Below are 144,179 nucleotides of genomic sequence, written 5' to 3'. Positions count from 1 at the left end.
AATTGTGTGGATGACTCATGCTTTATAATGTTACCCTAATAGTTCAATATGGTACTTTGATAAAAGTTTATACTTTAATGTTTTAATTTGGAGTTTATTTTTATCCCTATTAATTTGTGTACATCTATAAAGGATCATTTTTGTTTAGTGAAAAACAAACTTAATTACATTTAATTTATATTTTCACATTTTAGAAAAATATTGTGTTGTATACATTAACATAGTCAGCAAAACCAGCTAATAAGATTTAAACATTTTGCATAAAGTTGCCATTTTTTTGAAATGTCTAATTCAAAATTGAATTGTTGCTGTAACAAGTGACAGAATAAAATGACCTTCAATGCAATGTAAAGCACTCAAGAAGATGAGAATGGCACAATAATGTTGCATCTATCCATTAATCTTTAAAACCAGACATTTTAATTCCCACACCAAAAATATCGCATACAAGTGTGGGCTGTTTTGGAGAAATGAAGCCACCTATACTAAGCCAGAGGATATAGCAAACCTACTGGCCAACAAATTTAGCACAAACTTTAACCCTCTCTCACCATCAACCTTCCCTCAGGAAATACCATCAATATAACTCTCACTGCGATCACTAGGGAGTAGGTCATTAATGCTCTCTCTAAGGCAAAGAGCACTGCATCAATGGGCCTAAACAATATCCCAGGATGTCTTCTAAATAGCATGAAATGTGATCTATCAGGCCTTCTGGAATTGCTATTTAACTGTAGCCTGCAAACAGGCTCTGTGCTTCATGAATGGAAAACAGCAGCAATCATCCTTCTGCACAAAGGTGGGCCATCTACAGACCTTGGCAACTGTAGACCCATAAACCTCACTAGTCTCATATGCAAATCCATGGAAAGAATTATCATGGAAATGATCAATAATGACATAGGAAACCTCTGGACACTGGACCCAACCCAATTTGGTTTCATCAAGGGCAGGTCATGCTTATTTAACCTGGTGGACTTCTTTGAGAAGGTCACCAAAGCAATGGTTGATGGCAAAAAGGTTCATACTGCCTACCTTGACCTGCCCAAGGCATTTGACACAATCCCACACTTGGACATTTTTGACAAACTTTAGAGTTAAGTACAAACCAGCCGATATGTCACCCAATGGATAGCCAGCTACCTCGCAGACAGGACCTAAGAAATTAGAATTGGGGAGTCCACCTCTACAAAGAGGCCAGTCACAAGTGGAGTCACTCAGGTATTAGGCTTGGGGCCACTCCTTTTGACATTTACTTCCCTGAAGTCAAGGCTAGTGTCAATGGCCTCTGGCTGTCTAAATTTGCAGAGGATTTCAAATTAGGAGCTGTCATTGAATCACCCACTGTTGCAAATGTTCTTCAGGAAGGGCTGACACAGACAAATAACTGGTGCTGGACCCATGGGCTAAAACTAAATGCCAAGAAATGCATAATGGTATCCTGCAGGAAGTCATCTACCCTGGTAACTATCATATTGCCAACACAGCCCTACAAGTTGACCCAATAGTCAGGGACTTTGGGACACAAATAGAGAGGAATGTAGCCTTTGACCATAGTGTGTCTATAGTAGTGAGGAAATCATTCTGTGCTGTGCAACTTATAAACAAAGGTATGGCATGTAGTTCCAAGGAAGTCAATGTTCCACTGCATTCAGCATTCATCAGACCTACCACTAAGTAGAATGCTTCCTTTTGTAAGTACCTAACCAGGCATATCCAACAAACAGAATGTCCACAAAGGTTCCTCACTGAAATAATATAAAGTGTAAGTAACATGTCCTATGCAGACCACCTTAAAGCCCTTTCCTTTATTCTGTCTCCTACATGTTGTTGAGGGGAGATCTATGCCTGGCATACAAGGCATTGTCTGACCCCACTCTGATGTACCTCCTGCATATCCACAAAGCAAACACCACCAGAATTGCCCATTCTAAAGACTTAAATCTTGCCTGTGATATAAATAGGACCTGCTGAAAAGACAGGTATGTATCCCAGAGACTAACATTTCTCCAGAACAGGTTCCCCAACAATATGAAGCAGAGTTTCTACCTAAACCAATTCAAGTGTAATTTGGACAATTGGATGGGGAACAGGAAATTCATCCCTGGATTGACACCTACGTCTCTAATGGATGCAGGCACCTTGTAAAAGGTTCATCTCCCATGTCCCTGCTTACACTTATCAAGGGCACCAGAACTTGTCAGATTTTTGGGATGCATGGCTAGGCTTAAAAATGACTTTGTGGTTGTTAACCTAGTAAATATCTATGAACCTATGAATCTAAGACAAATTCTATTCTCAGTACTGAGCAACTCCAAAAAAGAAGGTATGATGGGGAACGGGAAATAAGCAAATGTCAGACCCGCAGTGCTCATTCACCTCCAAGGGTCACACAACTTCTTCATTGAGTAACCATGGATGTAACAAAACTCATCTCAAATCAAAAACAGTGCATTGTAAAATGGAACAAACTAACATTATCAATTGCAACACACTGTCCACATACACTCACCAAGCCCACTTAACACTGGCAAACAAATGGCCAATAAAAGCTTCTCAGAAATAATTTGGTAGAAGCCATTTTCCACAAAACAGCCATAATAAGATCTTTAAGCAAAAAGGTGGTTCTGTAATTAAAAATAACTTTCATCTCTAAATTAGGTAGAAAATCCAACTCTAATGTCCAAATATAAGAAATTCAGTGGGCATCACAGATTACATTATAAAAAATGTGATTACAGTCCAAGCAAAAGAGTAAAATAGGGAACTGAGTAAAACAATAAGGCCAGAAATTACTGATAAACCTTCAACCAACATTTGGGAAATTGGCTATACACAACACAATGGTTACTAAAAGAAACTTAGTAGAGGTTTACTTCCCAGCTAAAACAAAACTGCTTAATATGGTACTTTTTCTACATCTTTTCAAATCTGAATGTTCAAAGAGCAGTAGATTTGCTGGACAAATTTGGATTCCCATGGCACTGTTCCATTATGCAGGCACTTAAGACAAGCACTGTATTTTTCATTTCTATAAACTAGTCCCTTCCAGAAGGTGACATGCACCACTTTCTCATAAGTTATCTGTGTGCAAGGGGGTGGGGGGTCTTTACTCATCCACAGAAAAACTCAACCACAAATGACTGAGACTTGAAATCTGCTATTGGTAGTGAGCAACATGGAGAGGGGCCATGACCAACAGCATAATGGTTAAAGTATTTAGCTTACTGATACCAAGTACTAGGTTTGATTCTGATCTCTGGTTATTGGTTAAGCTTGTAATAGTCTGTAGACTGAGAGATTAGTATTTACCAATGAACCTATTAAACAAAAGTTTTATATGTATATCGAATAATTTCTTTTTCAGGGGCAGCCTTGCCTTACACCATTTTAATCACATTGGTTCTAATAAACATTTATTTGATACAATTTGTATAGTAATATTTGTTCCAAATTGAAGATAGAAAATTAGTATTTATTCTATCAAAAGGTTTAGATGCATCAACTGCTAAAACAAATATATTATTTTTATGTAAATGTATAACCATTTGTGAAAATTCATGAGGCAATAGTCTCATAATTCATTTGTCTTGTTTGAATGCAACCAGAAAAAGTGATATTACATAGGAAAAATATTTTTGGATGAGTAAGCATTTTTGCAGTATAAATTTTTATATCAAGGGTCACAAGTGCTGTTAGTGTATCATTTTTGATTACTGTTAAATCCATATTTGATTCTAGTATTAATGTGGCTTTAGATCTTTTTAGGTAAGCATAAGCTATAACAATTTATTCTGATGCTGTTTACATTTTTTTGCAAACATTTTTATAATATTATCCAAAAAGTTTATATAATGCAGAGGTTAAACTATCTGGTCCTGGGGCTTTGTTATTTTTTAAATTACATGTATTATTAATCTTAATGCATTAATTGTTTTAAAAATCATTATATAGATTCTTATCAGCAGAAGCTATCAGTATTTTTGCATTAAAACTAATTTTTGTTCCCTGTTATTGTTTGTAATATATCTGTAGGTGTGTTTAGATTTATATTAATCTAGCTAACAACCTAGATGGAATTTGATCCCAAAGTATGGGCTAACATTCCTGTTCCATGCCATGATAGCTATGTTGTATATAATAAGCTTAATTTACTCTGTAACTCTTTTATTTGCTTTTCAGTGCCATAAAAATATTGCAATTTTAAGCTATTTCCAGGTCACTATTTTTTATTTTGATATCCTTTGTTTTGTTCATTTACTTTCTTGTAAAAAGAAGCTTTGGTTATGAGAAGGCCTCTTATTTCTCCTTTCAGTGCCACCCATTGAATATCAAGTTTAATTTATGTTTAATATAGATTGTAATAAAGATTATTTAAAACTGCTTCAAAAACTGTTTCATTTCATTTTCATCTTTTGCATTTAAAAGCATTTTAAAAACATGGGGGGAAACTTCCACCTGAAATTTATATTTTTACACATTCAGCTTAATTCTAGATATTGCAGGATTTTGGAATGGTCTAAGGATAACGGAGTCCTGTTTTAAATCATCTTCTATGGCTGTTATTAATTTGTTATAAATTAAAAAATAATCTATATTAGATCTAGACTAGTAAGATAGTGAGCAAAAAATGAATTTACTTGATAATTTATATATCTCGTAAAGTCAGACAGCTCATGTTGAATTTGCAGATCTAGTATATCAGATAAGCATTTATATGATGACATTTTGGCTTTATGTGTTCTACATTTGGATCGATAATGGTGTTCCAATTGTGTCATATATCAGCAACCTTTGAATATAGAGAACAAAATAAAGCTAAATAAAATTAATCAACACATGCACTCAATTCACTCCACAACAGGTACAAATATGACTCTGTCATTGTCCATGTTAGAGTGAATGACTTAAGACGTACCTCCCTGGACTACATGAAAAGAGACATGGAAGAGCTCTCAGATCATATAGCCCATGCAGGTATGACCCTAACCCTGAGTAGCATCCTGCCATCACCCAGAATGATACCACAGTATAAGGACAAAATGATTGATTTCAATAATTGGCTAAGCTTCTGGTGTCATTCAAAGGGGATGGTTTGCACCTGTTGCCCCCTGGGATTCAGGTTACTGGCTAAAGTTCTTGCCACCCCTATAGTGCCTTTTTTAGGCAAGGTTCAAAGGACAAAGCCACCACCATAACGGGTATGAGCAATCAAAATCTGAAGGTAATGCTACTCAATGCTAGAAGTCTAAACCTCAAGATGCACTCTCTCGAGGCTCTCCTAAAAATGGAGAACATCAATATCTGTGCAGTAAGTGAGACCTAGTTCAAAACTCCAGAGAGCACCCCTGCAATACCAGGCTACAACTCATACCGCACTTTTCAGCCACCAAACCAAGACCGAAACACTAAAGGTGGAGGAGTGTCTACATTCACCAAGGATATTCACACCTCCAGGCTGGTTGCCCAACACAATGCATCTGAAATTCTCCAGGTGCAACTAACACTAGGTAAGACTGCAATACAAATTTTAGCTTGCTGCAGATCCTCCACCATGCCCCAAGATTCTAACTACATCTTTATAAACATACTGGAAAATATTAAGATACAACCAAACACCCTAATACTGGGTGATTTCAACTGCCCTGCCATTAACTGGGAAAACTACTCCTGTACCAACACCTTTGCTCAACGGTTTTTGGAATTCATAAATTTCAATGCCCTAGAGCAACTAATTCATAGTCCCAGCAGGGGTACCAGTATTCTAGAACTGGTCATTACCAACATGGAAGATCGATGCACCACACCAGTGGTCTCCCCCTCATTGGTCACATCAGACCATAAGGTAATCACCCTTGACATCCACATCCCACCCCCACACCCCTTTAAGGAAACCTCTGTAAAAAACTTCTCTAAAGCCAACTTCATCTTTCTCAAGTCAGAAGTAACAAACTTCATAACACCCATGCATATGGGAACTGGAAGTTCAACTGCTGAATCCTACACTAAGGTGCTGTATGAGCACATTCACTCGTGCATGGACCAAGCCATCCCAAATAGAACCAAGACGCTGTCCTCAAAAAAGGAAGCCAATCTGGTGGTCCCCTGCCATAAACAAGCCGTACAACAGAAGGAAGAAACTGTTGCAGAAAAGAGGAAAAATCCAGGATTCAAAAAACTCCCTCACCAGCCTCAGTAGAAAGCTGAGATCCCTCATAAAATCTTCCAAAGCTAGTTATGAAAACAAAATTGCCAAAGATTCCAAAGACAAATGCAAGGCATTCTATAGCTATGTCAATAATCTAAATGGCAATACTCAGATCTGCTCTGAGCTACAGCAGAATGGCACTTGATATACTGATCCCAAGGTTATTGCCAATATCCTGGCAGATATGTTTAGAGCCAACTTCACCCACTCTCACCCCCTAAAGGACCCATCTCAGCACCAAAAGAATGCCAAATTCCAGTAATCACGGCCACTCAGGTAAAAACTGCACTCTCCAAAGCCAAGAATACAGCATCCATGGAACCAGACAACATCCCAGGCTGTGTACTGCATGAACCTACAAAATGAACTGGCCCCTCACCTATGTGTTATGTTTAATCATAGCCTCACCTCAGGCTTCATGCCCACATAGTGGTGCACAGCTACAGTCATCCCACTCCACAAGGGGGATCCACTTTGGATCCCAGGAATTACCGTCTCATCAGTCTTACGAGCCTGATCTGCAAGGCCATGGAACGTATTATCATGGAACTTATAAACAAAGACATTAGCAACCTTCAAACACTGGACCCCACCCACGTTGGGTTCGTGAAGGGCTGATATTGCCTCCTGAACCTAACTGACTTCTTCAAATCAGTCTTCAGAGCCGTGGACAAAGGTAAGGTGGTTCACACAGCCTACTTGGACCTCGCCAAGGCTTTTGACACTATCCCTTACTCTGGAATCATAGATAAACTTACTAAGCTGGGCATTAATCCCTACATCACTTGATGGTGTGCAAACTGGCTTACTGACAGAAATCACACTGTAAAAGTAGCTGACTCCAAATCCAGCTCCAGACAAGTGACAAGTGGTGAACCACAAGGTTCTGTCCTGGGACCACTCTTGTTTAGCATCTACTTCTCTGAAGTACAGGCCAACATTAAGGGACTCTGGCTTCCAAAGTTTGCAGATGACTGCAAGCTGGGAGACATTACTGAATCCCCAAATGATGTGGATATATACTACAAAAGGGCCTTACTGAAAGAGATGCCTAGTGCCAGAGCCATGGGCTCAAGCTAAATGCCAAAAAATGTATAATTGTCCCCTTTGGGAAAAAGCATGTACCTGTGAACTACCACATAGGTGGCAGTACACTAAACACTGAAAGTGTGATAAGGGACTTAGGGACACAGGTGGACAGTGGTCTCACCTTTGATAACCACATAGCCACAACAGTTAGAAAATCCTTCTACGTGGCACACCTCATCACCAAGGGCTTTTCATCCAAAAAAAGGAGGTCATTGTCCCTCTGTACTCATCCCTCATTTGACCCATTGTAGAATAGAATGCCCTGTTTGGTATGCACCTCACAAGACATCTGCAACAACTAGAAAGGCCACAGAAATACCTCACAAAAAGAATCACAGACCTAAAGCAGATGCCTTATGCTGACCATCTAAAGAAACTCCCGGTATACTCTGTCGCATATCACCTACTCATAAGCGATCTCTGCCTAACATACAAGGCCATGTCAAACCCAAAGTTGTTGGACATGCTACACTTAAAGAAATCCAATTCCTCTGAGCCACATGCTCCAGGGATCTTAACCTTGTCATCACAATGAATAGAACATGCTGGAGGGATAGGTTCCTGACCCAGAGACTCCCCACACTCTGGAATAGGCTGCCCATACATGTCAGACAGAGTGCCTCAATGGCCCTCTTCAAGAGGAACCTTGACGACTGGATGGGAGATAGGAAATTAAACCCAGGGATCATATCAATAGCCCTACTAGACAGGGTGCAGGAAAGTAAATATTTGTGGGAAGCAATAGCCAGGGAATCGTTATGGTTAGGCTTGTATAGGCCCTAGGGCCAATAGCCTAGTACCTACCTATGAACCTAATCAAGTGTGATTGGAACATAGGATGTATATGCTTAATAATACTGCAAGTTTATCAAAATTGTTGTGTTCTTCTGTTATGGTCACCATACAAGTATGATATTATAACTTTAAATGCTCTTTTAAATGAGATAGCTAGCCCTAAGTTGTTTCTAGCATTTCCTGCAGCATTGTAATCAGTTCTTATTAACTTGTGACCATTGTTCCAGAGTCATATAAGTTTCTTGTACAAAAATTGTTTGAGCCTAAGATTTATAAAAGAGAAGAAATAATGTCATTGTATCAATGAGTAGGTTCCATAAATATTCCAAGAATCAATTATCCATGCTGTTTGTAAATGAAGTTTTTTTAATAGCAGTGTCTGTATGTTGTTAGAATTTTACTGTAACTGAAATTACTTAGATGTTCATTCTTGCTACATACAAAAAAAAAGAGTCTTTATTTTTTTATGAGGCTAGAAATGTTCCATAAAAAGATATTAAAGCTCTTTCCAGTTCCCCACTGGGGCTTACCCCAATTCACTTGTTCTGAGAAAAGTTATATGAATATTTTTAGGACTTATTATGCAAATTTATAACACATGTAAACCTTTAAACATACTGACTAAGTCAGTCTGATAACAGATAAACATAATTAAAATATCCAATATCAATGGAAAGCAACAATTCACCAATTCACAAATTACATTAAAATACCACAGCTCAAGTATTTTTCTTTCAAAACACTAACTGAACAGCTTATTAATATTTATATTTTGCTATCATTTGGTTGTTTCTGCATACTAGCACACTTTGTTAATAGTGTTACAGTATTATTTATCTAACTCACTTGATAAAATGTTTGTTTAGGCCAAGTCGTACACTGTATTCCTTTTTCAGACCATTTAACTTGCATGGTAACATACCTCTCAACCTCTTAGATAAAAATGGGGGTACAAAGGCCTAAAAATAAGGGCAATTTTTAAATATTGGCCTTACATTCTTGGAAAGTTGAAATAATGAATGGTTTTGCTTTAGCATGAATTTTCTGATGAGTATGAAGTCTAAAACTTCAATGTCTGTCATAATTTTTTGAATTCAATCCTCAACAGATATCCAGTGATTTGACAGAAAACCAAAATTTTATGAGGAACAGATAAAAAAGATATAAGGCAAAAATCTGGATATTCTGTGAAAATCTGGATAGTTGACAGCTATGCATGGTAACCCTTGATAAACAACAACCAAAAATTATAAAACTATGTGGATAAGTGAAAATATGGGATTCTTACTCCATTCGTGTGTGATAGTATTATCACTTTGAGTATTAATCGAAACTGTACAGCATTTTCATATTGTGTCCAGGATTTGGTAAGATGCCAACATATGATATAGCTAAGTAATGCAGACTAACTTTTATGTTAATTTACGTCTACAATAGCCATTGCCATAACATTTAGATTACCTTGGTAAGTTCAAATTAATATAAGTACACTATGTCGCACATATGGAACATTTTATAGTCCAATTAGACATTATGATAACTTAAGTCATATTTAATCATAGCCTGCAGGCAGGTTTCATGCCAAACAAAAGGAGGACTGCAATAGTTATTTCTCTACACAAGGAGGGGGGACATCCTGGACCTGGAGAACAACAGACCCATGAGTCCGGTTCATCACATATGCAAGACCATGAAAAGAATTATCCTGGATCTGATAAACAATGAAAAGAAACCTGTTCACCAAGTTTGGTTTTGTCAAAGGGAGAGAATATAGCTATAACCCACGCCTGGGTGTGGGTAATGCTGGATTTGTTTGGTCACGAGGGCGTCGCCCTCGTGACCAAACAAAGCCAACCGTGGGTAAATCCGGCACTACCCACACCCAGAAGTGGGTTATTGCTATTATACAATGACATTATTTAAGAAAAAAAATAATTACTTTTCTTAAATAATGGCATTGTATAATGCCTCCTTGCTGCCCTTCCGCAGCTGTCTGGTATTCTGTGGCAGTTCTGATGTACTGCGCATGCGTATGCCCACGCAGTACATCAAAGCTGTGGGCAAAAGAAACGGAGAAACCAAGATCTCCGTTGCTTTTTACAAACTGTTTCGCTATGTTCAATGGGTTTAACATAGCGAGACAGCTTTAAAAAAAGCAACGGAGAATCTCTGTTGCTTTTTTTACAGCTGTCTCGCTATGTTAAACCCATTGAACATAGCGAGACAGTTTTGAAAAAAAGCAACGGAGAAAGCAAGATCTCCGTTGCTTTTTACAAACTGTCTCGCTATGTTAAAGGAGTTTAACATAGCGAGACAGTGTGAAGCAACGGAGATCTTGAGTTCTCCGTTGCTGTAAAAAAAGAGTTATAGTAATGGAAAAAGTCTGGACGACTGGACCTTTTTCCATTACTATAACTCAGATTTACGATTTGCATGCTGCCAATCAGCGTGCACATTTTTGAATATTAATGGGGGGGGGTTGTTGTATAATGTCTTTTTTTTAACACCTTTATTGAATTATACTTGAGACATACTCAAATTTACATTTATACAATAGTAATCAAACTGTATTAACAAATTAACATTAACAAACATTATACTTCACATATATTGCTATATATCATATAACCTAAGCAACATTACATAAACTAGTCAATTCCTGCCTTTTTTAAAACAAGAAACATCTTTATTAAACCATCACTTACAATGTAACAATCATACATTTATATAAATGAAAACATACCGCACTGACAAAACCCTAGTTGCAAGCATTTTACATCACAAATCATACTGACACACTCCCTGTTGCAAACATTATACATTACTTATAATCTACCCAATCATTTTCAGTCAAAAACAAAATGGAGGAAATGCCTATTTTCAGTGGAGGCCCAGGGACAAAAGTTCTATCACAGGGCATTTATATTAACAAGTGAATTTCAGACAGTTCTCAGAAAAATAACAGTATACATTTCTCATGAAAAAAAACAAACAATTACAAGACAGATATATGCAGTAAAGTATTAACATCAACAATTACAAGTCTATAGATTCTTCTAGATGTAAATGCTTGCAGGAAGTAAATTGATTAATAATGCAGAAGGGAAACATTGTTGTAAAAAAGTCTACTGTTCTTACATTTCAATAAGCAAAAGTTTGTAAGGAGTTCAAGATACATAATGAAGTAAATTATAAAATTATGTAGGAAGGGAGATTTTAGTATTGTATAGGTTTGTAAAAAGTTCAGGAGATATAATGAAGTAAGTTATAAAATTATGTAGGGGGAGAGGACAGAAGATACTAGTAGTGTGTAAGAGCATAGTGGTAATAGCACATGACTGACAGAGCATGGTATAGGATTAGTTCGATTCAGGCTATGTCTTCCAAACTGGTGTATCTAAAAGGTTTATAACTTAGGCATACAGGGGCTGCATAAGAGAGGTAGAGTGGTAGATGGGGGCAGTTAGAAAAAGAGCAAGATGAGAAGTAACAGCGGTGCTGGAAAGGAATATATTGATTCAAGTGCAGGAGGGAAAGTTGTTAGGGGTGTAATGATTCAAGTAAATAAGGTCAAAAAGTTAGAGATAAGCATTAAAAAGTGTCTGCTTTCACTAGAGGTCTCAACCAAAATGACCAGGACTGGGTAAAGTATTGTTCGAGTTGGATTTTATAGATTGGGAGTTTGTCAGTCATTTTTACTGGTGTAGGGATGGTGTTCCAGAGTTTGGTTCATAGGTTCATAGGTTGATACTAGGCTATCTGCCTTAGGGCATTTATAAGCCTAGCCAGAGTGTGTTTGGCTTTCGCCACCCTTTTAGATTTGTAGACTGTGCCTTTGAATAGTAGGTCACAGAATATAGCCCCTTTACGGTCAGTTTATTGTGCCTCTGTCTAGCAGGGACCCAGAAGAGATCCCGAGGGTATACTTACGATCTCCCATCCACTCGTCAAGATTTCTCTTGAAGAGGGTCAGTGAGGGGCTCTGCCTAACCTGGACTGGGATTTTGTTCCAGAGTGATGGGAGTCACTAGGATATGAATCTGTCCCTCCAGTATGTCCTATTTATTACTGTGCTGAGGTTTAAGTCTCTAGAACTTGTAGCTCCAAGGGATTTGGATTTCTTGAGGTGGAGCATGTCCATTAATTTTGGATTGGACATTGCTTTATATGTCAGGCACAGATCGCCTCTGAGTAGGCGGTAAGCAACTGAGTAGAGCTGGAGTTTCTTTAGCCTAACTGCATAGGGCATCTGTTTGAGTCCCTTTATCCTCTTGGTGAGATGCTTTTGGGGTCTTTCCAGTTGCTGCGGGTGTCGGGTAAGGTACATCCCAAATGGGGCATTATATTCAATTATGGGCCTGATGAGTGATGAATACAGTGGCACAAAGACCTCTCTTGATCTAGATGTGAAACCTTTCATGATGAGATTGGCTATATAGAAGGTCTTTCTAACCACTTTGGCAACGTGATTGTCAAAGGAGAGATTACTATCTACTTGGGTCCCCAAATCCCTAATTACTTCCTCCGTACTTAATGTGTTACCTCCTATGTGGTAGTCTGTGGGCACTTTGCTTTTCCCAAAGGTGATGACTATGCATTTTTTAGCATTTAGCTTCAGGCCATGACTTTGGCACCAGTTATCTGTCTCTGTGAGACCCTTTTGGAGGATGCTTGTGTCAGCCGGAGAGTCTATTATGGCACCCAGTTTGCAGTCATCTGCGAACTTGGTCAGCCATAGTCCTCCCGTGTTTGCCTGTACCTCAGAGAAATAAATACCGAACAAGAGAGGTCCCAGGACTGAACCTTGTGGGACTCCACTTGTAACTGGTTTAGAGTCTGACAAGGCACATGCAATTCTGACCATGTGGGTTCTATCCCTGAGCCAGTTTGCAACCCATCTTGTGACATAGGGGTTGATATTTAGGCTAGTGAGCTTATTTATGATACCTGAGTGGGGTATTGTGTCAAAGGCCTTTGCAAGGTCCAGGTAGGCTGTGTGGACCACTTTCCCTTCGTCTATGGCCCTGGTAACTGTTTCAAAGAAGTCGACCAGGTTCAAGAGGCAAGATCTGCCTTTCACAAAACTGAACTGGGTAGGATCCAGTGTCTGAAGGTTTCCAATATCATTGTTTATGAGTTCCATGATGATACGCTCTATAGCTTTGCAGACCAGGCTAGTCAGGCTTATAGGGTGAAAGTTTCCGGGGTCTGTTGTGGTACCTCCCTTGTGGAGTGGGACCACCGTTGCTGTACGCCATTCCTTGGGTACATATCATGTGGTAAGGCTGAGCTTGAACAGTGACTTAAAGTGAGGGTTAAGTTAATCTTGTAGCTCGTGTAAGACGCATCCCGGGACACCGTCCGGTCCCATTGATGCTGTGTTTTTTGCTTTGGCGAGGGCAACTCTCACCTGATCATCTGTGATGTCTGGGAGGTTACACTCTGTTGGGATGGAGATTTGCTCTTTTGGGGGAGGGGGGAATTTGCACTGAATCTGTCTGCCAGGATGTTGGAAATGTCTGTGGGTTCAGTGTATTTTTTGTCATTTTGCACCAACTCGGAGCATATCTGGGAGTTGCCGCCCAGGTTCCTGACATAACTAAAGAAGGCCTTGTGATTGTCCTTAGTATCTTCTGCAATTTTTCTTTCGAAGCTGGCCTTAGATGATTTTATGAGGGATCATAGCTTCTTGCTAGTACTGATCAGAGGTGCCTTCCCTTTTTGGGATTTTGCTTTATCATGTAGTAGCTTCCTCCTTTTGTTGTATAGCTTATTTATGGCCGCGGTCCACCAGACAGGCCTCCTGCCTTTGGAGGAGTGAGTCTTGGTTTTATTTGGGATGGCATGATCCGTACATTCCTGTAGGTGTCCATAGAATGTGTTTGTGAAGGATTCTGTGGTTTGAGCCGTGTTTTCCACTTGCCCAGGGGCTTTGAAGGATACCACCTCAGTTTTGAGAAGTGTGAAGTTAGCTTTTGAGAAGTTCTTCACCGTGGTTACCTTGGCTGGGGGTGGGGATGGGATATGGATGTCCAGTGAGATTAATTTGTGGTCTGACCTTACCAGTGAGGGGTATACCTCTGGTGTGGAACATAGAGTCCCTATGTTTGTGATGACCAGATCCAATATGTTTTCCCCTCTTGTGGGGGTGGTGACCAGTTGTTCCATAGCATTTGAGTTTATAAATTCTAGGAATCATTGGGGGAGAGTGTGTGGGCTTGAGTAGTTTACCCAGTCAATGTTTGGGTAGTTGAAGTCACCCAATATGATCATGTTTGGAGAGACCTTCATGTTCTCCAGTGTTTTCAGGAAGGCCGAGTGGGGTTCCTGAGTTTGGAAGGGTGGTCTGTAGCAGGCTATAAACTGAAAGGCAGTTTTGCTCACTGTTAGTTGCACATGGATGGTTTCCGTTGCTTCGTGCAGTGCTACTAACCTGAAGGTGTGGGTATTTTTGATGTATATGGATACTCCCCCTCCTTTTGTGGTTCGGTCCAAGTTTTGTGGCCAAAAAGCATGGTATGAAGTATAACCTGGCAGTGCTGGGGTACTTTCGGGAGCCTTGAACAAGGTCTCTGTTACTGTACAGACATTGATGTTCTCCATACTGAGGAGAGTCTCGAGTGCATGCATTTTGAGGTTTAGACTTCTGGCATTGAGCAGCATTACCCTTAGTTTCTTTTTCCCTGTTTTGTCTATGGAGGTGGGTTTGTCTTTTGAGCATTCCCTAAAAAAGGCACTATGGGAGTGGCAAGAGCCTTAGCCAGTATTCGAAAGCCCAGGGGTGACAGGTGCAAGCCATCCCTAGTGAAGCAACGTGGCTTGTTGAGCATGTAATCCCAGGCTGACAGACACTGTATCCCCTTTGAATGACACCAATACTTTAACCAATTGTTAAAACTTATCATTTTGTCTTTATACTGTGGCATCATTCTTGGTGAGGGTAAGATGCTACTCAAGGTCAGGGTCATGCCAGCCTGGGCTACATGATCAGAGAGCTCCTCTATGTCTCTTTTCATGTAGCCCAGGGAGGTATGTCTCAGGTCATTCACACCAGCATGGACAATGACGGAGTCATATTTGTACTTGCTTTGGAGTGACCTGAGTGCGTGTGTTATGTGGCAGATCCTGGCACCCGACAGACAGCTGGTTCAGCCTGGTGAGTGGGACATCAGTGTGTCTGACTATAGAGTCACCTATTACAAGTGGATTTGGTGTGTTGTTTAGCCTTAAGGGCAGTGACTGTGTGGCACACTGACTTTGTGGACTATGTGATGCGTGGGTATTGTTGTGGGGTAGCAGTTGTTTGGGTGTCTGCTTTGGAGGTCTCTGCTGCTTAGGCAGATTTTTATTTAGAGCCTCCGAGTATGTTTTTGTGTGTTTATGTGTTTGGTTTGTTGTTGCTATAGGTCTATGTCGGACTGGATTGTGATGTGTGCGGTTTCCTTCTTCTCCTGATTGACTGTGCCAGTCATGGGTCAAGAGAGCTCAGCCTCCAGTTTGGCAATATAGATGCATCTCTCACATATATTTGAGCTTGTTGAGAGGAGGAGAGGGTTGTCTGTGTACATAAGGCAGTTGTAACATTGCCTTAAGATTCCCATATTTACCAGCTGGACTGGAGAGTACACATGAAATTGACCTGTGGACATGTCAGGATATTTATGATTACTACTTTTGACTGATCTAGGAGGATCAGTTAAGTATTTAGAAGAGTATAAGAGAGGTTTTAGTGCTTTAAATTTCTTCTAAGTGCAAGTGAGAGGCTATAAAGTGAAAATAGAGTGCTTCTTTTGAGATACAGATCAGTTCCAAGAGAAAAAGTGAAGAGCAGACTTTGTGGAGCCGGTAATAGTTTAAACCTGTTTAGGCGGTGCTGCCTGATGCTGCGCTATGTGCAAAATCGTGCAAAGCCATGCTAAAGCGGGTTTTTAAACAGGGGACATGAAAGAGCTAGGAATTAGCCCAAAACAGCCAATAAACAACAAGATCTTGTGCTGAGATCACTCCTCCAGGGACAGATAGGCTGCTCAAAGCTCCCCACTATAGATTAGTATGAGGCTAACTGGCCTTGCGAGCCATTTTAAGCCTAGTCAACTATCCCCTGGGAGATTCAAACCCTGTACCTTGTGTTTGTAAGGTAAACACCTTAACCATTAGGCCACCCTCCCAACCCTTAGATGTAAGTATTTGCTTTACTAGTGCTTAGCAGAAATTTATCACCAGAATGGAGGTCCATTGTGGGGGTATAGGGCAATAATATGTTTTTTTTAATGTAGGGCATTGTTCAAGATAATATATCAGTCTGCATGGCATAACTAGCTAGACTACATTATGCAGTTGCTATGCTTTAGCCAGTTTAGCTGTTTTAAGGCTTGGCACTGGTGAGACTGATGTGCAGTGCTGGTAGAAATTTAGCTGCTTTTTTGTAACAGGAAGCAAGTTTGAATTTTAATGCAGAGCTTACGTTTGTAAGGATAAGTGAGGCATTAGGCTAGGTTTTTTCTTACTGGATCTGTATTGTCCTGTAAAGACAGTCAGGTTTCTGGTGGGTCTTTTTAATTGCTTGAAAAATATGTTCATCAAATTTAAGATTGTCATCTATTACAATGCCCAGTAATTTAGTATGTGATACTACCTCAGTTTTGGTATTATTTGCATATGTAACCAAGAAAGATTGTTTTTTGATTGAGATAATGTTTTGGGGCAAAGAGCATCAGTTTTGTTTTATTGGGATTAATGAGTAGGTTTGAATTTTTTAGCCAGGTTTCAATTGAAAAGAAATACATTTGGGTTATTTCTTGTAGTCTGGGTATTCAGGGGGCTGTACATATTAAAAGAAAATGCCACCTAAGAACTAAAAAAAATCTGTTTTTTTGCTCTTTCTTTGTTTTGTGACATATCTTAACACCTCAAAATCACTCTAAATGCTTTATTTGCAATTTAGCTTGTTTTCCACAACATGGCTACCAATGTGGCTAGATGTATCAACATGATCTTGTTCTCCCTCAACACTTTCTCTTTCCCATAATGCTTTGTATGACTCATGCCAGACATAAGGATGTAACTATGAATTCCCAAGCCATTGGCATATAATATTTGTGTGAGTCACTGTTATCTTCTTTACCATCTGTAAAAGGATTGCTTCTTTTCTTTCTCTAATCACCCTCATTTATGTTTGGCTCAGATCTTGTTTTACACTATACTTAGAAGTTATCCACCTACAGACAGAAAAATAACTAAATTGCAGGCCTTTGTTCAGGGTTTTCATTTGTAGTCCAAGAGGAATTGATTCTGCAAGGGTCTGTCAGTGCAGTGAACATTTTAACACCTCTGCAGTAGTGTGTGTGTGAGGGGGGAATGTCATGCTGTAGCATTAATTCCTTAGTTTCCTTTGTTAGCCATGGTGATGGAATAGACTTGACCCTTTTAGTACGCACTGGGGCAAGGTTATTGAGAATTTCTCATTGAAGTGTGAGACAGCAAAGCTTAAGGGCATCTATTTTAGTATTTAGTTTTAGTAGCATATATTTTAGTATTTTCCAGTTATATTCTATTAAAAATTTGATAAAAGTGTGTTTGACAAAGTTTTTTGAGCTACACATTTGGTTGTAAATTATATGTTTATCTTGGATATTGTAACTTCTGAGAGCAAAAGTAGGTTGATGGCCACTTTGGCTGTCTGGAAGGCTACCAACTGCCCTAATATTTTTGGATCTATTAGTAAGTATCCAGTCTATGGTTGATTGCCTACCAGTACTTTTGTGGACAAAACTGATGCAATTAACTGTGTAAAGCCATAAAGGTTTATGGAATCAGATGGGGTGTTGCTATTGATAAGTTGCCAGTCTATATTTAGGTCTCCTAGTATTATTGTTTCATGCTGTATATGATGACATATCCAATATAGGATATTTCCCACAGAGGTAATGTTTTACCTGATGAGATATATATGACAGCTTAACAAAATATTTTCCTATTACTGATTTTGAGGTGTGATATAAGTAGCTCTGCATTATTAAACTGCAGTATCTCTTGTACATATGTGGTTATGTTTAGGGAATTCTTGCAGATGATGGCAATTCCACCTGCCTGCTTATTTGTCCTGGCAACCCTAATTATATCAAAAGCATGTGAGGTAATTTAATTGTCATTTATGTCTTTTTCAGCCATGTTTCTGCAGCTATTATTATGTCTTGGGAATATGTGGCAATAGAATCATGTATGTCCTGGATTTTACTGCATATACTTCTTTATAGTTAGGAAGAGAAGGTTGAAATTGGGGGGGGGGGGGTGAGAGGAAAGGGGATGATACATGTAATACTGAGCAATAATGAAATAACATGTAATACTATGTGGAGTTTTGCTGTTGTGTGGGGCCAGTGTTTGGGTGAATATCGCCACTGATTTTTTGGATGGAAATTTTATGAAGGAAAGTATGTAGCCAAATGCATTTGTGTTTTAGTTCTATTGGATTTTGTATGTTAACATACTTAGATTTAAGATACCTTTAACTGAAAAAGTCTACAAAGGTTTGCTGGTACAATGTGGATGCTGTGGTGATTGATAGACTTGGTAACTGTTAGTATAGTGAGTGTGGGCTTATAGGACTCTTGATTATATTTATTTGGGGGGCATGCTAGTTGATAAGGAGTGGTAATATGCTGAAGAGGCACAATAGTAAGGTTTGAGTCAGAGTCATTTTGTATGACATGTAAGTTAGATTTTACTGAAGATATTAGTTTGCACTGTAACGTGTTACTGGGCAAGAGTAGTTATAGCAACAGAAGTATAGCTTATGAAAGAACATGCTGGGTAGCAGCACCTTAGCATCCAAGTGCTCCGAATTGTGCAAAACGCTCCACATTTGTGATTGATTTAATTCACTATTCCACTCTTCTGCATTGAACAGTGGTAGCTCCACTTTACAAATTTGATTGGCTTGTATACTGCAATTAAAGCAGCCAATCAGCATTGCAGTATACAAGCCAATCAAGCATCTGTTCCTGCACTAATCGGGAGACACAAAATGCGGCCAATCTCAAGCCTATCTATTAATTTGTCTGCAAATTGGGAGGTATGCCCACCTGACTGACTGCACAGTTGCTATGGACTTATATGTGAATACAGGTTTTACTGTTGCGGTACCACACATGAACGATCCTCATTTATGTGACATTTGTGTTTTAATATCCCATGTAATTTATTTGTTTGTATGCTTTTGTATGGTATCCAGGAAATAGTAAGTGTAATATATGTCAAGTTTCATTTTACATGCAACACACCTATTTAAAAGTTAGTTTCTTCCTTTAGAAATAGAAAGGGTACAAAGAAAGCTTTTCTGCTTCTGACAGACTAATTTTCATCAAATGTTAAAAATTGTCTACTACTTTGCTGACACCATCAGTCATGGTGTCATTATTATGATTAGCCAAGACACATCAGTTTTGTCTTGTTTGCTGAGTTTTGTAGTGCTGTATTAACTAAGGTCAGCAGGAGGGTATTTGTGCTGCACCCATCTCCCTTTCTTTGGTATGCAGTCTCAGAAAAACATCAGCATGTTTTAGTTGTGGTACAGGTAAAGTTTTCTGACTTTAACACAGTGGTCACCCATGTCATGCACCATGAAACTGGCACCACAACCTGTCACCCACTGCTGAGGTCTTTGTGCTACATCCTCCTGAAATCAGTTTGAGAATATGTATGTCATTCCTGAGTGATTTCAATCCTCAGTTGTTTGCCAGAAAACCATAAATTGTATGAGGAACAGACCAAAAAAACAACATTGTCATTTTGCAAAAATGTGTTCAGTTGAGAAGTATGACTCAAAGATGAAATCTAATAATATAAAGTAGATTCAGCTATTCAAAACTATTACAAAACCCTTAACAGTCAGTGGCGGTATGCATGAAAATGTATGTTCCACTGCTTAAGTAATAATACTTTATTACACAGACAGTTATACAGGTGGTATCTTTTGGAGATGGAGTAAGGAGCCATACTGTTTATATATGGCTGATGGCAAAAGGTTGAAATATTTTACTATATTCTATTTGTTCTTTCAGTTTTACCCTAGCCTGAAATCAGAGGGGTACACAGCATGTGGCTGCTTTTGGGGGTTAAGTGTGAGATGGCATGTTGAATGTATATATGTATGGAAGCTATAATTGAACTATATGACTGTGGCCATCTGTGCCTTCACTTTCGGCCCAGTCTAACACCAAAAGAATACATGGAAGGTGACTTTCTTGGAGAGGTTTAGGAAGTTAGGCACTATCCACAAATAAGATTTATGTATACTCACAAACATTTGTCTTCTTTGTTTATTGTGAACAACATTTTTGTCACTTTGAACATTAAGTCATTGACACAACTAATTTCTTGTTTGAAAGGAAAAAAAAATAAAACTGAACATAACTTACTCATGACTTTTGTTCATAGCATTATAGGATCAAAAAGGTGTGTGTGATTTGCCAGAAAACTACATATTCTATGAGAAACAGACCAAAAACTTGAGGCAAAAATTTGGGCATTCTGCAAAATTCTGGGTAGTTGAGAGGTATGAATTTAAGGGTGAATATGTGTGTGTGTGTCTGTGTGTGTGTGTGTGTGTGTGTGTGTGTGTGTGTGTGTGTGTGTGTGTGTGTGTGTGTGTGTGTGTGTGTGTGTCCACGTGCATATTTTGGTTGAAAGGCCATGGCCATGGTGAAGGCATGCTTTTCGCACAGTGCGAAAATAGGGTGTTTCAGATTTTGACTGTTTGTTCCACATTGGCCTCTGAGCAGGTTGAGACATATGAACAGCACATTAAGTAAATGATTCAGAGATGTTAATTTTAGGGCAACTGTGATTGTATTATGTTCGCTTTGTTTCGATGCAGAGATAGGTTGGGAGAAGTGTAGTGGTGGAGCTGGGATAATTCCATGCATAATGGTGAATGTTCTTATTTTTTGTGAAGAGCTATAAGAAGATGCTGTATCACTTTTCAGTGGCCATCTTGCTTCCTAAGATTGCTTATACTTCCAAACTGGCATATTTCCAATGCAGTGAGAGAGGACAATTGCCTACATTAGCATGGGCTTGCTGCTACCTTTAGGGAAAGATCCACATGTAAATGTGGAGAAGAATAGAACCCATATGGGTCAAGCTTGGTGGGATTTGTTTTTTTTCTGTTTGTTTGTTTTATTTGCTTGTTCTGTCTATGCTAAAGGACCTCTTATTTTTCTATCTGCCTTACTTCTTTCCTCTCTTCTATCCAGAGAGAAACGAGGTTACTGTTGAAGGTATTTCCAGATTGGCAGACAATGATAGTGGTGTTGATGGAAGATTTTTATCTTGCATATCTTAATTCTGTACAGTCAGGTAAGCCTCTTCTGGGTCTTGTAAGAAGACAATATAACATCTACCCAAGCAAGGTCTTCAGCAAGAAAGAGAACACTACCACATAATTTTTTATCCAAAATGGTACAATGATCATTTGCTGACAATTGTCAAGAAAAACTGGTCCTACACTCTCAGGGATGGCCAAAGGACTATTTTGTACATCAGAAGAGATTTTAGATTGTGTTTATCTTTGCATAGCTCAAACTGAGGAATAATGCTCTCCAATTGGGGAAGGCTGTCTTGACCCCACTGCAGTTGTATAATAGTTTATATACAAGATGTTTAGAATGTTTAGTCCAATTCTAGGTTAGATGAACTGCTTCTGGGGGTGGGTGGCCAAACTGTTAACTATGGGTTGAAAAGGTCTTCAGTATTTCCAGAACAGTGGAATCAATACCAGTTGAGACCATTAGTAGAGTTTGAGAGCTAATATTCTTAGCTTCTTAGGTCTGTAATATGCACTGGACAGTGCAGTATGTGTCTGCCAAACCAATAGTGACCAGCTGGTAGATGAAATGAAGGTGTAGGGTATTAGTCCTAGTAGTAACCAGTGCAGCTTTGACAATGATTAAATTAGCTTGGCTGCACATTGCATATTTCACATGTTGTTTCATTGGCTAAATTGCCTGACTGATACTTAAATACACAGTGAATTTCTGGGCCTTTATCTTTTACTGAAAATATTTTAAACCTGCATAAACTAAAGCACTGCTAGTGATTCCGTACTGGGTGAGGAAAGTAAACCTATATTTTCTTGTCTGAGAGTGATAAAGCTGCTTTCTGTTTTACTTGCTCCATTTTGGTTTCTGTTTTAAGAAATCTGCTTGGCCTGCTCTTTTTGTTCTATGTGAGAGATAGACACTTAAATTAGCCAGGCTGCACATTTCACATGTTTTCTCATTGGTTAAATTGTTTGAGTGATACTTAAATTCACAGTGAATTTCTGGGCCTTTGTCTTTTTCTGAAAAGATTTATTTATTTATTTATTTATTTTATTTATTTATTTTACATTTGCTTACCGGGAAGTTCTGTCTGGGCCAAGGACCCATTTTCAGTGGAGGCCCAGGGAGAAAAGCTCAAAAAAGAGATTCACATATAGCTTCATAGGTTCATAGGTTGGTACTAGGCTATCGGCCCTAGGGCCTATGCAAGCCTAGCCATAACAATTCCCTGGATATTTCTTCCCACAGTATTTACTTCTCTGGGCCCCTGTCTAGCAGGGCAACTGACATGATCCCCAGGGTGAATTTCCTATCTCCCATCCAATCATCAAGGTTCCTTTTGAAGAGGGCCAATGAGGCGCTCTGCTTGACATGTATGGGCAGTCTATTCCAGAGTATGGGGAGTTTCTGGGTCAGGAACCTATCCCTCCAGCATGTTTTGCTAATTGTGATGACAAGGTTTAGATCCCTGGAGCGTGTGGCTCTGAGGGATTGGGATTTCTTTAAGTGGATCATGTCCAACAGCTCAGGGTTTGACATGGCCTTGTATGTTAAGCAGAGATTGCCACTGAGTAGACGATATGCCACAGAGTATAGCTGGAGTTTTTTTAGACGGTCAGCATATGGCATCTGCTTTAGGCCCGTGATTCTTTTAGTGAGATATTTCTGTGGCCTTTCCAGCTCTTGCAGATGTCTTGTGAGGTACATACCAAACGGGCATTATACTCTATAATAGGTCTAATGATGGATGAGTACAGTGGGACAATGACCTCCTTTTTTCTGGATGAAAAGCCCTTAGTGATGAGGCGTGCCACATAGAAGGATTTCCTGACTGTTGTGGCAATGTGGTTATCGAAAGTGAGACCACTGTCCTGCCACCTATGTGGTAATTCATGGGTACATGTTTTTTCCATAAGGGATAACTATACATTTCTTGGCATTAAGCTTGAGCCCATGGCTCTGGCACCAGGCATCTGTTTCTGTAAGGCCTTTTTGTAGAATATCCACATCATTTGGGGATTCAGTAATGGCTCCCAGTTTGCAGTCATCTGCAAACTTTGTTAGCCAGAGTCCCTTAGTGTTGGCCTGCACTTCAGAGAAGTAGATGCCAAACAAGAGTGATCCCAGGACTGAACGCTGAGGTACTCCACTTGTCACTTGTCTGGAGCTGGATTTGGAGTTGGCTACTTTTACAGTCTGGGTTCTGTCAGTAAGCCAGTTGGCAACCCATCGAGTGACGTAGGGATTTATGCTCAGCTTAGTAAGTTTATCTATGATTACAGAGTGGGGAATGGTGTCGAAGGCCTTGGCGAGGTCCAGATAGGCTGTGTGGACCACCTTACCCTCGTCCACAGCTCTGGAGACTGATTCAAAGATGTCAATCAGATTCATGAGACAAGATCAGCCCTTCACAAACCCAAACTGGGTGAGGTCCAGTGTTTGAAGGTTGCCAATGTCTTTGTTTATAAGTTCCATGATAATGCGTTCCATGCCCTTGCAGATCAGGCTTGTCAGACTGATGGGACAGTAGTTCCCGGGATCCAAGGCAGATCCTTCCTTGTGGAGTGGGATAACTGTAGCTGTGCACCACTCAGTGGACATGAAGCCTGAGGTGTATAACCAAATATAACAGTAAATAACCATATTTAAAACAGTAACATTCCAAGTAACTACAGTATTTTAACATAAGCAGAGAAAAACGTACACCGTATAGGTTTCTAGCCTACATAAGACAGTGGCATTATTTAGACCATAGAGCAGTAGTTCATAGGTTCATAGATTGGCACTAGGCTATCGGCCCTAGGGCCTATACAAGCCTAGCCATAACAATTCCCTGGATATTTCTTCCCACAATATTTACTTCCCTGGACGCCTGTCTAGCAGGGCGACTGACACGATTCTCGGGGTGAATTTCCTATCTCCCATCCAATCATCAAGGTTCCTTTTGAAGAGGGCCAAGGATGCACTCTGCTTGACATGTATGGGAAGTCTATTCCAGAGTCTGGGGAGTCTCTGGGTCAGGAACCTATCCCTCCAGCATGTTTTGTTCATTGTGATGACAAGGTTTAGATCCCTGGAGCGTATGGCTCTGAGGGATTGGTATTTTTTTAAGTGGAGCATGTCCATTAGCTCAGTGTTTGACATGGCCTTATATGTTGAGCAGAGATCACCTCTGAGTAGACAATATGCCACAGAGTATAGCTGGAGTTTTTTTAGATGGTCAGCATAAGGCATCTGCTTTAGGCCTGTGATTCTTTTAGTGAGGTATTTCTGCAACCTTTTCAGCTGTTGTAGATGTTTTGTGTGGTTCATACCAAATTGTTCTCTATAGTGGGTCTAATGAGGGATGAGTACAGTGGAACAATGACCTCCTTTTTTTCTGGATGAAAAGCCCTTAGTGATGAGGTGTGCCACATAGAAGGATTTTCTGACTGTTGTGGCGATGTGGTTATCGAAGGTGAGACCACTGTCCACCTGTGTCCGTAAGTCTCTCATCACACTTTTGGGGTTTAGTGTACTGCTACCTATGGGGTAATTCATGGGTACATGTTTTTTTTCCAAAAGGGATATCTATACATTTCCTTGCATTAAGCTTGAGCCCATGGCTCTGGCACCAAGGATCTGTTTCTGTAAGGCCCTTTTGCAGAATATCCACATTATTTGGGGATTCAATAATGGCTTCCAGTTTGCAGTCATCTGTGAACTTTGTTAGCTAGAGTCCCTTAGTGTTGGCCTGTACCTCAGAGAAGTAGATGCCAAATAAGAGTGGTCTCAGGACTGAACCCTGAGGTACTCCACTTGTCACTTGTCTGGAGCTGGATTTGGAGTCGGCTACTTTTACAGTCTGGGTTCTGTCAGTAAGCCAGTTGGCGACCCATCAAGTGACATAGGGATTTATGCCCAGCTTAGTAAGTTTATCTATGATTCCAGAGTGGGGGGTGGTGTTGAAGGCCTTAGTGAGGTCCAGATAGGCTGTGTGGGCTGCCTAACCCTTGTCCACAGCTCTGGAGACTGATTCAAAGAAGTCAGTCAGGTTCAGGAGACAAGATCGGCCCTTCAAGGACCCAAACTAGGTGGGGTCTAGTAACTTTTCTAATACATGTAGAGATTTCACATAGGGAATAAACATATTCTTTGCAGAGTATTACCAAATGTAAATAGTAAAAAGATCAGTGCTTAGACTCAACAGTAGTAAAGAGCAAGATATGTAAGAAAGTGAGAAGAGGGGGAGGCATGACTTTTGGTGTCAATTCTTGCTAGTAATTAGAGGGAGGAGACAGAAAGCTGGAAGAGAGAACAAATAAGATAGTATGACCTTGCAGAGCTATATGGGAGAGACAGTATAGTCAGCCTGGGCTTGTGCAGGACCACATCCAGTTTTTGAGGATAGATGTTTAAATTTAGTTGTATTGATACAATTAATTATTGTATGATGTAGTTTATTCCAAAGTTTAGATACATGGTTAGAGAAGAAGTAATCCCCAAAGCCGTTGTTAGATTTGGTAACTGTTAGCATGCCATTGTTGGTGGATCTTAGTGTTCTAGAGCTAGAGAAGGGATGAGCAAGGTATTTGAGAGAGGGACAGCTATTTGGGTGTTTGAGTATGTAGTGTATGAAGGTTAGTTGGTTATAGGTCAGAAGATTAGGAAGTTCTAGCCATTTTAGATGCTGCAATCCATTGCAGTGGTGTGATTTGTAAGGGAGGTTTGAGGTAAATCTTGCTGTTTTGTTGTAGCAGGACTCCAATTTATTTAACTTTGTTTTTCTGAGGATTGTAAGTATAGATGAAGCATAAAGGAGGGTGGAAAGTAGGTGGGTTCTAGATGTGGCTTCTCTGGTGGGGTCAGTTAGGAAATGTTTGATCCTACAAAGTGAGCCTAGTTTGCTAGGTACCTTTTTGATGGTTATGGCTGGGTGCTTGTCAAACCTCATGTTGTTGCCAGTGGTCACTCCTAGGAGCTTAGTATGCTATACTGGTTCTATTATAGTATCACTGGAAGAGAGGATGGTGAAGGGGGGTTCTGGCTATGTGTTTTGTTACTAGTATAGAGCATGAGCTTAGTTGTATTTAGGTTGAGAACAAACTGAGCATCTGATAAGTAACTTTCAATGTCATTTTTTTTTTTTTTTAAGGAGAGCTGAGCAAATAAGGGAGGAAATATTAGCATACTGAATAATCATTGCATGTTGAGTGGCTGTGGACAATTTATTTGTGAATATGGAAAATATTAGTGGACCAAGTATTGACCCTTGTGGTAAGCAGATTGAGACAGTTAGCAGGGGTGATAGTTCATTATTCCATTTGACTGTTTGTTGGTGATCTGATAAATACTTAAGAACCATAACAGGGTGGATTTAGATTTGGGGGGGCTAGTTCATTGAGAAGTGTCTGGTGGGAAACTGTGTCAAAAGCTTTTGACAAATCCAGAAAGAGAAGACATGATGACCATTGTTTCTGAGCTGGTTAATTGAATTAGTGAACTGCGGTGGTGGTCTTGCGGTAGTGTTGTCACCTCACAGTAAGACGTTGTCCTGTTCGATTCTCAGCTAAAGCGTCTTCTGTGTGGAGACATGCGTGAATGGACGTACCTTCGTTGTAGGTTGTGCATCAGGGCTGGCAACTTGGTACGTAAAAATCTACTGCCAATCATTAGTGGACCGGAGTTCCACTGTGGTGACCCCTAACCGGGAAAAGCCGAAAGTTACAACATTGACACCTGTAGTGCTGCTATGTTTAAGCCTAAACCTATGTTGGGAAGTGATTAGTAGTTTATTATGTAGTAGATATTGTAGTAGTTGTGTGTGAAAACATTTTTTAAGGATCTTAGCAAAAGGAGGGAGAATAGCTATGGGCCTGTAGTTGCTGAGTTCCGTAGATGTCCCACCTTTGTGTAGTGGGATTATATGACAGGTTTTCCAGAGTTTTGGGATGTATTGCTCTTTAATGGACTGGTTAATAAGGATAGAAACTGGGAAGGAAATCATGTCTGATGCAATTTTCAGATAGTCACTGGGAAGCTGATCTGCAGTGAGGGTTGTGAGTTTAAGTTTAGAAAGAAGATTTTTGTGGTGCTGGTTTGTATAGGGTTAGTTGAGAAGGAGTTAAGCAAATGTATGAGTAGGTAATGAGAGAGGGGTATATATTTTTTTTTACAAGTGATAGGATAGAGTTTATAAAGTAGGAGTTGATCTGTGAAGCAATATTATCAGTGGTATTGGTAGAGGTTGGAGTAGGGGTTGCGGTGTGTCCAGGCTTCAGCAGGCAGTTAATGGCATGCCAAATTTCTATGGGTTATTCTGATGTTTAATTTGAGTGGTAGTATAGTATCCTTTTTTGTTGTCTATAATTTGCTTTTTAGCTAGATTATGGAGCTTTCGATAGTTGTGTAGTGATGTTTAATTTTTTTGTGTCATGATAATGATACCAGGCTGTATCTCTTTGTTTAAGGAGTTTTTTGGTTTCTTTTGTGAGCCACAGAGTAGGTTTGGATTTACTATGAATTTTTCTGGGAGGAGCTAGCTGATTTAGAATATTGATAAATGTATCATTAAAGTACTGGACAGCCATGTCAAAATGGATGTGTTTGAGAGGAGACCAGTCACATTTTTGCAATAGGGTTTTAAATACTTCAGGTGAGAATTTTCTTTTATTGCATCTGTATTTATAAGTAATATTTTTGGGAGGATGAATGTGTTGTCGAATTAGGTAAGCAAGTTTGTGATTGCTTAGATTGTCTGGGAGACAGCCTGATTGATAGTAGTGGGAGGGTGTATTTATGAAAGACCAATCTGGTATAGACTGTTTATTACTGTGTTTGTCAATCCTGGTTGAAGTTTGTATCAGATGGCATTACTCATGTAGATCTATGAAACTGGATGGGTTGTCATAAATGCAGGTAGCCCAATCTAGGTTGAAATCTCCCATTATTATGGTTTCCTACTTATGTGTTGATGAACACCAATAAAGGAGGTCTTCAATGGAGGTTGGGTTATTTCCAGGGAGAATGTAGATTACTATGATAATTATGTGTTTGTTAGAGCTAATTTGGAGGCATGAGATTAAGATTTCAAAATTCTGGGGGGGGGGGGCTGAGTGAATACAAGGTAGTCTTTACAGTTTGAGGTTATCGTTATAGATCATGGCTATCCCCTCATCCTTCTTGTGAATTCTGTCCAGCCTATGAATATTGTAACCATGGGTTAATATCACTGTGTATTGTATGTGTGGTTTTAACCAAGTTTCTGTTAGTATAGCTATATAGTCTATATTGGGTAAGGATAACATGAAATTCAGAGGTTTTGTTCAAAATGCTTCCAAGGTTCATATTCATGATGAGGAGATCTGAGTTGGTAATCTGTATATTGGTGAAGTTTGAGGTGAGTGGGATGTTAGAGCTTAGGAGATTATGTTATGTGGGGAGAGGGCTTGGGTTGGGGTGTATATCTCCACTTTGTTTAATTTGTAGTGAGTTAATTAGGAATAGGTGGTTAAGTTTGCTTATGAGTTTAGTATATTTGCAGAATAGGTGCTGTATATTATTTGATTGAATATATTTATATTTATATGAGAAAAATTCAGTAGATAAGTAATTGTATATTTGTGGAGTAATTATGGTTTTGGGGTTTTGCGGAAGGGTAGAGTGTGGGCTGTGGTTGAGTGAATTATGGTTATTTGTTGATTTTAGTAGCATGTGAGAAGGTAAAATGTGATGAGTAGGCTGGTTAGTACTGAATGTTGGTAAGAAATTGTTATTTTTAATTAGAATATTGAAATATTGGTCTGGCTTGAATAGGCGGAGTTATAAGGGATAATATGACTAGAGTTATTATGTAGATAGGATGTTAGTGTGATATTAAAATAAATATTTTGAGAGATGGAGTGTATGGATAAGGAGGGTGGAGCTCACAGAGGAAAGGGTGCAGTCTGGATAGGTTTAAATTTAGAGGTAGTGGGAGTAGGTGGAATTTGTGGGCAGGGCAGAGGAGCGAAGTGAGCCTGGAGGGTGAACAGAGTGGGATGACACCCCAGAGACCCAGAATCTTCAGGTAAGTACTCAGAAAAAAAACCATCAGTGATGCAGCAGTAAATCTATTTAAAATGCTTGTTATGGGGCCAGTTAAGTATTGAGAGCACAGTAGTAGGGTACATAAGGTTACATACATAGCATTAAATAATATAAGCTTAGGGTCATTCTGTACTCCTCCTTAAATAAGTACAGTGGAATCAGAAACTGCTGCAAGTACAGTTTTTAATTAAATTAAGCTGAGAGAGGGATAACCACACTTGGGGGGGGGTGCCCACTATATAGATTACAAGTGTAAAAAATACCATAATATTAAAACAACTATTCAAGCCAAAAACACTGCATGTTGAATAGCAATTAATAGGAAAAAAAGTTTATATACTTTTTCATATTTATAAAGTGTTTTAGCAGATTTTGCAATGAGCTTTCAGGTGATTTTGTTTTAATCCCCGAGTGTGTAAAATCATCCACAGGGGTGCCTTGTAGTTTAGACCTGAAGGCGTAGCAGAACTAAGGGAAAAAACAGGAAGGAACAGGTTAGAAGGAAACAATTAGGGAATTATAATATCGAACTCAAGGCATTTAATGTGAGATATTCTGTTTAAGTAGCTGCAGAACTAACAAAAAAAAGCTGCAATACATATAAAGCTAAGATTAATAAGATGAAAAATCCTATCAACAACTACATGATGTAGGTTGCATAAGTAACTTAATATAAGAATCCCTACCACAGCAGCTATAATCTGGTCATCATTTAAACTATGCACAGTGAATACCAATAAACAATGCTTAGTCCATCTACCTCAGCAAAGTTACATTAAGCACAAACAGTTTTTGGCATGCCCAAAGCAGAATTAGAGAGAGTTAAAGTCGATACAGGAAAAAGAAACAACAGTCCACAAATTATGAGTTACAGCTACATCATTATGCACAGTCTAGTATTCCAGCAGTAATCTTCAGGTAAATACTCAGGAAAAAACTATCAGTGAGGCAGCAGCAAATTTATTTAAAATGCTTGTTATAGGGCCAGTTAAGTATTGGGAGCACAGTAGTAAGGTATATAAGATTACATACACAGCATTAAAGAACATAAGTTTAAGGGTGTTCTGTACTCCTCCTTAACTAAGCACAGTGGAATCAGAACTTGCTGCAAGTACAATTCTTAATCAAATTAAGCTGAGAGGGGGATAGCAATGCTTGTGGTGTACATATTATGTAGATTACAAGTGTAAAAAATGTAATATTAAAACAATTATTAAAGCCAAAAAACACTGCATATTGAATAGCTGATTAATAGGGAAAAAACATTTAGACACACTTTCTTGTTTATAAAGCATTTAATTCCAAGCCTGCATAAACTAAAACACTGTTGGTGATTCCCTGCTGAGTGAGGAAAGTAAATTTACATTTTCTTGTCTGTAAGTGATAAAGCTTTCTGTTTTACCTCTTCCATTTTTGTTTTCTGTTTTAAGAAATCTGCTTAGCCTGGTGGTTTTATTCTATGTGAGAGGTAGACACTTACATTAGCTAGGATGCAAATTCCATGTGTTTTTTCATTGGTTAAATTGTTTGAGTGATATTTAAATACACAGTGAATTTCTGAATCTTTGTCTTTTTTTTGAAAGCCTGCATAAACTAAAGCACTGCTGGTAATTCCCTGCTAGTTTAAACTAATGCACTGCTGGTGATTCCCTGCTGTTTTTTCTACCCACCCTCCTCTTTGTTAATCTGCTTTTTTTAAACCTGGTGATTTTAAGCTGCCCACACCTACTGTATATTGAGCTTTATAAGCACCTTCATTTATACACTGCTGTTGGTATTTTGAATTATTTATTTGCCTTTCCTTGTGCTTATATTGAAAAAGTGCATTTTGCCTCTCATTGTCTGTTCTACTGATTTACTTGCTCTGAATTCATTATCTAGTTAGCTGTTGGATAAAGTAGTGTATTTTTATGCTCTAGCAAGCATTTGTTTTTATATCAAGAAATCAGTGGATTTTTCATCTAGTGCCAGTAGCCTGGTCTGTTTAGGTTAGAGAAACACTTGAGATTTCTGCATGTAATTTTATTGGCTGGAGGGCTTATTAATCAGCTTATCTTGAAGTTACTGCCTTTATAAATTCTGTAAATTTGAGTGGCTGCTGGCTCATTTATACAAAGCAAATACTTTTGTTGAATAATCACACTTTTATAATATGCTTAAAGTACACTGCTGTATCTGTAGCTTTAAGTTTGTTTGTGGTAGCATTTTGTATCTTTTAAGTTTGTTTGTAGTACTTTTGTCCGGACACTCCTTTACTGTGCTTTTACATAAGAAGTGCTGGGATTATTCATCTAGTAACCAATTTAAATTGTAGTACCCCAGGCAAAAAAACTGTACTTAAAACCAAAACCAAAATGCCCAGGCAGGAAGCCACACAAAAGACCAAAATGCCATTTATTTCACTAGTTTATTAAACTTAAAAAAGTAGATTTAGTGCTTTTATCTCTTCGCTGGAGACTTCTTCAGAATAAACACACATTCAACTAGCAAGAGTTACATACTTCAAAAAACAAACATGTTTGGGTAAACAATAAAATAATTAAATAGCTTAATCACACAATAAAATATTTAAGGAAACACTAGAGTGAAAAAATACTGCCATAAAAACAGTATGCAAACGTGCTCAGTAAGAACAGTAAGAATATTGCATTCCATGAACAGAATTGTATTAAATGTTCTAAAAGTCACATCAATGTTAAAATGCAGGCCAGAATGAAACCAAAAAAATGTATATGAAAATACACAAATAAAAATATGATTAAAACCTTATGTTGCCTTTTTGTAAACTTATTTATGAACAACTTTCCAAAAAAACACATCAGGAAACACATAAAGAAACCTTTGGATAAGGAAGTAGTGTTTCAGTGCTCTTAATTTAAGGCTAGGGATTAAGTATTGATGGTCATTTAATCCAGGAGTTATGCAGGTGTTTAACCACAGATGCCAAATAAGTTCACATTATTCTAGTTTAGTCTCCCATTCACCTCCTCTTTCATAAGGTGTAATCTGTTCAAGAACCCAAACTGTAAAGTTTGCTTTCTTACAAGTAATGGTATGTCTGTGCAGAGTGTTAGTGTTCATCTTCCTACTGATCTCATATAAATGTTCATACACAATTTGTTCCAGTGTTCGCTCCATCTTGCCCACGTTGAAACAGTAACAAACTAGACAGTTGGCCAAATAAACAATACTCTTTCTATAACAATTAAAATACTTAGAATCTCTCAATGTTAAAGTCAAATGAGGAATAGACACTTCAGAGCCATTTGCTGTGAAAGGATATTGTAGGCACCTGCCACACATAAAGGTACCCTTTTTGACCCTATTATTCATTCCAGTAGTAAAACCAAATCCACTTTCAAAGATGTTCTTGAAATTAAAACCTTTCTTAAAGCTAAACATCACGGGTCTAGAAAAAAGTGGGACTATTGGGCATAACAGCAAATAAGTCCCAATATTTAGATATAATATTCTGTATATCCTATGTATCCTGACTGCAGTTTAGAAGTAAAAAAAAGTCCACTTCCACTCAGGTCATTTGAAGTTGCTCCTGTGTGTTGAACCCTATGAGAGATTATCTCTGAAAAGGAAACCTGGAAGCAACTAATTAAAGGTAAAAAATGTTTCACCCCCAACCTTGTAATATTTCTTCTTTGACACAGGTGGTGAGGGTCTTGGGATAGCCTCTAGCTAAAAACAGGGTCTCAATATAATCCAACTCATTCACCAATTCATCCTGGAGAGATGTCATTCCAGATGCTTTATTTGACCCTTCACAATGTTCGTCTTCTGGTGAAAGGGGTAATTACTGCTACAATGTAAATAAGAGTTGGAAAAATGTTCCTTCCTTTATAATTTCAAGATAAATGTGTTATTAGATCCTTCACAATCCTAACATCCAAAAAGTGTACATCATTCATTTCCCCTGTGTGACTGAAAACCAAAATGTCAGTGGTACTATTAATAAAGGACATAAAGGCATCAATGACTTCTACCTGGCCTTTCCAAATAATAAATATGTCATCCAAGTAACAAAAGTAAGAGTTAACATTTTTGAAATGAGGTGATGGAAAAAAAATGTTGCTCCCAATATAGCAACACAATGTTGGCAAATATGGGGGTACAAATCACACCCATTGCAACACCATCCAGTTGTTTGTAGTACTTGCCTTAAAAAAAAGACAAATGTTAGCCACCAAACATATTCTAGCACATAAATTTCTAATTAGTGATCATAAGAAAAATGTAAACAATACAAAAATATGGGAACAAATCTTTAACATTGTATTAGCTTAAAGTTCCATTCCACTATTCGCTGGGAAAAACTGAATAACTGTTGAATTTTATTGAGATAAGTCTTATATGGTTACTAGTTCTTTTTTCTTCATTATTTTTTTTTTAGAAGTGTATAGGTATGTATAATGATTCTATGTAACTGTTGGAAGCATTCATGTACATATTGTAAGTAGTTGGTAGTACTGTATTAGTTGTTTGGAAAAAATAAAATAAAGAATTATTATTGAAAAAAAAAAAGTTGAAAACTACAAAAAAAAAAAAAAAAAAAAAAAAAAAAAAAAAAGACAAATGTTGATGTAGAGTAATATTTTAGTGTTTTCCATAACCAGTCTGAAATCATTCGGGGACAGAAAATCAAAGTCAAGCAAGATTTCTTCAAGCCTTTGTAAGCCTGCAGAATGTGGGATTACAGAAAAGAGGTCCTTTATATCAATGGTAGCAAATATATAGTTAGGATCAAAGTTTAGTTAATCCATATTAGCCAAAATCCCCATGAATTGACTAAAATATGTTTGTGTAAAGCATGAAAGGGTTTAGGTTTTATGTCCAGAAAAATGGTAAGGGTGTGTGTTTTTGAACCTGCAGCAGCAGCTATAGGTCTTAGAAGGGGGAGGGTCAGCAACAAATTTATGGACTACGAGTATTCCAAAAATCCCAGGAATAAAAGACTTAGAATCTTAAAGAAATCCATACAATGTCTTATCAAGAGCCCCTTGTAACAAATTATCTTCATGGCCCAAATCAATTTTTCTGTATGCATAAAAACATGGGAGTACCGGCAGTCACTTTTCAGTAACTGCAACATTTTAGCTGAGTAGATCTACTGTTGTATAATGACCACCCCTCTCCGCCTCCTTGTCTGGCTTCATGAGCTTCAAATCTTTATTATTACTAAGGTCCCTTAACACCAATCTTTTATCTCGGGAAAGCTTTCTATTATAATGCCTTTTGGTTTTCATAAAGGTTCTAATGTCATTTTCAATAAGTGTCTCAAAATTGCATAACATTGGTTGCAAAGGCAAGCTGAAAAGGCTTTTTTTATGACAAGAATTATTAGTAGCAATGTTTTCTGAAGTGTCACAGAAAATAAGGTCAAAATTCAACTTTCTAACAAAAAGTTTTAAATCCAAAACAAATTCACTCAAATCTGCTCTCCTGATAAGGATGTAGGTCATGACCATCTATGCTTAATCCCTGCCCTTAAATTAAGAGCACTGAAATACCAATTCCTTACCCAAAGGTTTCTTTGTGTGTTTCCTGAAGTGTTCTTTTTTAAAGTAGTTCATAAATAAATTTACCAAAAGACAACAAAAGGTTTTATTATATTTATTCAGTACCCAAAAGTTTCTTTATGTGTTTCCTGATGTGTTTTTTAAAGCAGATCATAAATAAGTTTATAAAAAGGCAACAAAAGGTTTTATCATATGTTTATCATATTTTTATTTACGCATTTTGATATACATTTTTTGTGGTTTCATTCTGGCCTGCATTTTAACATTGATGTGACTTTTAGAACATTTAAAACAATTCTGTTCATGGAATGCAATATTCTTACTGTTCTTACTGAGTGTGTTCACATACTGTTTTATGGCAATATTTTTTTCACTGCAGTGTTTCTTTAAATATTTTATTTTGTGATTGAGCTAGTTAATTATTTTACTGTTCACCCAATCAAGTTTGTTTCTTGAAGTATTTAAATCTTGTCAGTTGAATGTGTGTTTATTCTGATGAAGTCTCCAGTGGAGAGACAAAAGCACTAAATCTACTTTTTAAAGTTTAATAAACTGGTGAAAGAAACAGCATTTTGGTCTTAGGTGTGGCTGGCTGCCTGGGGATTTCAGTTTTGGTATTATTCATGTAGTGGCAGTAGGTGACTGCTTGGTCTGCCAGAGCTGGGAAGCACACAAAATGGCTCTAAGTATCTTTTTGCATTTCTCTTATATACTCTGACTGTATTTTAGCAGTTTCAGAAAACAAAATTGTATTGTCTGCTGTGGCTGTAAGTAGTTAATTGCACTGTATTACATTGTATCAGTTAGTTGTAGGTCTGTTGTGTGTAGTTTGTGTGATCTTATTACACTTGGGCTCCAGAACAGCCATTCTACATTAAGAAGGTATTTTTCTCCACCCTTGTGGCAGAAGTGTGCTGATCTAACATGTCTGTGTTGTGGATTTCTGGTAAAAGGCTTATTTTGTGCTTTTCTGATTGGTAGTTAGTTTAAACATTTGCATTTGTCTGGTGCTGCTCTTCATGCAGGGGGCAGTTAGCAGTGTTCTTGTATATATGAAAAGCCTAGAAGCTCAGTTTCTCCCTAAACAGCTGTCAGTGAAACTGTTTTAAGCTTATCTGCTGCTCTAGGAGTAACTCAGTTGCACACTGTGCAATGTTGCCTTATTGACTAACCTTAGCCTACACAAATTATAGGTCCTTATTGTAGTCCCGGCGCTACCAGTACAGTCCTGTCAAACTCACCCATTCCCTTCCCTTCCCTAATCAGTAAGAGCCTGCTATCATAGACAGGCAGTTTCCCATTATCTCTCTGGCCAGCCTGATAGACATGGGCATCCTGAGGCAATGTAACAATTGTCTCACGCATACTGACAACCATCTACTCATGAAATAAACAAATACTTTATGTAACAGATGTAATTACACTATGAAATTGGAGGCAAGACTCACACATAAGGACAAATTGAATGCTAAACAGATTGTCAGCACACACGCGCACACACACACACACACACACACACACACACACACACACACACACACACACACACACACACACACACACTAAATGAGGACATAACACATAAACCCATGTATGTGGCGGTACTCACTAGTAACTTATCAAAATATCACAGCCCTCCCAAACGGAAACCACTTACACACATAACAGTGCAAAAAACAACCACGATGCATAATAATTGGATCATAGAAGGTTATTAGGCTATTAGCCCTGAGGCACTTACAAGCCTAGCCATGAATTTAGCCCATGTTCCAACAAGTCAGCACCCAATGCTACTGTGCAGCAGGGATATAGGTGGAATCCCAGGGGTGCATTTTCTGTTCCCCATCCAGTTATCCAGGTTGCACTTAAAAAGGTTTAATGAGGTGCTCTGTTTTACATGGAGAGGGAGTCTATTCCACAAAAAGGGGGAGTCTCTGGGGCACAAATATGTCCCGCCAACAAGTCCTATTGATGTCACAGACCAGGCTGAAGTCTCGCCTGTGGGTTTCTCAAGTGGAGTTTAACTTGCAGTTATGCAGCAGTCCCATCAGGGCAGGGTCTGAGATTGCTTTGTATGCCAGACAGAGGTCACCTCTGAGGAATCTGTAGGAGACTGAGTAGATGGACAGGGCTTTTAGCCTATCTGTGTAGGGTAGATGTTTGAGGCCCCTGTATTCTCCAGATGAGGAAGCTCTGTGGTATCTCCACCTGCTGCATGTGCTTTGTAAGGTACATGCTGAACGGGGCATTGTATTCAATAATCAGTCTTATAAGGGAAGAATACAGGGATGTTATGACCACCTTGCCCCTGGATGAGATACCCTTACTAATGAAGTGGGCCATGTAGTAAGCTTTATGTACAATGGAGGCAATATGGTGGTCAAAAGTCAGCTTGCTATCAACCTGGGTTCCCAAGTCCCTCACAACCGATTGCACGCTTAATAGTGCCTTATTATCAATGTGATAATTTGTGGGGACATCATTTACCCCAAAAGGGATGATGATGCATTTTTTGGCATTCAGTTTGAGGCCATGTTTTTGGTACCCATCATTTGTTTGGGTGAGACCCTCTTGAAGGATGTCCACATCACTAGAGGACTTGATAACAGCACCCAGCTTGCAGTCATCTGCAAACTTGGTCAGCCATAGCCCACGATACACACACTAGTGCTCAACAAATAAGCCCATAAGGCTTAACACCACAAAACCTCATATATTGGTCATAGGTGACTCCATTGTGAAACACACGGATGTTCCCCTCACCACACTGGATAAGGATCAGGTTACAGTTAGCTGCCTGTCAGGTGTCAGCATTTGTCATGTCACTCAAGCACTCAAGTCACTCAACCACAAGTACTGGTATGTCTCCATTATACTCCATGTGGGGGAGAAAGACTTGAGATGCACGTCTCTGGACTATATGAAGAGAGAGACATGACTAAACTCTCAGATTATGTGTTGCAGGCAGGTATAAGTCCAGCCTTAAGCAACATTCTACCTTCTGCAAGGATGATGCCACAATACAAACAAAAAAAGGTTGACTTTAACAATTAATTCAGCTTCTGGTGTCAGTCCAAGGGGATCCAATATCTGTCTACCCTGGAAGACATGGTCAGATACTGGCAAAGGCATTAGCCACCCATATTGTGCTTTTTTAGGCAGTGTCAAAATAACCAACCTCCCAACATAACAAAATCCTCTCTAGGTAAGCTGAAGGTACTGCTGCTTAATGCTAGCAGTCTAAGTAAGAAACATGCTCCCTGGAAATGCTCCTCACTTTGGAAGATGCTGATATCTGTGCAGTCACCAAGACATGGTTCAAAGGCATGGAAAGCACCCCAGTGATGCAAGCTACAATGCCTTCCATACATTCAAACCACAATCTGAACATGAAAAAAACAAAGGAGAAAGTGTATCCACCTTCATTAAGGGTAAGTGCACCTCGAGGCTGGTCAAACAGTATGACTCTCTTGAGCTACTCCATGTCCAATTAACTATAAGCAAAGCCCCCTACCACATCATAGCTAGCTATATGTCCCCAACCATGAAACAGGAAAAACATGCCACATACCTGGACTTACTGGAAACACTTGCCATACAGCCCAACAACTTATTCATGGGGGATTTTAATTATTCTACTATTGAATGGGAAACATACACAACCACAAACATGCTGGCTCAGAGATTCTTGCACTTTGTCAATGCAAATGCTCTGGAAGAGCTAGTCACCACACCCACAACAGGTCCAAATGTTCTGGACATAGTACTCACTAACATGGGAGAGCATTACTCCCCTCCCCCATGTGATGTCCTCCGTGGTAAGATCGGACTATAAATCAGTCTCATTCGCTACAAGACCAGATAGCCAAGCAAGCTCAAAAATGCTAAAGAATTTTTCTAAGACAAATTACCTCCTACTAAGTGATGGTATAAGAAGTTTCAAAGCCCCTTGAATGCAGATAACATAGACTTGTTTGCAGAGGTGTACATTAATGTCCTGCATAACCACTTAAGAAGTTATATAGAATCGACTGTACCTGACTGGATTAAAGCTAGGTCTTGCTGAAAAAAACAAGCCACCCTGTTGAGCCCCTAATATAAACAGGCTATACAACAAGAGAAAGAAACTAATGTCCAAGAATTAGAGGGAACTGGCTCAGCAGAGTAAGAAATCCCTCTCTAGCTTAAACAAGCAAATTAGAGATCTTGTCAAGTCCTCTAAAGCTAATTACAAAGAAAAATATACTTCCTAGATAAGGATAATCACAAGGCATTCTTTAACTACATCCAAAATCTAAAAGGGAATACTCAGCTATGCACTGAAATGATTGTGGGTTGCATCACCCATACCCAACCGGAGTTAATGGCCAACCTGCTAGCTGACAGACAAGGGAGCCCGCAGGATTTTTTGCAGGGGGGTGCAAACCCAAGCCCCGCCCATGTAGCCTCACCCCTCCACTGTCCCCGCCCACTCACCCCCACCCCCACCCCTGCCCACGCAGCCATTCCAGTGTCCCAATACTTGGCTATTTTTCCCCATTTGTCATAGACACTGTTCAAATCTCTCAGTGTGCATACTGTTTTATGCTTTACTTCTACAATGATTACAGATATTTGGATTTCATTTACAACTTTTATTTCAAATTTTATAGCACAAACACCAATAGACATTTACTAAACCTAAACAAAGCAATAGTCTTACAATGAAAAGAGACTTGGCATTAAAACTTCTCTACCTTTGAAACCCACATTCACTGAAACAACATTGAAACCCGCATTCAAAGAAAATGCATCTAGCCAGTGGCAGGGTAAGTTTACCTTTGGGCTGTTTTCAAATCATAGGCTCCTTGCACACATTTTTAGAACCATGCAAAAGTTATTTGATTCACCTTACTGACTGTATTAATTATACTATATAATAATTGAATTATATTCCTTGTATAATACAGCACCACTTGTTAGAGTGTGTTTTAAATTTATAGTTCTGAACATTTTTCCTTTAAGCAATGAAACAAATCATATGAACCAATAATGACAACCTGCCCAATTCAGAACATTTCAACCATAAAGGGCCACTCTACTCAAACTTCTGTCATACAATCTACCAATATCAATCAATATGCAGAATCTTTGCAGAAGTAAAACTCATCTGAATAATTCCACATTAAAGAGATCTGAAACCAGTGAAGAGGTTGTTGCTAGAAAACAACTTTATATTTCAGTGTTTCATCTACAAATTCACTGCCTGCTGCCCTTGAAAAATAAATTGCTTATGTTATATTAAAAAAAATGGTAAGCTGGTATATTGCAATAGGGAATGGGTGGCAAGCTGAAAAACAAGTACATAGTTATTAGGCATCTCATCCAAAGGAGGACATACACCCCCTTAAAATACAAATCTACATGTTGTGGGAGTAGAACCTACAGCCCTCTGCATCAAGATGCAAGTATGCTACCTGCTGTGCTGTTTTAAAAATTCTATACCACAATAGTGATACTATTTGCTAAACAAAACAATTGCACATTTTAAGCAGGCTTATCATGAGCAGCAGTAAAACTCTCTTCCCTTGAAACTCACAATTCCTTGAAAATGCACTTGAAAATAAATCCCACCTGGTAATTCTAGGGCATTTCACTCTCTCTAACACACACCTCAACCTCTAAGTGCAAGAAATCTCGACAAAGCCTAAAGTAAATAGGAGCAGATTATAAATATTGCTATCATGAACTTAGAACATTGCTAGAATAACAGGATTTATGTTAGTATGCATTTTTCTAAAGGATATTACATCTAAAACTCAAATGTCTGTCATTACTTTGCAACTTCAATACTTTTTAGGAGGAATATGGGGCAAAATCTGGACATTCTCCAAAAACCTGGACAGCTGAGGGGTATGCTTCCTCCTTCTTATACATACATACATACAGACACACATACACACCATACCTCTCAATCTGTTAACACAAGAAATCTGGACAAAGCCTGTTATAACGTTGAGGATAAAGGCCCATAACTAGGGACACATTAGAAAGTTGCTAGAATAAAAGGATTTATGTTAGAATTAATTTTTCTGAATGATATGAAGTCTGAAAATGAAATGCATGTCATTATTTATTAACCAACTACATTCAGATATAGTTGGTTGCCTCAGTACTCACCGTGGCTTGCATTTTCTCCTCTCTTGAAAGGCCCACTCTGCCTAACTTGTGTATTATTTCCTCAGTTACTTCACCGCGGGTTGCAAGGCAGCTTCATCACTAGTGTGTGCACAAAATATAATGCCTTCAATGAGTCTTGCAAGAAATCACATGCAATCATCATGGCACAAAGGTTCTACTGAAGATACTTTAAATTTTTCTCATACACGAACACAACAGAAGCCAGAAACAGCTGTTATTCCACAGCCAGATGCAGTAGTAGCAAAACAAATTGCAGAGAACCAAAATAAATTGGAACCAATTGTATCTAACATTATTTACTGTGCAACCCATGACATTCCCCTCTGTGGAAAAGAAGGCTCTGGTGGAAATTTATGTTACTTGTTAGACTTTCGTATTGAAGCTGGTGACACAATACTGAAACAGCACAGTGAAACAGCTGCAGGAAATGCTTGGTACACATCCCATAGGATGCAAAATGAGCTGTTGGCAGAATACGAACACATACTTCAAAAAGAGATTGTTTCTGCAGCAAACAGGGCAGTTGGATTTAGTGTATTGGCAGATGAAACTGCAGATATCTCAGACATTGAGCAGTTGTCATTGGGCATTTGGTTTGTTGATGATGATTGTATTCGAGAAGAGTTTGCAGATTTTGTTCCCATTGTTGTGAGAGATGCACAGTCTGTATCAAATGTCATTGTCAGTGAATGCATAAAGTGTGGTCTAGACCTGGAAAAATTACTCAGACAGGCTATGACGGCTGCTCCATAATGGCAAGCATCCAGAATGGTGGTCAGGCAAAGATTCGTGAAAAGTATCCAAAAACACCCCTTATCCACTACGCATCTCACAGACTAAACCTTGTAGTCAGTGATCTGAATGATGTTCCTGAAATGCATAGTGCTGCTGATGTTATCAAGATTATTTTTTCCATGACAGTCCAAAACGACGAGCATTGGCACCAAATATACCTCTTCTGTGTGAGACACGATGGACCGAGAAATATAAATCCATTCGTGTGTTTAGTCAGAACTTTGAGAAAATATTTGACTGCCTGGCTGATCTTCAGAAGAGCACTGCTGGTGAAACCAGACAAAATGCACATATGTTACTCAGCGCTTGCTCTTCGTGCACGTTTCTTATTTTTCTCTTCATTATTGCAAATTACTCATCAGTTCTTGAGCCTGTTGCCCAGATGTTTCAGTCTGTTCAACATGATATAGTAGAGGCTCAACAACACATCAACAGACTCATTGAAATATTCAAGGAGCACCGCAACCATGCTGAAGAACACTTTAGGAATGACATTCTCAGTAAGGCAAGATCACTAGCAGATAAATTTAGTATTGAGTTAGTGTTGTCAAGGATGTGCAATCGACACACCGAGCAAACACAGTAGGTGTGGATTTTGAGAGTTATTACAGAACAAGTATTTCTCTTCCTTATCTTGACTCCTTAGTTTCTTCACTGGCGTCTCGCTTTTCCACCATTAACACTGCTCAGTTCAACTTATTTTATCTGCATCTTAAAATGATGCAAAACCTACAACGTGAAGAATTCTGAAAACGAATTGCAATCAGTAATGAACTATATCATATTGCTACTATACCTGAATGATCACTTCTTGTCTGATGCATTGGCTTTGAAGTTATAAGACAGCCTACAGAATCCAATGGGCTACTACTACCTTTGTAGTCAATATCTTGCAGATCTTCTATCAATGATGTTACTGAACAAAAACAAACAAAAAAAGTGTCAGGTATGGGATATAAAAAAAAAAACATTTTCTGATGTGTTTCAGCTGCACCAATGATTGACATGTGCATCATGCTAACCTGGACAACAACAAAAAATAAATACATAAAACTAGTTGATTTTTGCTTGTGTACATGTTTATGCAAAGAAAACTTAATACTGCAGTAAGCACCATTATACCTCTCAACTGAACAGATTTTCGCAGACTGTCCAGATTTTTGCCTCATATTTTTTGTGTGTTCTTCCTAAAATCTGTACTTTTATGGCAAATAGCTGAGGATTGAAGTCATTAAATAATGATAAACATTTGAGTTGAAGACTCCACATCTTTCAGCAATTTAATGCTAATGCAAAACCTATTATTCTATCAACTTTCTAAGTTTGTAAGAGCAATATTTAAAATCTTTCCCTACTTGTTCCCCCATCATTTTAATCTTTGTCCAGATTTTTTGCTCTAAGAGGTTGAGACTGAGGTATGAATTCTGGATAGAAATATGTGTTTTATGCACAGTCTTCACAGTTTCCCTTAAAATGTCAATGAATCTGACATGAACTTGTCTATATTCTCCTGCTTTGACAATCTGGCTAGTGTTTTTTAGTTTTTCCTTGCTTGTCTTATTTTTAGTACATCTTCAACATTATCTCTACTAAACATACTGTATGAACAATCATATGTTACTACATACTATACTTTTAATTGTATGTCTAAACCATTATGTTTATGTAAATATCTTATGCAATCATATATCTACAATTCAGCGCCTACTGCCCCTAAAGAATAAATTGCCCATGCTACATTAAACAAAAGTGGTAAGCTAGTATATTGCAATAGGGAATGGGTGGTTCATAGTTGCTAGGTATTTCCTCCAAAGGAGGACATACTCAGGACTGCAGCACCCCATCTCCTTAAAATACAAATCTACATGCTGTGGAAGTAGAACCTATAGCCTTCTACATCAAGATGCAAGTATGCTACCTGCTGTGCTACTAACACTGCTTTAAAATTCTACATGACAATAGTGATACCATTTGCTGAACTAAACAGTTGCACGTTTTAAGCAGACTTAGCATGAGCAGCAGTAAATTTCTCTTCCCTTGAAGCTCACAATTCCTTAAAAATGCACTTGAAAATAAATTCCACCTGATAATTCTAACTAGGACATTACACACTCACACACTCACCACAACCTCTTAGTGCAAGAAATATGGCCAAAGCTTAACATAAATAGGGACAGATTACAAATATTTATCTCATGAACTTAGAAAATTGCTAGACTAACAGGATTTGTGTTAGTATGCATTTTTCTAAAGGATGTGTTGCATACCCACATTTGTGCTTTGTTTGTTTTCCTACTTCAGGATCTGCATTACAACCAATGAGGAACTAACCACACATGGAGGATGTAACTGGTATGACATTTCTTCTGTTTTGTCAGTCTTGAAACTCCTATTGGTGCCCTCCATTAATAATATGTCCTTCGACACCTGCATAGGACAACTGCTACCTCCACATCAGCCTAGTTAAGCCAGTATGTGTATATATTACCTACTGGTGAGTATGTGCTTAGTAATACTGTCTGGTTGTATTTGTTTCCCTGCAACAGTTGCATTTCAGCTCCCACTTCTATCAGTAGATTATCACTAGGAAATTTCAGGTGTGTCTTATTTTTTTCTTACATACTCACATATGTTATATATGCTGCAAATGTAACATAAATGTCTTCTCCCTATTATACAGGTTCTGTAAGCCACACCCGGATATGAAATCCTGGTAATTCCTTAACCTCACTAATATTGTATTCATATAGTTGCCCCATATGTCCATGCAGAGCTGCACCATGTAATTTCTATCAGTGTAGCGAACCTGTGTCCTCTGTCTCTTCTTGTAGCATTCCACTGCCTGTTACATAGAAATCACAAACCCACATGCGTTTATTTGGAAGAACACTTCCAAACTCCTAATGCATACAAAAACCCCTATCTAATTTTTACATCCACACGAGACAGACAGATGTATGGGATAGCAGTAATGATCAAGTCAGGGGCAGACTACTGAGAGAGGTAGACCTGAATCTGGATAAAGCCCTAGTCATGTGTAGAGCAAGTGAGATTTCATGTATTCAGCTTAAAAACATGACTGGGAAATTGTCTGGGTCGGTTTGAAATAAAAGTTGAGCATGAAAAGGGTAAAATAAAGTTCAGAATTAATCAAAGAGAAAAATTATCATACACTTACCATATGGTTATCCAAGACAACATCTCATAATAAATGGACAGCCATAGACCCTACCCACTATAATCAGTGTGGCAACAGGCATGAGAAAGCAATGTTGCAGATCCAGTAACTTTATCTGTATCGTTTGTGGATGCCATAACCATTTCGCAAAGATAGCCTATTGTGGGTGTAAACTGAAGCCTTACATCAAATGTTGCTGACTATGGATACAAGTTGGGAAAATAAAAGTTGATGTTGTAGACAGTGTCCTTGGAAGGGCATCTAAAGCAACTAGATAGTCCAGCTTGAAATGCTTGTGATACACTTGGTAAATGAAAAACATTTATACTATGCAGTTATAAAATTATTTAGAGATGGACACAGGCAACACAATGACTAAGGTTAATGGAAAAAAATGTAAGTCCAGTGGTATTTAAGGGGCTAGAGACTATGTAAAATGGTCACAAAGACAGCTTACAAGTTTTTAAATGTCAGAATGAACATTTGAGTGGTCACAAATTGCAGGAAGCATGTTTCTCCTAACAAAACAGTTTTAAAAAAATCTTTTAAAAGTGCTGATACTTTTAACAGATTACATGATATTAATATTGTTATGAGAGCTTCATTAACGTTCAGAAAACACAGTGCGCTGATGAAATACTCATAAAATTCATAAACAAATTAATTTGTCACAAAAAGAAAAAAAAATAAAGGCTGTAAGGTTCATGAAACATTTATTACAGCCATTGATATCCTGGTATGTTAGGGTTACCACCTGTCCCACTTTGCGAGGGACAGTCCCTCTTTGGACAGTTGTGTCCTGCAAAGAATTTGTAAAAATGGCAAATGTCCTGAGATTTTAGAGCAAAATTATTTCCTATATTTTATGTAAAAGTTGTATAAAACAGTTATTCTGTATGATCTGAAATACCTAGATATTATAAGAAACAGAATAAGCAACATAAAATGCTACAAAAATAAGCTTTTATTTAGAAAAAAAGTGAAGTTTTATCCTTCATACTGGCCATGGGTATGTTTCAGCCTGCAAAATCTGACGTCTGTACCAAAAATGTCCCACTTTGGACATTTGAAAAGCTGGCAACCCTGTCCACACATCCCCGGCCCTAACTACCTATTTCTTAGTTGCACACACCTCTCAAACACTTAAAAACACACACGCACACACTTACCTCTCACTTGTACGCTCGTCCCAACATCTTTTGGATTTGAAATTCCACGCACGGGGTGAAGGCGGAAGCTAAAGACGTAAGCCAACAGTCGCACAGACGAAGAAGACAAAATCATGTCGCAAACACCTGTTCCTCAGCCTATTATCTCAAGAGAGCAGGTCATCTCAGCACTCTTCAAGGCCAAAACATGGCATCAACGGGACCAGACAACATCCCAGGTTGCCTTTTAAACAACTTAAAACATGACCTAGCAGACCCACTTCGATCCCTGTTTAAACACAGTCTGAGAACTGGCTATGTCCTCTGCACAAAAGGGGATCATAAACCGACTCTGGGAATTATAGACCCATAAGCTTAACTAGCCTCATCTGTAAGACAATGGAAAGAATCATTATGGACCTTATTAACAAGGACATAGTTAATCTCCAAACTCTGGACCCAATTCAGCTCAGATTCGAAAAAGGTAGATCATAACTGTTAAACATGGTTGACTTCTTCAACAAGGCCCTGGACAAGGGAAAGACAATACATACCACCTGTTGTGACCTAGCCAAGGCATTTGACACAATCCTCCACTCGGGTATTATAGAGAAGCTCTCCCATTTGGGAATTAACCCTATAAATTACCAGATGGGTAGCCAACTGGCTCACCAATAGGACACATACTGTCAAAGTGGGTGATTTTACCTCTAGCAAAAGACCAGTCACCAGTGGCATACCACAGGATTATGTGCTAGGCCCCTTACAGTTTGGAATTTATTTCTCAGAAGTTCAGGCAAAAATAGAAGCCCTATTGCTGAACAAGTTCACTGATGACTGCAAATTGGGAGCAATCATTGAGTCCGCTGATGATGTTAATATACTGCAGACAGGGTTAACCCAGACAAATGATTGGTGCCAAAGCCACAGATTAAAACTAAATGCAAAAAAAATGCATTATTATTCCCTTTGGGAAAGCTTACATCCCTGCTAATTACATTATAGACAGCACACCCCTGAGTGTAGTCCGACTGGCACATGATATGATAACTCAGGTTGATATCAATCTGAACTTTGACCACCATGTATCCACGGTAGTAAGGAAATCCTACTCCGGGGCACATCTTATAACATCTATAAAGATGTTATAACTCCATTATACTCAGCTCTCATCAGAACAATAATTGAATACAATGCTCCCTTTTGCATGTACGTCACCAAACACCTGAAATAACTGGATAGACCACAGAGGTTTCTCACCAAGAAATTACTGGGTATGCAAAACAAGTCTTATACAGAAAGACTGAAAGCCCTGCTACTGTATTCTGTCTCCTACAGGTTGCTAAGGAGTGACCTGTCCCTGGCTTACAGGACAGTCTCTGAACTAGCCCTAATGGAAATGCTACACATTCATAAATAAAGCTAATGGAGGGTCACTTGATCCAGGGAATCTTAACTTAGCCTCTGACATGAACAGGTCAAGCCGAAGAGATAGATACATTTCCCAGAGACTGTCACTTCTCTGAAGCAAGCTTCCACTTCACATGAAACACAGCCCCTCCTGATCCTCTTCAAATGCAGTCTAGATCAATGGGTGGATGACTACATGTTTGTCCTGGACAGAGAAAGTTGGTATTAACTACCATAGACCCTTACCTCTGTGAACGTCACTCACCTAACCACCGAAAGTTGGGACAACTTGGGACAAATATAGCTAGGCTTCTAAGGGCTCTAGGGCCAGTAGCCTAGTAACCTCCTATGAACCTATGAACTAATCATACACATGAGCCTTACGTAAACTCAGAGAAAGCTTGGTCCAGTTTTGGGGGAGCAGCCCATGTCCAAGCTGTGTAGGTTGCATCTAATTTTGTGTTTGAGTATAATGTGAATCATATGCATTTTTAGAGAAACTATCACTGATTCATTTATTTTTCAAATGGGATTGCAGTTTGGATGAGTGCTGTGACCTTTAGATTTCATTCTTTATTCTCCTTCTGCACAACATTATAACAGAAATATGAGATATATATAAAAGTGAATTCCTCTAACAAGTACCAGATGACCTGAGGCATATATAGTTCTGCAAAATATTTAGAACCTTTTTTTTTTGTCCCTTTGGATCTCATAGTTACTGGTCCAACCCACAATGCCCCACATCCATGCCAGGTCTACCAGCTGCTCTCCTATCCCCCTGACTTACTCTGGTTTTGCTAAAGCTGGACATGGATATTAAGGGCATCCTGGGGACTCAGCTCATCTGTGCTTCCACCTGATGAGATTTTTTTTATGCTCTGCCTACTTCCTTTCCATGCTCCCATGCTCATTAATTACATCTGAGGGCAAGCCCTCTTTGGACCATACCTACTCACGTCTATATCATAACATCGTAGACGCAAAATGTTGAATGCTCACAAGAGCGAAAATGCCAAAACTCAAATTCTGTACACCCCCCGCTAAATATATATTCCAACTCTGAGATCGCACTACAGTGAGGAAAGGGCAAATATCCCAATCTACACTGTACTGTGATCTCAAAAACGGACCCTCGACATTTTGGCACTTTCACTGTTGTGCCATTCGACATTTTGATTTTACGATAATATGATATAGATCCTTTTTCACCTAAAATGTGCATGCCCTTCCCTTCCTTACTGCTTTGTCGGTTTTCTGGGCCACAAGCCCTCATCAGCTGGGCTGTATTCAGGGCTTTACCCTCTAAGCCATGAGAGTGCCTTCAGATTCTTAAATGTTAAACATAAAAAAGAACAAACTGCAAATGAGGTACCAGCTGAACAGACTTTAATTACTAGCATTAAGTAACTTTGCCTTATTGTCTGCAAAGACTTCTTTAGAACAATTAAACTTAATAAGATAGAGGGCAATGGCAACCTGGAAAAGATGGCTGTCTAAGTTGAGAGATTCACCATGTAAAATGGTCTTAATTGTCATTTCAGCAGATTTACTAAGACTAACAGAGCAGTCTTGATTGTTGGAGAAGTTTAAGAATGTGCCATTGGAAGAGAGGCTTCCCATTTTATTTGAATGGATGATTTGTGTTAATGGCAGAGGTGAAGGTCTAAAAAGGCAGGTCAGTAAGGAAACAGGAGCATCTTCAAGTGTTTGAAAGGAAACTTTAAACTTTTCAGGAAAATATGAAGATCACTCAATGAGGATATGAAGAAATAAATGGGAAAGTGGAGGAAGTGACCAAATAGATGGAACCACAAGCAGTGAAAGTTGATGATCTCAAAATAGCTTGAGAAGGAAAAACAGACAGATAAAGTGTTCCCAGATGGTGGCAGACAGGATTCTCCATTCTGTGATGGAAATATTCTGTGAGAGAAGATGCATGTGCCAGAATTTTTGGGCACTGCTATTGAAAGAATTCATAGAGTTGGGAAGAGATTTTTGACAGGAGCAACAACATTGAAGAAACCAAGACGTGTTAATGTGCTTACAGTTGGAAGGAACAAGAGACTGGATTATTAGTAATAACATGAAATACAGAGGGTCTCCTGGAAAATATAATTCAATTTTTACAGCAGATAATTCAGCAAACTTCAGCAAAATTATTTGCACTGTGACAACAAATGGGGTATTTTAAAAGAGAGTTGCAACATTCTCAGTACAAGTTGTATAATATATCTAGTGATACTGGTGGCTGAGGCTGATGGAGAAAAAACATTTCTTAACAAAGTTTAAGAAGTGGAAGCATTTTTACTGAATGTCAAAGAGCTACAACAAAAAGACAATTCCACTAAAGGAAATGTATCAGAAAAAAGAAATAAAGTGGGGATGGCACAACAATAAGTGGGAAAGACAGTTTACACAAAACAGGGCATCAGCAGAGAAAAGACTGATTCAAGAGGCTGAGAAGAGAGATTGGTGAATGCGAAGAAAGGAGAACAACCGCATCACTGAACATTCTTCAAAAGAAAAAAACTCAAGTGTCTCAATAAAAGATTTGGTAAAAAAGAAGACTTGCAGATGAGAAGTATAAAGTGTGGGATAAACAAGAGCACAGAGGAACCGGTAGTTGAGGGTTGCTAGATATATAAACTACACCATACATGTCAAGTAAAGTCAGTGAAAAAACTTGCTCAGAAATCTGTTTGGATTCATCAGACTCTCTGGATGAACACTGTTGTAAAAAACAAGGTTTGTAAAGGATGATTAGAAGCCTGGGAGATGTTTGATTGGATTGATGGACCTTTTCTTTTTTCCTTTCTTTTATTAAACCATGTATTTTCAGCTGGACTTTTATGGACAGTAAGATGGACATGTTTATTATTTAAACATGCCATTTAAATCTCAGTGGCATTCTGGCTCCAAGAACTGATGTTTTTAGTGCATACGATTTTTTAAGTTTTATAGGCTGGTATTAAGTATGATCTTTAGAAGGGTGATGGGCATTATATCTAAAAATATTATTTAACATTACAATAGGAGCCATGCAAATCCCATTTCAATCATTTTGTAACTATCCTACACATATGCTGTATACAACAGCATATGTGTGCAGGATAATAAAAAATGATTGCAATGGGAGGATGATAGATGATAACAGAGGTGATCTGTTTGATTCTATGGTTTGATGTAATGTAGATAGATATTTTACCCCACTTATGTTGGACATATGGGAGTAATTATGTTTTTTTGTTATCCATTTGGCTACTAGGATCTTCAGTCTGGTCATAAGTGTTGTAACACCGAGGGGAAATTTTAGACCCGGTAAAGACCCTAGAAACTGTTGATAAGAGAGAGTAAGTTCAGTAGATTAAGAAAATAAAGGAAAATAGGTTAAACTTTTGAGTCATGTATTTGAATGTTTTGACAGTTCAAATCATATAAGGTGTAAATGATTATTGCAGAAGATGCACAGAGAGTAGGGCCAGAATAGTAAGTATGCAAGAAACAAAATTAAAGGAGAGTTATATTGATTTAGAAAAAAACGTAAAAGAGAAAGAAAATTGGAAACACTCTAAAACAACAAATGTTTAATCCAAGTTCAAGTTCACAAGTAAACACTTTCACCTTCAAGACTTCTTCAGGAGAAATAAATACTATCAATTAAACAACATAACTTAAATACAATTTAAAAAGCCACATGACTCTAATTACACCTTCTGATGCAACATATTTAAATAAGGCTTTAAAGTAAAACTGTCATTAAGACCAGGTGGTACAAATACTCTCATTCTTAAAATCCATCTCATCTCTTCATTTTCAGTTAAAGGTTTTATATTCCCACCCCACAATGGTCTATAAATTACTTTTAAAATCATAAACTTAAAACTATGTTGATCACCTTTCTCTATAATGTGTTTACTAAGAGGATTTGTAACTACTCTATGTCTTATATCACTGAGATGACTGGCTATACGCTCTTTAAATTTCCTGTTTGTCATACCCACATAAAAAGCAGTATATGGAAAAAATGAAGCTTATGTTACAAGGGGATGAATATAGTAACATTGCAAGGAGTGAAAGTAATCTCTTATGTCTCAGGTGTGCGGGGTGGGAATATAAAACTTTTAACTGAAAATGAAGAGATGAGATGGATTTTATGAATGAGAGCGTTTGTACCACCTGGTCTTAATGACAGTTTTACTTTAAAGCCTTATTTAAATATGTTGCATCAGAAGGTGTAATTAAAGTCATGTGACTTTTTAAATTGTATTTAAGTTATGTTGTTTAATTGATAGTATTTATTTCTCCTGAAGAAGTCTTGAAGGTGAAAGTGTTTACTTGCGAACTTGAACATGGATTAAACATTTGTTGTTTAAGAGTGTTTCCAGCTTTCTTTTTCTTTTTGGATTTGATTTTGTGACTGAGAACTGGTTAACTGCCTCACAGCTGTTTTTTTGGATACTGATTTAGAAAAAAACAATATACCTCAGCATGTACAGATCATAAACCAGAGGGAGGGAAGAAGAGCGTCTTATTGATGTTTCTTAATAGGTTACAGATTGGTTAGATGAAGGTATGGAGAAGTGGAAAAGTGAGATCTGTGAAGAAATTAGACACTGTCATCTGTGCTAGCATGTCTGGCTGAAGTTTTGCACCTAATTGTACATGTTTATTTAATACATTGTTTATACAGGATGTTTAAAGAGTTGATCAATGTTCCTTTACATTTCTAACTGTGCATGTTTGTGCAGGAGATTCTAAATGCAAACTGTCTCAGAGCCAGCTGATCTTCAAATGATGTCATTGGAATGTGTTCAGATGCTCTGTGTTTACTGTCTGAGACTGAAAGACAGGATGGGACTTTAATAAACAACTGTTTGTTGATTTTCAAAGAATGAAATAAAAATAAGAATTGCAACAGTTAAGACAGTTAACCTAGCTTATAAAAGAGCCTGCTGAAGACAGTTGTTCAGTTCACAGTCAGTTGAGTTCATTTGAGCTGAGTTCACAGTTGAGTTATGTTCACAGTTCACAGTTGTACTGAGCAGTGCAATAGTTGATGCCCAAAGGACTCATCAAGAACTCTAAGCCTGCCTTTGCTCTGTTGAAATATTTAGTTAAAATCAGGGACAGTGTTCTTCAGCTAGATGCAAAAATTATAGCTAATCAGTGAGAGTTTTTTTCTAAATGTTGGATTTCTATCCTTCATTATTTTCATTTTCCTAGTGATTGAATTCTGTTTGCTTATTGAAATTACTGTTTTACATTTTTAATCCTTTTTCTCATTATTTAATATTTTATTATCTTACATTGCAGCTCATCAATTAGTACATTCTTTAGTGATATCAGAGTGCTTAAACCTGTTTAGATAATTCCTGAGCCACTCAGAAAGCTTGGTTGCTTTAGGTCATTTGCTACTATTTGTTTTGATATCTAATTTTAATAACTGGGCACCCCTTTGAAAAGGCATGTAGATGTTCTGACTGGTGGCAGTCTGTTACCGTATTATTATTTTGGGGAAGATACACAGCTGGAAAAGTGTGTCAGGTTTTCCTAGAAGTGTCTGGATGTGTGAGATTTAATGTATTTAAGTGTGAGTGTATCAGAGGTCTTAAACCCCATGGGACACATTGCTCTGGAGTGTGTAATAGGGGTGGACAGAAGTATACAGTCCAATCCCAGGTAATAGAGCATGTTCCTCCTGTGCTATTCGGGGAAAATTGTGAAATATTACTCCTGTTTAAGTGACAGTTTCACACTGGAGTCAGTAGTGAGGATTGAAGTTCCTTAGTTACTGACCCAGGATAGTAGGACACATCATATATTGGCAGTTCGGTGGGACATTAACCAGACGTCACAAGATGAATGGAAAGATGTTGGCAATTAATAAATCTATATATATATATATATATATATATATATATATATATATAAATATATATAAATATATATATATATATATCAAATAAAAGTGACAACTTGGTGCAGGAGCAGCCAAAGGAAGTGAAAACCCAAGTGGGCTTACCCAAAAACAAGAATGGTTTCCATAAAAACAATTATTTACTTTTTTTTTTTTTTTTTTTTTTTTTACATCATTAAGTACTTTTGTCCCTTCACTTCTAGGACTTCATCAGAATGAAATAACATTCAATAAACTTCCATTCGTATGCATTCCTAACTAATTAATCAATTAGTTGGGTCTATATCAGCATATCAAATGCTGAAAAATGCCAAATTCAATTTCATCAAACTGAAATGTTCGAAAACTCAAAAGAGCGAACTGACGGAACATCAATATCTTTCCTAGGGAAAGTAGTTGGTGTTCCGTGCAAAAAAAAAATGTAAATACTTTAAAACACTAACAGAAGTGGGGGGCTTCTCCCCACATGCCCCCAATGTGGGGGGCTGTGCCCCTCACACCCCCTTACTTAAATATACCAACACCAAGATCACACCACAGTGGAGGAAATAGCAAACTCCGATGACAGCCCACCAATTTCTTTCCCTGGGAAAGAAATCGATGTTCCGTCAGTTCGTTCTGAGATTTCAAACATTTCAGTTTGATGAAATTAAGTTCGGCGTTATCAACATTCAAAATGCTGATAGGAACCCAATTAGTCTGCCTATAAACATCTTAAAGGTATATAACCCAACTTTACATAAAAATACACTAAAAACAAATACATACAAATGTGAAACAGTAATAAATATTGAAAAATGTAAAAAGAAAATACATTCATTTTCAACTGTTTTAAGAGATATATTCATAAAAAATTCACTTGTTCTAAAATTAGTTTTTTATATGTTATAATTTAGCTGTACACTGTTTTAAAGTGAATATTTTAAAATGTAAGGACTAGAGGTAATGATAAGGTATTGAAATATTGTAGAATGAATACTAAACCATATGCGTAGTATATATAGTTTCAAGAGAAAGGTGGGGAAAGTGTGGGTGGGGTAGCTTTGCTGAAGTTGATAGCAGAATATAGTATTTATGCAGTTAAGTTACTTTTGCATTTTATTACGCAACTAGAATTGTATTGCTTGTGACACGCTTATGTGTAAAAAGGATTAATTCACACAGACACACACACACACACACACACATATATATATATATATACATATATATATATATATATATATATATATATATATATATATATATATATATATGGGTATACTGAAAAATGAACAGTGGATTCTCAGTTACGCGAAAGTGCACTTAAGCAAAAGTGCACTTCTGTGAAAAACGGTTCAATGAACCATTAAGGAACACAGATGCTGAAGCACACTACAGTGGGGAAAGGGAAGTTACGTGTTTCCCCACTGTAGTGTGATCTTGGAATTGGTATATTTAAGTAGGGGGTGTGGTGGGTACAATGCTACTGTGTTCTTTATTGGTTTGTTGAACTGATGTTCATGGAAGTGCACTTTCGTGTAACCGTGGGTCTACTGTTTATATTCGAAGTGAGTTTTTGAATGCATACAGTAGACCCATATATATATATATATATATATATATATACATAGAGAGAGAGAGAGATATGATATATATATATATATATATATATATATATATATATATATATATATATATAGATAGATAGATAGATATAGATCTATAGATAGATATAGACAGATATAGATATATGGTTTTATGAATACTGTGTGGCCAAAAGTGTATTTTCAGTTTCACAATGCTGAACTGAATAATGCAAAATCATAATAACGAAAGTAAAGCTTGATTTTTTTATTGTGAGTTTGGCATTGTGAATGGAGATCTTAGTACAGTGAGGTTGGGGAATTTACCCTTTTACTCACTGTAGTGCAATCTCGGAATTGGCATATATAATTTGCAGGGGGTGGAGGGTGCAGGGGAGCTTGCCCCCCTGCTAAAATGTAAAAGGACATACAGATTTTTGAAACTGCAAGTCTGGTATGTCGACTATTGATCGCGTTTCTGATGTTCGACATTTAGGCTAGATGCTGCTTTTGTTTTTGACATTGTAGTTCAGTCTGTTGCTTAAAAATAGTTTTGCCTTCAACATTTTGATGGCAAACCATATATATATATATATATATATATATATATATATATATATATATATATATGATACACATTTAAATAATCCTCAGTAAGTCAGATGACATGTGGCCCTACTGCTTAGTGCAGAAGTAAGTTTAAATAATTTTGTGAATTTATTCATGCTCACAACATGTTTGATATGGGTATCCCTCTTGGCAATTCTTTATTTTCTGGGTTTTTTTAATGTCTTGTTATTCTCTTTTTCTCTTTATAAATCAAGCTAAGGCTTAGTGGTATGCAAACATTCTATAGTGGTTTTGTGAACTCTTAACGTCTGCAAGATAATCATACTGTTGCATATGAATTGTATCAGGCTGAGGAGATACCACGAGGAGAGTCAGGTAAATGAGAATTTCAAGCGCTCTCTATAATGCAGATGTCTGTCCTATCCTACAGAAATGTGTTCCGTCATGGGGGGATCCCTTTCGTTCTTCTTAACACCATTGTCTCAAAAGGGGGACTAATGTGCCATGTACCATTCTGACTAGGTAGGAGACTGGTATAGGTAATAGGAAGGAGAGCAAACTAGAACTGGTTAGTCGACAAGAGGACTGCTCAGACTGGAATAGCCATGGCAAGAGATATGAGGCATTAAGAGTAGAATCTGAGGTTAAAGGATAGTATCCAGATAATGGAAGAAGAGCAGGCAGAATGGAGAACTGGAAATAATATAAGGGAGAAAATGAGGAGATAGGAGACATCCTGTATTCCTGGATATGGGCTGGGTGGAGTGGGTTTACAAGGGCAATCTATTTAGGCAGGTTAAATGTGTATTCATGTGCTGTGGAAAATGGAAATGCACAATATTCCAGGAAACCAGGGGAGGGGATTACTGGCATTGTAGCAGGCTTTATTCAGATGTCCAGTGGGTCCTGCTGCAGTTTTAGAATCCTCAGAAAAATAAGTGGAGGAAGATATAAGAAGTGCATTTATGTGGTTATTAACTATGGAATGCAGAATATAGGGTGATTAAATGACCTCATTAAAAGCTAGTTTGGAAGGGTTCAGTTAGGTATAATCTTTCTTCAAAATGCAAAGCTTTCCAATAGACAATCTTCCATGTTGGAGGTAACAGGCTACAATGTGTTTGACAAAGATTTTTAAAAGGGGAAAGAGGTTGCTATTTTGGTCAGACAAAAGTTTGACAATTACAGTGACTACAGCAGGCAGTGCAATTAGGAGATGACAGTGGTTATGTGTATAATTGAAGATGGGGGTTTAATACTGTTGTCTTTTTATGGCAACAACATCATAATGATAGATGGATTGGATATTTTTTCAAGGTGGCGGGATGTATTAGGTGGACAGAGGATAAGCTTGTAGTAAGAGGGATTTTAATGTGGTAATTAATGAGAATGTTCATAGTTTGCACAGAATGAGAGTAGTTCATAAATGTTTTCAGTAACAAGCTTAGAAGGGGTAATATATGGAGAATAAAGTGAGACTAAGAAGAGGGGTTTATTTTTTCAGTTAGTGCTAGAAAAAGGAAGTACAATTGACTATTTTCAGACAAGAGAAGTATAGGGGAAATGCAGGGATTCATACAATAGAAGTAGATATCTCTGACTATGCAATGATGGTTTGTGTGTCTGATTCGGGGAAGGCGGGAAATGAAAATAAAAATAAAAATGATGCTTGGTTGATAGGAGTAGATTTTTCCAGGAAATTGCCAAGATGTGATATAAAGGAAGAATGCCAAATCATTCAAAGATGTCTCTACAATTGAAATGAATGCATGGAAGCCAGGGTAGAGAGAAGCGATTATGTGTGAGTGTTGTATGCACAAGAGCCAGGCAGAAAAGAGTTTGCAAGCTAGGTTAAAGAGGCTTAGAAGCAGGTAGGTATGTGGATGTAGAGGGGAGGAGGGCATTGATACATTGGGCAAGAAGGTGTAATTACAAAGGAAACCAATAGAATCCAAAAGAGCAAATATGTGATGCATTGTAAGGAAGCTTTTTTTGTGACTAGTGGAATAAGCTGATAAAATATTGCTAATTTTTAAAATGAAGGCTGGAAGGAAAGAGATATTGGTGGATAGGAAACAAAAGAACTAGGTCAGTAAGGAAGGAGGTTTGTACCCAAATATATTTATATAAATTTGCTTGCCATATACTATGTTTAATTTGTCTGTCCAGTTTGTTTACTTCAATTTTCAAACTTATAGTTCAACCTCATTTCCATCTCTTGCCTAGATCCTGATGTTAAACATTTTTAATTATTTTTTGCATTTAGTTTCTCTTTCAAAACTTGCCACGTTCCTTCTGCAGTCTTTCCAGTGAATGCATCACCCCAATTAGTTTTACATAGTGATGGTTTTGATTCCATGTAATCTGTTATTAATCCTCTGTGCATTGGTTTAGATTTCAAGATTGGCAAAATTATCACATAGCTGGTCTTAGGCATAGGCCAACTAGGCGGCCGCCTAGGGCGCTGCTGTAGTAGGGGGACTTTTCCAGTATTTATTTGGTGTAGGTAGAAGAGTCCACGGTGGTGGTGCTGCGGTAGCGTTGTCACCTCACAGTAAGATATTGTCCTATTCGATTCTCAGCTAGAGCGTCTTCTGTGTGGAGACATGCATGAAAGGGCGTACCTTCGTTGAAGGTTGTGCGTCAGGGCTGGCAACTTGGCACGTAAAAATCTACTGCCAATCATTAGTGGACCGGAGTTCTGCTGTGGTGACCCCTAACCGGGAAAAGCCGAAAGACACAACAACAACAACAACAACAACGTTTGGTGTAGGTAGACCAGGATGGGGGCACCGGGTGATGTGGTGGGGGGTGCCGTGGAGCCCTTTTGCCTAGGGCACCAGTTGACCTAAGGCCACTCCTTATCATACAGTATTTTTTTACTTTTATATCTGTACAATCACTACACATCAACGATGGTAAAACTTGACTTGAAGTAACTATCAATTCACAATGTTCATGTTGTGAATGTTAGAACGTGTAGCACGTATGTATGTATGTATGTATGTATGTACTGCAATCCAGAAGAAACTGACAGTCACAGAACTGTCACTTTGACCATCAAATCAACAGAAGAGTGTGCTACTAGTCATAGGTATGTATGTGTAAGTATAAGAGATGTGAGATATATGTATTATAAAAATGAGGGGCATGATCATGTGACATAATAGTAACATGCATATGAATCAAGTCAAATGTCATGTGTAGTCAGGCTTGTCGTGATAGGCTTCTGTATGTTGGCCTGCCATTATACATCTATGTATATAATGTACATCTGTGTGATAGAAAGACCCAGGAATGTATTGGCAGCACATAGAATACTTAGGGGGCAATTCATTAATGCCTACATACCATGTAGGCATAGTGGCATGGCTTGAACATGGAGTTCAGAGCTTTTGCAATCCAGGAAACAGTGCTGGGGTGTGCACAAGCCACTCAACACTATTCTAGCATGAATGTGATGGAATAATGCAAATCAACTCACTTGCTGGTGAAAACTATGCAAATGAGGTGAATTTATTATCTAGGAAGCAGACAGGCATCCGTGTTGGAGCCATGTCCACAGCAGAAATGTATGCATATATTACTGCAAAAATAAAAACGGGGGCATGACAACTTAAAGTAAACCATGCATTATGTTCATTAGGCATGCCAGTTGTCAGACCTGTGGTCACTGGCATGCCAAAGTGTTGAAAATTTTAAAAATCAAAAGTTTTTTTTTGTATATATGGGGCTGTTTAAGGGGAGCAAAGCGGCTCTCAAATGTGATCATACAGAAAATAAAAAAATCAGTAAAAAGGCAATTAAATGTGAAACATTAATTTTGCCATTATACTGGGCAGCATGCAGACTCATAAAAATGACAGGTAACAGTGATTGCTAAGGACATAGGCTCCGCTGTAGTGGTGAATTTAGGGTATAAGCCAATAGGGATATGTAAGTGAGCTAAATTTATTGAATATCAAAATGGGAGACCATGTCTGTGGGTACCTAGCCATGTAGGAGCTAGAATCCGGTGGTGTAATCAGAAGATGCAGCTGACATGAAAAGGGTGTGTGTCATGCTTAGTTTAAGCACATTGGAGCTCCGTGGCTTCTGTTTGTACTCAGCTAAGCACAGCTAAGCATGTGGGTGTGTCTGGGGCTGCTTAGCTGTGCTTAGCTGGTTCAAGAAATACTGAGCGTGTTCATGTCCAGGGAAGGGCCCTTTCTGCTCAACAATGTTTACAGTAGCTGAAACAGTTTACGGGGTGTACCGCTGGGTTTAAAAGTGGTGGAGATGTGAAAAATAAATGGGAAATAGCAGAATAAAGGAAATTAACTACAAATCACTAATAAGGCCTCTGCCACTCACAGTGGTCCATTCAAATCCCTCAATAATATAGCTGGCAGGTGGAATGTATCATAGTCAGCCAGTCACACAGGCAACATCTGCAGCACACCAGTATAAAGCATGCAAACACCCTTCAGTCTGGTTTTTCCCACAAACTCTGCACCATTGGAGTACACACTTGGGAATTTTAACTGACAAAATGATAGGGGCTGCTGCTGCTTTGTTACATCTCTACGTGCTAAAGACTGAGGGTGGTGATGAGGATGATGCTGACAACCGGCCCAGACTGAGGAGGAGAAGAGTGTTCAGACACAGGGTATCCTTTCAGGGGTGCATGAGCTGGAGATACTAGTGTGCTACAAGGTGGACAGGGACATACTTCAACAACTCATTGAGCTCTGCCGGCCTCACCTCCGACACAGAGCCAAGAGAGGGTAACCCATTCCAGTGGAAACAAATGCATGTGTAGCCTTATGAATACTAGCTACCACTACTTTCCAAAGACCTACTGGGGGCATCATGGGGGTTTCACAGGCATCTGAATCCAGGGTACTCTACCAGTTCCTGGATGTCATGCTAAGACATGCCAGTGAGCACATTTATTTCCCCAGCATGCTTGAGGAGAGTACCAGCAATTTGCATCTCTTCCACCATGTAGCACACTACCTAGTGCCTACTACTGGGTGCCATAGATTGCACTCACGTCCACATCAAAGCACCACCTGATGAAAATGGTAGAGTGTACATCAACCACAAGGACTATCACTCCATCAACTGCCAGCTCATGTGCAATGCCCAAGGCATCATCATGAATGTGTGTGCTGGTAGCCCTGGCAGTTATCACAACTCTCACATCTGTCATGCCTCACAGCTGTACCAGGCATTTGCCAGGGGGCACATCTCATATGGCCATCTCATGGGGGATGCTGGCTATGCACTGGAAACATGGATTTTGACACAAATCAGAAATGCACACACACCTACTGAAGAATGCCATAATGAGGCACATGCACAAACTAAGAGCATTGTAGGGAATGTGTTTGGGCTGCTCAAGTCATGGTTCCACTGCCTTGACATATCTGGTGGAGCCCTGTAGTACTCTCCAGCCACATGTGCACACGTGTTCATAGTAAGTGCCATGCTGCACAATATGATCCTGTGGAAACAGCTGTGGCAGGAACATCACAGAAAAGGGACAGACAGCTCCCCACCATTGTCAAGGTCCCCACAGGCACAGTGGGACTCAGAGGAGGAACCCCCTGAGCCTGCTCCTGTAGGCATATGTAGTCATGCCCAGTATGCCCTGGCCTTGGCAAAGAGGCAATGCATAGCACATAGATTGACATCCTAGGGATCCAGGGAATGATACCTCTCTCTGACTTGCACACACAGTAAAATAGAGGGCACACACATCACACTACCTGTAACTTATCATGTATAGGCTGTGTATTGCATGCATCCGACAGAGTCAGCCCCCAAGCACCATCCTCACAACTGCCACAGGTAAGTCACTCCTCTTAACAATAAATGAATGGAGTAGTACATTTTGGTAGCATATCTAAGGTATCGCTGAATGTATGCAAGGGGATGGGGTGGCCTACTGATATAGCAGCAGACAACTGACAGCTGTGTGGGACAACAGGAAATGTCCACCCAATACTGGCTTCCCCAGAGTATGCAGTAGTACCCTAGCTGACAAAACTCACTGCAGTGTATGTGGGGGACTAACAAACTGGGGGGGGGGGTCATAGGTCACATGCATAATGTCAGTGTCGGGGTCCCATACTCACCCCTCAGCCTCTCCCAACAAGTCAGCTATAGAAAGCCATAAAGAAATGTCTGGCAAAGGCCCACAAATAGTGACAATGATGAAATATTCCCCATTACAGACTTACACAGTGATATCACAGCAGGTCTTGCAGTTGCATTAAGTTTTTGAAGGGTAAGAAGTCTGAAACTCAAATGTCTGTCATTACATTCTAACCTTTGGTCTTTAGTGATATGCCAGTATTCTCCAAGACAGGCACAACACTATGCTAAATGGAACCAAAATGTAAAGCCAACATCTGCACAGTCTGTGTAAATGTGTACAGTTGACAGGTATGCCCCCCCAACTCACCCGTGTTCCCATAGAAATGCAGTAACATTTATATTTGTAGGGTAATAGCAGCAGAGCACACATTCCCAGGGCTGTCCCAATCAACTTAATAACTTGTTGCATGTCCACAATATGCAGGGGTCAATGAGCTATGTATATGCATGGTTAATATTGTCAGGAAGTGGGCAGCACTTACTCTTGGCTGTTGTGGCTTAGTGGCCTAGGTACAGTACTGTGGTTGATAGGGTCCATGTTCCAAGACCTTCTGTGCCAACTATTTTACATGTCAGCTACACCTACAATAGGAGTTGTAAACACTGTCCAGAAGTCGATATCCATTACTGCAGGAAAGCTATACAAGTCAGGGACAGGGGGCCACACATATGGACAGTACACAACTCAGAGTAACCTACACAGTGCTTAGTAGGACAACAGGTACCTAAATGTCCGTGTACTTCCAGGTTATAAATGGCTTACACCTTACTGTGTCAGCACTGACAACAAGTCACTGGCCACCATCCATACCCCTGGAATGACAGGCTGTCACAGAAGGACCACAAGTATGCCTTGTATATCTGTTCTGCTTGTCCTAACATTGCATTTGCTTGCCAAACTATTCGCAAAACAAGAAAGATTCATGTCAAAACATCAATGGCAGACAGTGGAGAAGCAGACATCATACCCATAACAAAAAGCAAGCAAATACCAAACCGGTCTCCCAACTGTCTATGTTTGGCAAAGTATTATACCTCTGTCCCCATGTGTGGGCCTGTGTCTGCCTGTCATATATGGGCCTGTCCAAATGTCAATCTGTAACAGTTTGACAGCTAGGGCCAACATGTAGCCTCATAATAACATAGCAACACAAACCATCTGAGGAGCACAGCAGATTTAGTGGTGCAATGATGGACAACCTTCTAAACAGGTACACTCAGAGGTGTGAAGTCCATAACCCTGTGTGTGATGTTATGGTGCCTACCCCGCTCACACCAGAAATACAAATACATAACAGTAGCCACCATGGGCAAAATATAGTTGCAAGTATAGAAAACTTCTGGAAGAGCCTCATTATTAGGCCACCCAGGTTGATAGCAACCTGAATTCTGATCAAGAACAAATGCAGAAACGGTTAAGGAGAGGCGAATTCACATCAAGAAATGAAAGGTTAATATTGACAGCCCAAGATAGTGGGGTATGTACACGCTGGTTTAAAAAGTCCCTTGAACATGTGGGAGAAACAGACATATGTAGGTTTTGTAAAATCGAATTGGAAACAGTCACACATCTTGTTGCTGGTTGCAACGCACTAATGGCAGAGGGACTGTATACTGAAAGGCATAATAATGTGGCGAGACTGTTACACTGGAGATTGTGCAAACATGGTATCAAAGTGGCTGAAAAACACTGGAAACATGAGCCATAAAGAATCATAGAAAATTATCAAGTTTATATCCAATACCAACAGTTCAAAAGATAGATGCTAGAAAACAGGATATAGTGGTCCAAGAAAAGAAGACAAAAGTAGCATTGATCATTGAAATTGCCACACCTAGTGACTACAGTGTCTTGCATACAGAGAGACACAAAGTCATAAAATACCTTGATCTGCAGGCAGAAATGAGAGCCATGTGGAAGAAAGATACCCAGATAGTTCCAGTAGTAGTAGGAGCAACTAGTCTTATAAAAAAGAATTTACAATCATATTTAGATATGTTACCAATTCATGTAACACTGTACAAATTGCAGAAGTAGTCATTACAGGGCACATTGCGGGTGCTGCAAAGAGCACTTTTGACTAATGTCAAAGAGTGAAACAATACTAATTTCATGAACGTTAAATGTACTTTGACTTAGGAATAGTGTCCATTCCCGTCATGGTATTAGAAACCCAAAAGTCTTGGAGAAATTAAAAAAGCAAAGCCTGTGATTGGACTACAGAAGGACAAAGAGACACACATAAGGGGAAGATAACCACTGGCCAGATAAATACAGAATGTGCAAACCAGAACAAATTGTGCAGTAACATAGGTTCCTAGCAGTGTATGGAATCAGTAAACATCACCCACAACTACACAACACACACCCATGTAAGTGGAGGTCCTCAACAAAACAAAAACCCAAACAAAGGACACCTCAGAGCCAAAAATACATGAGAACTCCACAAAAGTACACACCACAGAACATGCATAGTCCACACATCGGTGTCTCGCAACCACTAAAACCTTACCATAAATCCAACATATTATTCATCTCAGACTCCATTGTGAGACATACAAAGGTGCCTCTCACCAGGCTGGATAAGGAGAAAGTCATGCTTACTTGTTTGTCAGGTGCCAGAATCCACCATATCACACATGCACTCAAGTCACTCCACAACAGGTACTGTTATGACTCTGTCCTAGTCCATGGCAGTATAAAAGACATCAGATGTATCTCCCTGGACTATAGGAAGACAGACATGATTCAGCTTGCCGAATATGTATCCCATGCAGGTATGTTACTAGCCTTAAGCAGCATTCTACCATCACCGAGAATGATGGCTCAATACAAACAGAAAGTGATTGTCAGTAACAATTGGCTTACTTACTGGTGTCATCCCAGGGGGATCCACTACCTGGTAGCCTGGGAACATATGAACGACAGACCATACTGCTTTGCTAGATATGGTCTGCATCTGTCTCACTTGGCCTTCAGGCTTCTGGCAAAGGCCCTTGCCTCCCCCATACTGCCTTTTTAGGGAAAGTCATGGGGTCCATACTAGCAACATAAAACACTCAACAAAACACAAATTAAAGGCTATGCTGCTAAACGCTACGAGTATAAACAGGAAAATGCACTCATTGCAAGCATTTGTAACCCTGGAAGATAGTGACATTTGTGCACTCACAAAAACCTGGGCCACAGCTGTGGAGCACAACCCATCCTTACCTGATCACTCATCCTATCACACAGCCAGACCCCAAAATGCGGGCAGTAAAACCAAAGGAGGTGGAGTATAAATATATGGGTTCACTTCAGAATTTTGAAATACTAAAATCCTGAGGTTCAGAATATTGAACTTAGAACCTCGAGATCTTGCTTCTCAAAATTATGAAACCCCCCCAACAAAGCAGTCAGCAAAACACAAAACATGTTTTTGCAAGGGAGCAAGCCCCCCTGCACCCCCCACATATGGGGCTGCACCCCCCACACCCCCACTACTTAAATATACCAACTCCGAGATCACACTACTGCGAGGAAAAGGGAAATCTCCCATTCCGCACTGTATGCCAATCTCCATTCAGGATTTCGAAGTTTTAAAACTTTGATCATATGGTCTTTGATCATATGAATTTTGAAGTTTTAAGCTTCGAAATTCTGAAGGGGACCCAAATATATATATTGCACAGACAGACACTTCTAGGCTGGTTAAGCAGTCTGACACACATGAGACACTCCAAGTGCAGTTAACCATTGACAAGACCTCCATGCAAATTATAAGCAGCTACAGGCCAATATATCTGACTCAGGATATCCACCCCACATGTCTGGCCCTCTACAAATCTATTAAGATTCAACCCATTACCCTGATCCTGGCTGACGTATATTACCCAACCATTGATTGGAAATCTAACCATGCCAGAACAGAAATGCACAGAGATTCCTCCATCTTATCAATGCTAAATCTTGAGGACAGCTACTTGATACCCCCACAAGATGTGATACATATGTCAGACTTGGCAGTAACCAACATGATTAACCACTGCAACACCCCTATGGTATCATCCTCCCTGGCAAGATCCGACAAAAAAGCACTCACGTTCGATCACCATATCTCCTGACCCCCCTCTAGCCATGGTAAAATGAAAATGTCTCCCAGTCTGATCACAACCACCAGAGGGATGGTAGAAACAGCTGAACAGCCCCCTACCTCACTGGAGGAGCAAGCACCAACATCCAAATGTACAGAAAAGTACTATATCAGCATATATATAGATATGCATGGAATCAGGAATACTTAACAGGACAACATCATCATCCGCAAGGAACAATAAATCTGTCTGGAAACATCTGCAATAAAGGAATTATATAACAAAAGGATAACATTGCTGTCCAGGACCAAGAAGGAGCAGGTGCACAATTGGAAGTAATCACCCCTTAGCCTGAACATACAAATAAGAGCACCAGTGAAATCCTCTAAAGACAACTCCGAGTCCAAATTGCCCACATCTAAGACAGACAATCATAAGCCCTTCCTCACATATGTTTGAATTTCCAAGGGAACCTCCCAGATCTGTGCAGAACTGGTGGTCAAGGACACAACATATACAAATGCTGTAGATATAGCCAATCTACTGGCTGACAGATTCAGTGGAAATGTCATTCCTCTGCTCCCCCATCAGTAAAGCAGGACATCCCCAGTACCTGACCACCCAACCCTTATCACTAGGGAACAGGACATCACTGCCCTCTCAAAGTCAAGAAGACAGCCTTCATGGGACCCGAATACATCCCAGGCTGCAACCTACATGAACTCAGGCATGAACTGGCAGGACCATTATGCACCCTACTCAACCAAACCCTGAGTATTGCCTTTGTCACAGCCAAGTGACAGACAGCCACTGTCATCCCTTTACACAAAGGTTGAGTCTGTTCACCGATCCAGGAAATTAAAGACCCATCAGCCTAACTAGCCTGATCTGCAAGGCCATGCAATGTCTTATCATGAATTTCATTAACAGGGACATTGGCAAACTCCAAATACTTGACTCCACACAGTCTGCCTTTCACAAGGGGAGGTATGTCAGTTAAATCTAGTTGACTTTCCTGAGACAGCCAACAAAGGCATGGATGAGGGAAAGATGGTGCACACTGGCCAGCTTGACTTGGCCAAAGCCTTACACACTATTCCCCACTTGGCCATAGTACATGAACTCTGTCAACTAGGCATCAATCCATATGTAACCACATGGGTAGCAAACTGGTTCATTGCTAGAACCCACATAATCATAATAGGGGTATCCAACTCAAGCAGTACACCCTTAATGAGTGGCATTCCCCAGGGATCAGTCTTGGGGCCTCTGGTATACGGGATATACTTCCCTAAGGTGCAGGCCAAAAACACTGGCCTATGGCTGACCAAGTTGTCAGATGACTACAAGCTGGGAACAGTCATCAATACCCAAAGTGATGTGGATGTCCTACAACAGGGTCTCACCAAAACAAATGACTGCTGCCAGAAACATAGCCTCAAGCTGAATGCCTGCAGATGCATCATCATCCCCTTCGAGGAGACTGACATCCCCACATATTATCACATTAACAACAATGTCCTACATACACAATTAGTAGTGAGGCATTAGGCCACCCAGGTTGATAGCAACCCGAATTCTGAGCACCATGTGTCTTCCATTGTACAGAAAGTTTCATAGATGGGCTAACTCAAAAGTAAGGGTATCTCATCTAGGGACAAAGAGGTCATAAGATCCATGTATTCTAACCTTATAAGGCCAATTATTTTGTACAACACCCCATTCAGCATGTACCTCATAAAGCACATGCAGCAGCGGTAGAGACCACAAAGGTTCCTCACAGGGAGAATCCAGGACCTCAAACGTCTATCCTACACAGATAGAGTGAAGTGCTGGACTGTTTACACAGCTTCATCAGCCAATTGGCTGTAGCCACATATCTCAACTGTCCACATTGGGTGAGAATGTCTATAGTTTGGCTCATAATTTTGGTCTGTTCATCATACAGCTTGTATTTTTCAGGTAAATCACTGTGATGATCTGAGGATTTCTGTCAGTAAGTAGTGACACAATGCATTTCAGTGTCAGATGTCATATATGTCAGAAAATGTCTGCTAAATCAAACCTTGTGTCTCTAGCAACTTTCTACATTTATAACAGTAACATTTACAGTATCTCCCTATGTTTGGGCCATTGTTTCCCTATTTTGGCAGGTTATCTCCAGATTTCTTGCACTAACAGGTTGAGAGGTATGTGTAGCACACAAAACCCTGGGCTGGAGTACAACTATGTCTGGAATGGAGTCCCACTCTTACTATAGAAGGTCATACTGGGCATGCTCCTACACTTAGAGAATTACAGCCCATGTCTAAACCCACATCAGACTATATAGCTGTATTGTGCATATGTCTTTCCATACAGACAGCTATGTACACCTTAACTGTCTCTACCCACACCCATCAGACAGAATTACCCTCAGCTAGCTGTAGGTGCCCCATATGTGATATATCTGCATATGTTGCATGTGATACACAGACATATATATGGGCAACATATAACTATATTTCAAGCATACACACACATAGACATAGGGAAGAGAGAGACAGAGAGAGAGAGAGTGACAGGGAGACACACACAGAGAGTGAGTCATAGATAGGAATACACTGAAAGGCATAGAGTGATGTCCTGCTGCAGACAGTTGCATACCAGTTGTAATCAGTCGCATGTGCCAGCATGAAGGTGAGCTTCATTGTGTAATAGTACTGAGGTAGGAGTTGTAATAACACATCACCCGCCTGTGTGTGTGTGTGTGTGTGTGTGTGTGTGTGTGTGTGTGTGTGTGTGTGTGTGTGTGTGTGTGTGTTTGTAGGTTAAAGTATTATGAGGCCATTCCCACTCAGTACACTTCCCATTGCCCTACTTTACTAGATCCGCTGATGTCATTCACTTTAGTAGTACATTTGGACACTAGTCAGCCCTATAAGCTCTGTGGGACATGTGATAACTCCATAAAACTATATTACAAATAACTGGATAGATAGGGGTTTTAGTCTCAGTCCTGGCAAATATAAGTGTGTTTGTAGGTTTAAGCATTTTGAAGCCTTCCCACCCAGTACACTTCCCATTGCCCTACTTTAAAAGATCTGCTGTGATTCACCTTAGAAGTACCTTCAGACACTATTCAGTCCTATAAGCTCCATGGCATGTGCGATAACTGCATAACACTATAATACAAATAACTAGATAGGTAGGGGTTCTAATCTCAGTCTTGGCAAATGTGTGTTTGTAGGGTTAAAGTATTCTGAAGCCTTTCCCACCCAGTACAATTCCCATTGCCCTACTGTAGAAGACATGCTGATGTCATTCACCTTAGATGTTCCTTTGGACATTACTCCACTCTATAAGCTCCATGGCACATGTGATAACTGCGTAACACTGTAGTACAAATAGCTAGGTTGGTAGGGGTTCTAATCTCAGTAGTAGCAAATGTCTGTGTTTGTAGATTACAATATTTTGAAGCCTTTCCTACCCAGTACACTTCCCTTTGCCCTACTTTAGAGGATCTGCTGATGTCATTCACCTTAAATGTACCTTTGGACACTGCTCAGCCCTTTAAGCTCCGTGGCACATATGATAACTGCATAACACTATAGTACAAATAACTAGATAGGTAGGGGTTCTAATCTCATTCCTGGCAGATGTGTTTATGTTTGTAGGTTAAAGTATTTTGAAGCCTTTCCCACCCAGTACACTTCCCATTGCCCTACTTTAGAAGACCTGCTGATGTAATTCATCTTAGATGTACCTTTGGACACTGTTCAGCCCTATAAGCTCCGTGGTGCATGTGATAACTGTGTAATATTATAGTACAAATAGCTAGATAGGTAGGGGTCCTAATCTTAATACTGAATGCTGTGATACTATGTGTGTGTGGGTGAGGACTATATCATTGGTGTGTGGGTGTGTGTTGGTTATACAATTTTGAGGCCTGTTCCACCCAGTACACTTCCCATTGCCTACTTTAGAAGACCTGCTGATGTCATTCACCTTAGATGTACCTTAGGATACTCTTCAGCCCTATAAGCTCCATGGCATGTACAAAACCTGCATTACACTGTAGTACAAATAACTAAATAAGTAGGGGTTCTAATCTCAATACTGACAACTATGGTACTCTGCATGTGTGTGGGTAAAAACCATATCCTGTGTGTGTTGGTTATACCATTTTGAGGCCTGTTCCACCCAGTACATTTCCCATCACCCTACATTACATGGACTGCTGAAGTCATTCGCCTTAGATGTACCTTCCAGCACTTATCAGTCTATAAGCATTATGGTGCGTATGATAAATAGGCAACATTATAGTACGTACATGTAGGTAGGTAGGTGTTTGAATCTTGATGCAGTCTACTATACTAGTTTGTGTGTGAAGTATTTCCTGTGTGTGTTGGTTATACCATTTTAAGGCCTGTTAACCCCCTCCCCATGGCATTTCTTTACAAAGCCAGTTGATGGCATCTACATTACAAGTGCAGTCACACATTTTCTAAGACAAAGGCACTGTGGTGCATGCAATAGTCATATCAGTCTATATTGTACATAACTACAGAGATAGGTCATATAATAGGAAAGGTGTCAACTCTGTGTGCATGTGTGTTTCAGTGCATGTCCCCATGCAACTGTGTGTCTGTGTTTCAGATGGCTATACCATGTTAAGGGCCTGTGAACCCACCAGTGGAAATTCTAACAACCCTTGCAATTGCCACCCACTTGAATAGTAGTGGCAGATACTGCAACACTATAGTAGCTCTGTGGTGGTTGTGTTATGTATACAGCAGTATCATTTGTCCAACTAGGCAGGTTCAGGTTCTGCTATCAGCAAGGGCAGGTCGTGTGTGTGTGTGTGTGTGTGTGTGTGTGTGTGTGTGTGTGTGTGTGTGTGTGTGTGTGTGTGTGTGTGTGTGTATGTGTGTGCATCTACATACATCCCCTTGCAGCAGTCTACCTGTGTTATGGCCACCAGCATTCCTCTCAACCCCACACAGAAAGACATCTGGTTAGATCCATATTGAAAAATGGGGCAAACACCAAGACATTGAGCACAACCTTCACGTATTGCTGTGACATGCATGGAACGTAGATACCAGAACAGGTTGTGCATGTGAATGCACTTTCCAAAATGTATGTGTTGTTACATGACAATAGCTGTCATCAATCTGCAATGTTAGTCTGTCATGATTTTCCCACAGTTTGCCAGAAAACCACATTTTATGACAGACGGAAAGAAAGTATGTGTCAAACATCAGGACAATCTGCAGACATATGCAGAGGTCACAGGTATGGCCACCATCTGTATCACCCTGCAGGTTGCAGTCCATGTTTGGCAAGGTGTGACCTGTAACAACTGAGACCGTAAAGAGGTCCCATGAGTGTTACAAGGTCCTGTACTGATTGCATAGAGCAGTTATTGCACAGCAGATGCACCTCAGTGTTATGGCAAATAGTGTAAGCTAAAGTAATATCACACAAAGAAGGTGTCATAGTAGCAAATCAGAGGAAGTCCTGTGTCTTGCACTTGCCGTGTCCATGGTATGTCTTGCCAACTGTCACATTACTACAGGTCATGTCCCACACTCCGCATTTGATAATGTTGCAAAGCCATTCATTGTCACTTATGTGTGTGCAATATGTATATATGTGAAGGCCCTGTGACTACCTGGTGCCCCCAATAACCCACAAGTATATAGGCATGAATGATAATTGGCTCCACCCACATATGCAGGTACAGCCTAAGGCTGTGTGAACTGTAAGTATTTTGCACTCTGTCATTGAACCACAAACTGCTGTTAACACACTGCGATGAGCTGTACAGTGGGTATGGAATGCTGTCAAGATCCCAGCCTCAAGCTGTATGCAGACAACAGTGTCAGGATGCCATACAGCAAGTACATGTCCCTACCATGTCTCACATCAGTACCAACCCCATAAACACATAGACTGCGATGACAGGTCTAGGTACCCAGGATGGCAACATGGTTGCATTCAGGCACAAAGTATTGGCAGTCATCAGGAATTGCTTGTATGTGGTTCACCACATAGGTGAAGGGACCACATCCATCCAAAAGATGGACATTATCTCTGAATAGTCTTCAGTCAGCAAAATAAGACATTACCAGTGTGGCCAGTCTAGTATGCACTTATGCAGACATCTGCTGAATCTGTAAAGTCTATGGTAACTCCCACAAAGGTCAGCCATGTCCGTCAACACACACACATGTGGCATTGGTACAGGATAATATGTGCATTTATGAACATGTACAGTACAAGCTGTGATACTACCCAAATCACTGACATTTACAATAGGTGTGCACTTGTGTACATTACAAAACCCCACCCACAAATGCAGTTTGACCTGACATATGCATCCAGGTATGCAAAGGCTGCCACTATGAATACTACAGTATTGCTGTGATGACCACTGGGGCCTCACATGTATGTTCCTCAGCTGTTGACTCCGTGCCACCAACCTTCATGACAAAGGTGGGGATGTGTGTCTGGGAGGCTGTGGCTCCAACAAGGTTGGTGAGGAATTCCTCTGTTGGTGTCAGTAGTGCTTCTGTAGCAGACCCTCCCCAAGTGCTAACACACTATTTGGTTGCAGCTGCAGCCCTTTGCCATGCATGATGTATTACATTTGTGGCATGCTGTCGTACCTGTTCATAGCCCCTGCCTTGATGTCCAATGTCATTGACAGTCCCCACCATTTCTGCCCATGGGGCAGTTTGTTGCTGCATGTGCTGAGAGCTTCTCCCTAACAGTACCCTGTGATGTAGTCTCAGGGAATCCAATATCGCCACGGCTCAGACTCTGTGCATGGTGGGTGATGTCTACGATACATCCCACCTGGAAGACATGAACAGAGGAACACATCCCAGGACCACATACATTGGCTATCATTGTGTACAGATCATACACATACACCGCTAGTACCCACATTATACCCCTGCCATCTGTCAGCACAGTGTGTGTGTGTGTGAATATTGTGAACATACCAGCATTATAGCATGCATTGCCCCCCTTATCCTGATGTGTCATGTTCCCCACACTAAGGACCATTAATGCGTATAATCCATCATTCATCATTCACATCACACAGCACATGCAGCAGATGGGGACATCATAGAGGTTCCCCACAAGGGAATACCAGGCCATCAAACATCTACCATACACCTATAGGCTATAAGACCAAGCCTCTACCCAGTGTCATACATTAATCCTCAGGAGTGACCTTACTGTGGCATGGGACTGCTGATTGCAGAAGTGCAGGTCATGCTCCACTGTGTTAACACACACATACACACACACACACACACACACACACACACACACACACACACACACACACACACACACACACACACACACACACACCCTCAAACTGGTAAGTGACCTGGACTGGCCTTGTTGGCAGCTCACATGTGTGTCACACACAATCACCCTGCAATGGAATAGGCACCAAGTCCACATCAGTCAGGGTAGCTACCAACACCTTTGCATGTGTGACCTGGTGAAATGGATGGTTAACAGCACATACACCTTTGGGATACCATCTCTGTCCCTGTTGGATGGGAACATCAGCTACTGCCTTGCATACACATGGGTTAACTTGTGGCCTAGGCATATGGCTGCTCATGGCTCATAGCCTAGTAACCTGGGATGGTAGCAGGACTATGAGAAATGGCCTGACTACTGTGACAGATTGTGCTGTTATGTGCCCACAAACATCACTGCCATCATCTGCTGGGTGCCGTATATGGGCAACGTTACAGTACCAGGTCATCCAGCCTACATCTGGCAAATAGGTGAGTGGTACTACAGGTGCATGTGGGCATTCCATGAACATCTGAGGTACACAATAACAGACAGCAGTGCATATGTGGTGTAGGGTGACCTACTCACAGGTGTCTGACATCTGCAGTACCAGACGTCATTATTTTCTAACTGCAGTCCTTCATGATTTGCCACTAATTTGCCAGAAAAATAAACTTTTATGGAAAACATGGCCAAAAGTGTGAGGCAAATATCAGGACATTCTGCAAAACCCTGTACAGTTCAGAGGTATGCTGGAGACATAGCCATCAGGAATCACTGTAAGTGCTGGACAGCAGACTAACATGCAACATGACAGTCCCGGAAGTGTTGTTGAGAGCTACTGTTTAAATTCCTATTTCTCATGGCTGAATCCCCCTATCTGCAGTCCATTACATACTTAATTGTTTGACATACCTGGTAAAGTGCTGTACCCCTTTTTCAGATTAAATCCACAAAAGGTGTTGTGAATAGTCATAGTCTGTCTTCGTAACAAAAGTATCAGAACTGTTCAGCATAAGCATCAGCTTGCTTGAGCAGGTGATGGTCTGTGCACCAATCTGTTGCTCCCATTTGCTAATTGCATCCAGAACAGCTGGGCTGCTTTCTTATTAGCCAATTTCATGGCAACATAGTGCTATAATTAAGGCTATCATGTGGGCCTTGCTCTTTTTCCTGGCCTGTGAGCGGGACATTATGGAGGTGTTGGAGCTACAGCATCACAGAGGGTAGGTGGAAATACTGTTCTCTGGAGTGATGTGTTGTGTCCACAGTTTTGCATGCTATGTCTACATACCTCTCAACCTCTTAGCAGAGGAAATGTGGAGACAGCACGACAAAATGTGTGGACAAAGGTTCACAAACAGGGAGAGATTTGAAGTAATGGTGTCATAACCTTAGAGAATTGCTAGAGTAACAGTGTTTGTTTTGACATTCAGTGTCTGAGAGATTTGAAGTCTGACACTAAAATGTGTATTACTATTTAGTGACCTCCATCCTGATATCATCCCAGTGATTTAGCAGAATACCACAATGTTATGAGGAACTGGACATAAATATGAGCCATAACCCTGGACATTCTGTGGAAATTTGTACAGTCACATGTGACACTTACAGCATTTATTGTTCTGCATACTGGTTCTGTGTCTGTGTCAGAGGCCCAACTACACAGTAATTTTGGCCACTATATGTCAGAGTACTGTGTAGCCAGCTATCAGGATGTGCTCATATAACTCTGTTGCTGTACTCAAGAGGTCATTTGTCCTACTGGTATGTTGCCCTGACCACAGTTCAAATGGTCCTGTGTTTATAATTTGGCTGTGATGTTTTTTGTCCTAAATGTATATTCCTGTACTGCCTGATAACTTTACAAATGCATCAGCATACCAAAAACTGTACATATTTTCACAGAATATCCTGACTTTGTTCTCATATTTTTGGTTTGCTCCTCAGAATATTTGTTGTTTTCTGGCAAATAACTGGGATAATTTGAGGTCTGATGGCACTAAATAATAACAGAGGTTTGAGTTACAGACTTTAAATCCTTCAGAAAATGTATGTTAAAATAAACTATGTCACTCTAGCAACTTTCTTATATGTATAACTGCACTATGTAAAATATGTGCCTATTGCTGGGCCTCTGTCACCCATTTTGTCAGTGTTCATCCAGTTTCTTGCACTAAGAGGTTGAGAGGTATTTGCATCAAGAAATCCCCAAAGCTGATTTGGTGTAGTAGTACATTGCTCTGACTCTAGTGTAGAGGGTCCTGGATTCAAGAGTTTGCAGTGATATCTATTTTCCCTACTGATAAATGATCATAATGTATGATATGTTTGAAAAAGCATTTGAAATTCCCACAGCTTATATGGTGTAGTGGTATATTGCTCTGACCCTAGTGCACAGGATCCTGGGTTTAAGACTTGGTAGTGCCATGGATTTTCCCTTATATTAAATTACTGTAATACATGATATGCTTGAAAAAGCATTACAAACTTCCACAGCTCATATGGTGTAGTGGTACATTGCTCTGACTATAGGTTCATAGGTTCATAGGTAGGTACTAGGCTATCTGCCCAAGGGCATTTATAAGCCTAGCCAGAGTGTGTCAGCTTTCGCCACCCCATTGATTAATTAACTGAGCCTCTGTCAAGAAGAGCCAATGAAGTGATCCCAGGGGTGTATTTTCTGTTACCCATCCACTCGTCAAGGTTTCTCTTGAAGAGTGTTAGTGAGGTGCTCTGCCTAATGTAGTTGGGAATTTTGTTCCAAAGCATGGGGAGTCTCTGTGGCAGGAATCTATCCCTCCAGCATGTTCTAGTTATTGTTGTGGTGAGGTTTAGCTCACTAGATCGAGTGGCTCGCAGTGACTTGGATTTCTTTAGGTGGAGCATGTCTATCAATTCTGAGTTGGACATGGCTTTGTAAGTCAGGCAGAGATCACCTCTGAGTAAGTGATATGCCACTGAGTACAGCTGGAGTTTTTCCAGTCGGGCTGCATAGGACATTAATCCTCTTGGTGAGGTACTTTTGTGGTCTTTCCAGCTGTTGGAAGTGTCTTGTGAGGTACATCCCAAACGGGACATTGTACTCTATGATGGGTCTAATGAGTGACGAGTAGAGGGGCACTATAACCTCTTTATTTCTAGATGTGAACCCTTTAGTAATTAGATGGGCTACATAGAAGGATTTCCAAACTACTTTGGCAATATTATTGTCAAAGGAGAGATTACTATTCTACCTGTCTCACACACAATTGTTTTGAATTTGAGGGAAAATATTTTTTGCAAAAAGAGGGCACGGCCATGGGGGCAGCTTTTGCGCCCTCATATGCAATACTGTTTATGGCCCATTTTGAAAACAGTTTTATTTATCCCTCAGTCTTCTATAGAAATAAGGTAGTCAAATATATGAGATTTATTGATGACCTTTTATTTTTATGTAGTGGTGTACCAGAGGAGTTTAAAAATTTTGTGTCTGAGTTGAGGCAGAATGATTGGGGCTTAGATTTCACTAGTAACATAGGGGGAAGATCCATCCAGTATTTGGATGTAGAAATTTATGTGAGTCAGGAAAATATAATTCAATATAAACCTTTTTATAAGGAGACTGCAGCAGAGAATTTTCTCCATGCCTCTAGCATGCACAGTGATTCCTTGATTGAATCTCTCCCATTTGGTGAATTTAAAAGAATAGGAAGACACATCTCAGAAAAAAAGTTAATATCAGTAGAATTCAACAAAGTGGAAAGAAAACTATTGGAGAGAGGGTATTCCGTTATGAGTATAAAAAAAGCTAGAAGAAGGGTGGAAGAAGAATTGGGCATAGCTGGAAGGCCCAGAAAGAGAGTTAGATTCAAAGGGGTGGGATTATCTGAAGACCGTGACACTCAGTGTAAAGACAATAGTGGAGTCAAGGAATTAGATGAGAAAATATTTTTCGTAACCAAATTCTCTCATTTTTCTCAAACTTTAAAAGAACTAGTGGATAGATTCTGGCCAATTATTTGTGAAGATGAGAAAATTGGAATGCTTTTTCCATCCCGGGTAACCTTTTCCTATAAAAGATATTCTAACCTCAGGGAAATTCTAAATTCCAGAAATAAGGATAAAAAGAGTGAAGGTGAGAGAAGGGGTTCATTTAGATGTGGAAAATGTAAAGTGTGTGAGTTAATTAGGAATTTGGATGGTTGTAAAATCAATGGGGTTAAATATAGAGCCAAGGAATTCTATAATTGCAACTCAACGGGGGTTGTGTATATTATAGGATGTGGATGTGAGAGGCAGAATTGGTATGTAGGACAAACCACTAGAAGGGTGAAATTAAGGATTTTGGAACACCTGGGTGATATAAGACATAAGAGAATAGAGAGCCCAGTAGGAAAGCATTTTTTGGATAAACATGGGGGGGTTCCAGAAGGATTTGTTTATAGTGTTTTGGGTAGACCCAATGTTTTTGGAAATGAGGCCATTTTTCGTGAGAAACTACTTCTGATGGAGTCAAGGTTCATTCTTAATTTGAAAACTATTTTTCCAAATGGGATGAACATGGAGGTTTAACATGTTTGTGATATAAGTAACATTCTCATAGTATATGGATTATAAACAATGCTCATAGTAAAGGCAGTTTATGTATATGTCCTCACATACTTCTCAATGTTGTTTAAATAAATTTATTTAAATGTGTTTATGCAAATGGTTTGCAAGGTTAACATTGTGTGAAAAACAAGTATATAATTTCATTGTTGGTATTTATATGTATGTTCATAGTACTAAAATGAAAGTTATTTATTATTATGTCACATAAAAATGTCAAGTTTGCTTTAAGTAGCAATGAAACTATGGTAACTAATTAACAATAATATGGTGCAATAATTGTTTAATTAAAGATTTGTATAAAAATGGGTGGAGCACTCAGTAAAAAATGTATTCCAGGAGAAGGCGAAGGCCGAGGTACCAGAATAAAAAATAAGTATTGCAGCAGTTGGTGTTCTCCTTTTGTATTCTACATATTCTACCTGGGTCCCCAGATCTCGTATTACCTCTTCTGTATTAAGGGGGCTGACACTTATGTGGGAATTCATGGGTGTTTTGTTTTTCCTAAATGGGATGACTATACATTTTTTGGCATTTAGCTTGAGACCATGACTTTGACACCAGGTGTCCATCTCAGTAAGGCCCTTTTGGAGAATGTCCATGTCAGCCGGAGAGTCAATTATAGCTCCCAGTTTGCAGTCATCGGCGAACTTGGTTAGCCATAGTCCTCCTGTGTTTGCCTGTACTTCTGAGAAGTAGATGTCGAACAGTAGGGGTCCCAGGACTGAACCTTGTGGGACACCACTTGTGACTGGTTTAGAATCGGACCTGGAGCCCGCTATTCTTACCGTGTGAGTTCTGTCTGTAAGCCAGTTGGCAACCCATCTCATGACGTAGGGGTTTATGTTCAGGCTGGTGAGTTTTTCTATAATTCCCGAGTGGGGAATGGTTTCAAAAGCCTTGGTGAGGTCAAGGTGGGCTGTGTGAACTACCTTCCCCTCAGCAATGGCCTTGGTGACTGTCTCGAAGAAGTCAACCAGGTTTAGTAGGCATAATCTGCCCTTAACAAAGCCGAACTGGGTTGAGTCAAGTGTATGGAGGTTCCTAATGTCTTTGTTAATGAGTTCCATGACTATATACATTGGGTCATGGTTTCAAGACCTGCAAGAATTGGTTAGTTTGTTACTAGGCAAAACAGGGGTTGATTGAGACAGAGCAATTAAAGCAGTTTTAAGCAGATTTGTGCGATGCTAAGCAATGCCAAGAGGCACTTAGTCCTGCTTGGCTGTGCTTAGCCCTGTTTATTTCCACATAAACCTGCGCTAATTTAAAAAAAAAAGAAAAAAGGGTGATAGGAAAGTGGTGAAATGGGGTCAAGCAGGGGGAAAAATAATGTGAAAGGCAGCTAGGGATGTGCAGGATGGGTGTAGGAAAGAACCATAGCTATCCATTTCTTCCACAGCAACAGCTGTGAATGATGTGGACAATTTGGAATATAGAGCCTCACACCACACAGGGAGGGGTGTGGGTGGCATACATTGCTTGAGTAACTCAGGGGTAAATTAATTTATGTCAGTGTACTTGGGGGTGAAATGGAGAGCTATGTATGGGACGTGTTTTTTCAGGGAGGGCAGATGCCCTCCTTTTTTTAAGGTGAGAGTGGGATGTTGCGGAAAGGTTGTAGGTACATTTGGGGAGGTAAGTTGGGTAGGAGAGGTTGCTTTTGCAGACAGATAAGATGGTCAAGACAGCAGACAGGGGCAGTGTATGACACATGAGGGGGGTAAACACCTTGGACAGGGAGGGTGATTGGGAATCAGAGGCCCATGAGTCCCCAGATGAAAACAGTGGGACTGAGGTCCCAACCCATGGGCAGTCACCACTGCCCCTTCATGGCCCTGAAGGTGGCTGTGCTGGGGGCTGGACAACAGGGGCAGGCTGCTCCTCAAGGTGTGCCAGTCTACCCGCAGTCTGGCTCAGGCATCCATTCTACTCTGTCTGAATGACCCTGTGCACCATACCATGGAACTTCTGTGGGTGATGGGTTCCTCTCCATGCCCGCACCCAGGGGGGCACGGGCCCCATCCCCTGAGGCAATTCCACCAGAGGGTGGTGCAGGACCAGAGGAGGAGGCAGTTCCAGGTTGGGTCCCAGACATGCTTGAGACCTGTGCTATGGCCAGATGAGGCAGGACAGGCAGAGCTACTGGGATCTGCCTTCCCAAATGTGCAATGGTGTTGAGGGTTTTCAAAATGCATTGGTTAGTCATGAACAAAACATTTCAAAATTAGTTATAACAGCATGCATGGGTGTTCCAGTTAACCCAGAACAACAGAAGTGAAACAATTGCATAGAAAACAGAACACATGCATAAATGGAATAACAGTCAGCATTTTAACAACATGCTAGTTACATTTATGGCAACAGGCCACCAACAATGGTATTTGAACAAGGTATGTTAATATGCACCCAATTAAATAGATGAACAATAATAAAACATAAGTGTGACACCTGTGCACTGGCCCAGCAATCAAGGAGCCTCAATCCTCACCACTAACACCAGTGAGGGGCATCCACATAGGGGAGGATAACAAATACACAGTAAAGTACAATTTCCCTTTAGAGCACACAGAGACCACAGTCAGTCTGCGGCTGGTTTCTCCCTTTCTCTACAGATCCCCAATAAGACTCCCCATTGCCACAGCTATAGGGTCCAGATCTCAGCCTAGTGGGCAAGTTAAAACCTCCAGCACCCTCTCTGTCCAACCAGTACTTCATGTCCTTGCCCAAGTAGCTGACACATGCACACTTTGAGATAAGAGATATATACAACCACACAAACACTCATGGGGAAGGCTGGCACAGGTTTGCCAGCTGTGCCCCTTTAACCCAGACTATACAGTAGAAATCACTGCCACCAGCCACTAATATTTATAAGCTACTAAAAATCCCCTTAACAAAGGGTGTCCGATTATTACTGTGCAATATTATTATCCAAATGGTAAGTGTAACTGAACAGCAAAGCTTATTTAGAGTCGCTTAGTACAGTATCACTATGTACATGCAATGTACTCTAGAGCTTAAATTATCTCTACACAAAACAGCCACAGTTGAAAGTTTTAAACATATTTAATAATAAATAATAAAAACACAAGACAATACTTCTTCCTACACAGTGCTAGCCAAGAGTTCAGAGATCACAGGAAAATGCTTAAAATAATACAGTGAAATAGTTCTGGCATCAATACAGAAAAACAATTAGTCTAATCTTCCTATTTCCTAGCTACATCTAACAGAAAACACAGTTCTAAAATAAACTTACATATAGAGCATAGGCAGAGTGCTGGTAATGTTGGATGTTCTCAAGACAAATGTCAAAATGCTCTGAGTCTCTCTGTCCTTAAACTGATAACACAGTACCACTGGCTCATTTCAGATTACATCATTTCTCCCTGGTTCCCAGGCTAACAGAAACTCTACATTTACATTGCTTTGATCTTGCACCTGGTCAGGAAGCTACAGCAATAAAATACATTATACATGCAAATTCTAGCAATTAACTCTAGTCTCAAAACAAAAGCAAGAATTCCTTCATCCAGACATCTCGGCTTCGGGTTTTATGATCAAACAATTACACAATGCTTGACTTATCAGCTTTCCTACAGCAGAATGCACTGTTGTTACATTTTTGCAGGTCCACATTTAACACCATTTTCTTCCATTTAAGAGAACACGCCTGTGGCTTATATTAATATTTACAAATAGAATTATCTACAAAATTCTATCTAGCTAGGCTGTCTGCCTTCACATATCTTTACGACAAGTCCCAACATTAGGTTTTGAGAACAACATACCTATAGTGTATGAATATTGATGCAGATAAAGGGTGGGGGGGTCCATTAACAACTGTATAGGCTTCTCTTTTTCACAACAGTACTGCTCAATACTCTATAGGTCTACCCTCACTTTGCATCTACCTATGGCCCATAGCTTCTGTAGCACATACATAATTGTTAAACTGTCAACCTGGAATGGTATGGGGCAAACTGTGACAACTCTGGGTACATTACTAGAGGGGACTCGTACATGTCAGGGTTATGTATATGATGAAGAACATGTACCCTGCACTGATGTTGTGTGAGTGTGCTACTGGCATACTTCACCTGGATGATGCATGCTGTCAAAGCCATATTTGCTGTGAAGCACCTGTACACATTTTATTTCTTCAACAACATACTAGATTAAACACAACAGTTTGTTGTATAAATCTTTATTTGTGTAACATGACCCAGTGCTTTATTACAGTTGAGATTCTACATTCAGTAGTACTGCATATCCTGTAGGTCAATATTGGTCTGACAAACTTTAATCAGTACACTCAGAACATACTATACCAATGTACTCCTTCTTATTTATTGCACTATATACTGCAAGATAGATCTGTACTCATCAGCCTCTTGGTGCATCCTCACCAGTCTGTCTGCATGGGCCTCCACATTCCTAGCTCTCACCTCTGCAGCTGTAGGGGAAAAAGCAACAATTATGTATACCTGTCTATCACATACTCAGGCTAGAATCTGGTACAGCTACGGGTGAAATACTTACAAACTACTGGGGCATTGCTGTCTCGAACATCTTGGATACATTGGGCCAAGAGCTCCCCCTTTGTCCACTTTAGGTTGGCATAGTAGTTTCATACCTGCTCACCAGTTCAATGGATTCCAGTGGCACTGGTGAGGTCATGTGCCAGACAGTCCTAGGCTTCATACTTGTATTGGGAGTCCTGGTACTAGCCCTGCAGCAGTCTGTCATCATGGTGTTGCACAAGGAACCAAGCCGTGACCCTGGACCCCAAAATGCCCCAGTGCTGCACCCAAAAGCTCGTTCCCTCTCCAACTCCAGACATAGCTCCTGCAGTGATCAAACTACAACAGGTTCTGGCTGTATTCCCACGCGTGGTTTAAATAAGGCCATATTCCCACCCTTTGCCATCATTGGCCCATTTTTGAAAATGCTGAGCACAGCTCAGTGGTGCACAAATCCGCTAAGCTGAGTTGAGCAGTGCTTAAAGGGGCACATGCCAAGCAGTGGTTAGCAGTATGCAAATCCACTTAGCTGGGCTAAATACTGCTTAGAATTATACTTCTAAGCACTGCTCAAACTGGCTAAGCACTGCTAAGCATTGCTCAGTTTTCATTTCAAAACATATTTACAAATTGGACATCAATTATTCTTTAGTGACATATTATTAGGTGTATATATTTTACTTTATATGACGTACTCCTATGTGCTTTGATTGCATTACCTCGGGGTGTGACTGTACTGTATGGGATACTTGTGTTTATGTGAGGGATTTCACATCATATATCCACTGACACTGCAATTTTGGACCAGCTACACTACCCTGGTTAATAAATATCAGTTACTACAGCATTAAAAATAACAAATAAAAATTAACAATGCTTTCCCATATAAAAGGCGAATGCCCTCTCTTGGTATTCGAACCATGAACTACGGCACACAAAGCTGGAACTATAACTAACTCACCATTGAAGATTCCACCTATACATTTTTATTTAACTCTTACAAGATATTTAAGCAGTGCTGAGCAAAGTGCTGTGACATGCAAATCCACTCAGCTATGCTTAAACTTCACATATAAGCTGATAAGTATATTTTTGGCACTTTTTAACTGTTCAAAGTTGAATAAAACAATAATTGAATTCAGTTCAGAATACAGTTTGAATAAATTGCATTTATTTATACTGTATTTGCTCTGATAAGTACATTTTTGGCACTTTTTAACTCTTCAGAGTTGAATAAAACAATAATTGAATTCAGTTCAGAGCACACTTTGAATAAATTGCATTTACTTAAACTGTATTTGCTCTAATATTGCTACACATTCAAGTGGGCTAGCATGCACTGCACTTGAATTGTTTTTAGTGCTGTTTTAGCTCATTTCTGTAAAACAAATTCTAAGCTTCTTTCCTGCCTTTCCTATAACTAGTCTAGTCCAGATAGAGATTTGCTGTAGCCAGGACTGTTTGTAAGCTTCTGAGCCCCCCCCAAGCCTTTCTGTGTTGGAGGGAAGCCTTTTAGCTTATCAGTGGGAGTGGTAAGCACTAGGTAGCCTATCTTCCACAAAAGGAGTGGTTTCTGGCCCAGAAATTGTAGTTATTGGCTGTTTGGGCAGTTTTTCCATCTCTGTGAACTTTTCTGGTTTAAAAGCCTACGTTTGAGCTTGTTTCCTGCTTCTCCTATAACTAGTTTAGTCCAGATACAGATTTGATGTATCCAAGGCTGTAAACTTCTGAGCCCCCCAAGCCTTTCTGTGTTGGAGAGAAGCCTTCTGGCTTATCAGCGGGAGTGGTAAGCACTAGGTAGCCTATCTTCCACAAAAGGAGTGGTTTCTGGCAAGAACAGTAGTTTCTGGCTCAGAAATTGTGGTTTATTGGCCGTTTGGGCAGTTTTTTCCATCTCTTTCAACTTTCTGGTTTAAAAGCCTGCATTTGCACTTTTCCTGCTTTTCCTGTAACTAGTCTAGTCCAGATACAGATTTTCTGTACCCAGGACTGTTTGTAAGCTTCTGAGCAGTGCCAACGTCTGCTCTTCAATTTTTCTCTTAGATCTACTAGTTTTCTCCTCTCCTGCACTTTTACTAGCTTATTAGCCTAGCACTTTACCAGACTTCTTGTAGCAATTATTGTAGCACACAAAAGTGCTACCTGCACTAACTGTTCTACAAGGAAACAGATCCAGTACTTATTATTAATGCTCACCCCTCCAGGCATGTCTAAAGGTCAGTTCCCTGTGCTTTCTCCTATTAACTTGGTGAACTTGGGCATCCTGAGGAAATGTAGCAACTGCCTCATGTACACCAACAATCCTCTCCTCTTATCTCCCAACACTCAGACTTGTGAGAGATGCACTTATATATGCAAATTTGAAGCCACACACTCTCCAGCCAAGACCAGAATAGCTGGTCAAGAGGAGAAGGTCAACACTTGCACCACACCACATGGAAAACATAGCCCTCCAGAACACACACTAGCACTGCCTTCACATAAAAACACAAACCACACACCCACTTTGGTGGAGGCTCTCAATAAAAATCTACCCAAACAGAGACCTCCAAGGCAGAAACTCACTCGACCATCACAACACAACACTAATCACGAGACACATAAATCTCCTTAACAGTGAGCCACTCAGCCAAAGCCGCTAAGGCAAAACAGCATGCCCAACACACTAGTCATTGGTGACTCAATAGTGAGGTACACTGATGTCCCACTCACTAGGTTGAATAAGGACAAAGTAACAGTCAGCTGGCTGTCAGGTGCCAGGATCCACCACATAACGCATGCACTCAGGTCCCTCAACAACAGGTACAAATATGACTCAGTCATTGTACAAGTGGGTGTGAATGACCTGCGATGTACCTCCCTGGACTACATGAAAAGAGACATGGAGGAGCTCTCGATTATGTAGCCCAGGCGGGTATGACCCTAGCCCTGAGCAGCATCCTACCATCACCCAGAATGATACCACAGTACAAGCAGAAAATTATTGATTTTAACAATTGGCTGTTTCTGATGTCATTCTAAGGGGATCCAGTATCTGTCTGCCTGGGATGACATGATTGACAGACCTCAATGCCTTTCCAGAGATGGCCTGCATCGGTCACCCCTGGGCTTCCAGCTACTAGCCAAGGCTCTTGCCACCCCTGTAATGCCTTTTTTAGGTGGTGTTCTAAAGACCAAATTACCACCATAACAGCTACAAACAAATGCAATCTGAGGGTCATGCTGCTCAGTGTTAGAAGTCTAAATCTAAAAATGCACTCCCTCAAAGAACTCCTTAAAATGGAGAACATCAGCATTTGTGCCATAACAGAGACCTGGTTCAAGGCAGCAGAAAGCATCCCTACACTACCAGACTATAACTCTTTCCACACCTTTTGGCCCAAAAACTTGGACCAAAGCACCAAAGGTGGTGGTGTTTCCATATTCATAAAAGATGCGCACACCTCCAGACTGGTAGCCCAACATAACACATCAAAGATTCTTCAGGTGCAGCTAACATTGGGTAAGACAGCGATTCAGGTAATAGCCTGCTATAGGTCCCAACCATGTCCCAAGACTCACACTCCACATTCCTAAGCACCCTGGAGAATATTAGAGTCCAACCTAACACTCTCATACTAGGCGATTTCAACTACCCCTCCATTAACTGGGAAAACTACTCATATACCAATACACTTGCCCAACATTTCCTGGAGTTCATTAATTCCAGTGCCCTGGACCAGCTCAATCCTACCCCCACTAGAGGTAGCAACATCCTTGACCTGGTCATTACTAACATGGGCTACTGTTGCTCTACACCAATAGTCAGCTCCTCCCTGGTTAGATCTGACCACAAACTAATCACCTTGGAAATCCACATCCCTCCCACACACCTCCACCCCCCGCAAAGGTAACCACCATGAAAAACTTCTCCAAAGCTAACTTTGGGCTCCTAAAAACAAAGGCGGCTAACTTCACGGCACCCATGCAAATGGAGAATAGTTGCGTGACCCCCGAATCATACACCAATGTACTGTATGAACACGTACACAAATGCATGGATCTCACCATACCTAATAAAACCAAGATGCTCTCCTCCAAAAAAAGGGAGCCAATCTGGTGGTCCCCTGCCATAAACAAACTCTACAACAGAAGGAGAAAACTGATGCAGAATAACGTGAAGTCCCAAGACTGGAAAATCTCCCTCATCAGCCTCAACAAAAAGTTGAGATCCCTCATCATATCCTCTAAAGCTAGCTATGAAAACAGAATTGCAGCAGATAGTAAAGACAACCACAAGGTCTTCTATGGTTATGTAAAGAATATCCACAGCAATACCCAGATTTGTTCTGAGCTACTGCACAATGGTACCTCCTATTGAGTCAACAGATATTGCCAATATACTGGCCAACAGATTCAGTTCCAACTTTACCCCTCTCTCACCCCCCCCCAAAGGAACAATCACAAGACCAATAGATTGCCAGGCATCCAGTATTATTGCTGCACAGGTTAACACAGCAGTCCAAGGCCAAGAATACAGCTTCTATCGGACCTGACAATATCCCTGGCTGTGTTCTACATGAACTACAGAGTGAATTGGCACCTCACCTGTGTGCTCTGTTCAATCACAGCCTCATCTCAGGCTTTGTCCCTACCAAATGGTGCACTGCTACAGTCATCCCTCTCCACAAAGGAGGAGTGACTACAGACCCTGGGAACTATCGCCCCATTAGCCCGATGAGTCTGATATGCAAAGCTATGGAATGCATCATCATGGACCTAATAAACAAGGATACAGGGAATCTCCAAACTTTGGATCCCACACAGTTTGGTTTTGTGAAGTGTAGATCATGCCTGCTCAACTTGGTCAATTTCTTTGAGTCAGTCACTACAGCTGTGGATGAAGGCAAGGTAGTTCATACAGCCTGCCATGATCTGGCCAAGGCCTTTGATAACATTCACCAATCAGCAATCATAGAAAAACTCATTAAGCTAGGCATCAACCCTTATATCACTAGATGGGTTGCAAACTGGCTCACAGATAGAACCCACAGTGTGAAAGTAGCTGATTCCAAGACAGACTGCTGACTAGTCACGAGTGGAGTCCCGCAGGGTTCGGTTCTGGGTCCTCTCCTGTCTGGTATCTACTTCTCTGAAGTCCAGGCCAACATGAAGGGACTATGGCTGATGAAGTTCGCAGATGATTGCAAGTTGGGAGCTATTATTAACTCCCCAAGTGATGTTGACATCCTACAGAATGACCTCACTGAGACCAACGACTGGTGTCAAAACCATAGCCTTAAGCTCAATTCCAAACAATTTGTCATCATCCCCTTTGGGAAAAACCCAGTTCCCATGAATTACCACATTGATGGTAGTCCACTGAACACAGAATGCATTATAAGTCTACTACTACTTGGAGACTTTAACATAGACTGGGGCACCTGTTCCTCAGAATCCCCAACCACCCATATTAACCTGCATACATTTACACAAATCATATCCACCCCTACCAGGATAGGTAAACCCAACCAAAAAGAAAGTATACTGGGTACTCATAAACAGTCACCCCCAACTGTACACCTCTGGTACCCTCCATAATGGCCTAAGTGATCACCTTCTCACATATGTAATTAAGCACAAAACCATTAATTCCCAACAACCCTTACTCAGAAAGGTTAGAAACAATAAAAAATTTGACCCTGCCAAATTAACAACAAGAACTAAACTCATGTAATTGGTCTATTCTAAAACACCTCCCCTTAGAGGAAGCAGTAGCATACTTTAACAAGAAATTCCTTGAGATCTTTGATTTGCATGCACCTCTTCGTTCAAAGAGAACCAAGGCAAAAACTGCACCATGGCTTTCTATAGAGTCTAAACTCAAAATTACCCTTAGAAACAAAGCATGGGCTTTATGGCGTTCTTCTAAAGACCCTCAAGATAACATTAAATACAGGCAATCCAGGAACGAAACCAAAAAATCAATTTTACAAGACAAAAAACAATACTACTGTAATTTACAGACAGTAAATCAAAATAACCCTCAGAAGTTTTGGGCAGGTTTAAATAATCTACTACATCCTGGACAAACTTCAACCCCAATCCCTGCTGCTACTATTGATAAAACCCCTGAAGATGTTTCTGATAGTTGTAACCAATTCTTTACTGAAACAATTCAAGCCCTAGCTAGCCAACTACCTCCTAGCTCCCCTGGTCCTGAAAGTAGCACCCCTAGAAACCTACTTGCCTTCAGCTTCCAACCAGTCACCACTTCACTTATCCATACCTTGATCAAAAAATTAAAACCCACTATACTTTCTGCTGATCAACTCCCTGCCGAGTACCCACAAAAATCAGCTGATGCTATTGCTTACCCCATCTCAATACTAATCAGTCAAACCATAGTAGAACCTAATATTCCCACCATCTGGAAAATATCCTATGTAATTCCACTTCACAAAGGAGGCAGCTCTACTGAATTCTCCAATTATAGGCCAATAGCTATACTCTCTCCATTTGCAAAGATTATGGAAAAATGTATTCATAGACAACTCATGCAACTCCTAATCCAAAATCGCCTTATGGCAGACACTCAGCATGGCTTCCATCCTCATCACAGAACTACTTCAGCCCTCCTAGCCTTTACTAACACCATAAACCATAATCGCAACAATAATTATATATCCTCAGCCCTCTTTTTGGATCTTTCCAAGGCATTCGATATGGTTGATCGCCAACTTTTAATCTACACCCTGCAAACATTCTGTCTAGATACTGGAGCCCTCCAATGGTTTCAGTCCTACCTGAATGGTCGACAGCAGGCTGTCCTCTGGCAGAACAAACTCTCTAACCTTCTACCTAATACCCTTGGAGTACCACAAGGCTCTATACTAGGGCCCTTTCTGTTCTCCATCTTCATTAACGACCTTTATACTGTCATCCCAAAAGTCAGCTGTATCCAATATGCTGATGACTCTACTCTGATTTGCTCAGCCACATCTCCAGTAGAGTTATGGTCAGCTACCCAGACTACCTTTAATACAATAGAAAACTGGCTTTCTGAACATCATCTATTCCTAAATCCCATAAAAACTAAAATGCTGTTATTTTCACCAATACATAGGTCTACCGCTTTCACCTTTACCATAAAATCAAATGATGGCACAATAATCTCCCCTGACCCATCTACAAAACTATTAGGTGTCATCATAGGCAATAATCTAAAATTTGACCTACATGTTAACCAAACTATCAAAACCATCAATAAAAAACTAGGGTCACTTTACAGAATAAAAGCCTTCCTAACCCCTCCAGCTAAAATTGCCATAGCTCACTCTCACCTTCTTTAAACCCTTCTGTATGCATCCCCTCTACTCTCGAATTTAAACAAGGCTGTCCTTAAACTCTCAATTTGCTACAACCACATTGCCAGGTTTGCCACTGGGCTGCCTTTTAGGACACATCATTGCATCAATCTAAATCAGCTTGGGTGGCTTGAACTACCCAGCCTAATCCAGTATAACCAACTGATTATGGCCTAAAAAATCCTCTATAATCCGGACAATACTCCTGCACTTAAAAATATTATCACCCCCTATAACAATCCTAGACCGCTTCGATCTTCTAACAAACTACTAATTCAGACTAGCAAAATTAATAACACAGCCAGTGATTCTCTCTTTGCAAACTCTGTAAGTAGATCCTGGAACTCTCTTCCAGCTGATATTACCTTACTTTCCACCTTAGGTCAATTTAAAACTAGACTCAAACAACATTTGTCACTTAACTAGCTATGTCAATGTATTAAGCCTGGCTAACTCTCTCTAGAATGTGTAAAAATCTGTTAACCTGTTTACTGTGTAATTTAATTTAATCCTGACTTGTGCTCAGGATTAACTGTAACCTGTGGAACTTGTTTAACTTGCTTACTTATGTAATCTGTGTAAATAGTCTGTTTGTAATATGTAATGCTGGTATTATGTAATGCTGTATCTGCTTACCCTTGGAGCTTTTCTCCCCGTGCCTCCGATGAAAATGGACATGCATCCAGTCGGACTATCCCGGTCAACAAATGTAAAATAAAATAAAAATAAAAAAATAAAAATAAGAGATCTGGGAACACAGGTTGACAGCAACCTCTCTTTTGATCACCACATTGCCATTGTGGTCAGAAAGTCCTTCTATGTGGCACATCTCATTACTAAGGGTTTTGCATCCAGGAAGAAAGAGATCATTGTCTCCCTCTACTCTTCTCTCATTAGGCCAATCATTGAGTACAATGCTCCATTTGGCATGTACCTCACTAGACACCTGCATCAACTGGAGAGGCCGCAAAAGTACCTCACAAAGACGATCCTAGGCCTTAAAAACTTGTCCTATAGGGACAGACTAAAAAAACTCCAACTATTCTCTGTCTCATAGCACCTACTTAGAGACGATCATTGCTTGACTTACAAAGCCATGTCTGACCCAGCTCAGTTAGAAATGCTACATCTAAAGAAATCCCAATCCCTCCTCACCACATGCTCCAGAGAGCGCAACCTCATTACCACAATCAACAGAATGTACTGGAGGGACAGGTTCATAACCCAGAGACTGCCCATGCTATGGAATAGACTTCCCATACATATCAAGCAGGGAACCTCACTGACCCTCTTCAAAAGAAATCTTGATGAGTGGATGGAAAATAGAAAATTCACCCTGGGGATAACTCCAGTGGCTCTACTCGACAGAGGCACTGGGAACTAAGGTTGGGTGGTACGATGCCAGGGTAATCCTATGGCTAGGCTTGTAAAGGTCCCAGGGCCATTAGCCTAGTACACACCTATGAACCTATAAATGAAAAAAAAAATATTTCATACAACCATTTTAAATAGATATATCTCAATATATAACTATCAGCATGTCAGTTGCAGGCCACATACTCTTCGTGACAATCCATGGTAATGTAAAACATGTAATTCTATCAACTTTCTAAGTTTGTAAGAGCAATATTTAAAAAGTGCCCCTATTTTTGGCCCTTTCTCCTGGTTTTATTTAATGGCTTTGTCCAGACTTCTTGCTCTAAGAGGTTGGAGGTGTGTGTCCGAGGACACACTTTTTACTGTAATGTGCCGTACATCATTTTGACAATGCAGGGGGTGTGTTACAGTGCCTGTCACACACCCTCTGCATTGCATTGCATTGTATTAATTTGCTTTCAGTGTCCATGGACACTGAAAGCATTTAAAAAGTGCCGTATGGCACTTTGACAGTACAGGGGGCATGTGACAGATCTGCAAGCACTACTGCAACATGCCGCCTGCACTCATTCAGTGTTTGTGTCTACAGATCCATCTCAGTAGCATGCCTTCATTAATGTGAAAGGTGCACTGTTGAGAGGGGGATGCGGATGCAAACAACATTCACTCCGTGTAGGAATACCACTATTCCTACACGGAGGTTATTGAATCCTGGGGTTAGAGAAAACAACTTACATACGAGCTTTAATGTATAATACCATCAGCTACAGGGGAAATGGGGAAATGTATCAGATGCCATTTAAACATTAATTGTCTATAATGCATTTTAGGTGTATAAGTACCTATAGTTCATGTATTCTTCCTGCTGTAACACAATACATGCTGATATACAAAATATTAGAACCCTACATCTCTGAATACAGTACAGAGGCATGTTGTACATCACATATTGCCCTGAAGTGTGTATTGTGGCACGCATTCATATTACCTGTATGACAGCACACAAACAGGTGTAGCAGTAATGGTAATTTTTAATCAAACTGTGTAAAACTTGCATTTCATGTGTATGAGCTGTATGTGGCCTGTAACAAATATTGACATCCTCTGTGCTTAGGTCACTACCTCCACTGCACGGATGTTGGCAGAGCCAAGTAGATGGAGGACAAGACTCTAACGTTTTGACATATAAAAACTAATAAATATAACTGTCTCATAACTTTGATTACTTTATGTGTTTTATGCTAAACTGCATACACCTAATAGATCATTATACAGGGCATGCTCATAAGTAAGTATAGCACTGAATGTAGGAATATCAGCTACCTACCACAAAACTACAAGTATCATAACACAGGTCCATTTACACTTTGTGAGCACTATGCAGCATAGCACACATAAAGAACTGATGAATAAGCCATTTTTGTCTTTATACTTCTACATTGTGAGCATAATAAAAGACATATGCAAATGTTTCCAAGAAGTCACAGAATAAAGAACATTTTCCTGAAGAAGTAAATAATTTGTGGAATCATTCAGTAGTTACACCTTGCCAGACTTGAACACCTGCCTCCACAATCTACAGAGGTGTGCATTAACTGTTTCTGACACAGGAGCTTAATGCATTTGTGCCAGAAAGGACACACATAAAGGTCTGAACTAAGGAATGTAATGGATGGTCATGTTTCTACTAAAATTCCAAAATCTTTAGGAATACCATTCCTCATATAACTGTGAGTTATCCATATAACTGTTTGTTGTTAAAGCCACTATCACCCATCAATATATATGTGTGCAATATACCTTAAAAGATTTGAACAGCTGCCTGTATAACTGCACATGCTAAAGAACTCAGGCTAAGCTACATATGCCACGGGGGAACTGTTACCTCAAGGCAGACAGACCACATATTTGAATGGGATGACTTAATCAGTGGTCTGACAGGTCTGTGTCAAATAAAAGGGATGGAAAGATTTGGGGGAATGTTGGACAAGGCATCATTGCATGTCAATACAATCACAATAAAATTACAGAGTAGTGTATTAATCTCTATTACCACAACAGAAGTCATTGTTTAATAAAGCTGATGTGTGGGATAAAATGTTGGGAGAGGCCTCACATGGTGTAAATATAGCAAACATTTCTGTCGGTGATGCCAATTCCAGTGTAGATCTAAGTTCACACATACTGACATAAGTGATATTGCCGAAATCAAACAACCTATTTATCTAAGTACAGAAGGTACAGTACAACGTATTAACCAGAAGCACCTCAGGGGGTCTGACTACAAATGTGAGGTACTGCACATTTGAAAGCAGGACATCAGAATTATGTTGCAAAGAAGATGTATGTCCTAAAATGGACTGAGAGTGTTGAGAGAAACTGCTCATGGTGTAAATTTACATATCACGAATATGAGCTAAGCCATTCCTACCCAGGTCTGCATTCACACAGACTGAGCCAAGTGAGTCATTACTGGATTTGAAACACCTACCTATATTGTTACACAGGCTAGGATACACTGCATCAGCTGCAAGTGCCACAGAATCAGCCTGACTGCTAGCATGAGACAGAGCACATTTGAAAGGATGACATCCTCATTTTGTTCCAAGGCATACATCTAGCTTAAATAGTAGTGTGATTTCTCTCCCTGTGTCAGTAGTTTGCATGAGTGCAGCCATGCACAAACATGTGTTAGGTAAGTTAGTCATCCCTGTGGATATGGCAATGCTCACAAACTCAATATGTATAGAATACCAGATTCAAACACCTGCCTACCTAAGTCTACAAGCTAGACAGCATTCTATAAATCTCTGCTGCCGTAGAAGAAGTCTTACTACAAGGGTGAGCTTCTTGCATAATAGTAACAATGCATTTCTTTTTTATCCTCTACTGTGAACTCTATCATCTTTATGTCTCTTTTTTGCCTATCAGTTTTTGTGATTTCTTTGAACTACTACCTCCTTCTACAACAGGGTGGCAATCCTCCCCGGGTCCTGGCATAGCCCCACTGTAAGAATGTTTCCTTGTCTTGAGGATTCTGCACTGTGATTTTGTCCAGTCCTGGAACCACTGTGCCTACCAGGATTGGGCACTTTTTTATCATGGGTCTTGTGCACCCATCTATCTTTTTTATTTTTTAATCTTCTTCTCTCCATGATATATGCTATATACAATACAGTCTACATATCAGTGCCATCTTGGTGAGATTTCATAAAAAACAGGATCCACCTCATAAAGGTACTCACCAAGACTTGAGGATGAATTAAATTCCAGGAATACTGCTCTCCTTTGTTTGCTGATTTATCATCTCTGCACTCAGACCCCTTATGTATTGTTACTATTATGCAAGAAGCCCTGAATTTCCATACTGAAGGTATACCAAAAGATTAAGAGAGAATTTAGAGGAAAGAATAATACTTGCACAAGAAAAACTATCAGAAGATTCAAATAAAAAAATTGTCTTCATTAATACAACAGATATAAAAAACATTATATAGATCAAGAAACATTTGGTCATTTGCAAAAAGAAGCAACTGAGGAAGTGCAAAAATGTAAAGAAAAAATGAGATTTTTTTGAAAGTCTAAAAAAGGAATATGGACAAGGGAAAGAAAGAGAGAGCTCTGAAATGGTGCAATATTTATACAAAGGAGAAACCCAAATTAATCATTACAAAAAAGCAGCCCCAAAGATTTTCAAAGAGAAATACAGGCAAAGGCATCCAGATATGAAAAATTTCACAACACAAAATATAAGATCACAAAGAGGGTACATAGAATAGAAGATCAGTAAAGCAGAAGCTAAAAAATAGAAGTTGAAGTTATGGAATGCCTACAAAGTAAACGATTTTGTATAGAAAATCTAACACAGGTTATATCACAGCATGATGGAACAATGAGTACCCCAGTTAAGGAGAAACAGGAGGAGCAGAAGACATCTAAAGAAGAAATATGAACATGGGAAAGAAAACTAGATTTAATATGGTTTAATATTTATGCAAAGGAGAAAGCAAAACTAATCAATACATAAAGAGCATCACCAAAGATATCTGAAGAGAAATACAGGCAAAGGCATCTGGATATGGAAAATCTTACAATACAAAAAATAAGAAAGAAAAGATGAAAAGTAAAAAAGAAAATTAGTAATGGAGAAGTTAAAGAAACAGAAACTGAGGTTATGGATGACCTGCAAATTGAAGGATTTAATGCAGAAAATCTAACTTGGATAACATCACAGGATACAGAAATGGATCCCCAAATTAAGGAGAAACCAGTGGAGCAGGAAACATCTGATCAGTTGCCATATGAAGACACTTTGGAGCCTTCCACAGGAACCCAGTACAAAAGTTCAGCTGGAGTTGCACAGCAAGGGAAGAAACAGAAAACTGGCAACTCTGACACAGTCAACACTGTGGAGTGATAGGCCAGTAAGTTCCCATATGAAAGAGCTACATACAACACAGGATGAAACTGAAGAGAATGTGGCACATGAAGATGCTCTGGAACTTTCTACAGAATGCATGCAGGAAATGGAGAACAAAGAATGTGCTCTCAGTTTAGACGAAAATGATCTAAGAGAAGAGTTGCTTGATTTAACATAAATGGGCAGACATATTACAAGCTCCAAAAACACACACCCTGCACAATAAGGCTGATGCACAGGCTGAAAACTCATCAGAACTCCAAAAAAGCAAAGCCAGCACCATTAGCGCATATAAAAAAGTCTTCTTTGTTGTGGCCACACCGTGATAAAAATCAGACCGGTTTCAGCTACCAAGCCTTCATCAGTGATCAAGTATAAGACATAAATCCCCTCCATTTATACCATAGCTAATCATTTTCTATTAATCAAACATCCATATTTAAAGCAACAGCCAACCCTTTCACCAGAATCATGTTTGTCACATATGGTCATTTAAACCCAGGAAAAACAAACCACCAAGTTTAATGATCTAACCCTTTTCCATTTTATATAACAAAGCATGCCATCCCAATTTATTTGACTTGTCCCCCCAAACTCTATCAATAACCACAAAATGATATTTTGCATTATTATGTTTCAATGTATGTTTAAATAAGGCATTTGACATACGCTTGATATGAATATCACTCATATATTCAGATATGCATACTCATAAAGGCCTCGAAGTCTGCCCAACATAAAAAGCATTACATGAGCACATGGCCAAATATACCAGCCAATCCGACCCACAGTTTCCAACAAATCTCATATCATAAATCGTACAAGCGTTTTTACTAGAAAATTGTTTGGTTTTCAACATGTATTTACAAGAAGAACGGTGTCCACATGGATATGAACCAACAACTCTTTCACCCGACAAAGTACCCTGATAAATATTACTTTGGTTTGTATACCCACACTAATAATGATTAAAGTGGGAACCAAGAGTTCACCCTCTTCTATACGAGAATTGACATCTAGGCAAAAGTAAACCAGATAGTTGATCACTGGCTAACAAAATGTTCCAATTTTTATTTATAACCTCCCTAATGATGTTGATGTTTCGACCATAGGTCATGACAAATCTAATAACATCCCCATTATCCTGCTTCTTATGTTGATATACTAATTTCTCCATTCTGTTCTTACCCATTACCCATCTCCTGGCTGACCTTATATTATGGGGTGATATCCCCTAACCTTAAATCCTTCAGTGAGATCTTTCTCAAAATACCTATAGACATCTGGAGAACAGCAAATTCTCTTGACCCTCAAGAACTGTGACTTAGGTATATTTTCAATAATGTGGTGGGGGTGCAGACTTGTAGCATATATCAAATTATTATGCTGTGGATATTTGCGATATATCTGGAATGCCAAAGTATTGTCACTATTCCTTGTGACAGTCACATCCAAAAAAATGTATTTGCTGTATATCCACATTCAAAGTAAATTCAATTCCCCATTTGTTTTCATTCAAATATTGAACAATTTCAAACAGTCTGCTCCTCCCCACCACACCAACCAACAGTTGTCCAACAATCTTCCAGATGTCTATATCAGGTAAGTATACAATATGCATACTATCATAAATCAGCAGATCCTCTACATAGCCCATGAACAAATCCGCATATATGGGGGTAAAAGATGCCCCCATAGCTGTTCCCTGGATCTGCCAATAGCATTCACCATGAAAAAAAATTACATTTTTGGTCGACACATGCTCAACCATGCATAATAACAGGTTATTAAAACCCGGAGGGCAGATGTTCGCCTTCTCCAACCAATATCTCACAGTCTCTATTCCAGCCCAGTGTGGGATATTTGTATACAATGCTGATACGTTGTGTGCATAGTAGCCAATGTGTCTCCAACTGAGAATTCTCAGTAATGGTCAAAAACTCAGTGGTGTCCTTAATACTAGCCCTAACCAATCTCAACAATGGCTGTAAATGCTCTGTTAGGAATGCTGATAAAGGCTCAGTCAAAGAACCAATACCAGACACTATCGGCCTCCCAGGTGGTTTGTTCAGATTCTTAAGAATCTTGGGCAACAAGTAGAGGATCTGCTGTTGGGGATCATCCACTGTCAGGTCCAGAGGCATTGACATGTAATGTCTAGCATTACTCAACTGTCTACGAGCCTCTGTAATATAATCTTCAGTATTCATCACTACTACCGCCCCACCCTTGTCTGGAGGAATAATGACAATGTTTTTATTTTCTTTCAAATTCCTAAAGGCACCCTGTTCTTCTACCATCAAATTCTGATCCAATATCCTAGCTTCACAATTTTTAAAGTGCAAGTCCTTAATAACTGATTCCTGAAAAATAGCCACATGCTTATCCATTGGGGGCATAAACTTTGATTTCTGAAACTGAAACTCTGTGGATCTCTGAGTCCTATCTTTGAATCAGATTCAAAGTCCGACAAAAAGCCAGCACTCATCAACCACACTATCTTCACTCACAAAGAAACCAGGTATGTATTTCAACCCTTTATTCAGTAATCTTTCCTCAACTTCTGTGAGACTTACAGAGGAGATATCATGAACATTATACACCGTATTTACCAATGTCCCAATGTTTGTAACAGCATTTGTACATTGTTTATATTTTCTATGTTTCCTACCTCCCCGATGTTGTCTAACCCCAAAGGGTGATCCAACCCTCTTGATCTCTTAGTATTCGGTAAGCCCTGTGTGAGTGTTTGTTCCACATCTGTGGCTGAAAAATCCTCACCTGAAGTGCTACTATGATTAGTGACTGATTTTTTGAGAATTGACCTTGGTCTCTTCCTTTTTGTTCTAACCACATTACTTCCACCGTCAAAAAATATGACACTCTTCCTAAAATCAAAAGGCTTCCCCCTCTCATAATCCCTAACATCATGGTTAAACTTTTGAAGTTTCTTATTTTTCAAAGATTTTTCAATACCCAATAAATCTTTAGATAATTTCGTTAAACACCGAATATTAAGAGATCAAGCGGGTTGGATCACCCTTTGGGGTTAGACAACATCGGGGAGGTAGGAAACATAGAAAATATAAACAATGTACAAATGCTGTTACAAACATTGGCATATCGGTAAATATGGTGTACAACATTCATAATATCTCCTCTGTAAGTCTCACAGAAGTTGAGGAAAGATTACTGAATAAAGGGTTAAAATACATACCTGGTTTCTTTGTGAGTGAAGATAGTGTGGTTGATGATGTGCTGGCCTTTTGTCGGACTTTGAATCTGAGGTTGTTTTTTTGGTCCCCAAGATAGGACTCAGAGATCCACTGAGTTTCAGTTTCGGAAATCAAAGTTTATGCCCCAATGGATAAGTATGTGGCTGTTTTTCAGGAATCAGTTTTTAAGGACTTGCACTTTAAAATTGTGAAGCTAGGATATTGGATCAGAATTTAATGGTAGAAGAACAGGGTGCCTTTAGGAATTTAAAAGAAAATAAAAACATTGTCATTATACCTGCAGACAAGGGTGAGGCAGTAGTGGTGATGAATACTGAAGATTATATTACGGAGGCTCATAGACAGTTGAGTAATCCTAGATATTACATGTCAATGCCTCTGGATTCCACTTTTCGTTTTAAAAAGGAAATAGATATTTTTTTTGGATTTGGCCATGGATGAGGGTGTTATTTCTCCACAAGTTAAACAGCATCTGACAGTGGATGATCCCCAACAGCAGATCCTCTACTTGTTGCCCAAGATTCATAAGAATCTGAACAAACCACCTAGAAGGCAAATAGTGTCTGGTATTGGTTCTTTGACTGAGCCTTTATCAGCGTTCCTAACAGAGCATTTACAGCCATTGTTGAGATTAGTTAGGGCTAGAATTAAAGACACCACTGAGTTTTTGACCATTATTGAGAATTCTTAGTTGGAGAAACATTGGCTACTATGCACACTTGATGTATCAGCATTGTATACAAGTATTCCACACTGGGCTGGAATAGAGGCTGTGAGATATTGGTTGGAAAAGGTGGACATCTAACCTCTGGGTTTTAATACCCTGTTACTATGCATGGTTGAGCATGTGCTGACCAAAAATGTAATTTTTTTTGTGGTGAATGCTATTGGCAGATCCAGGGAACAGCTATGGGGGCATCTTTTTCCCCCATATATGCGGATTTGTTCAAGGGCTATGTAGAGGATCTGCTGATTTATGATAATATGCATAATGTATACTTACCAGATATAGACATCTGGAAGATTTTTGGACGACTGTTGGTTGGTGTGGTGGGGAGGAGCAGACTGTTTGAATTCATTCAGTATTTGAATGAAAACAAATGGGGAATTGAATTTACTTTGAATGTGGATATACAGCAGATAAATTTTTTGGATGTGACTTTCACAAGGAATAGAGAGAATACTTTGGCATCCCAGATATATCGCAAATATCCACAGTATAATAATTTGTTATATGTTTCAAGTCTGTACCCCCACCATATTATTGAAAATATACCTAAGTCACAGTTCTTGAGGGTCAAGAGAATTTGCTCTTCTCCAGATGTCTATAGGTATTTTGAGGAGGATCTCACTGAAAGATTTAAGGTTAGGGGATATCATCCCCGTAATATAAGGTCAGCCAGGAGATGGGTAATGGGTAAGAACAGAATGGAGACATTAGTATATCAACATAAGAAGCAAGATAATGGGGATGTTATTAGATTTGTCATGACCTAGGGCCGAAACATCAACATCATTAGGGAGGTAATAAATAAAAATTGGAACATTTTGTTAGCCAGTGATCAACTATCTGGTTTACTTTTGCCCAGATGTCAATTCTCATGTAGAAGAGGGCGAACTCTTGGGTCCCATATTAATCATTATTAGTGTGGGTATACAAACCAAAGTAATGTTTATCAGGGTACTTTGTCGGGTGAAAGAGTTGTTGGTTCATATCCATGTGGACACTGTTCTTCTTGTAAATACATGTTGAAAACCAAACAATTTTCTAGTAAAAACACTTGTAAGATTTATGATATGGGATTTTTTGGAAACTGTGGGTCGGATTGGCTGGTATATTTGGCCATGTGCTCATGTAATGCCTTTTATGTTAGGCAGACTTCGAGGCCCTTATGAGTAAGCATATCTGAACATATGAGTGATATTCATACCAAGCATATGTCAAATGCCTTATTTAAACATACATTGAAACATAATAATGCAAAATATCATGTTGTGATTATTGATAGAGTTTGCGGGGACAGGTCAAATAAATTGGGATGGCATGCTTTGTTGAAAAAAAGGAAAAGGGTTGGATAATTAAACTTGGTGGTTTGTTTTTCCCGGGTTTAAATGACCATATGTAACAAACATGATTCTGGTGAAAGGGTTGGCTGTTGCTTTAAATATGGATGTTTGGTTAATTGACAATGATTAACTATGGTATAAATGGAGGAATTTATGCTTTATACTTGATCACTGATGAAAGCTTGGTAGCCGAAACCGGTCTAATTTTTATCATGGTGTGGCTACAATAGAGAAGATTTTTTTATATGCTCTAATGGTGCTGGCTTTGCTTTTTTGGAGTTCAGACATATTAAGATCAATGAAAGAAATAGACTACAGAAAGTCAATGAAACCCAAAAAGATAGAAGTTTGATAAAACAAATGAACACAGTAATTAGGACTGTTCATTAATGCGATATAACAGAAGTAAATAGGCTATATTACTTTGCAGCTAAATTAATAACAAAGTCTTACCTAAAAACATAGGGCAATAAGGGAAAGGAAGGGGAAAAATCAAATGCCATCATGGAAGTATCAAATAGAGAAAACTATAAATAAATTAAGACAAGAAGTGTCACTGTTAGAAGACTATAGAAGAAGGAAGAGATCAACAAAAATACTCAGACGTGATGAAAGCAATGCACAGTATCAAAACAGATCAGGATCTATCATGCACTGTCGCAAATAATAAGCTAAAAATATCAGCAAAGGCAGAAAAACGTAGAAGATATGCAGATAAATATAAACAAAAAGTAAAAATATAAGCAATTTATTGATGACCTAAAAACATTTTATAGAGAGTTGATAAACTAAGCAAAATGAATTGAAACACCACCAAAAACTTCATTTTGGAGAAATATTTATGAAGATCATGTGGAACATAACAAAGATGCTTAAAAGATAGATGAAGTAAAAGAAAGAATAAGAAGCTCAAATGTTCAGGATATGAAATGGGATGAAGTGAAATCTAGAGAGATTGAAACAAAGTTAAGAAAAGCTCCTGATTGGAAAACCACAGGCCCAGATGCAGTACCTAACTTCTGGCTAAAAGTATTAACATCTTTACATGAAGATCTAGCCATGAGTAAGAACTGTTTATATGTGCACCCTGAAGAGACACCAACCTGGTTAGCAACAGAAAAAAACAATACTTCTACTTAAGAGAAAACCTGCAAGCTATCCTAAAAACTATAGACCAATAACTTGCCTTCCAATGACATAGAAAATATATACTGGGATTGATGCCAACAGTTTATTGCCATTCAGAAGAAAACTCAGTCATGGCAATAGAACAAAAGAAAGTCATATTGAACAAAGGCTCATTTGTTGTTAAATAAAGTCATAATACCAGTCCTCATCAAGCCAGCAGCTAGTGGGGTTTGTCAGCTAGGCCTGTATCCTGATTTTGCAGTAAAAGACTTAGTAGCATTTCTGCAGACTATAACCACAACTTGAACTGGCTTCCTGAGACTGCCATTTTTAATATTTGCCAACCAACAAGACAAGCCTGTTGCATGTTCTGCTCAAGAGCAGATAAAGAATATTTAGAGATTGAAGAACTGGAAAGGAGAGAAAAGGAACTCGATTGGCAGAAGGTCTGGGTTCAGTAAAGCATCCAGAATGTCACTGATGATAGTAAGAACAGTAGATATCTTTTTACTTTAAACAGCACCAGATACATAAAAGAGTATTTCTTTCACATCTCTGTGTGTTTTTTGCCTATCCTGATCTTATTTGTCTGCTTTGTTTGTGTTGGGGTTGTCTTTTGATTCTATAAATGAATAGTTGTCTACTTTGGCTCTGCTGTCACAGAATTCTATGTGATAGGTAACAGGTTATATTTTTGTGTAAAGTTATAAATCTGTATGAATCATCTAGCTAAACCTATTCTGTTTCTTTCCTGCCACCATCAAGCTATACAGTATGCTTCTACTTCACATTCCTCCACCTATTCTTCTCTTCTTATTCTCTAACATTACATCCTATCAACAACACCTTTCCACTGTCTACACATCTCCCCCAATTCCTACTTCCTTACAACACACAACAATCAGATACTTTGATATATCATCTAGCCTATTCAACACCACCAAAACAAAATTATTCATATACAAATACTCACAAAAACGTTTCAACCTGCAAACGCACCAAACTATTACTGAAATACCAATACTTACAAATAACCCTAAAATCAACAATAAGACTTAGTGGAGATGACCACCCAAGTCCAAGTCCCTCAGATAAGCAACAAAGTTCTGCCATGCCACCCCCCCCCCATAGCTAATATTAGCATAAACATTTCCATACAAAATCAGACCTATTACTCCTATATATGAACCTTAGGAGCCTATCAAAACAAAATTCATGAATTTCATGCATTTAGGGTTGCCATCTATCCATTTTCTTTCCGGACTATCTGAAAATCAAACCAATTGTCTGGTAGTCTGGAAAACACAGTACAAACTCTGGTATTATATTTCAAAAAAGGAAACAGACTATAGGAGTTTGTTAAATCAGCTGATTTACTATTCTTTTTTACAGAAAAGCATAGTAAATCAGTTGAAAGCAAGCATCAGAAATGAAAAACACAGCATTTGTATCAGATGATGTCATAATGACATCACAAAACGGGGAGAACATGAACAGGAGATGGGGCAGGAATGGGCAGGGTTACTGGTGATGCGAGTGCATCCCTCTCTCTCTCTCTCTCTCTCTCTCTCTCTACTCTTCAGATATTGCTGTCTTAACAGAAGCATGGCTAAAACCTGCAACAAGTAATAATGAGAGTCTACAGCAAAGGCTACACCATCCATAGACTAGACAGACTTAATAAACATAGAGGAGGGATAGCTATAATTTATACAAACACACTAAAGCTAGAATATCTGGACCCAAAACCACCAAAACTAAATAATGGTGAGATGCTATTCACAAGACTAGAATTAAACCACAACAAATTTATACTAATAATAGCAATTTACATCCCTCCTGGCAATGACCCTACCATTATTGAAGACTTCCTCCATTGGTCATCCACATCCTTCTTTCAGAAAACCATTGTCATGGGAGACTTCAGCTTAGACTGGATAAGATAACTTGCACCTCAGATAATCCCACAAACTTCATAAATTTGTACAGATTCTTCCAGCTAATAAATTCCCCAACTTGAGTAGACAAAAAAACAACAGACAATCAATACTGGATTGAACATTAACCAATAAACCATCACTCATTAGTCAATCAGGATGTCTACCAAAAAGCATAACTGACCACCTACCTCCTCAGACAAAACTTAACTTCCCCAGAAGTTGTTGTTTGTCTTTTTGGCTTTTCCCAGTTAGGGGTCGCCACAGCGGAACTCCGGTCCGCTAATGATTGGCAGTCGATTTTTATGGTGTCGAGTTGCCAGCCCAACGCCCAACCTTCAGCGAAGACACGCCCATTAACTTCCCCAGAAGTACTATATACAAATTTGTAATAAGAAAATCTTCTCTCCTTAAACTTTATATCAGCCTTACAACAGAGTGACCGGCACCCCCTGTCAACACTCCCATTAGAACCTGCAAGATCATACTTCAATGATACTTTCCGGGAAATATTAAATAGCCAAGCTCCTGTTAGACTAAAAACAAACTATGCCTCCTGGCTCTCCAAAGAAACAAAACTCCTTCTCAGAACTAGAGACAAAGTCTGAGCACAATATCAGTCAAACAAAAATCCAACCACACTAAACTATTACTAGCAACTAAAAAAAAAATCTAAAAAAATAGATAAAAAATTACAAAAAATCTTTATTTATACCTACCCAGCAAAAATACCAAAACAACCTAAAAAAGTTCTGGGCAACCATAAATCAACTCTTACACCCTGGCCAATCGAAAAACCCAACCCCCTCCACCACGTATTCAAAGGATAGTATAGCCACTTAATTCAACAACTACTTCACCAACTCCATACTAAACCTAACAAAAACAAATAACATCATACCACTAACAATCCCATTTGAATCTAATGGAGAATCTAACAACTTTTCATTAAAGCACATTCAAATGAGTACAATAAACAATGCTTCACAAACCTTAAACCCACCACCCTTGCTGCTGACAAACTACCCACTGAATGCCTTAAATTAGCCTACCCAGTTTCAACATTGCTCAACTGATCCATAACTGAGCACCAAGTTCCCAAAATCTGGAAAATATCCTACATAATACCCATCCATAAAGGAGGAACCTGTACAAACCTTTTTAACTTCAGACCTTTCGCAGTTCTGTCACCCCTATCTAAAATTTTAGAAAAATGCATTCACTCTAAAGTCATGAATCACATCTTTCTAATAATTTTCTAACTAATATCAGACATGGCCTCCAACCAAATGACAGCATCAACACAGCTTTACACACACAATTAGTCAACTTAGAAATAAAGGACAATTAGTCTCCTCAGTATTCCTAGACATGTCAAAAACCTTTGACACTGTTTCCCACCATAAACTTTTACATGAACTTCAGTCTGTACAGCTAAGCCATTCTGCCCTACAGTGGTTTCACAACTATCTTTCAGACTGACATCAAACTGTAAAATGGAAAAATGAATTCTCCCCTACATTATCTGTTACCTTAGGAGTTCCACAGGGCTCAATTCTAGGTCCACTACTATTCAATATGTTCACTAACAAGCTCCACACAGCTACTAACCTAGCCACAATCATACAATATGCTGATGACTCCACACTCATCTGTGCAGATCCCTCACTCACTAAAATCCAAGAAAAAACACAGCTCTCATTATCGGCAGTAGAATCTTGGCTTACTACCTCCCAACTAATACTGAATCGCAATAATACAAAATGAATAATCTTCTCAAATAACCTCACTGAACACCTCTATCCCTTTCTAATATATTCTTCCATAACAAAGAAACTGAACCAGTGTCAAACTGCAAGCTACTTGGTGTCAGAATTGACAATAACATGAAATTTGATAAACATCTGTCAACTACTACAAAGAAAGTCTACACAAATCTAGGCTCCCTCTACAGATAAAAACCATATCTCACTGACTTCACTAGGCAGTTTATTGCTAGGACCCATTTACTACCTCTCCTTCTCTATGCCTCTGCCATCTTCACTAACTTAAAGAAAACTGATCTAGCAAGACTTGAAGCTTGCTATAACAAGATTGCTAGATTTGCTAGCAGCTCTCCATATAGAACACATCACTGTAATGCCTTAAAACATATATATTTGTTGTAACTACCTAACCTTCTTACCCTCACCCACCTTACAATAGCCCACAGAATAGTATATCAATCCAAAAAGTGTCCATCTCTTCAAAACATACTTCAATCCCAATCCAATATAAGGCAACATAGATCTTCTAACAAGCTTCTGCTACAAGTCACAAGAGCTAATAAGTTTTATGGTGATTCTGTCTACTCCAATCATATCTCCAGGACTTGGAATCTGATCCCACAACATATAATAACTAGAACTAACCCTCAACAATTTAAATCACTGCTTAAGTCCCACCTATCTAAGAAATTACTTTGCTCTTGCCTAAATCCCGGCTGACCAATGTCTCCCTCCTATTCTCTATGCATTCCTGTCAACATAATCAAACTGACTAGGTAAACCTTTCCTCTCCTACTTATACACTTAACCACTAACACATACTCTTATTTATTAATATATAAAACCCAAGGTATGTTTGGCTAAATTACATTTTTTTCTCAATTGTGGTTATGTTTCCTCTAAATATTTTTTTTTTCTTGTTGAAAATTATAATTATTATAGCCATATATGTTTTTCTTTTTATTTGACAATTGTAACTAATGTTATAGCTAAATATGTTTTTCTTATCCTGTCCTAACATATGCTTGTAATAATTTCAACAGTGATTACATGTGTGGCTTTTCCCTCTGGGCCTCTGCTGAAAATGGGTCTCTCACCCAGTTGGACTATCCAAGTAAACAAACATAAAAAAAAATAAATAAGCAAATAAATAAATAAAGGAGAACTGTAAAAAGGGGAAGAACCTAAGTATGGCATGGATATGCTATGAAAAGCATTTGATAGTATCCCACATTCATGGATAAAAGAGTGCTTAAAAATGTATAAGATACACCCTACACTGATAAACTACATCATAGCAACCATGAAACAGTGGCATGACATCCACTTTGCAGTTAAACTGTGATAAAGGACAAATTATTATTTCAGGGATAAGAATTCAAAAGGGTGACTCTTTGTCACTGCTGCTCTTTTGTCTTGCCCTTAACCCATTAAGCAGTTTATTAACAGATTAGGACATGGCTACAATTTAACTTCCAGAAAAGAACAAAGTGTAAAGACTTCTCATCTTTTTTGTGGATGATTTAATACTGTAGTTCATCAGATGAGAAAGTGAAAGCACAAATGCAAGTGGTCAAAACTTTTTCAGATGATATAACAATGTCATTTTGTCTTGATAAATGTGCAGAAGCAACCATTAGATCAGGTAAGCTGCAGCACCAAGAAAACATCAGTCTGGGACAAGAATGTGATATAAAAGAACTTGAGCAAGAGGGAGTGTATAAATATTTGAGAATTTAAGAAGAATCAACAATAAAACAAGAAGAAAGGCAAATAAAACTTAGTAAGGAATATTTTAGAAGACTAAAATTAATACTGAAAACAGCACTGACATCTAGAAACAAAGTTCAAGCTATAAGCCAATTTGCTCTTCCTGTCCTAACAGTTTTGGAGTAATTGATTGGCCCCCTAAAGGTTTTGCATCAGTTGGACAGGGAAACAAGAAGGATGCTTCATGCTCACCAAATTATTTATAAAAATCACTGCGTACCAAGACTATATATTCCCCGTTAAGCAGGAGGTATGGGCTTCCTCGAAACTGATTACATGTATAGATTAGGGTTGCCACCTTTTCAAATGGCCAAAGTGGGACATTTTCGGTACAAACATCAGATTTTACAGGCCGACACATACGGTCAGTACAAAGGATAGAACTTAACTTTTTTGCCTAAATAAAAGCTTATTCTTGTAGCATTTTAGTTGATTATTCTGTTTCTTATAACATTTAGGTATTTTAAATACAGAATAACTGTTTTATGCAACTATTACATAAAATATAGGAAATCATTTTGTCCTAAAATCTCAGGACATTTGGCATTTTTAAAATTATTAGTCAGGACACAACTGCCCAAAGAGGAACTGTCCCTCGCAAAGTGGGACAGGTGGTAACCCTAATATAGATCTGTAATCGTGGGACTGCATACATATCTGCTGACCTCACAAGAGCAAAATATAGTGAAAGTTTTAAAACATGAAGATAATAGGTCTATGATGACTCCCCTGCTCAGTTTAGCAAAATCATATTGATGTCAAGTGGGAATGGAAATCAAACCAGAATTAGATAAAATCAGGCAGCAACTGAATGTGCCAAAAATCAAAAGAAAAAAATATAAGGTAAAGGATATCTGCTGACCTCAGAAGACCCAAATGTAGTGAAAGTTTTAAAATATGAAGAGAATAAGTCTATCACGACTTCCCTGCTTAGTTTATCAAAAGCATATTGGTGTCAAGAGAGAATGGAGATCAAACCAAAAGTAGATAAAAGTGTCAAGAGAGAATGGAGATCAAACCAAAATTAGATAAAAGTGTCAAGAGAGAATGGAGTTTAAACCAAAAGTAGATAAAAGTGTCAAGAGAGAATGGAGATCAAACCAAAAGTAGATAAAAGTGTCAAGAGAGAATGGAGATCAAACCAAAAGTAGATAAAAGTGTCAAGAGAGAATGGAGATCAAACCAAAAGTAGATAAAAGTGTCAAGAGAGAATGGAGATCAAACCAAAAGTAGATAAAAGTGTCAAGAGAGAATGGAGATCAAACCAAAAGTAGATAAAAGTGTCAAGAGAGAATGGAGATCAAACCTAAAGTAGATAAAATCACGCAGCAACTGAATGTGCCAAAAAACAAAAAAAAGTTTAAGGTGAAGGATCAGAAGAGAGGGTGGCCACGGTGGTACAGCATTTAGCATTGTCACCTCACAGCAAGAGGTTCTTTGGCTAAATTCTTGGCTGGGATGCCTTCTGTGTGGATTCTGCTTGTCCTCCGTGCAGTTGCGTGGGTTTCCTTCTACATTCCAAAGACATGCAGTAGGTGGATTGGACACACTAAATTGGCCATAGGTGCAAGTGTGTCTCTATGAGTGAGTGGTACAGATGAACTACCATAGCAGGGCTAGTCACCTGGTGATATAAACCTTGACTCAAGATGATTGTCACTGTTGAAGTGACTCCCCGACCCCATGTGCAAAACGGGAAAAAGGGGTTGAGGATGGATGGATCAGATGAGAACCCAAGAAATGTGAAAAATGTATAAATATAGTTGCAAGTACAGGAAACTATTGGAACAACCTTGAGTTAATTAGGATCAAACACAGGAGTAGTTAAGGAGAGGTGAATTGAAAACAAAAGATGAAAGGTTGCTATTGGCAGCTGAAAATGGTTTAGAAAAGTTACATGTGAGAAAAACAGACAAATGTAGGTTTTGTAAAACAGAACTGGAAACAGTTGCACATCTTGCTGCTGGTTTTGATATACTAATGGCAGGACTTTATACAGAAAGACATAATAATGTGGCAAGAATGTTGCATTGGGGATTGTGCAAACATTATAATACTGAAGTAGCTGAGAAGCATTGGAAACATGAGCCACAAAGCATTAAAGAAAATGATGAAGTTTATATCACATGGGATCACCCATTACCAACAGTTCAAAAAATAGATGTGAGAAAAACAGATAGTGGTCCATGAAAAGAAGACAAAAGTAGCAATGAAAAGTTCAATGAAATTGCTGCACTCAGTGACTAGTGTCATACATACACAAAGACACAAAGTAATAAAATATCAGGATTTGCAGGCAGAAAAGAGGGCAGTGTGGATGAAGGATACACAGAGAGTTCCAATAGTAGTAGGAGAAATGGGTCTTATAAAAAAGAATTTACAATCGTACTTAGATATGTTACCAATACATGTAACTTCATATGAGTTGCAGAAAGAGTCATTACTGGGCACACTGTGGGTGCTGCGAAGAGCACTTTTAGCTAACATCAAAGATTGAAAGAATACTAATTTCCTGAACTTTAATCATACTTTGACTTAGGAATGCAGTCCATTTCCATCATGGTATAAGAAACCAAAGATTTGGAGAAATTAAACAAGGGTGAGATAAAGCACATTTCAACAGATGGCATCATCATCTCTGTTTGACAAAGCAGAAGTGTGGGTTAAGTGTTGGGAGAAACCTCTCATGGTGTAAATCTACAAATCAGAACTGGGGATTAAGCCATTCCTACCCAGATTTATACACACACACTCTCATACAAGTGAATAATTGCAGGATTCAAACTACCTACTTAGTTATACAAACTAAACTACATTGTCTCAACCTCTAGCATCACAGGAGAAGTCTGACTACAAGTGTGAGATATTGCACATTTGAAAGGATGACATCACCAGTGTGTTACAAAGGAGATGGAAAGTGTTGAGAGAAACCTCTCCTGGTGTAAATCTACACATCAGCACTGTGGGTTAAGCCATTCCTACCTAGATTTACATTTTCTCACATATACACTCAAACAAGAGAGGTATTGTTGGATATGAACCCCACCTACCTATCTACTTACAAAACCTAAAGTATACTGTATCAACAACAGGTGCCACAGGAGAAGCTGACTACAGTGCACATTTCAAAGGATGACCTTGTCAGTGTGTTGCAGAGAAGATGTCTTGGCTAAAAATGGAAGAAAGCGATAGTGGAGCCCTCTCTCAGTGCAAATGTTTTTTCTAGAAGTGACACATCAGATCTGTTGTACCCATATCTACTTAACATCAGAGACACATACACGCTCTCCACACTGTTGGATTTGAATCACATACTTATCTAGCTACACAGTCTAGAGTACAGAGTACATAATATCAATTGCAATTACCCCAGGAGTAGGGTGACTATAGCAGCTAAGACTGGACATTTGAAAAGATGACATCATCAGTGTGCTGCAGAGATGTTTTGGCTAAAATTGGGAGAAGGTGATGGGGGAGCCTCTCCTAGTGTAAATGTTTCTCCTGAGTGGAAGTGTCCACATCAGATGTATGTGTGAAGCCAGTCCTATTTAGCAATACAGACACACATACACTCATGCTAGTCATTCACTGCTATATCCCAAGTACACAACCTAGAATATATTGTATCAACCACAATTACCCCACGGGAAGTCTGACTTTAAATGTGAGATGGTGCACATAGGTAAGGATTACCAAAGCAATGTGTTTCAGAGAAGAAAGTGTGCATCACAGGTTTGGGTGAAAATGAATATGTCTTGACAAGCAGAACGAACAGAAAGGTGTTGATCAAAAGTAATTACATACTGTCATTCATGTACATTAGAGTAGGGTGATTGATCATCACGGTATGGTGTACTGATGATAATCACACTTGTGAAACAGTGGATTGACAACCAAGCATTCCTGACTGTTCAGCTCAGGATAACTGTATGCAAATGTTAACCATTTGTTGTGTCATTTTCCATTTTTCAATATACTTTGACAACTTGGAGTGTAAATTATAAACAGACCAAAAATATAAACTTACAATGTTTAATATCACTCAAAATATATGTGTGCAAAGGTCCCACACCATTGTACATCTTTTGCAAGTCTAATGTGTTGTAGTGCAATGTTTAGACTGCATCATAGTTAACTTGTCATATCTTGTGTAGAACTGTCCAGTATAACATACACAGGTAATACAAGGCACTGACATTGTTTTTGTGAAATTCACTTCCTGAAGTGCACGGCTTTCAAGATCATTTGCACAAGTGATGGCAAAGTATTAGCATGTGTGTAATTATGTTTCGAGGTTTAGAACTTAGAAAGGGAATTAACAATGGTCTATAACACTCCATAATACTCTATAATACTCCACAACAACCTTCATGAAAATAAGGAGTACAGATATAGAGAGTTCTGATTCTGATACAGTTCAGGGCAGATGTGTGTTACGTTCCTGTTTTCTGTGTCATGATTTACATATTTATCACAATACTTGCAGTAAGATACTCATTATTTGGATAACACAGGTGCATACCTAGGCTGTTCTCATATCTGCTGACTATCCATGGATATGAGGCATGTTGTCCTACTCCTTATGCAATTGTATGTGTTCATATGACATTACTGACCAGTCATTACATAACAACATACATGTAGGTGTCATAACTAAAAGACTTTAAAAAATGCATGGCAATCCAAATTAATTCACCCTATGTGTGTATAGCAAAAGTATATTAAAGATGTGCTTAGTGTAATATGCTTGTTAACCCATAAATCCCTGACTGTACCAAATGTTTTGCACTTATTTCTAGGATGGTATGAGCATGTTTGGACTGCTTATGAATCATATAAGACCAAGCATGTTATTGCAGGTGAAATTATGAATCTTTGCATGAATTCATAGCTCAAGAATTAATGAAAAGGTGTAAAGTTTAATATTTTTATACCTGATGCTTGATTTAGACTCCTGTCAATCTGCATAGACAATCTATGGACATGATCAATAGCTGATAACACCACAGAGGAAGGCAAATGTCAGGTGCCAAAATGCAGACATTTGAAGGACTATGGAAACATATGAAGCAAAGAAGTTTGTGTGCTGTATGATTCATAACAGTAATTATAAATGAAATATCCCATGTGGTGTACAATATATTCTGAGGTCTGTTTAAAAGATGATAATGCATATCTCCTGATGTTGCTATCAGCCTGTCTTTCCGTAGTACAACAAGGTTAAGTACAGTATTGTGAAAGCAGCAGACTAATGCAGCCAAAGGCAAAAACTCACCAGTTTTTGCCATTAGTCCTGTACTGCCATTGACCATGGATTACATTTGCTGCTCAGTGCCAGGCATTGTGCAAATGCTGAGGACAAAGACTGATGAGACAGAAGGACATAGAAGATAGATTGGGAGACAGGGATAGAGACATACAGAGTTTTGTTTATGGCCCATTTCTGGCCATCTTTGTCATGTGGTCTCTTAGGTTAGCTTCATAATTCTTTTGTCATGCCCTGTACAATAAGTCATTTCCAATATGGAGCAAGAAGAGGTATGACAGTAGACACATGATGAAGACCTAAGCAGGAAAACAGTTAAGCACTTTATTGTCATTATATAATACAACAAATTTACTTTTCATGACTACCAAAAGTGCATTAAAAGAAAAATAAAGAACATAGAAAATAAAAACAATAAAACACACAAAATACCTACAACTGTTATTCCACTGTTATATAGTAATATTCATCATAATATATATACACACACAGCTAAATATCACACTGTTTATTTAAGAAAAATTACTTCTTGAACTGGGACTTATTAGAGTTCAAAAAATTTATGGCAGTTGGAAAAAAGCTTCTCCTCAATCTATTTGTGCATGTATAAATTAATCTAAAGCATCTACCTTAAGGTAGAAGCTCAAACAAAATATTTCCAGGATGAGTTTTGCCCTCGATAATATTCTTGGCCCTTCTCACGACAAACTCTTAAGTGATGGTAATTCAATGCCAGTAATAGCCACTGATGTTTTTTACAACCCACTGCAAGGCCTTTTTTGCAGCCATAGTGACTATTTAGTCAAGACACTCTCTATAGTGCAGCTGTAAAAATTGACAAACTTTGGGGAAGATTAACCCACTTTAACTTTCTCAGAAAATAGACGTTGCTGTGCTTTACTTATAACATCCAGTGTATTTTCAGTCCAGGACATATCCTCAGCAATGGTGACTCCCAAAAACATAAAGATGGAAACTCTCTCTACAACCACAGTATTGATTACTATCAGACCATAATTGTTTTTATTGGTGGTCCTAAAATCAAAAATCACTTCTTTGGTCTTTTTAGTATTTAAGGCCAATTTATTGGTATCACACCATGATGTCAGGTTCTGAACCTCATCACTCTATGCAACTTCATCATTATTTGATATCAACCCAATGACAGTTGTATTATCCACAAATTTAACAATGATATTTGACTCATAGGGTCATAGGATCATAGGAGGTTACTAGGCTAATAGCCCTGGGGCCCTTACAAGCCTAGCCAAGAGTTTATCGCCAAAAACAGAAACCTCAGTCAGCACCTGTTGCCCCTGTCAGTAAGGGGCAAAGGTGGAAGTCATGGGACAAATTTGTGGTTTCCCATCCACTCATCAAGGTTGCGCTTGACATGGGTCAGCGAGGTACTCTGTTTGACATGCATGGGAAGTCTATGGATAGTCATGGATAGGTTTACAATCATGGGTGAAGACAGCATAGAAGCGGGGACTAAATACTCAGCCCTGGGGCACACCAGTATTCAAAACAAGAGTAGAAGAGGTGTGCTTACCCAGCCTGACAAATTTAGATCGATTGGTAAGGGTTCCCTATTAGATGAACGAATGCTTAAAATGTTGATTACGACATGCTCGACAGCTTTTAAGTGAACGTTCATCTAAGCAAAACCCCGGAATGTTGAAACAAGGAGTTTAGAAAAGTTACAGTTGGCCGGCTGTGAGGATGCCAATGGCTGACATCAGAATGTTCACTCTGTCTCGCTGTTCTTACAGTCCTCCACTGTGGTGTGATCTCGACGTTCACCCTGTGTAATTTTATGACAATCCTCTACTGTGGTGCAATCTCAGAGTTGGTATATTAAAGTAGGGGGGTGGGGGGGGGGGCGGGGTGAAGCCCCCCACTTTATTTTATTTGTCAATTTTTGGGGGGGGGTAATGGTTTACAGTACATTTTAACCATCAGCCATTGGCTTCCTGACAGCTGGCCAACTATAACTTTTTAAAAAACCCTAGTTTCAATATTTTGAGGTTTCACTGAGATGAATGTTCACTTAAAAGCTGTCAAGCATGTTGTACTCGACATTTTAAGCATTTATTCATCTAATATAGACACTTGGTGAGAAAGTCCAATAGCCAAATACATACAGAAGGAGCAAAACCCAGTGCAAAGAGTTTATTGATCAACTGATTTGGTACGATGGTATTAAATGCTGAGCTATAATCAACAAAAAGCATCCTAACATATGTGTTAGGTTTTCCCAAATGCAAAAGAGCAGCATGCACACTCACATAAACAGCATACTCAGTTGATCTCTTTGCCCAATAGCCAAAAAGATGTTTGTCTAAATCATCTGGAATGGATGCTTTAATATGAGTAATTATCAATCGTTCAAAAACTTTGCAACAACAGAAGTAATCAATAATCATTAAAATAAGTTACCCTCTGCTATTTTGGAACAGGCACAATAATCGTAGATTTAAAATACATAGGAGCCACACATAAAGAAAGAGAAAGATAAAATGTATGTGTGAATACCTCTGCCAGTTGCTCAGCACAAGCCTGACGTACATGATCATGCACACCATCAGTACCTGCTGCTTTCTTTATATTGATGCTACTGAATGCCTGCTGCACCTCATGCATATGCAAGACCAGAGGCTGTCAATCTCCAGTCCCATCAATACTGTCTGGAGGCTGATTGTTATCATTATCAAACCGTGCAAAGAAACCATTTAGTTCCTCTGATAAATTGGCATTGTTATTAGCCAACAAATATTGAACATCATTTTTCTTTCCATAAGCTGTAATTAAATAGATATCTTGCCACATCCGTTGTGAATTTGAGTTATTATCAAAATCCTCCCAATCTGCTGTTTATTCTTGTGTTTTACATATCTGCTACCTCTCTTAAGATTAACTCTGTCAGTTTTATAAGCTGAGGCATCACCAGGTTTAAAAGCTCTATCCCTCTTCTTAAGCACCTGTTTGACCTCACTGCTAATCCAGGATTTGTCTTTGGGATAAAACATGATCTTTTTATTAACAGTGACATTATCCACACAAAAATTAATATATGACAGCACAGATTAAGTATAAGTATCCAAGTCTGTCTGCTGGCAAAATATATTCCAATCTGTGTGTTCAAAAACAGTCCTGGAGTTCAGAGACAGCATCTAAAGGTGGGTTAACCACGTATGTAGCCAACAGTTCACACACAATATTAAGATGGCAAAACATTAAATAATGTTTGACATACTTCTGGATTCAAACCCTCAATACTAAAAATAATCTACAGAAATGAACATTATCTCACAGACCATGTAGGAGCTCATACTTCATAAAGTTAAAATCACATATTTGGAGGAACATTTACAAAAGACTGAAGCAAGAGAGAATGTAGGCATCAGGCTTCATCACAGTAATGACAATTGTAACATCCCCCAAAGGTGGACATTACATCCAATTGCCTAATAAATACGTAAGAGTAGCTTTTTCACAATAGTGCCATCAGTCTGTTTTCCGTAGTACAACGGGGTTAAGCTCATTTGCATAGAGATAACCATAACAGTGCGGTCAAAGGTAAAATCTTCAGTTTTCTCCATAAGAATGGAACTGCCATTTACTGTCATGCAAATGCTAAAGACAAAAATTGAAGGAGTTTTGTATGGGCCATATGTGTATCATGTGTGATTTTATATTTTGACCAGATTAAATTTGTGAAAATGGGTGGCAAGCAGCAGGTGGGACATATGGGGAAATATATGAATGTAAACGGTGGTGGTTGGACAGAACCACACCTATCCACTACTTCACAAAATAAATGTATATTTGTGAAAATATTTTTATGAACTTGATTAGCTACCACATAAGGTCTGTATGTCAAAAAACTGAATATTATTGTATGGCCGAATCCATTGTGTCAAGCCGACACATAGGTAAAGTGGAGAGCTGTGCATGGGGCATATTTTTGGGAGGGTACAGATGCCCATTTTTCTATTTTTTGTAGATAAAGGACTGTTGCAAAAGGTGGTTAGGAAAAAGAAGATTAGGTAGGTAGGGTAGGTTAGGTAGCAAGCATATACAGACAAGACAGAGATTGTGATGGACACAAAAGGTTTTGGGACACCATGACTGGGGTTAGGTAGGAGACATCAGAGGCACATCTGTGTCCAACATTACACAGTGAGAATTTATTCCTCACCATCAGAACTGTCATCATTGTCTCTTGTCACAGATTCTTGGGTCAGTGATAGATAAGGCATCAGCTTTGCAATTCAACACAGGACTTTTTCTACTCTGTCGATTCGGGCAATGAGGCACCTCTCCATAATGTCCTTCACTAGCCCCGTCAGTCCTGATGTGTGACAACATTTCCATGTCTGCTAGTACTACTCCCAGAAGATATTTCTGTGCTAGCACCCAGGGCAGAGCTACCTGATGCAGTTGGATCACATAGTGCAGGAGCTATGGTGGTGACACTGAAAGGTTGCAACCCAGATGTACTGGGTAACTGTGTTACTTGAAGTGGTGCCATTGCAGCCACCTAAAGAGGTATGGTAGTCTGATCTTCAGTGGTCAGTGTAACTCCCCTAGCTGATGGTCATTTGTGTTGCAGTGGGTTTGGGGGCAAAACATATATAATAACATCAATTCTGTGAAAGAGCAATGTTTCAAAATATAAACAAATAGATCCCTAAGTATAGAAACCTTTGCCAAGTCCAGATATGATGTGAGGGCATAAATATGCCATAAAATACATTTATTTCACTGCTATCCTATAAATTAGGCAAATAACTAAGTGACTATGGCATATCTAATATATGCATTTCAAGTAAGAAAATCCATTTACAAAAATGGAAAGTTTATTGTTATTTAATTTAGCAAAAATAGATATTTTATATGTTCTGTACTTAAACACTAATTGCTGCTATTGGAAATTGAAACCTCAGACAGCTAAGATGAATTATACATTAGCTAACACAATGATCAAGAGCTATTGGAGCAGGCACATATGCTTAATATAAAGGTAAGGTATGTCTTCTCAACTTTGTGTATCTCAAGCTCATTTGGACTGTTGCTCTGACATTAGATAAAATAAAATAAAGTTCAGATTTATTATGAGTTTGCTTGCACTCATATCTGAACCATAACTAACCTGTGCCTCTCTGAGCAAGCCAATCTTTCCTGATGTGCCTCCATATTTCTAGCTATGTCTTCAGCAGCTGTACAGAGCAGAAAATAGAAAAAAAAGCATAACGAATAAGTGTATTGCCTGGCTAATCCATGGTATGTTATCTTTTTCAAATAATTTTTCATTTTCCAAATAATATAATGTTTAACAATACAATCATCAATAAACAAGTATTATAAACCTTTATATACACTATGTACAATTGACCTGAACAAAGGAGGGAAAAAAAATAATAAAATACATGAAATTAGTAACAAAAATGTATAATATTAAATTAATAAAGTATAAAGTTACACAATTATTTAGGGTTCATTTTTAATGTCTCAATAAGTGTTAACATTTTTCCCAAGGATTGGTTGTCCATGTTTTAGGTGAAATTCTCAATTCCTTCATCTTGATTTCTAATGTCACTGTTTCTTCCATCAATCTCAAGAATTCTTCCAGAGTAGGTTCTTGTGAAGACTTCCACTTTCTAGTTATACATTTCCTTGTCACTGCTAGTATGGGCCAAAGTAGGTATAGATCTTTTTTTATTCATTACAATAGTATCATTAACATTTAAGAGTACTAAAGATTTGGTTAAAATAAAGGTATCTGTGAATATAGCTTGGAGAAAAATAGTAATTTCTTCCCAGAATTTTTTTATATTAATACAATCAAAAAATATATGAGACCAATCAGCTTTACTGTTTAAAGAACATCTCCAACAAATAGATTTATTAAGTGAATTGAATTTGGCTAGTTTATCAGGTGTAATAAATGCCCTGTGAATATATTTCCATGTAAATATTTTCCATACTTGTAAATTAAATGTTAAGTTAACAGAACATAAAAGATTTGTTTTACTCTCAATTGACAGATTAGTGTGACATCCTTTTGCTATGAAATTCCAATATCTTGCATTAGCGTTAGTTTTATATGTTATCAATATTTTGTGTAATTTTGAAATTAGATTCGTCCAGTTATAATTGTCATAAATAACTTCAGATATTAGACATCAAATTTTAACTAGTTTTATAAGGAGAATTAATAATTTTACTATTAAGAACCTTAACATATGATAATATGTTTTGTAGTATCAGCCAATCTGCTGATGGAATGTCATATTTATTCTGAATTTGTTGAATGTCTAATACTACTTGATTCTCTATACAATGTTGCCAACAAGTGAAGTTTTTCCCTCCCATCTAGTTAAAATAACATTATGAATTTTATTGAAGAAATTCTTTGTAGAGCTAAAGGGTATTATTAAGTCTACCCAAATCTTAATATCCGTGTTAGTATATATAAATCTTCTGAATAAATTGTAAATATTATTTATATAATTTAAGTTTGTTGGTTTTGTTATATTATATTATATTGAATATTAACAGTCAATATGTGCCACATCCTATTATTTTGTTCACTTAATATACAATTTTAATTCTTTTATTTTCATTTAGAAAAATAATAATGTGCAATGTTTTCCATGTTGAAGAATAATTAGGATCTCTCCAATTAATAATAGTTCTTAATAAGAAGCTTTTATGTATGATTCTAGATCTGGAAGTTTAATTCCACCCATTTCCCAAGATCTAATATGATGTGTATAGGCTATTCTATTTCTTTTTGGATACCAAAGAAAGTTTAATAGAATTGTATTTATTTATTTCAAGATTTTCTTGTTAGGTACTATATGAATAGCTTGTGCAATATAATTAATTTTTGGAAGTATTGTAATTTTTATTATTTGTAATCTGTCTTCAAATATCAAGAACATTTTATTCCAGCTTACTATTAACATTTTTATTTTATTAATTATGTTCCTATAATTTGTGGCTAACGTAGATTCCAAATTATCACATAGTGTTATTCCTAAATATTTTATTATGGGAACTTGTTTTCCTATCACACAATTTGTAGTTAAGGTAAATTGTCTCTTTTTATTCAAATGCATATAATTAGATTTTCCCTTGTTAAATCTAAGTACGGAAATATGATAAAACCTTTCCATTATTTCATCTAGTTTTTGTACTGATTTCTCAGAGACAGATAACGTGAGTAAAACATCATCAGCAAATAACGTAATTTTTGAATTGAGTTGACCATATACAATTATGCCTGATATATTAGAGTTGTGGGCATACTAATGAGGCAAATAATTCAATTCCTAAGGCAAACAGGATGGGAGACATCGGACATCCCTGCTTTGTACCTTTGGTTATTTCAATAGCCTTTGAGGTAAATGGCCCAAGTTTTACATAAGCCAAATTGTTTTTATAAATATTCTGTACTAGCATAATAAAATTAGTAGGAAATACAAACAATTCTAAAGCCTTAAAAAGAAAATCCCAGCTCAACGAATCAAAGGCTTTTTCTATATCCAAAGCTACTATTAGAGCTTTCTGTTTAGAAAATTTATGAGTGTTAGAAGTCTTTGTATATTGTCATGTGTGTGTCTTTTATAAATGAATCCTGTTTGATCCTCATTTATTATGTGTGTCAATGATTTTTTAATTCTACTAACTAATATTGACATGAAGATTTTATAATCATTGTTAAGTAAATATATTGGCCTGTAAGATTTACACTGTAAAGGGTATTTGTTATCTTTTATAATGGGTGTAATTAAGGGGTATCTCCATGAAATTGGAGTTGTGTTTTGTGCTAGAATTTCATTCAAAGTTTTGTGAAACAATGATATTACTGAAGATGGAAATATCTTATACAATTCATTAATTATTCCATCAATTCCCGGTGTTTTATTACTTTTACTTTCCTTGATGTTTTGAGTAATTTCTTTTATAGATATTTGTTTTTGAATGTCTAACTTTAACTTTTCTGGTATCGCCTTTACAGTTACTAATTTCAGGTCTAAGTTTGATGTATTAGTTATATGTGAGGTATCGTTATAATGGTCAGAGAAATAATGTTTAAATGCATCTAGTATATCACTTATATCCAAAACCTTTTTTGTTTTTTTTTCCTTCCTTCATGTATAATACTTCCATGGTATATTATTGACTGATGACACAAATCAGAGATGTCATCAGCTCTAACTTTTACCCACATCAGCTCAGAAGGTCCTTCTTGTGCATCTTTATATCATTCCCTATAATGGTGACAATATTGTTCCCCAATGCATGGAATGCCAGTTGCACTGGTAACAGCCTATGCCAAGCCATTCCAAGCCTCAGTCTTGTACGGAGAAGAGGTATAGTCCTCCTGCAAAAGCCTAAGGCTATAGCATTTTACAAGGAGTGTCACAGAGATCCTGGACTCCTCTTCATAGGTTCATAGGTTCATAGATTATTACTTGGCTAACTGCAATTGTGGGCCATTTTAAGCCTAGCCAATTAACCCACGTGAGAATCAAACCCTGCACCTTGTGTCTGTAAGGCAAAACATTTTAACCATTATGACAACCTCTCTCTTGATACTACCTTTGAGCTCTAAATTAAAAACCCTCACCTTTGCCAGGTCCCCTTCAGATAATTGAAGTTTCAAGACTTTAAATGTTCCGAATGGAGATCACCATACAGCACAGAATGAGAAATTTACCATTTTCCTAGCTGTAGTGTGATCTTGGAGTTGGTATATTTAAGTAGCAGGGGATGTGAGGGTGCAGCCTCCCATGTGGGTCCATAAAAGAAAACTTTTTTGTTTTTATTTTTTATTTTTTTACTTTGATGTTTGAATTTTTAAAACCTCAATCATCTGGTCCTCGGCCATATGATGTTTGAAGTTTTGAAACTTCTATCATCTGAAGTAGGCCCTCTTTGCCTGCCATGTCTTCTGAAGGACACCTAGAAATATGGCAGTGAATCTGCACCCAATTCAGATTTTGTGTGTACCAGCCTATGCACAAGGAGAGACAACCTTGCCAAATGCACTTGTACAATTGATGGCACACAAATGGCTTGACAAAGAAATTAGATATGATTCCATCAAAATACACTGCATGTGTAATATATGACAGTGAGACTTGGCCATGTGAGATGGTGACTGTATTTCCACATGTTGAAATGTGAAATCCTCAAATGTTTTTCATGATATCTAATTACCATTTCAAAAGCTATATTATCACCTCTAAACATTATCTCTGTTAATGTAGACACAGTGATATGACATGACATCAAATCTATGATGTTGGTAGCAATCAGTGTTGTTAAGAGATAAAATGGTATGAATTGAGACCTAATGGGATTTTGGGACATACAAACTGCACATTTTGACTAATACTACCTGGGAATTGAGCCCACAACTAAAAAAGTGGCTAAAATGATAAATGTTATTTATTAACTGTTAATTCGACAGAAGAACTATTTGAGCTTGTATGTTGAGATATAACAATTTAAGTGTAAGCAGAGAACTAATTCTGACAAAGCTCAGTGTGTTTGACTTTCACTTGTTAGGTTACATGAGTTACATGTAAAAGCCAGTATTTAGTTCTGTAAATCAATTTCATATGCATTGAGATGCATGAGCTGAGTAAAACATATTGGGGGTACATACCACATATACTTTACATGACATACTATCCTGCATACCTTATACTTATATGTGTTAAATCATATTTTTTCAAATAAATATTGTGCAGATTATACATATGCAAGTGTAGTTTAAATTAACTGTGATCACTGGGCATGCATATTAGAGTTGACGTATTTAGCAATCATTATACAAAGCTGTAATTGTCAGTTGTACTTCATGTTAAAATCCTAAGAAACATTCTGAGGCCCTACTTATTTTGAACTCCTAAGTAAAATTATCTGTGGGCTGGATTCACATCTTGCATTACCTATGCTGTTTCTCCCATCTCACTGCATTAACACCTTGAACCACAGAGAAAGTTATTGAATAGGTGAATTTTCTTCACTCACTGCTGACAAAAATGCTACAGTGTACTACTGATAGCAGCCCAAACTAGAATTGTGAGTTTTTGCCTTCAGGCATGAACTGCTGCTGACTGATAGAGACTGCTGGCCCTTAATGACACACAATGACAAGTGTTACACAAACGCAGAAGCTTAATAATAAAAATAAATAAATAAAACAAAATAAGAATGTATCTAGCAATGAACCCAGCACCTACAGCATTATGCAGATAAATTCAGTCTTGTAGCAATGTTTGCCAGATGATAACTTGCCTTTGCATCATGCCTTCATGTAATAACATTTCTTGAGGAAATGTCCACACAGAAGATTACATAAAATCAGTTTGTACAAGGCATATACAAGTATGAATTATATAGTTTTAAAGGAAATATCTTATTGACATGATTAATTCTTAGGAGATATGGATGAGTAACCCAAAATATTATAAATATTTCCACATCCATTATGTTAAAGATTATATTTGCTCACACTTTAATAATGTTAATATTGTTTATGTCATGCATAACAATAGTTAAAGTTTAAAAAAAAACAGTGTGGATAGTACATTCAAAATGCTAAAATCTGGAATCAACCCTGCATTATTGCTGCTGTTATAAATATGTTACTGCATTCACACATTGATCCACAGAGAAAGTGACAGAACAGGTGCCTTTTTGCCATTCACAGCTAGGTATTGTTAACATTAAACATATGCAACTGCAATTTAAATTAACAATTATCAGTATTAAGCTTAACTCCATTCACAAAGAATACAGGTAATATATTAAGCATTCATTACACAGAGTTGGATTGCACATTTTATGCTGCACCTTGACAGTTATACTTAATATTCAGTATATAATAAAAAGGTTATGACTATTCTCATTCTGACACCCTCATTAAAAGTATCTATAATCTGGATTTGAACCATGCATTAATTACTTCTGCTACTGCTCCTGCTCCAAGTTTACTGCATTAACACCTTGAGCCACAGAGAAAGTTACATGATAGGTGCATTTTCTTCACTCAGTACTATCCAGCATTTACACTACTGACAACATTCCAAATTAATTTTTTGAGTTGTTGCCATAGAAAGTGACCTGCCATTCACTGCTGGTGATGGCTGACATTCCCTGATGAGTAATGCCAAGTAGCATGCAAAGGATGATGTAAAACAAAAACATTTTAAACTGTCTCATCAAAGATCACTACTTTCGTAGAGACATCATCCTGTCTACATTTGAAACCATGGCATTAACATGAAATAGTTGTGATAATTTACTCTACTTGCCACATACACATACATATTATGAGAACATAAAAAATACAGTACATATAAACTGTGATATTGTATCACTTTACATTAAGGGTTCAAGATAAGCATTTTCTCACATTTGTCCTTAGTCATTCCACAGTTGATGTCTAAATGAAAGGAATACTTTCTGTCACAATACTAAAAAATGCTTGCAATCCAAGAGTGTTTTCTTCTCATTCTTTAATGAGCAGAACTCTCTTTCAACATGTTTATAAAATTAATGCAGTCTAATTTGCAGTTATTTAGACAATTTTCTGTTTGTATGTTTAATTATGTTCTTGATAAGAAGTGCATAAAACTTTTTTACTCAGAGGCACACTAAGTTTATTAGCATTTATTCATAAAACTGATATAAAGGTTATCTCCTAAGTCAGTCAGTGAAATCACAAACCTTTCAGTAAGTCTATTCTCCCTTACATACCTTCAGTAAGTGTAGCTTGAAGTGGCAGGAGTATGACACACTTACCTATTCATACAGTAATGCTAATGATTCACACTTGCAAGCCCTAAAGAAGCCCCACTTCTCAGTACTCACTCTTGTACACTAGGGAGTATGCACAGCATTGTGTAGGCCCTCAGACCATGTTTACCTGACCAGCACTTCAAGCAGATTGTGTGATTAATCAATGACAATGAGCAAAACCTGATTTACACATTCATAGTGTTCAGAGGGGTTAATGTGCACTATACAAGCACAACCTACTGCTAAGGAAATTGCATCATTGCATCATTTTTCCACAAACATTAATACAGATCCTATCAAGGTATGTAATGTTTCTTTACAAGTAATAAATAGTTGTGATGGTATTATTTGTTCAGAGAAAACTGAGATTGATGTGAGCTCTTTTCCATTGGTTTATTATAGAAGTTATAGCAGTTGTTACTGGAAGGATCATCATCTAATGTTATATACCTTTATAGCAAAATTCCTCTGAGCATGTGAAAACATGTGACAAACTTTTTAAATTAGTAGCAACAATGTGAAAGTTATATTTTAAACAAAAATCTGTGTTAAGCTTGTCATACGTTCCTAACATAAGCAAAGGTTATCCCAAATGGTAACATTTTTATTTAATACAGTTGATTTCTTATTGGTGCTGCTATCTATTCTGGAGTTACACATTTCTTCATATTTAATCAGGCTTGCCATTACATAGTTTATTAAGGGGGTGCAGTTATGTATTAGATGTGTGTGTGTGTTCATATAGATCATTTGGGTATTTTTTTAAATGATGCCTGCATAAATGCATATTTGCTTTCTTGCCAGCTCCTGCTTCTTTTTCAGATACATATATTTGTTTGCCTTTTTTTTTACTCCCATACACGGATATGGCCCCAAAAATATTTGAACCATGCTGAGAATGAGGTAATATAGCAAGCCATCCATCAACATGGATCACAATCACGACTCTTACAGAAAATCTTAATTGACAAGTCCTTCCATGACCATATCTGGCAGCAGGTAATCAATGATGTCAGTGTTGTGGGTGGCCATGGCCATGAGTATAGACACATCAGACATCAGTCCAGTGACATGATCACCAAGACCAAAAAAAAAGATACTTGGAGGACTACTGGTGGTGGTCCTGCTAATGAGCCACCATTCACTGATATGGAGGGGTTCCTGTGCACTGTAAGGGATCTAGGCAGCTCATCGGGGGTTCCCAGTGCAGTGCTGGACATAGGTACAGAGATGGAGGATGATCAAAGTGTATATACTGGTGTTGCTCCAGGTATGCTAGTAATTATCTCTTATATAAATAAAGAGAGGAGAGAGAGGGTGAAGATATAAATGTATAAGATCTTTATTTAGATTACTAAGTAGCTGTAATTTGTCTATCATGCTTATCATCCCCCTTTCCATCTTCAATTTCTCTCTCTAGGGATAGGCATATTGGGTTATGAGGTTCCATGACCACCAGCAAATGGTATTGGCAGGCCCTTTTCCACTCACGCTAATTTATAGAATTTTATCTTGAAGTCTACATTAATTACTTGTTTAATTGCACTTGCATCTATTATTGCGTAACTCAGGGTTACATACCATAAGTCTTATCAGTTCTTCTTTAGTGCTGTAATCACAGGAGAGCCTGCCACCAGCACTGTGAGGTTCCTAACACCTGATGCTGGAGTTTCAGTAGCCTCTGATGATGATGATGAAGAGGCATGATCTGGAGTTGCTTAGAATCAATCTAACAATGAGGGTGTTCTTCCCATATCCCCTGGTCAGAATTTAGACACAGTATGCCTATGCATACCTATGACAAGAAGCTATCTGAGATAGGGCAGGTTGAGGGTGACACAGTTGATCAGGGCACTGTGGTTACTCCAGATGCAGGGCTAGCAGAGTCTACCCCAGCCATCTTAAGTGTGAAGTACCACACAGGGGTATCAGTACATTTGCTCAGAGGAGGCATGCTTTCCACCATCCCCCTGATATTGTTGTCTCAGTAGGTGCTATGCAATGAATGTATGTATAGGGCCATCATGGAGGCACAGACACATTACATCAGGGTTTCAGAAGAGATAATCAGAGTATTGAATATTGGTCATTCTGACATGAAAGACTGCCTAAACCATGTGGATGACTTTGTGGGCCACATGAATGACACACTGATATGGTAGACCTCATGGTTGTGGACATGGATGTAGTTCTAATGACAGCTCATTCTACACCCATCATTCACATTCAGGTAGCACATTGACATCTAGCCAGGGTCATGAGCTAGCAGTGCAACTCCCAGCAGAGGTAGTTGTCATAGCTAGGAGTGGTGATGATGAACTGAATCCACTACCACACACATCTCACAACTGTCCAGGATTCTGCCACAAGTGATTTGATTGTGTTCCTGCAGACTCACGCACTGTGAAACTTATCTTGGCCATGCTACTTCACATGTGCACACACAGACACACACACACACACACACACACACACACACACACACACACACACACACACACACACAGACACACACACACACACACACACACACATAAACATTACTGCTGAATGATTTCCATCTGTTGCTTCTGGCCCTGATAATGAATAGTTGCTGTTAACTTGATTTCTCTCTCTCTCACACACACACACACACACACACACACACACACACACACACACACACACACACACACACACACACACACACACACACACACATCACTATTGAATGATATACATCTGTTGCTACTGGCCCTGACAATGGGTAGTTGCTGTTAACCTGATTTCTGCCTCTCTCTTAGACACACACACACACACACACACACACACACACACACACACACACACACACACATCACTATTGAATGATATACATCTGTTGCTACTGGCCCTGACAATGGGTAGTTGCTGTTAACCTGATTTCTGCCTCTCTCTTAGACACACACACACACACACACACACACACACACACACACACACACACACACACACACACAGTGTCCCTTGTCCTTTACACATTTCTTTGTGACTTAGGGTTGCCTGTATCTGATGCAGAGAGTGGATAGCTAATGTTTGCTTACTTAGATGCTTGCTTTAATCAAAAAAGTATTGTACTGATTTATTTTATGTTTTTCCTGTTCAAGTTCATATGATTGTTACATATTAATAATCATCATTGCATTTGTAGTAATATTCTTAGTAATGCAGTCCTACTAGTTTGTAATTAATGCTTATTCAGCACCTTGGGCACATGATGCTACATTTGCCCTAGTTACTGGTGGGGTGTCTCTGTTGGGCACCTTTAATTTATATTGCACAGCGTTGGGCAGATTAATATTTATGTTGCATATATCACTTGTGTGTTACTGCTGACATGCCTGTACAGTTGAGCCATGTTTATCTTACTAATATACAATACTTGCATATAAGGGTAATCACTTCCATCTATTTTTTACAGGTTCATCGCATACATTGGTTAATGCTGCTGCTGCTGCTGCAGGTAGTGTCTTCTGGGGTTGACTCTGTCTGATGCTCGCAGAACACAACCATTGCATGGATAAGTAAAGTTTGCTATTTTGCATGCATCGATGTTATTGTTTGTATGTGCTAAGCTTCTTAGGTTTTCACTTAGTTAGTGAGCAAGTACACTATCCTATGCCTTTTAGCCAAGGCCATAACATATTGTGCACACCTCATCTGCATCTGATGGCCTGCCTGTGGTGCTGGGAATTGTGGTCCTTTTCTTTGTTGTCCTTGTTGCAGATGTTAAATGAAAGATTATATTGTTCAACTTGGCACAGACTGTCAGTATTTTGGTTCAGGTGCCTGGGTCATAATGCAGGGTACCACCAGATGTATCTAGACATTGGAACCTTGATTTGAGCAAGCCAAACACACTCTATATAATATTCCTAGTTTGAGCATGTGCATCATTGTAACCTTGTTCAGTGGGTTTGTGTGAGTTTCTTACGGGTGTCATGAACCAAGGTTCCCACACGTAATCTGCATCACCCACTCGATGCCCTTGTGGAAAATCACCTCTAGAAAACCTTACATACAGGTCACAAAGTGTGCCATTTATCTGAGTCATGAAAACTAGCAGGGTACCTGCACACAAATTGTAGATTTACCCTTGGACATTACAAACAATCTGACTGATGTACCTCCTTCCCTGTTCACAAGGTGGGGCTTTTATTTCAATGTGTGTGCAGTCTATGGCCCTTAGGACCTGAGGGAAATGTGCTATGGCATAGAAATATTGCATGAAGGTAGCTGTCTTTCCTCTGGTGTACATGAAAACCAGATACAATCCTTTACATGCTGCAACATTACATTGAGAAATTGGTGAAATATTCTTGATGCTGAGGCCTGTGTCATCTCTAATTTATCCCCTGCAGGTCTCTGAAAGGTCTCTGTTAACTAATACACATAGTGCTTCACATACCTTTGTTTCCACTTACATAGGTTCTTCACAGTTTCCACGGGTCTTCAGCTGAGGGTGGCAGAGGTTGTATATTTCCTCCAAGGTATCCATGTCCACCATGCAGCACTCTAATATTCACAAAGTCCATGACAGGTCAGATGTGGACTGAACACTATTCTCCTTATAGGCTGAGGTCTGGCATCAGCAGCAACACCATGTGTAAAAGCCTGTTGCACATACAGATTAATGATAGCAGCAGTAACACCTAACATTTTTAAGTGTCTACATGGCTGTATTCCTAAGAATACTAGGAATTCAGGGCTAAAGGGAGCATGGCATGTAGCCACGTGTTTTCTATATTCCTGAATAACTCGGCCATGTTGAAATGCTTCACTAACATGGAGTTCAGCCACTTATGCCTTCATTAGTATTTTCTGCTGCTTACATTTGTTTTGTAGCTGTGTGCAGCATATAGAGCTGTTTAAGGAATTGCAAACAGCATGCTCACTACTGCACACTGTGCACATTTAGATCAAAGTGTAGGCTTTTATGAATCCTGGCCAAGATCATCAAAACAATGTAATTAAAAACAGCTGCCTACTCACATCCTACATTTTTAGCCCTGGCAGACATAAAGCTATTTTAAATTCATTATCCTCTCTGCAAATTAAGTACCAGTTCCTCTAATAATTGAATCTTCAGCTACCAGTATATAATTTCTGACCAGATCTGAAGAATCTCCCACTTCTTATTCAGTTGTTTGTTTGTCTTTTCAGCGGTTAGGGGTCGCCACAGTGGAACTCCGGTCCGCTAATGATTGGCAGTAGATTTTTATGGTGCCAAGTTGCCAGCCCGATGCCCAACCTTCAACGAAGGCATGCCCATTCACGCATGTCTTTCGAATGCCACTCGACCGCGGGGAGGACATGAAACTCCACACAGAAGGCACTCCAGCCGAGAATCGAACAGGAGAACCTCTTGCTGTGAGCCGACAACGCTACTGCTGCATCAGTTGCTACAAAAAAATTATCTTTGTCACTATTCGTCACATTAATCTCACAGTATTCACTGCTGATTTCATTTGTAAGCATACAATTCTTATCTAGCTGAATTTGTACTTCATAGTTTGAGTCTTGTTGTCAACTTCAGTCTTTCTCCTCTTTTTCTTGCAGTAATGTTCTTTAGTCATTCCAAGTTCAATTTAAATTTCTTCCTTTCAGCCTGTTCCTTGCCTCTTTTGTCTATCTTCTCTATTGGAAAAATAATTTTCTGTAAACAGAATGTTTAGTGATTGAACAATGTTATCATTCCCTGTAATCTGTAGGTTACATAGCAAAGGAGTATCCTTTTTAGTATATACTCATTTTGCCCTGCAGACATTAATCAATTCATTTTTCCTCTATTTGTTGTGAACTTTTTCCTTTCTTTCTTTTAATTTTTTCTACATGCTCTGAATCCTTAGATTGCTGAATACTATTATTCTGAATTCCAAAGTTGTCACTGGTACTATCATGTTTAATATGGGCTGAGTGATCTTTACTGGTAGAGGACACTTCCTTTCCTAAATGGTTTCTATTTGTATTTTGCCAAATATTGTTTATCTCCTCAGCCCAGTCAATAATATTTGTAACAACAGTTATCCAAGCTGTGCCAATCACACAAGTACAGTCATCTTCAGAAGGCCTAGATTTACTACTAAATCATTCAACTTTTGACATGAGCAACACAAGACTCCAATATTATCAGGGGTTATGTTTGTATATACACAGCATTTAGCACACTGGTCTAGATACTTGTGCTTCAGAAAATCATTATTGCATACTCATTTAAATACATTTGCATCTGCAAACAATTAAAGGAAAACTCCACCTTCTCATACAGTTTAACTCAATTAAGTTTCTTTTCTCCCTACAGTATGCTTCTAGCATTGTGTATGCACCAGAAACCTGCTTGCACTTATTAAAACGTTCATTGCCTTGCATTGGAGTCAAAGGAAGGGAAAGCCCACCTACTTTTTTTTTTAAACTCAACTTCTCACATACTTTGCAGAGAAATTTGCCTCTATCTGCATGACATATCATAGACACAGTTAAATATGTAGTTTACTCTGTCAGGTACTGCTGTCAGTCTTAGATGGGCCTAAACCTTGTCACCACAATAAATAGAACATGCTGGAGGGATAGATTCCTGTCCCAGAGACTTCCCATACTCTGGAACAAACTACCTATCTATATCAAACAAAGCTCCTCATTAGCACCCTTCAAAAAAATCTTGATGATTGGATGGGAAATAGGAAATTCACCCCGGGGATCACCTCTGGGGCACAGGATTCTTGGGTGGCAAAAGCCAGGGTACCTTTTTGGCTAGGCTTGTATAGGCCCTAGGGCTGATAGCCTAATACCTACCTGTGAAGCTATGAACTTATTAATCATGCTAATGTCAGGAACACAACAGCTGATATAGAAAAAGAGAGAAAGCTGTGGAACTGTTTCCACTGTTGTTACTGCAGAGGGGAGGAGAACTTAACACTCCTCTTTTATAGCAAAACAAAGCAATTAGATCAGTCAGGGGTTTAAAGGCAATTGTCAACTCTTCTGACAAATGTACATAAGCAGCAACACAGTATTGAAATGCTACGTTTTAAATGTTATTTATAATATTTTATGTGTTAAGATAACGTAAATGTAGTATCAAAGATTTCTGTGACATTTAAAGAAAAGTCAGTAAATATTTTTTCTTGTAAAGTATAAATGCATTTACCATTTTCAAGCCCCCCCACAACCACACACACACACACACACACACACACACACACACACACACACACACACACACACACATACACACGCCAGAACTACAGAAAGAGAGTCAGGTGGCAACCTTATCAACTAAGTGCATTGATACTGTTCATAAAAAAGGTCTTTTAGCTTTCTGTGACACCCTTGCAGAGGGGGATGCATATCTGGTACATGCAGATCCATTGTAAGAGATTCACACTGACTCAGTCCATCCTTCCGTTGTCAAAGTGCAACTAGAATATACAGCTGAATTTAATTTAACATACATTTACTATGTGCCCTTGCATTAAGAGCACTAAGAAAAGGAAATCAGAAGTATTTAAATGCATACACACACACACACACACACACACACACACACACACACACACACACATGCTTTCATACACATGTACTGTATATACATACACATTTACAGAAACACAAACACACGCTATATATATATATATATATATATATATATATATATATAAAATATATATATGTGTGTGTGTGTGTGTGTTTGTGTGCATACAATGAATTATTTATAATAAACAACACAGTATAGTTAAGCAGCATTATTAATGTAAACATTGTAGTAAATGCTGCTCAATGATTGGTCACTGTCACACATTGGCTATGTGTTGCACATGCAATCTTGGTGTCCTCATGTCAGTATTTTTTTCTTTGTATTGATAAGTGCAATTAATAATTGTTATCTTTGCCAGTGTAGCCTAAGTTGTGGCTGAAAAGGCTCCTGGGACCTGTTCACCTCCTCACCAATTCAACAAGCTCTGGCAGACGCATAAATGAGCTCAGTCAGGTAAACATAGAAGCAGCTCTGTTACTAAAGGTGTGTTTAGATGATAGTGCTTCACAGTCTTGCCATTATATTTTAATGGCATGAGAAAACAGCACCACTTCCTTATGTATAGCATGAGTCATATAAAGAAGACTTGAAATGTATTCTGGGAAGAAGGAAGGAAAGCAAGAAAATAAGATCACTTTACCAAGGCAGGCCCCATCATCCGCCATTTTGAGAGAAATACATTAAAATTGTAAAACAAGCACTTGGAGTGATTTAAAAAACAATATGCAAATGCATTTTAAATTAAGTACACTGTGCTAACATTGTACAAGGGGAAGTAGCTCATAAAATAGTTTTTCTGATCCACCATTCTACTTGTGCCAGTGACATGAGTCCTTTATATCACTATTGCTCTCATTCGTACCTCTTTATAACAATAAAAAAAAAATAAAATATATATATCAAAATAAATCTTCTCCTGACAAGAAGTTGCTGAATAAATCACAAACCAAAACTGGATGATTTCAAATAAGCTTAATCTTACCTTGTGAGGAAAGAAGGAAGAATGAGTAGGATTTACAAATATTAAGGTGCATTATGGGGAATGTTGGTGTCATTCCATCAACTGGAAAGGCCACAGAAATACCTCACAAAGAGAACCCATGACCTCCACCACCTGCCCTATGTGGACAGGCTCAAACACTATCACTCTCCTCTGTATCATACAGATTGCTCAGAGGTGATCTGTGTCTCACCTACAAGGTCATCAAAGATCCTGCTCTACTAGAGATGCTCAATATCCATATGTCTAACTCCTTGCATAGACCCAATCAAAAGGCTTAAATCTAATAGGTAGCATTAACAAATCCTGCCAGAGAGACAGGTTTGTCTCCCAGAGACTGCCCCATCTCTGGATTAGACTCTCCATACACGTCAAACAAAGTACATTGCTGACCCTCTTCAAGCGCAGCCTTGATGAGTGAATGGGTAACCACAAATTTGTCCCAAGGGTTCCACCTGTGTCCCTCATTGATCGGGGCAAGAGGTGCTGATTGGGGTTTCTTTTTTGGGGATAAACTCTTGGCTAGGCTTGTAAGGGCCACAGAGCCATTAGCCTAGTAATCTCCTATGATCCAATGATCCTATCATCATTCAAGAGGAAGCTATGGCCTCTGTACTTGTAAGCTGGGAGTTTTAGCATGACATATTTGGGGAATGACAAGAATGGTAATGGTTGCAAATGGTGAAGAGATAAGCACACAGATGGAAAAAAGACAAACCAGTTAAAAATGTGAGTCTAAACAGCACAGAGTGTCCCCACCAAGGTTGGATAGCATTGCTTAAAGGGAAGGAATATGTATGGTTGTATAGTTAATCAAGAATTAAAGAGAAAAATAATGGCCCAAGGAGTGGATGGGTAAGCCTAACTGTAGAGAGTAAGGGAGAGTCAGTCAGTGAGTAGCACCAGCTTGGATGGGGTAAGGGATGTGGGTTGAGCAAAAGTGGTTCCATACCTCTCAATTGTCCAGATTTTCACACAACATCCAGATTTTGTCTTATATTCCTGGTCTGTTCCTATTTTTGGACCTTTGTCCCCCATTATATTTGGCTTTGTACAGATTTATTGTAGTAAGAAGTGGAGAGGTGAGGTATACGTGATTCTCTGGCTTCAGCAGCGGAAGATGAAGGAGATAAGGACCAGCAGACAGAGAAAGTAATGTGCTGGAAACACCTGGAGAGTGCAGGGCAATGAAAAACAAACAGGAGTAGAGAATTAGAGGTAAGGCCTTGACATCTACTTGGGAGACATGAGAGACAATGTTTGACCCTACAGGAGAGGCACAGATATTATAGGTTCATAGGTTCATACTAGGCTATCTGCCCTGGGGCAATTATAAGCCTAGCCCGATTCTGTATGGCTTACGCCACCCCTTGATTTGAATATACTGTGCCCTTTTTAAGGTTTAGTTTACTGTGCCTCTGTCTAATAGTGACACGGGAGTAATCCCTGGGACAAACCTACGATCCCCCATCCACTTATCGAAATTATTCTTGAAGAGATTCAGTGAGGTGCTCTGCCTCACATGAACTGGAATTCTATTCCAGAGCGAAGGGAGCCTCTGGGTTATGAACCTGTCCCTCCAGCAAGTTCTATTTATTTCTGTGCTGAGGTTCAAGTCCCTCGAGCGTGTGGCTCTAAGGGATTTAGATTTACTGAGGTGGAGCATGTCCATTAATTCTGGATTTGACATAGCTTTATATGTCAGGCATAGATCGCCTCGAAGTAGGCGGTATGCAACTGAGTAGAGCTGGAGTTTTTTTAACCGAGCAGCATATGGTATCTGTTTGAGACCCTTGATCCTCTTGGTGAGATACTTTTGGGGTCTTTCTAATTGCTGCAGGTGTCGGGTAAGGTACATCCCAAAGGGGCATTGTATTCTATGATGGGCCTGATGAGGGATGAATAAAGGGGCACGATTACCTCTCTTGATCTAGATGTGAAACCCTTTGTGATGAGGTGGGCTATGTAGAAGGTCTTTCTAACCACTTTGGCAATGTGGTTTTCAAAGGAGAGATTGCTATCAACTTGGGTCCCCAGGTCCCTAATAACTTTCTCTGTACTTAATGGGTTTCCGCCTATGTGGTAATTTGTGGGCACATTGTTTTTGCCAAAGGGTATGACTATACATTTTTTGGCATTTAGTTTTAAACCATGGTGCTGGCACCAGTTATCTGTCTCTGTGAGACCTTTTTGAAGGATGTTTGTGTCAGCTAGAGAGTTGATTATGGTGCCCAGTTTGCAGTCGCCTGCGAACTTGGTGAGCCATAGTCCTCCCACGTTTGCCTGTACTTCGGAAAAGTATATACCGAACAAGAGTGGTCCCAGGACAGAATCCTGTGGGATGCCACTTGTGACCGGTTTCGAGTCTGACATGGCTCCAGCAACTCTCACTCTGTGGGTTCTGTCTTTGAGCCAGTTTGTGACCCATCTTGTGACATAGGGGTTTAAATTTAAGCTGGATAGCTTATCTATGATGCCCGAGTGGGGTATTGTGTCAAATGCCTTTGCAAGGTCCAGATAGGCTGTGTGGACTACCTTCCCTTCATCTATGGCTTTGGTGACTGTTTCAAAGAAGTCAACCAGGTTCAAAAGGCAGGATCTGCCCTTGACAAAGCCGAACTGGGTAGGATCTAGTGTCTGTAGGTCCCCAATGTCTTTGTTTATGAGCTCCATGATGATCCTCTCCATAGCCTTGCAGACTAAGCTAGTCAGGCTTATGGGGCGATAGTTTCCAGGGTCCATAGAGGCTCCACCTTTGTGGAGTGGGACCACTGTTGCTGTACGCCATTCTGTGAGCACATATCCTGTAGTGAGGCTGAGACTGTATAGCTGTTTTATTTGAGGGATTAGTTCCTCTTGTAGTTCAAGTAGGACGCAACCTGGGACGTCATCTGGTCCCATGGAAGCAGTGTTTTTTGCTTTGGAGAGGGCAGCCTTCACCTGAGCATCTGAGATGTTTGGGAGGCAGCCCTCTGCCGGGATAGATACTTGCTCTTTTGGCGGGGGTGGAGAAGTTTGCACTGAACCTGTCTGCCAGGATATTGGCGATGTCTGTGGGTTCAGTGTATTTTTTGTCGTTTAGAATCAACTCAGAACAAGTCTGGGAGTTGCATCCCAGGTTTCTAACATAACTGAAAAAAGCCTTATGATTGTCTTTGGTGTCCTGTGCAATTTTTCTCTCGAAGCTGGCCTTGGAGGATTTTATGAGGGATCGTAATTTTTGCTAGTACTGATCAGAGATGCCTTCCCTATTAGGGATTTTGCTCTATCATGTAGTAGCTTCCTCCTTCTGTTGTACAATTTATTTATGGCAGGGGTCCACCAGACTGGACGCCTGCCTTTGGATGATTGGGTCTTGGTTTTGTTTGGGATAGCATGATCCATGCATTCCTGGAGATGTCCATAGAATGCATTTATATAGGATTCTGCAGTTTGGGCTGTAGTTTTCACTGGCCCTGGGGCCTTGAAGGATTCCACTTCGGTTTTGAGATGTGAGAAGTTCGCTTTTGAGAAGTTTTTCACTGTCGTTTTCTGGGTTGGGGGTGGGGTCGGGATGTGGACATCCAGTGAAATTAATTTATGATCTGATCTTACCAATGAGGGATATACTTCTGGTGTGGAGCATAGAGTCCCCATGTTGGTAATGATCAGGTCTAGTATGTTGTCCCCTCTTGTGGGAGTGGTGACTAGTTGTTCCATAGCATTTGAGTTTATAATTTCCAGGAATCTTTGGGCTAAGGTGCTGGGGCTTGAGTAGTGCTTCCAGTCAATGTTTGGGTAGTTGAAGTCGCCCAATATAATGGTGTTCGGAGAGATCTTCATGTTCTCCAATGTTTTCAGGAAAGCCGAATGGGATTCCTGACTTTGAGAGGGTGGTCTGTAGGATGCTATAAACTGAAAAGCAGTCTTGCCCACTGTTAGTTGCACATGGATGGTCTCCGATACTTGTGCAATGCCACTAACCTGGAGGTGTGGATATCCTTGATAAATATGGAAACTCCCTCCTTTGTGGTTCGGTCCGGGTTTTGGGGACGAAAAGCATGATATGAGGTATAGCCCGGTAGTGCTGGGGTGCTCTCTGGAGCCTTGAACCAGGTTTCTGTCACTGCACAGATATCGATGTTCTCCATACTGAGGAGAGCTTCGAGTGCGTGCATCTTGAGGTTAAGACTTCTGGCATTTAGCAGCATTACCCTTAGTTTCTTGTTCCTTGTGCTGTCTATGGGGGTGGGTTTGACTTTTGAGCCTTGCCTAAAAAAGGCACTATGGGGGTGGCAAGAGCCTTTGCCAATATCCAAAAGCCCAGTGGTGACAGGTGCAAGCCGTCCATAGCGAAGCAACGTGGCTTGTCGAGCATGTCATCCCAGGCTGACAGACACTGGATCCCCTTTGAATGACACCAAAACTTTAGCCAATTTTTAAAATCAATCATCTTGTCTTCATACTGTGGCATCATTCTAGGTGAGGGTAAGATGCTGCTCAAGGTCAGGGTCATACCAGCCTGGGCTACATGATCAGAGAGCTCCTCTATGTCTCTTTTCATGTAGTCCAGGGAGGTACGTCTCAGGTCATTCACACCAGCATGTACAATGACTGAGTCATATTTGTATTTGCTTTGGAGTGACCTGAGTGCTTGCGTTATGTGTCGGATCCTAGCACCCGACAGGCAGCTCACTGTGACCTTCTCTTTATTCAGCCTGGTGAGCGGGACGTCAGTGTGTCTGACAATAGAGTCACCTATAACAAGAGTATCAGGTGTGTTATTCAGCCTTAAGGGCTGTGGCTGCTTGGCACACTGACTTTGTGGGTTATGTTTTGTGTGTGTTTTGTTTTGAGGTAGCGTTTGCTTGGATGTCTGCTTTGGAGGTCTCTGTTGCTTAGGTAGATTTTTATTTAGAGCCTCCAAGTATGTTTTTGTGTATTTATGTGTTTGGTTCGCTGATGTGGTGGGACTATGTGATACTGGAATTGTGTTGTGTGATGTTACCTTCTCCTCCTGACTGGTTACACCAGTTTTGAGATGAGAGAGATCAGCCTCCAGTTTGGCTAAATAGTTGCATCTCTCACATATATTTGAACCTGTTTGGAGGAGGAGAGGGTTGTCCGTGTACATGAGACAGTTGTAACATTACCTCAAAATTCCCAGATTCACCAGCTGAACTGGAGAGGAAACCATTGACTGACCTTTGGACATGCTAGAGTAATAGGGAAACTGAATTTAAGACGGACCAATAGAGGACAGGGTAATCGTAGAGAGTATAAGAGTAAGTAGTGCTTATGGTTTAATAGTGCTAACTTGTAGGATTACTTAATTGGACCAGTGAAGGGCCTTAGAATGAGAATATGGTGTTTAAATTGAGAGATAGAGCAGTTCTAAGGGAAAAAGTGAAGAACAGACTTTGTGGAGCCAGGAATAGTTTAAACCCAATTAGGCGGCGCTGCCCGTTGCTGTGCTATGCTCAAAAACACGCAAAACCGCGCAAAAGAGGGTTTTAAAAGAGGAAGATGAAGGAGTTTTGGAATTGACCCAAAATGGCCAATAAAACTACAGTTTCAAGTCAGTAACCACTCCCACAGGGGCAGGCAGGCTGCTCAATGTTTTTCACTGCCACTGATCAACAGAGAGACTTTCCTTTAGCCCAAGCAAAAAATGGCCTCACAGAAACTTACAAACAGTTCAAGAACAGCAAGCCTGTAACTGAACTTTTTTAAATCTCAGAAAAGTGGGAAAAAAGCAAGATTTTTTTTTTGTTTTTTCAGAGATAGCAGAGGTTAACAAGTATCAGCAAGTTATAACAGTGCAGTAAATGACCCCACACAAGAGTGCTAGGCCAAAGACAGATAAAATGCAAGTTTTGAGAAAAAACGATTTTAAAAATAAGTGCAAACAGGAAATTCAGTAAACAGCTCTAGGTTGTGCTCTAAATACAGTTATCAATGCAGAAATCAAATTTAACAAGCCAGAAAATGCTCAAAATAGGCAGCTATGCAGAAAAACTTAGCAAATAAACAGAGGAAAAATACTTAAAGTCTCAAAAGTGGCTCCTTTCTTCTCTCAGCATTTTCTCCTCTTGGTGGGTGCTTCACCAACAGCCAACAAGCCTGAAAAGACGCCAAAACCATGAGGCAACTGGGTTTTAAGAGAGGAAGACGAAGGAGCTTTGGAATTGACCCAGAATGGCCAATAAAACTACAGTTTCAAGTCAGTAACCACTCCCACAGGAGCAGGCAGGCTGCTCAATGTTTTTCACTGCCACTGATCAACAGAGAGACTTTCCTTTAGCCCAAGCAAAAAATGGCCTCACAGAAACTTACAAACAGTTCAAGAACAGCAAGCCTGTAACTGAACTTTTTTAAATCTCAGAAAAGTGGGAAAAAAGCAAGATTTTTTTTTCTTCACCTACACAATATCCACACAAGCTATAGTTTCAAAGGCAGTACAAACAGTAGGAAAATATATAAGGAAAAGCATATATACAATGTAATAGAAGAGGATATGTAAACAGAATAAGAACTGTGGTAACCACTGGGGTCTTAACAAGGAATAGCACTCCCTGGAGCCAACCTTTCCCTGAGGAATGCTAATGTCTGTGCAGTTACAGACATGTGGTTCAAGGCTGCGGAAAGCACCCTAGCTGTGCTAGGCTACAATGCCAATCACACATTTGGACCACTCTCTGAAAAGGAAAAAAAAACAAAAGGTGGAGGTGTTTCCATTTACATAAAAAACAACTACACCTCTAGACTGGTCAAGTAGAATGGCTCACTTGAGCTACTCCTTGTCCAGCTGACCATAGGCAAAACCCCCATCATATCATGGCTGGCTACAGGTCCCCAACCATGAACCAAGAAAAACACTCTGCATACCTGAAGTTACTAGAATCAATTACCATTCAGTCCAACACATTACTCCTGGACAGTTTTAACTATCCTCCATAAACACATACGACCATTAACATGCAGGCTCAGAGATTCCTGGACTTTGTCAATACAAATGCTCTGGAACAGCTGGTCTGCACTCCCACTAGGGGCTCAAATATCCTTGACATAGTACTCACAAACATGGGGAGCATTGCACCCCTCTCCCAGTGTAATGTCTTCATAGGTAAGATGTAATAGTATACCCTTCAAACCCCAAAACCTAAAGAATTTTTCCAAGGCAAATTACCTTCTATTAAGTGATAGCATAGGTAACTGTAAGGCTCCCCCAACCCCCAAAATATGGAGGCTTACGCAGAAGTATATATTAATGCCCTGTACAACCACTTAAACAACTACATAGAAACAGCAGTACCTGATTGAACTAAACCCAGTTCTAGCCAGAAAAACAAGCCACCTTGGTGGGCCCCTGACATAGACTACACAACAGAAGAAAGCAATTCCTGTCTAGAAGTAGGTGGGAGGGTGTACAACAGAGAAACAAATCCCTCATTAGTCCCAACAGACAAATCAGGGAAGCAGTAAAGTCTTCAAAGCTAAATACGAAACTAAAATAGCCTCCCAATGAAAGGATAACCACATAACATTTTTTAGTTATGTCTGAAATCTTAAAGGAAGCACTCAACAATGTGTTAAGGTGGCTGTAGATAGCACTACCTATACTCAGCCATAAGAAATAACAGCTCAGATTTAATCCCCTCATCACCTCCAGTCATTCCCCATGAAATACCCCCTACCATTCCTTTGCCTGTTGTCACAAAAGAACAGGTCTTCACTGTGCTCTCTAAAGCTAGAAATATATCATCAATAGGCCCTGATGGAATCCCAGGGTACCCAGTAAATAGCTTGAAACATGACCTAGCAGACCCCACTTGGACCTCTATTTAAACACAGTCTCAAGACTGGCTTTGTCCCACTAAAGTGGAGGGCAGCAACAGTCATCCCTCTGCACAAGGGGGGGGGGCATCAACTGACCCAGGAAACTACTGACCCATCAGTCTTACTAGCCTCATAAGCAAGGCTATAGAAAGGATAACCATGGACCTGATTAATGACATAGGAAATCTCTGGATTCTACACCCAACCCAGTTTGGCTTCATCAAGGGCAAGTCATGCCTGCCCAGTCTGGTGGACTTCTTTGAGAAGGTCACTAAGGCCATGGATGAGGGTAAGACAGTGCATACCACCAACTTTGACCTGGCTAAGGCATTTGACACAATACCCCACTAGGGTATTATAGAGAAACCAAAAAATTGGGCATAAAACTCTACGTCACCAGATGGATAATCAAATGGTTCATGGAGAGAACACATGTTGTTAGAGTGGGGAAATCCATATCCAGCAAGAAGCCAGTCACCAGTGAAGTACCACAGGGTTTAGTGCTGAGCCCCCTTCTGTTTTGGGATATACTTCTCAGATGTCTGGCCTGGACCAAAACACCAAAGGCAGAGGTGTGTCCATATTCATTAAGGATATCCACGCCTCCAGGCTAGTTGCTCAGCATAATGCATCCAAGGTTATCCAAGTGCAACTAACTCTGGGCAAAACTGCAATCCAAATTGTAGCTTGCTACAGATCTCCCACCATGCTTCAGGATTCCCATTCCTCTTTTCTTGATGTACTGGAAAATATTGGGGTTCAACCAAATACCCTAATAATGGGCGACTTCAATTACCCCACCATTAACTGGGAAAACTACTCATGTACCAACTCCTTAGCTCAACGCTTTCTGGAATTCATAAACTCCAATGCCCTAGATCAACATATCCACACCCCCACCAGGGGCAGCAATATCCTAGACCTAGTCATTACCAACATGAGTGACCGGTGTTCCACACCGGAAGTCAGCTTCTTGTTGGTCTGATCCAACCATAAGCGAATCACCCTTGATATCCACATCCCGCCCCCACCCCCCATTAACCACGGTAAAAAATTTCTCCAAAGCCAACTTCATGCTTCTTAAGACAGAAGTGGTGAACTTCATGACACTCATGCAGATGGACAATACAGTTACAACTGCTGAATCCTACACAAATGCACTCTATAAGCACTTAAACGAGTGCATGGATCGTGCTATCCCAAACAGAACCAAGACGCTATCATCCAAAAAAAGGAAGCTAATCTGCTGGTCCCCTGCCATAAACAAACTGTACACCAGAAGGAAGAAACTGTTGCAAAAGAGAGTAAAATCCCATGAGTGGAGGAACTCGCTGGTCAGCCTCAGTAAGAAATTTGATCCCTTATAAGATCCTCCAAAGCTAGCTACGAAAACAAAATTGCCACTAATTCCAAGGACAACCACAAAACATTCTATAGCTATGTCAAGACTCTCAATGGCAACACCCAGATCTGCTCTGAGTTACAGCACAAAGGCACGAAAATTACAGAACCAACTGATATTGCCAACATCCTGGCAGATAGGTTCAGTGCTACCTTCCCCCCCCTTACCCTCTAAGGGGACCATATCTATACAGGAAGAATGCAGAGCCCCTGTAATCACAACTACGTAGGTTAAAGCTGCACTCTCTAAAGCCAAAAACACAGCATCCATGGGACCAGACAACATCCCAGGCTGCGTTTTACACATACTTCAGAATGAACTGGCTCCCCACTTAAGCACCATGTTCAATAATAGCCTCGCATCAGGCTTTGTGCCCACTGAATGGCACACAGCAACAGTTATCCCACTCCACAAAGGGGGAGCCACCACTGATCCCGGGAACTATCGACCTATTAGCCTGACGAGCCTGGTCTGCAAGGCCATGGAATGTATCATCATGGAACTCATAAACAAAGACATTGGTAACCTCCAAACTCTGGATCCCACCCAGTTCAGGTTTGTGAAAGGCAGATCATGCCTCCTGAACCTGATCGACTTCTTTGAGGCAGTCACCAAAGCTGTAGATGAGGGTAAGGTGGTTCATACAGCCTATCTTGACCTCGCCAAGGCTTTCGACACCATCCCCCATTCTGGAATTATAGCTAAACTCACTAAACTAGGTATAAATCCCTATGTCACAAGACGGGTTGCCAACTGGCTCACTGACAGAACCCACACTGTAAAAGTTTTAGACTCCAAATATGACCTCAAAGCAGTGACAAGTGGAGTACCACAGGGTTCCGTCCTGGGACCTCTCCTGTTTGGTATCTACTTCTCTGAAGTACAGGCTAACACAGAAGGCCTCTGGCTAATGAATTTCGCAGATGACTGCAAACTAGGAGCCATAGTCAAGTCCCCAAATTATGTGGACATTCTACAGAAGGGCCTCACTGAGACAGATGCCTGGTGTCAGAGCCATGGCCTCAAGCTCAATGCCAAAAAGTGCAGTGTCATCCCCTTTGGTAAAAACTCTGTACCCATGAACTACCACATATGCAGCAATCTACTTAACACCGAATGTGTGATAAGAGACCTTGGGACCTAGGTGGACAGTAGTCTCTCCTTTGATAGTCACATCTCCACAGTAGTCAGGAAGTCCTTCTACGTGGTGCACCTTATCATAAAAGGGTTCTCATCCAGGAAAAAAGAGGTCATTGTTCCCCTCTACTCAACACTCAGACCCATTATAGAGTTCAACGCCCCTTTTGGAATGTACCTCACAAGACATCTGCAGCAGCTGGAAAGGCCACAAAAGTACCGCACAAAGAGGATTACTGGCCTCAAACAAATGCCCTACACTGACCGCCTCAAAAAACTCCAGCTTTACTCTGTAGCATATCGCCTACTCCGAGGTGATCTCTGCCTAACATATAAAGCTATGTCAAACCCAGAGCTGTTGGACATGCAACACCTAACGAAATCCCAATCCCTCCTAGCTACATGCTCTAGGGACCAACACCTTGTCACCACAATAAACAGGACATGCTGGAGGGATAGATTCCTGTCCCAGAGACTTCCCCTACTCTGGAACAGGCTACGCATCTATGTCAAGCAAAGTTCTTTATTAGCACTCTTCAAGAAAAATCCTGATGAGTGGATGGAAAATAAGAAATACACCCCGGGGATCACTTCTGTGTCTCTGCTCAACAGTGACACAGGAAAATAACTTTCTTGGGTGGCATAAGCCAGGGAACTTTGTTGGCTAGGCTTACGTAGGCCCTTGGGCTGATAGTCTAGTATCTACCT

The sequence above is a fragment of the Protopterus annectens genome, chromosome 7.part1 (genome assembly GCF_019279795.1).
Source record: "Protopterus annectens isolate FY-2018-M chromosome 7.part1, PAN1.0, whole genome shotgun sequence".
Taxonomy (NCBI): domain Eukaryota; kingdom Metazoa; phylum Chordata; order Ceratodontiformes; family Protopteridae; genus Protopterus; species Protopterus annectens.
Note: the sequence above shows the minus strand (reverse complement) of the source record.